Source organism: Balaenoptera acutorostrata, chromosome 8 (genome assembly GCF_949987535.1).
Source record: "Balaenoptera acutorostrata chromosome 8, mBalAcu1.1, whole genome shotgun sequence".
NCBI classification, from domain to species: domain Eukaryota; kingdom Metazoa; phylum Chordata; class Mammalia; order Artiodactyla; family Balaenopteridae; genus Balaenoptera; species Balaenoptera acutorostrata.
In genome coordinates this window covers 35,025,604-35,147,756 of record NC_080071.1, presented here as the reverse complement: position 1 = coordinate 35,147,756, position 122,153 = coordinate 35,025,604, and the positions used below count along the sequence as shown (strand labels likewise).

Sequence of the window (122,153 nt, the reverse complement as noted above, 5' to 3'; positions counted from 1 at the left end):
TTTTGCCCCATCATACCTCATATCATGTAAAATATTAAATTACTTTAGATCACTAAACTAGGTAGTGAAGTGATGAGTTATGGTTGGAAACAGTTCAGATCAGAAATTTTACCACCATTTTTCAGGAAAAGATGGGACGATAAATTTCTACAGTTGTTATGATAAAAGCCTAAAATCAATTAAAAAGAGAAAACACTCACCCTGTTGAACCTATTTTGGGGCAAATAGGAACTAGATTTCCAAAATGCTAGGCTGCAGAATTATTTCTAGGGCAAATTTTTTTATTGAAAATTAATATGTAAATGGATGTTTTCATCAAAGATCAAACTAGCTTTCTCTAAAATACTCAGTTTATTAGATTATTCCCTTGGTTTATTATGTAATGGTAAATAATAAACCACATCATCTAAGGATTGACTAAAAAAAACTTAAATTTCAGCTACTATTTTTTTTTCCATAGTTTTAACATCTTTATTAAATCTAATAACTTTCATAAAGAGCCTGGCACACCTTAGGGAATCATGAGCTTATTAAATATTAGCTAACCTCATTTTATGACCAAACCTCTCTTTTCCTGTTACTCTAATATTTATTTTATCAACTGTTATTATTTTTTTAACATCTCTATTGGAGTATAATTGCTTTACAATGGTGTGTTAGTTTCTGCTGTTTAACAAAGTAAATCAGCTGTACATATACATATATCCCCATATCTCCTCCCTCTTGCATCTCCCTCCCACCCTCCCTATCCCACCCTTCTAAGTGGACACAAAGCACCAAGCTGAACTCCCTGTGCTATGCAGCTGCTTCCCACTAGCTATCTATTTTACATTTGGTAATGTATATATGTCCATGCCACTCTCTCACTTCATCCCAGCTTACCCTTCCCCCTCCCCGTGTCCTCAAGTCCATTCTCTATGTCTGTGTATTTATTCCTCTCCTGCCCCTAGGTTCTTCAGAACTTTTTTTTTTTTTTTAGATTCCATATATATGTGTTAGCATACGGTGTTTGTTTTTCTCTTTCTTAGTTATTTCACTCTGTATGACAGTCTCTAGGTCCATCCACCTCACTACAAATAACTCAATTTTGTTTCTTTTTATGGCTGAGTAATATTCCATTGTATATATGTGCCACACCTTCCTTATCCATTCATCTGTCAGTGGACACTAAGGTTGCTACCATGTCCTGGCTATTGTAAATAGAGCTGCAATGAACATTGTGGTACATGACTGTTTTTGAATTATGGTTTTTTCAGGGTATATGCCCAGTAGTGGGATTGCTGGATCACATGGTAGTTCTATTTTTAGTTTTTTAAGGAAACTCCATACTGTTCTCCATAGTGGCTGTATCAATTTACATTCCCACCAACAGTACAAGAGTGTTCCCTTTTCTCCACACCCTCTCCAGCATTTATTGTTTGTAGATTTTTTGATGATGGCTATTCTGACTGGTGTGAGGTGATAACTCATTGTAGTTTTGACTTGCATTTCTCTAATGATTAGTGATATTGAGCGTCCTTTCATGTGTTGGTTGGCAATCTGTATATCTTCTTTGGAGAAATGTCTATTTCGGTCTTCTCCCCTTTTTTGGATTGGGTTGTTTGTTTTTTTAATATTGAGCTGCATGAGCTGCTTGTAAATTTTGGAGATTAATCCACTGTCAGTTGCTTCATTTGCAAATATTTTCTCCCATTCCGAGGGTTGTCTTTTCGTCTTGTTTATGGTTTCCTTTGCTGTGCAAAAGCTTTTAAGTTTCATTAGGTCCCATTTGTTTATTTTTGTTTTTATTTCCATTTCTCTAGGAGGTGGGTCAAAAAGGATCTTGCTGTGATTTATGTCATAGAATGTCCTGCCTATGTTTTCCTCAAAGAGTTTTGTATTGTCTGGCCTTACATTTAGGTCTTGAATCCGTTTTGAGTTTATTTTTGTGTATGGTGTTAGGAAGTGTTCTAATTTCATTCTTTTACATGTAGCTGTCCAGTTTTCCCAGCACCACTTATTGAAGAGGCTGTCTTTCCTTCATTGTATATTCTTGCCTCCTTTACCAAAGATAAGGTGACCATATGTGCATGGGTTTATCTCTGGACTTTCTATCCTGTTCCATTGATCTATATTTCTGTTTTTGTGACAGTACCATACTGTCTTGATTACTGTAGCTTTGTAGTATAGTCTGAAGTCTGGGAGCCTGATTCCTCCAGCTCCATTTTTCTTTCTCAAGATTGCTTTGGCTATTCGGGGTCTTTTGTGTTTCCATACAAATTGTGAGATTTTTTGTTCTAGTTCTGTGAAAGATGCCATTGGTAGTTTGATAGGGATTGCATTGAATCTGTAGATTACTTTGGGTAGTATAGTCATTTTCACAATGTTGATTCTAACAATCCAAGAACATGGTATATCTCTCCATCTGTTTGTATCATCTTTAATTTCTTTCATCAGCATCTTATAGTTTTCTGCATACAGGTCTTTTGTCTCCCTAGGTAGGTTTATTCCTAGGTATTTTATTCTTTTTGTTGCAATGGTAAATGGGAGTGTTTCCTTAATTTCTCTTTCAGATTTTTCATCATTAGTATATAGGAATGCAAGAGATTTCTGTGCATTAATTTTGTATCCTGCTACTTTACCAAATTCATTGATTAGCTCTAGAAGTTTTCTGGTAGCATCTTTAGGATTGTCTATGTATAGTATCATGTCATCTGCAAACAGTGACAGTTTTACTTCTTTTCCGATTTGGATTCCTTTTATTTCTTTTTATTCTCTGATTGCTGTGGCTAAAACTTCGAAAACTATGTTGAATAATAGTGGTGAGAGTGGGCAACCTTGTCTTGTTCCTGATCTTAGAGGAAATGGTTTCAGTTTTTCACCATTGAGAATGATGTTGGCTGTGGGTTTGTCATATACGGCCTTTATTATGTTGAGGTAAGTTCCCTCTATGCCTACCTTCTGGAGGTTTTTTTATCATAAATGGGTGTTGAATTTTGTCAAAAGCTTTTTCTGCATCTGTTGAGATTATCATATGGTTTTTCTCCTTCAATTTGTTAATATGGTGTATCACATTGATTGCTTTGTGTATATTGAAGAATCCTTGCATTCCTGGGATAAACCCCACTTGATCATGGTGTTGGATCATGTGCTGTTGGATTCCGTTTGCTAGTTGTTGAGGATTTTTGCATCTATGTTCATCAGTGATATTGGCCTGTAGTTTTCTTTTTTTGTGACCTCTTTGTCTGGTGTTGGTATCAGGGTGATGGTGGCCGCGTAGAATGAGTTTGGGAGTGTTCCTCCCTCTGCTATATTTTGGAAGAGTCTGAGAAGGATAGGTGTTAGCTCTTCTCTAAATGTTTGATAGAATTCGCCTGTGAAGCCATCTGGTCCTGGGCTTTCGTTTGTTGGAAGACGTTTAATCGCAGTTTCAATACTGCTTGTGATTGGTCTGTTTATATTTTCTGTATCTTCCTGGTTCAGTCTTGGAAGGTTGTGCTTTTCTAAGAATTTGTCCATTTCTTCCAGGTTGTCCATTTTATTGTCATATAGTTGCTTGTAGTAATCTCTCATGATCCTTTGTATTTCTTCACTGTCAGTTGTTACTTCTTTTTCATTTCTCATTCGATTCAATCTTCTCCCATTCTTTCTTGATGAGTCTAGCTAATGGTTTATCAATTTTGTTTATCTTCTGAAAGAACCAGCTTTTAGTTTTATTGATCTTTGCTATCGTTTCCTTCATTTTTTATTTCTGATCTAATCTTTATGATTTTTTTCCTTCTGCTAACTTTGGGGTTTTTTTGTTCTTCTTTCTCTAATTGCTCTAGGTGTAAGGTTAGGTTGTTTACTTGAGGTGTTTCTTGTTTCTTGAGGTAGGACTGTATTGCTATAAACTTCCCTCTTAGAACTGCTTTTGCTGCACCCCACAGGTTTTGGGTTGTCATGTTCTCATTGTCATTTGTTTCTAGGTATTTTTTGATTTCCTCTTTGATTTCTTCAGTGATCTCTTGGTTATTTTGTACTGTATTGTTTAGCCTGCATGTGTTTGTATTTTTTACAGATTTTTTCCCTGTAATTGACATCTAGTCTCATAGCACTGTCGTTGGAAAAGATACTTGATACGATTTCAATTTTCTTAAATTTACCAAGGCTTGATTTGTGACCCAAGATATGATCTGTCCTGGAGAATGTTCCATGAGCACTTGAGAAGAAAGTGTATTCTGTTGTTTTTGGATGGAATGTCCTATAAATATCAGTTAAGTCCATCTTGTTTAATGTATCATTTAAAACTTGTGTTTCCTTATTTATTTTCATTTTGGATGATCTGTCCATTGGTGAAAGTGGGTTGTTAAAGTCCCCTACTATGATTGTGTTACTGTCGATTTCCCCTTTTATGGCTGTTAGCATTTGCCTTAGGTACTGAGATGCTCCTATGTTAGGTGCATAAATATTTACAATTGTTATATCTTCTTCTTGGATTCATCCTTTGATCATTATGTAGTGTCCTTCTTTGTCTCTTGTAATAGTCTTTATTTTAAAGTCTACTTTGTCTGATACGAGAATTGCTACTCCAGTTTTCTTTTGATTTCCATTTGCATGGAATATCTTTTTCCATCCCCTCACTTTCAGTCTGTATGTGTCCCTAGGTCTGAAGTGGGTCTCTTGTAGACCGCATATATACGGGTCTTGTTTTTGTATCCATTCAGCCAGTCTATGCTTTTGGTTGAAGCATTTAATCCATTTACATTTAAGGTAATTATTGATATGTATGTTCCTATTACCATTTTCTTAATTGTTTTCATTTTGTTATTGTAGGTCTTTTCCTTCTCTTGTGTTTCCTGCCTAGAGAAGTTCCTTTAGCATTTGTTGTAAAGCTGGTTGGTGGTGCTGAATTCTCTTAGCTTTTGCTTGTCGGTAAAGGTTTTAATTTCTCCGTCAAATCTGAATGACATTCTTGCTGGGCAGAGTAATCTTGGTTGTAGGTTTTCCCCTTTCATCACTTTCAGTATGTCCTGCCACTCTCTTCTGGCTTGCAGAGTTTCTGCTGAAAGATCAGCTGTTAACCTTATGGGGATTCCCTTGTATGTTATTTGTTGCTTTTCCCTTGCTGCTTTTAATATTTTTTCTTTGTATTTAATTTTTGAGAGTTTGATTAATGTGTCTTGGCATGTTTCTCCTTGGATTTATCCTGTATGGGACTCTCTGCACTTCCTGGACTTGACTGACTATTTCCTTTGCCATATTAGGGAAGTTTTCAACTATAATCTCCTCAAATATTTTCTCAGTCCCTTTCTTTTTCTCTTCTTCTTCTGGGACCCCTATAATTTGAATGTTGGTGCATTTAATGTTGTCCCAGAGGTATCTGAGACTATCCTCAATTCTTTTCATTCTTTATTCTGCTCTGTGGTAGTTATTTCCACTATTTTATCTTCTAGGTCACTTATCCGTTTTTCTGCCTCAGTTATTCTGCTACTGATTCCTTCTAGAGAATTTTTAATTTCATTTATTGTGTTGTTCATCATTGTTTGTTTGCTCTTAATTCTTCTAGGTCCTTGTTAAACGTTTCTTATATTTTCTCCATTCTATTTCCAAGATTTTGGATCATCTTTACTATCATTACTCTGAATTCTTTTTCAGGTAGACTGCCTATTTCCTCTTCATTTGTTTGGTCTGGTGGGTTTTTACCTTGCTCCTTCATCTGCTGTGTATTTCTGTCTTCTCATTTTGCTTAACTTACTGTGTTTGGGGTCTCCTTTTCGCAGCCTGCAGGTTCATAGTTCCTGTTGTTTTTGGTGTCTGCCCCCAGTGGGTAAGGTTGGTTCAGTGGGTTGTGTAGGCTCTCTGGTGGAGGGGACTGGTGCCTGTGTTCTGGTGGATGAGGCTGGACTTGTCTTTCTGGTGGGCAGGACCACGTCCGGTGGTGTGTTTGGGGGTATCTGTGACCTTATTATGATTTTAGGCAGCCTCTCTGCTAATGGGTGGGGTTGTGTTCCTGTCTTGCTAGTTGTTTGGCTGGTCGTTGAGTGGAACTGGGTCTTAGTGTTGAGATGGAGATCTCCGGTAGAGCTTTTGCCGTTTGATATTACTTGGAGCCGGGAGGTCTCTCTCCCAACTCAGAGGCTCAGGCCTGACACCTGGCTGGAGCACCAAAACCCTGTCAGCCACACGGCTCAGAAGAAATGGGAGAAAAAAGAAAGAAAGAGAGAGAGAGAGGGCTTCCCTGGTGGTGCAGCGGTTGAGAATCTGCCTGCCGATGCAGGGGACAAGGGTTCGAGCCCTGGTCTGGGAAGATCCCACATGCCAGGAGTGACTGGGCCCGTGAGCCACAACTGCTGAGCCTGCGTGGCTGGAGCTTGTGCTCCGCAACAAAGAGAGGCCGCGACGGTGAGGGGCCCGCGCACCACGATGAGGAGTGGCCCCCGCTCGCCGCGACTAGAGAAAGCCCTTGTACAGAAACGAAAGCCCAACACAGCCAAAAAAAATAAATATAAATAAAAATAAAAATTAAGAGCTTTGAGATATAATTTTTAAAAAAAAAGAGACAGAGAAACAAAGAAGGAAAAAAGTAAAATAAAAACCAAGTTATTAAAATAAAAAATAAAAAAATTATTAAAAATTTAAAAATTAGAAAGTAATAAAAAAAAAGAAAGAGAGCAACCAAACCTAAAAACAAATCCACCAATGATAACAAGTGCTAAAAGGTATACCAAAAAAAAAAAAAAGAACAGAACTCTAGCACAAATGGTAAAAGCAAAGGTATACAGACAAAATCACACAAAGAGGCATACACATACACACTCACAAAAAGAGAAAAAGGAAAAATATATATATTTTTAAAAAAGGAAGAGTAACCAAATCAATAAACAAATCTACCAATGATAATAAGGTCTAAATACTAAACTAAGATAAACATAAAACTAGAAATAAATTAGATGCAGAAAGCAAACCCCAAGTCTTCAGTTGCTCCCAAAGCCCACCTCCTCAATTTTGGGATGATTCATTGTCTATTCAGGTATTCCACAGATGCAGCGTACATCAAGTTGATTGTGGAGATTTAATCTGCTGCTCCTGAAGCTGCTGGGAGAGATTTCCCTTTCTCTTCTTTGTTCACACAGCTCCTGGGGTTCAGCCTTGGATTTGGCCCCGCCTTTGCATGTAGGTCGCCTGAGGGTGTCTGTTCCCAGACAGGACGGGGTTAAAGTAGCAGCTGATTAGGGGGCTCTGGCTCACTCAGGCCAGGGGGAGGGAGGGGTATGGAATGTGGGGCGAGCCTGCAGCAGCAGAGGCCGGCGTGACGTTGCAACAGCCTGAGGTGCACTGTTCTCCCAGGGAAGTTGTCCCTGGATCACGGGACCCCGGCAGTGGCGGGCTGCACAGGCTCCCAGGAGGGGAGGTGTGGATAGTGACCTGTGCTTGCACACAGGCTTCTTGGTAGCTGCAGCAGCAGCCTTAGCGTTTCATGTCTGTCTCTGATGTCCACGCTGATGGCCACGGCTCACGCCCTTCTCTGGAGCTCGTTTAGGTGGTGCTCTGACTCCCCTTTCCTCGCGCACCCTGAAACAATGGTCTCTTGCCCCTTAGGCAGCTCCAGACTTTTTCCCGTACTCCCTCCCGGCTAGCTGTGGCGCACTAGCCCCCTTCAGGCTGTGTTCACGCAGCCAACCCCAGTCCTCTCCCTGGGATCCGACCTCCAAAGCTGGAGCCTCAGTTTCCAGCCCCCACCCGCCCTGGCAGGTGAGCAGACAAACCTCTTAGGCTCATGAGTGCTGGTCGGCACCAATCCTTGTGCGGGAATCTCTCCGTTTTGCCCTCTGCACCCCTGTTGCTGCACTCTCCTCCGTGGCTCTGAAGCTTCCCCCCACACACCCCCCACCTACCCCCACCCCATCTCCGCCAGTGAAGGGGCTTCCTAGTGTATGGAAACTTTTCCTCCTTCACAACTCTCTCCCAGAGGTGCAGGTCCCGTCCCCATTCTTTTGTCTCTGTTTTTTCTTTTTTCTTTTGCCCTACCCAGGTACATGGGTAGTTTCTTGCCTTTTGGGAAGTCTGAGGTCTTCTGCCAGCATTCAGTAGGTGTTCTGTAGGAGTTGTTCCACATGTAGATGTATTTCTGCTGTATTTGTGGGGAGGAAGGTGATCTCCACATCTTACTCCTCCACCATCTTGAAGGTCCCCCCAGCTAATATATTTTTTACTCTTAAGAAACACATGGAATTTAAGAAAACCTTAAATTTTCTAAAATATACCACAAGATATTAATTACTCACTGAAGTACCAAAGCCCAATACCATATTGGATTTATAGAGTGAAAGTCTCCCAAAATATTTTATAAATTAATTGGCTGTTTTATAAATATAATAATCCTTATCTTTATCTGGGGAGTTATTATTCCTACTTTGAATATGGAATAAGGGAACAGGTTGACCTCAGCCTTATAAAAGGCTATCAAGTTGTACAGATAGATTGTCTAGCTAATTTTCTCAACTTTACAAGCAGAGAAGAGGACTGTGTAAATTCTCTCCATCAGTCCTTGAATGTTAATTTAAATGTTTATTGAGCATCTAGCTTGTGCCAGACATAATGCTGAACATTAAGCACACAACAGTGGGAAAAAATATGGTTCTTATCCTCATAAAGCTTCTTCTGCTGTGAGAGACAGATGTTAAACATTTAATTACACTTGTGATCAGGATCACATGTGGCTCTCAGAGTATGTATCAAGAGGCTTGATCTTGCGTGGGGAAAACTTCCCTGAGGAAGTCATGTTTCAGCAAAACTCTAAAGGATGGAAAGAACTACTTATATAAAAAGCACATGAAATGAATGGTGCAAGCAGAGGGTACAGTCATGATGAAGGAACTGGGCACATTCAAGGAATTGAAAGAGCAGAATAGAAACTTTAAAAATAACAAAGCATAAGATATAGATGGGGCAGATTGGCAGGATCTTGTTGATAGTTGTTAAGGATTGGGACTTATCTCATTGACTCTTTACAGTTTTAGACACAATAGGAAAATTAACAACTTGATTTTTTAAAATGAGCAAAAGATCTGAACAGATTCCTCACCAAAGAAGATAATATAGATGGCAAATAAGCATATGAAGAGGTGCTTTGCATCATATGTCATTAGGGAAATGCAAATTAAAACAATGAGATACTACTACATACCTATTAGAATGGCCCAAATCCAGAACACTGACAACAACAAATGTTGGCGAGGATGTGGAACAATAGGAACTCTCATTGACTGCTGGTAGGAAAGCAAAATGGTACAGTAGTCACTTTAGAAGACAGTTTGGCAGTTTCTTATAAAACTAAACATACTCTTACCACACCATCGAACACTCATGTTCCTGGGTATTTACCCAAATGAGTTGAAACCATGTCTACACAAAAACCTACACATGGATATTTATAGCAGCTTTATTCATAATTGCCAAAACACAGAAGCAACCAGACATCCTTCAGTAGTGGATATCAGCAACCAGGGTATCCAGACAGTGGAATATTATTCATCACTAGAAATAAATGAGTTATCAAGCCATGAAAAGACATAGAGGAAACTTAAATGCATATTACTAAGTAAAAGAGCCAATCTGAAAAGGAGGCTACATACTGTATGATTCTACCTACACAATATTCTGGAAAAGCCAAAACTGTGGAAACAGTAAAAAGATGATTGCCAGGGGTTAGGGGAAGGGAGGGATGAATAGGTGGAGCACAAAGGATATTTAGAGCAGTAAAACTGTTCTGTATGATACTATAATTGTAGATACACATCATTATACATTTATCCAAACCCATAGAATGTACAATGAGTGAAACCTAATGTAAACTCTGGATTTTGGGTGATAATGATGTGTCAGTGTAGGTTCATCAGTTATAACAAATGTACCATTCTGGTGTGGGATGTTGATGGTGGAGGGGAGGATAGAGGAACAGGGGTATGTGGGAACTCTGTACTTTCTGCTCAGTTTTGCTTTAAGCCTAAAACTGCTCTAAAAATAAAGTCTATTTTTTTAAAAAAGTTTTAGGAGGGAAATTCATGAACATATTTAAAATTTTAATAGACCACTCTGGCTGCAGTGACCCATGTGGATGAAGATAAAGAGCAAAAATGGGTGCAGAAGAACTTAACTGCAGTGGTCCAGGTGAGAGCTTGGTGCTAGTTTGGTCTAGCATGGTGTCAAAGGAGAAAGTGAAAACACACGGGCCCTAGAGAGAGGCACGTTTCTGTGCCTAAATAAATCAATGAACTGCTTACCCTTAGTTTCCTCACATATTAAAAAAGAGAGGGGGGGCATTTGGGGGTTGCCCAAGGGGCTTCATGATTTAGGAAGAACCTATCACTGAATTATATGTAAGGCAAACCAGAATTAACTGAGCATTTGATACAGTTTTCTTTTGTAATGGCAGCCCTGCATTAGACAAGAGCCATAAGGCAGATTATGATTTTTATGAGAGAATTTAAAAAATAATTTCTGAGGACTCTTTAAATATAATGATCCACTATTTTAGTAATAATCCTAATTGCAGTGATAGTGACCAATAAATATGATAATGCAATCAAACACCTAAAATGGAAATTTCTAGAAACCAATAAAAACATAGTGCTATTTTGAGTTAGATTTTTCTTTTGTTTATATTTCCAACTTTGAGTCTTACTTGGTAATCCCTGTGTAACTTTAACAAAGTTTTATAATCTTTGGAAAGGTATTATTATTCATATATAATGTTCATAATACATTATTCATTATAACGTTCTTAATGTTCATAATATGCTAATATTTCTGTTTCATCACCACTATCTCACTCCTGTTCCTATTTTCACTGAATGAACAGAAGTAAAAGATGAGAGAGATTTGAGACACCAAAATAATATCTCCTAAGGTCTTGGCTTATTCCATTTCCTAATCTCCCAGGAAAGCTCTTCTAAAAATATTAACATAAAAGTCTGTTAAGGGGTATGGGCGAAAAAATGCTAGATAATTAGCGCTAAAAGCTCACTGGTCAGCTAAGTCTTGACAAAGAGCATGTTTGAGTTTAATAAAACATTTGCATAATTAAAAGACTGGAATAAGACAATGTGTAAATCTAGAAAATTTTGCTAGAGCTGGCTAATACTTGCCTAAAGCACAAAAAACTTATTAGTTGAGACAATATTTTCCATTACTAAAGAAAAATCTGCTTTCTTGTTGTAACTGAGAAAATTATTTGAGGACAATACATAATTATAATAAATGTATACATTATTTTAATGTTTCATGCTTTATGCAGAATTGGATATTTAATTACTGTGATTTTTAAAAAGGTATTGTGGCTAAAAAAAAAATACAAGTCAGTACCTAAAGTGATACCTGGCTATCCATGATATATGTGTCCAATTCCAATGTTATTTTCTTTCTCAATATTTCATCAAGGCTACATGTAGTTTTAATAGCCAAGCTATCACTTGAATGCTATTAAAGAATAATCAGATCTGCTCAAATTTAATTTATATTATTTACCAAGGTAACAGATTCTAATTTTGAGGAAGATGCTGACTATTTATGCGATCACTAAGAACTAATATTTGGCTTATAAATTCTAATTTCATCTTTTGTACACTGAGGAAACAGATTAACAATTTTATCCACATCAAGATGCTTGTTTTGAAGGATTGATTCCATCTCTTTGAATAGTTCCTTCTCCAGTTTGCTCATGTTGTCCAACATTGTTTTGGCTTTTTCCTGAACAATTAAAAAATAAAAATAAATAAATACACAGACACATATGTGTGCATGAGCGCACATGCACACACACGAGTCTAACAAAATTCCAAACCACCTCTATAGACAAGGTTTGTTCATTCTGGTTTCTACTTCTGGTTCGGTTCCCCTTCTCCTATTCTTTAGATAAAGAAAGAATGAAATTCTTTGGGAAAAATCATTGTTCTAGATTCAGTTAATCTATTAACCACAAACTATTAATTATTTTTAGTAGAAAATACAATAACAATTATGTAGTATTAGTCTATAAGCAAGAAACTTAAAAGACAAATAACAGGTCAATTGAAAATTTGATATTAATTGTGTATGGGGAAGGTTGCTGAAAACTGAGGCTGAAATATTTTTATGAATTTGGATCTTCTACATTTAAAACCAGTATTATCAGATTAAACAAAGGAAATAGAACAGTGACGTTCAAGGGAAAGAGCAACTAAAAGAAAAGTCATTTTCTCTATGATTCCTCCTTGTATCAACACGGGGGAAAAAAGATCATGATTCTTACAGAAAGGAGAAATTTTTAAGTTATTAATGAATTACCACCATCAGTTAGAGGGTAGGTACTGACAGAAAAATTGTACAAGAAGAGAGTTACTAGAAAGTGAGCGTAATTTTTAAAATTTGAACCATAATGGGGCAGAACTGCACAAAACAAGGATTCTAAACTTTGACCTATACTTCAGTATGAAATTGTATGCAATTTTTTCTGAAGAAACACTGCATTTCATATCAGTGCAAAAAATGTATTTTATCTATAAATGGTATTAGAATAATTGGTCACCTCTTTGGAAAACGAAGTTAGAACCCTACTTCATAACACCCATAAAAATAAATTCCAGATAAAGAATTAAATTTTTTTTTCAAATACGCATATACGTACTAGAAGAAAATACAGAAGTTATATTTATTTTGAGGTGAGGCAGCCCTTTTGAAGCATGAAATCAATATGCCTTAAAGGAAAAGACTAACAAATGCAATTGATTAAATTTTAAACTTTTGTCTGACAAAAAAGTTAAATAAACAAACAGATTAAAAATTTGCTATACCACAAAGTTATTCACATATTTTTGCCTCTTTGAGGCAAAAGACAAAAACAACCAAGAATCAATTGAAGAACAGACTAAGGAAAATAATAGGCAAGTCATTTAAGAGGAAATACAAAGGTCAATAAACATATGAAATTTTCAACCTCATTAGTAATCAAGAAATGTTAACTAAACTACCAGTAGGACTGACTCTTCCTAAAACACAGTAGTTATTTACAGAGCCAGGACTAGAACCCAGCTCTTTGACACTTCTTCCCTCAAATCCCATTGTCTTTCCACTACTTCATGTTGTCAATCAACATTTAATACCTATTAAACAGAGCCTAAAATAGTAACTGCTTTTAAATTTTATTTCATTATTACTTAGAAAAATGTCAATCAGCAATTTAATTTAGTTTAACAGGCATTTAGTAATAAGTCTACAAAACCCACCTCCCAGAAGCAGTATTTAAGGGGAAAAGGGAGCTAACAACTCTTGAGAACTATCATGAGCAATTAGAGCAGTGCAGAGGCTGCTCAGGAAGGAGGGAAAATCCCTCCAGAGCAGACGTTCATGAAACATATCACTGAAGAACTTGAGCAAAGGCAAGAAGAACCAGGGGCTCATCATTTTTCACAGCACTGTGCTGCGTCTGGAGGATGGGCCAAGCCCATGGAGGGAATGACACTTCTGGCCCCGTGCACTGGGCCCTAGTCAGTGCACTTAATAGGCTCCTAGAACAAAACACTTGCCTCTCACTCCATGCCACTAGGCTACAAAAAGGTGTTTACACTGTAGGTCAGAAGTAAAACAAACTGGTCTCAGAAAAAAGCAGTAGTGTCGAGAATCTATAGCAAATAGAGGATCTGTACAGAGCTCTCTGCTTTAAGCATAAGCACGGGGGTGGGCCGGGGGGGGTGGCAGAGAGAAAAGCATGGCAACTATGTAAACATACTACAGAAAAAGGAAAGAAATAAATAATTGCCGGGGAGGAAAATTCATCTAATTCATTTAATGTAGAAAGAATGTAAATGTATATACCTTCACAAAGTAAAAGTAATTATAGGCAATAAAAATCAGAAGCGAAGCTGGTAGAAGCAGGTGAGAAAAGGTATAAGATGGCCAATCTTTTCCTTCATTGCAAGGAACCAGTTGATAGTTCTGAGAAAAGCCTTTAGGTAGCCCTTCCATTTCCTCCTAATCTATTTTTTTAATCTCTGGGGCAGAGACGGAAGAGGGCAGGAAGGCTGAAGAGGTATGAACATTATAAAATTATTTGTCTACCCATCAAACTATCTGTCCCCCCAAAATATATATCTACTTATTTCTGGAGATGAGATTGTGGGTGATGTGTTTAATCTTTTATTATGCTTACATTTAAAAATAATAAGCATTTATCTTTTTTTAAAACTTCAACTCATTATAATAATTATTATTTTAACTCTATGGGGTGTCAAGTCACTTTCAATTAAAATTAATCTGAGGGTATATGATTAAGAACATTATTTTAGAGACCAGGTTAACTCCCCTCCAGAGGTTTTGTAATTTTTGGTGTGAGATACACTAAGAAAGCTACTTAAACTCTCCAAGTCTCAGATTTCTTATCAGTAAAATGGAAACAATAATAGTACCTACCTGATAAAGTGGTTGTGAAGATTAAATGAAATATCCCATGTAACAGTACCATGGTGCTTGGTGTATAATAAGTGTTCAATAAATGTTAGCTATTGTTATTATGTTTAATATACTAAATTTCTCTAAATTCATAATATATTCTTAACCTTTTTTTTTAACCAAAGTTCAAAAATAATATAGCTCTATTATAGTCTAAGCATCTAAACTATTTTTAAACCTATTTTTATATAAAGGAAAGAAAGCTGAAATTTCAAAGTTCAAAATATGGATTGAATCATATTTTAAGTTATTCTTAATGATAAAACAGAGAATATAATCTAATCATACCTCTTTATTATCTAGTATTTCCAAGGCCTGTTGATGTTTTTGGTAGAGTGGGTGTCTTCTGTCAGGCTTAATGTTAAACTGTGGCTTCTTTTTAACTGAATCTTCAAATGTGGGTGAACTGGTGTCCAATAGTTGTGAAATATTTGGTACAAATATGAAAGGCTTAAAAACAGATCTAGAAGAAAAAGTATTAAGTTTGGTATGTGGGGATATAAAAATATTCAGCATTATTCTAAATCTTCTAAGATTCCCTCTAATTTCTACTAATTTATAACATACTAATTGTTCCTGTCATACTACTTATACCCATGCCTGTCTTCCCTGGCACACTGGGATCTCCAAAATACTTTATTTAGCCTTGTATTCCCATGAACCTAACAAAGGGCCTGGCATATAAACAGTGTCAAGTAAAATTATAGTTCATCATTTTCTACTGCAAACTCCACAGTTGGAGGGTAAGAACAATCCTCAATGTAACAGATTGAGCATTAGGATTTGGGATGAAAATAAGCAGCAGTATTAATAAGGGATTCACAAGTTTTATTCCGTTTTCTGGAAGATATCTTTAATAATATGAAAGATTATAATACTAAGAGATAGTGAATATAATATCACTTCTAAATGTAATGTGCATTAAGTTTTATGAGATACCAATGATTTAAATCAAGGTAGTCTATATATATCCTACTTAAGATATAACTTGAACTATTTATATTTTGTTTTACATGTATGTATTTTCTAGATCATTTAACCTTTTTACTCTTACTCATCATCTAATATTTAATACTGAAATCTGCATTAGAAAACCAACCTACTTTCTTTTCTTGACAATTTTAAATATAGTTAGGGAAAGAGGGAGTAGGGATAACTGCATACCAGAAACTATAAACATTTTCATCCCATATGAATGAGAATAGTTACGGCAATGATACACACAGGAAAATGGCAGACTAAAACCTGAATAGAAAATGCATTCAAGAGACTTCCCTGGTGGCGCAGTGGTTAAGAATCCGCCTGCCAATGCAGGGGACAGGGGTTCGAGCCCTGGTCCGGAAAGATCTCACATGCCACGGAGCAACTAATCCCGTGTGCCACAACTACTGAGCCTGCGCTCTAGAGCCCGCGAGCTGTAACTACTCAGCCCATGTGCTGCAACTACTGAAGTCCATATGCCTGGAGTCTGTGCTCCACAACAAGAGAAGCCACCACAATGAGAAGCCCGCGCACCGCAACGAAGAGTAGCCCCCGCTCGCTGCAACTAGAGAAAGCTCACGTGCAGCAACGAAGACCCAACGCAGCCAAAAATCAATTAATTAATTAATTATTTAAAAAAAAGAAAATGCACTCAAAAATTATTGTGGTATTTGTGCAACAAAAATTTAGCCCGACAAAATCATCACCAAACTAATGACTCTACCCTACCCCTGACCCCCTGCTTAGTTTATAGCATTTTGTGACTTTACCTCTCAGGATCAGGAGTCCCTGTAAAGAAGTGGATGCAAGGAACGTTGGAGTCTTGAGGTAAAATAGAAACCATGCTTGCAGTGGTCAGGAATTCTCCCTCCATATTAATGCCACTTGGTTTATCTCGGAGAATTTCCATCATTGTTTCAAAAGTTATATTTCCTAGGGAAATGAATTTTAAGACCATCAAATACATATGCATTTGCAGGTTGGTATCCTGCAATTATGAACTGCTTTCTCTATTGATAATACATAATATGAGACACTGGTCTAGGTATAAATTAAGTAAGATTGACTATAAGCAAATCTTGTATCATAACTGTTAGACTCACTACACTGTCACAAGGAAGATTTTTTTTAATATAAAATATACAAAATCTCAAAACATTATAACAGGTTAAATCTGTTATTTCCTAAGAAGAAGAAATCAATAATGCAAAATACACTCAATCTCACTGTCGTTCCAAAATTTTTTAAGAGGTATGTAGTTAACAATTAACTAATGACATCAATAACTATTATCTGAGTCTATCCATTCTGGGAACCAAATATTAAGAGAATATTGTGCTTAGTTTCCAATATTATACAAGATGTTCTTTACAAAATAACAAATTATTTTTCCTGTAATATAATTTCTATGCTGACATTAATACTCTTGTATGAAAGTGTGAATTGTAACCTGAGTGGGAATGAAGGAGGCAAAAGACATTATTGGCTAATGGAATTTGTATGTACATAGTTCCACTGGACTACTTTAAAAATTTAAATGTCCATCATGCGTGATGAAAATAAATGGCATTATATTCTGTTTTCTGCTTTCATAGGTAAAGTTTGATATTTTAAGGAGATTTTTTTGAGAAAAATAGAAGAAAATCTATCTCTTTAGCAAATACAACATGTCCATGGTTACAGAGAACCTCAGAATCCCATATTTGGAAGGAATTTCCACCAAAAAATTTTAAAAGCCAATCATGCCCTCAGACAGCTCTGTTTCTTTCTATATATATCCATAGTCAAAGATGTGATTTAGGATCTATCTCATGACAAGATGAATAATCTTACCCTTCCACAATGCAGTCCTCTAAAAGTAGCCAAAATATCTTCTTCTCACATGATAATAATTCTCTTCTCCAAAATTTATGACTCAATTCTCCCTGAATCACATTAGAACTCCTTCAAATTAAAACTTACTACTAAGCTTAACTGAAATAAACTTTTCCTCTCCATCTGTCTTTTGTCTGTATTGGTCCTATCTTTTGTTTATCTTGGTCCTATCTCTGCCATCAGATTATAAATTCCTGATCTTTTGTCTGTATTGGTCATATCTCTGCCATTAGATTACAAATTCTCTCAAGACAAGAATGGGATTTTCTCTGTTTAGTTCTCATTCATTCAACAAATATTTATTGAACACCTAGTAAATGCCAGGCACTGTCCTAGGCAATGGATAGATAGACACAGACAGACAGAAAGACAGATATTGATAGATTTAGACATGGATATACAGCTCTGTGAATATAAAGAAATGAAAGTCCCCTGATCTAATTTCAATTGAGGTAACCACAGCTAACAATTCAAAAAGGATTTCTCCTGGGACTTCCCTGGTAAGACTCCACACTCCCAATGCAGGGGGCCCAGGTTTGATCCCTGGTTGGGGAACTAGATCCCACATGCATGCCACAACTAAGAGTCCACATGCCACAACTAGGAGTCTGCATGCCGCAACTAAAAACAAAAGATCCCGCATGCCGCAACTAGGATCCACTGCAGCCTAAATAAATAAATAATAAATAAGTAATTTTTTTAAAAAAAAGGATTTCTCCTGAAGAGTTTCAGAACAGGTCTGAAACCTTTTCTTTGAATAAATGCAAGAAATTCTCATTATTGGAAGAAAATTGGTACCAGAGAATAGCCACTTAAAGCAACATATTTAAAATAAGAATCAAAACTTCATGGTAAGTAGTGGAGGAAAAGGATTGACTGGGTCTTTAAAATGAAATTAAAATACAAAAATAAATTTATATAAGCTTATAGTTAACAAAATTTAGGTTAAAATTTTAATATGCTAATTCTTAGAACAAAGAATGAAACAAGTGTAATTTTTACAACAAAACGGTAAGAGAATTCGACTTTATTTGACTATTGCAGAATGATCATACAGATAATGATTGCAAAAATATATGAGGACTTCATCAAGTTTCTCAAGTCCCTCTCTTAATTCTTTTTTTTTTAACTGTATAATAATTTTATTTTTTTTCCTTTTTTAAAATTTTTTGGAGTATAGTTGATTTACAATGTTGTGTTAGTTTCAGGTGTACAGCAAAGTGAATCAGTTATACATATACCCACTTTTTTTTTTTTTTAGGTTATTTTCCCATGTAAGCCATTACAGAGTATTGAGTCAAGATCCCTGTGCTATACAGCAGGTTATTATTAGTTATCTACTCTTAATTCTTTAATATTCAAATCATTTTCTTTTGAAGCACTTTGTTGTGTTACTGCTCTCAGTTTTTCTTCAGTTGTCAATAGGTCTAACTCTCTGTCCATTTTTTATTTGCCAATGGCTTTGTATGTGACCTAATCAGTTATCTAATGTTAATTTCATGGGCTTCTGGAAATCTTGCATCTTTTGTAAGACTTTCAGTTTGTATTTTATTTGTATTGTGTTAATAATCATTAAGAGACATCAACAAAAATATTGACGCAAAGAAGAGGAAGGATAGTGTTAAGTTGGGAAAGATGTTTGAATGAGGACTAATTTTATAAATAGATGGTTAATCAGTGATTACCTTTATGTTTGAGACTACCTTTGCTTCCTTATGCAACCCTTGTAACTTTGGGGCATCAGACTGAAAATTCAGATAAAATGGACATCCCTCCTACCATCCATCACAACTTGCTGCAATCTTTGCTTCATTAACCAGCTGATATATGACTGAAATGAGGTCATTTTTTAAAGTACCTACATCTCCCCAATTTTCTTATATGACCTCCTAATTTTTTATGCTTGTACAAAGTTTATATTCCCCAAAGTATAATTCTACAAGAAAATTAAAATAGAATCACTAACATATAATTACTTACCTGAAAAACCAAAGAGAATAGATTTTAAAACTACGAAAACAAAAGACTGTCAATGAGGTGTCCCATTAAATAAGTAAAAACACTCAACAGCTTTCTTATAGATCAAAACCAACCAATTAACAAACATAATAGAAAAATATTCCATTCACATTACCAGTAAAAAAATATTAAATATCCAGAGAAAAACTTAAAAGTCAAGTGGAAATCAGTAATCTAAGCTTCCACCTTAACAAACTAGAAAAAGAAGAGCAAAATAAGCTCAAGGCAAGCAGAAGGAAGAAATAATAAAGATAAAAGCAGAAATCAATGAAATTGAAAGCAGAAAACAGAAAAGTCAATGAAACAAAAAGTGGTTCTTTGAAAAGATCAATAAAATTGACAAAACTCGGGGCTTCCCTGGTGGCACAGTGGTTGAGAATCTGCCCGCCAATGCAGGGGACACGGGTTCGAGCCCTGGTCTGGGAAGATCCCACATGCTGCGGAGCAACTGGGCCCATGAGCCACAACTACTGAGCCTGCGCGTCTGGAGCCTGTGCTCCGCAACAAGAGAGGCCTCGACAGTGAGAGGCCCGCGCACCACGATGAAGAGTGGCCCCCGCTTGCCGCAACTAGAGAAAGCCCTCGCGTAGAAACGAAGACCCAACACAGCCAAAAATAAATAAATTAATTTTTAAAAAAATTGACAAAACTCTAGCTAGACTGACAGAAAAAGAGACACAAATTACAAAATTACCAATATCAGAAATGAAACAGGGGTATCATGACAGACCCTGCAGACATTAAAAGCATGATAAGGGAATACTATGAACAACTCTATACCCATAAATTAACAACTTAGAAGAAATGGACCAATTATTTGAAAAGCACATATTACCAAAACTCACTCAATATGAAATAGATAATTTGACTAGCCCTATATATCTTAAAGAAATTGACTTTAAAACTTCCAGAAATCTCCAGGCCCAGATGTTTCACTGGAGAATTCTGTCAAACATTTGAGGAAGAATTAACTCCAAATCTACACAATCTCTTCCAGAAAATAAAAAAGGAGGGAACATGTCCTGACTCATTTAATGAGGCAAATATTACCCTTATACCAAAACCAAACAAAGACAGTACAAACAAACCAACATAGACCAATATCTCTCATGAATACAGATGCAAAAACCCTCAACAAAATATTAGCAAATAGAACCCAACAATATATAAAAAGAATTATATACCATGACCAAGCTGGGTTTTTTTCCCCAGGATACAAGGCTTGTTCAATATTAGAAAATCAATGTAATCTATCATATCAACAGGCTAAAGAAAAAAGAGAATCATATCAACTGATACAGAAAACGCATTTGACAAACCTCAGTATCTATTCATGATAAAAACTCTCAGCGAACAAGGAATAGTGGAAAACTACCTTAACTTGATAAAGTTGACAAAGTACATCTACAAAAAGCTACAGCTAATACTATACTTAATGGTAAATGACTAAATGCTTTCCCCCTAAGACTGGGAACAAGGCAAGGATGTCTGCTCTCACCATTCTTATTCAGTATAACACTTGAAGTCCTAGCCAGCACAATAAGGCAAGAAAAGGAAATAAAAAGCATACAGATTGGAAAGGAAGAACTAAACTGTCCCTATTTGCAGATGGCATGATAGTCTATACATAAAAATCCCAAGGAGTCTAACCAAAAAAAACCCAAAAACAAAAAAACAAACAAAAAAACAAACCTCCTAGAACCAGCAAATTCATTTAGCAAAGTCACAGAATACAAGATCAACATACAAAAAAGTAATGAAAACAATCTGAAATTTTGAAAAGTTCTTATTAAGAAACAATTTGTTTAGGCTCTATAGAAGAGAACTAGAGACTGTTTTCTCGTTTAGGTTGAGACTGCAAATTTTGTAGGTCCAACTTCACTTATAGAATCTATTCTAAAGAAGTAATTTTGAAATGCAGACAAACTTAATAAATAAGATGTTCACATGATTTACAGTGGTAAAAGGGAAACAACCAAATAGTGAACAATACCATTTGTGTCCTCCCCTCCACCAGTTACTATGTTCCAGAAGGTCATAGACTGTATCATGTCTGCCACTATGTGGCCCCATGCCTAGCACAGAGCAAGTGTTTATAAAAGATTTCTTTAACAACAACAAAAAATGCCAATATGGAAAACCTAGACAAATAAAATTATAAAAGTCTATTTAGAACAGAAAAGAAAAATTCAATAAACGGACAACCATATCTTGTTCTTGACTAGGAAGGCAATATTATTAGATGTGAATTCTCCCCTAAAATAATCTATAGTTTTAATTCAAATCCAATCAAACCTCAAAAAGATTCTTTGGGGAGAAGCTGGAAAAATGATCGTAAAATTAACCTTGAAAAATGAACAGTCAAGGATTGTCAGGAAAATTCTGAAAAAGCAGAATAATGAGGAGGTATTTGTCCTACCACATTAAAAAAAAAACCTGTAAATTCATTCATATTGTCCTTTGGCTCATAAAGCAAGTATTGAGCACTTATTATGTATACTTACACTGTTCTAAATGAAACTGGACAAATACAGTAATCTAATTTACACTTGGGTTTACTTAGGAATTTAATATTTGATAAAGTTGGTTGGCATTTCAAATCAACAGAAAAGATAATTCATTTAAAATATGGTGTTGAGATCACTGGGTAATCATTTGAGAAGTGAGAAAAAAAAGCTGTAATCCTAATTCATATTTTATTTTAGAATAATTCCAGAAGAATTATAAATTTTAAAAATAAAACTATAAATATAAGATGTAGATAACCATTTCTGGTACAGTGAAATGGCCATTCTAAAAGCATGACATCGGGGCTTCCCTGGTGGCGCAGTGGTTAAGAATCCGCCTGCCAATGCAGGGGACACGGGTTCGAGCCCTGGTCCGGGAAGACCCCACATGCCACGGAGCAACTAAGCCCATGTGCCACAACTACTGAGCCTGCGCTCTAGAGCCCACGAGCCACAACTACTGAAGCCTGCATGCCTAGAGCCCGTGCTCTGCAACAAGAGAAGCCACCGCAATGAGAAGCCTGCGCATTGCAACGAAGAGTAGCCCCCGCTTGCCGCAACTAGAGAAAGTCCATGCACAGAAATGAAGACTCAACACAGCCAACAATAAATAAATAAAATAAATTTAAAAAAATAAAAATAAAAAAAAAATAATAAAAGCATGACATCAATGCTAGAAACCATGTAAGAGCAATTCCACATGGGACAGAATCAACCATTTTATTATTACTTTTCTATTTATGCCAGCTATTCTTTTTCCCTTTTTATCCTTTCTTGCCCTCTTTTGAATTTTCCAAGTATTTATTATTCTATTTCTCCCGTTAATTACTTATATATTCTTTTATTATTTTATTAGGTTTCTCTTGACTTACTACAGTCTGCCTTAAATTAGTTCTTCACCACTTAGTTAATGCAAGGACCTTGTAACACTTTAACTCCAATTACTGCCTCCTGTTTTTAGTGCTATTCTCATATATTTAATTCTACTGTGTTCATCTGGGTCTTCTGAGAAGCAGATGCCACAACATGAGACTAAATGTACAAGGATTTTATGAGGGAAAATGCCTATGCGAGAAAATGGGGAGGAAGCTGGACTGCGACAGAAGTCCGAACCTGGCTTTACTAGAGAGGGAAGAAAGGTTGGGTGAAAGTGACCTAGACTGCCATGCCACCTAAGGAAAGCTTTGCAAGGCCATCAAGGAGTCTTTGACCCAGAGTCAGCCATCAGAGGAGTCCAATGACCCCAGGAATGGGCCTGCCTTAGTCTCCCTGCTGCTTTCAGTCATTGGCCAGGAGCAGCCTGTGGGAAGCGCAACCTTGGTACTACATGAATTCAATGCACAACAGAATTTGAGCACTGCAGCTATGGCCATTGGTCATAAAATTATTATTATTTTAAAAAGACTATTCATTTAGTTTCACGCACGTATTTACTGTTTCTGTTGCTCTTCATTCACTCCTGCTTACCTCGCCTCTATCAAAGATCATTTTTCCTGCTTGAAGAATGACCCTTAGTATTCCTTTTAATGCCAATTGGCTAGTGACAAATTTTCTCAATTTTATTTTTGGAGGATATTTTCAGTGGGTACAGAATTCTAAATTGGTAGTCATTATTTTTCTCCATCACTTTACAGATGTCATCTTATAGTCTTCCAGATTCTTTCCCTTCTTTTGAAAAGTTATCTGTCAGTCTTATAGTTGTTCCTTTGAAGATAATATATATTTTCCCTCTGACTGCATTTAAGATTTTCTGTTTATTTTCCCCCTTCAGCAATCTCACTACGATGTGCCCAGGTGTGGTTTCCTTTTATTTATTCTTGGGATTTGCAGAGCTTCTTGAAACTGTGGCTTGATGACTTTTATTAGTTTGGAAAAATTCTTGGCCAGTATCTCTTCAAATCTTGCTTTTGCCCCTCCATATTCTCTCTCTCCTTTCCTATTGGGACTCCAACTACATATATATGAGACCTTTTCAATGAGTCCTATATGGCTCTCACACTCTTGTCTATATTTTCCAAACTCTTATCTCTGTTTCAATCAGGGAACTTTCTACTGATCTTCCAGTTCACTAATTTTTTTCTTCTGCTATGTCTAATCTGTTGTTAAACTAATCTATTGAATTCTTAATTCCAGTTATTATAAATTTACAGTTCTATTAATTCCATTTGGTTCTCTTTTATAGATTTCAGTTCTCTGATGAAATTCTCCATCTTTTTGTCTAATTTTCTTGAACATATAAAACATACTAATTTTAAAGTCCATATCTGATAAAACTAATTTGGGGATAACCAGTGGGTCAGTTTCTACTATCTGCTTTCTCTTGATTTTCAATCATTTGATCCTATTTCTTGGCATGTCTGATAATTTTTTATTGAATGTTGGACACTATTAGATTAAAATCTGTAGAGGTACTGCATGATATTTTCCTCCACAGAGTATTTAATTTTCTTCTGGCAAACAGATGGAATACAGGAAGATTACCTACTGATCCAGCTGAGACTGGTCTATTCTGTTTGTTCTTATTCCTAAAGTGTAGCCTTTCTGGGGTTTCAACTGAAAGCCTGGGGTATTTCCCAGGCCCCTTCTTCTTGGTTGTTCGTCAAATCCAATTTTTGTCCCTAAGGTCTTGTGGGACTGCCAAAATCTCTACTTAACTTTTTAAGCTCTTGGTAACTACTCATCCTACAGAGTCTCATCCTACATATGCACTGCTTAGAAGTCAGCAACTGCTTTAAGGAGAAATTGTGACATAGAAGGTCAGACTCTTCTCAGAGTGCACATAGTCTTTTCCCAATCTCCTGGATCTAGGCCCCTCATGTCCTAACTGTTTTGGGTGTTCACCATGCCTTCAAACAGTGGGCTTTATTTTCCCAGCTTTTAGTTATTCTTGGGGAGAGGTTAGTCTAGTACTAGTTACTCCTTGTTAACCAAAAGCAAATATCCAGCTTTGTGCTTTTAACCACTCCAATTTTATGCCTCCAATTTATTAAATACATCAGTCTCTTTTTACCCTCAAGTAGTATCAATTTCTGAATAACAGTAATGAATGTGGTAGACACATACTGTAACAAGTACAGTTTTAAAAATAACACAAAACATATAGTTCCTGTCAGCGGATAAGATATCTTCAGATACTTTGTATGGAAATGTTTAATTACTTCATTAAAATTAGTTCTAAAGAAACAAGTAACTTTCATTTAACATAGTTGGTTGACCACAGGTATGTTTTTCCTCTCTCCCCAAACCCTACTACAATGACAGCAAAGGAATAAAAAATGAAATTACTCACAAAGACAAAGAAAGCATGAAGAGCAAGAATTTCCCCCCATCCCCATGACATATGGGAATAATTAAATGAAAAAAAGGTTACATCAAGTCTGCACCCAAATTGTGATTTTTGTGACATTTCAAATTAAAATAAAATTGATTTCCATATAAGACAGTCTAATGTTCCACCCTCAGTTAATCACGCAAACTTCCAACTGTTTTATGTTAATAGCAAATTTTCACTTTCTCCATAATATAGCTATGACTTCAAATTCAAGAAAAATAATGTATAGATAACTTGTTACAGGAGCAATATCTTTGTTAGTTTTGGAAAAATGCAGGAAGAAAAAAAAAGGATATACCTGAAAACAACCCTTAATATTAAAACTAAACAATAAAGCAAAAGCCATCCACACCTATCTATCACACACATAGCTTCTGCACCTAGTGAGATTTTAGAATGATTCACATACAAATTCCTGTAAATGGCAAGTTTTACGAAAACAGTGTCAGAACCATAACACTGCAGTAACACAGGTATTATGAAAATGTTTTCTGTAGTCAAAACCTACAATTCTCAAAATGAAAGAAGGATTTACATGATCACTTGAGTAGGATAGCTATAAGTAATCCACTAGCAAGCATTGAGTAAGTACTGACACTGCAGTGGCAGGGTTCACTACAATGAATGCAAAACACAGGGTACAATTTCACTGCAATTTAAACTAGTTATTTAAAATACAAGAGTGAATATAGATACAATTTGCATATACATGCAGCACAGTTAATAGCTATCAGGTAGGAATACTTGTAAAGAAGAGAGGTAGGCTCTTCCATCTAGAAAACTCATAGGAAGAATTAGCCATAATGTACTAGTAGACAATTTTCTATAAAAGTACTGGAAAGACATTTATTCTTTTGGCAAAGCACAGAAAGTTGGATGAACTATACTTCATACTTAGGGGAAAAATAAGTTTCATGTCAGATTCATCTATTACTATAATATTTTATGCATTTCAAATCTATAATTCAGTTATTTTATAGTTAAATATAACAGAATTAATTATTATGATACAGTGGCTAATTAATTTATAATTATTTCTATTTTTTTCTTCCTTTCGTCCAATCACCCTAAACCTTATGATTCTTGACATTTTCCTCTCCACCTTAATTATGTGTTGTTATTCTTCATTTTTTAAGAATACTTGCTAATTTTATGTCCTAAGCCTTTAGGTTTATTGCCAGAAGAAAAGCAATCATACAACATCAAACATACATCAATCATACATCATCATACAACAGTGATCTTTGTTAAACTATCTGCAAATTACAATTTAATTCAATTCAACTAATAATCCTTTGTTAATTTAACAAAAAAAAGAAACTTATTAAGCACACACACACTAGTGCAAGACACTGAACTAAGTGCTGAGAGAAATATAAGGACAAATGAGAGTCCATTTTTTTCAGTTTCATACAGGAGATAAATGAAGAGCACAAATACAACTTCCTCATTTGTAAAATGAAGATAATACCTACTTCACATGGTTGCTTAAAGAAAATAATGTAATCACTTAGCACAGTGTCTAGCCTTTGATACACTTTTTTAATAAATAGGAGTAGGTGTTGCTGCAACCAGTACTGTCTCTACTTTTACAATAACCGTAAGCCTAAAATCAAAATCCTTAGAATAACATATTATAGCATTTTCTACATATGTATCTATATGAAAAAAGATAGTTTAAATAACCTACTTACAAAATGGCAAACTAATATTAAGAAACTGTATAGGAAACTTTTCAAATGATGACATTCTTCTGGAAATTAAAATATAAGATATTAAATACTTTGAAAACAATGATGTTAAGGCATTCTAAAAACATTGTCACAAACTTTTTTCTGCTATACATATAATTAATTTGTTTAATGAATACCTGAGAAGCAAGTATCAATCACTGACTTATCTATCTCTGAGTAGTTGCTTTCTGATTGATTTATAGAACCATTTTATCCTTCAAGTGAAGGAAGATAAATCAGTCACAGAGTTTTATTAGTGGAAAGACCCTTTTAGCATTTATCTGCCACCCAATAATCTTCTAAATAAAAGTTATTTTTCTGGAATTATTTGGAGGCGAATAGACAAAGGTACATTACTAGTAATTTTTTAAGAGTTAGTAGTAACCAAATATAAAAATGGGGAAAAGATATATTAAGAACAGGAAAGTTATTTAAAAATTATAAATTTTCAATAAACATAAGAATATGGTTAACCTCACTAATAGAAATATATTTTAAAGTAATAATATGCCAATTTTGCCTAAAAATTTAACAAGATGGAACAAAAACAATATTCTATATTGGTAAATATATTAGAAAATGGGCACTCAAATATTGCTGGTGGAAATTTAAATTGACGCAACTTTCCTAGTGGTCATTTTGGCAATGAGTTTCAAAAGCCTTAAAACGTGCACACGCTTTGACCCCACATTCTACTTGTAGGAAATTATTCTAGGAAAATAATCATGGATGTGAAAATAAAGAAGCTATAAGCATACTGTATAATTTTCAGTGGTGGAAAACTAAAAACAACCTAAGTAACAGAGAATTTGTTAACTAAATCAATCAATCATACAATCAATCTTTACTATATAATGATAAAATACAACCACATGGAAATAAATAATATACCAAAATAATAGAATACTATGCATCTGTTAAAAATGAGAAAGCTCTATATATATTAAAATAGAATGATCTACATTATATATTGGTAACTAGAGAAAACCTATGTGCAGAAGAGTGTGTATGGCATGCTACCATTTCTGTAAAAAGGAGAACAAGAATACCTATACATATTTGTTTCATTAAGCATACATCATCTCTGAAGGCATATACAAGGAAATGCCTGTAGGAAAAAGGACTGAACAGGGGCATGTTAGAAGGGAGAGGCTTCACTGTATACTCTTGTATACCTCTGAATTTTGAATCATGTGAATATATTTATTTTTATAAGTAAAAGAATGTTATAGAATATTAAATAACATGGGAAGGAGTTCTACTTTCATTTAGGCTGAGTAAGCTTCTATCATACTAACCCTCCCTCAGATAACTATAAACTTGGGACAAAATACACTAAGGCTCTTTACTGTGAGCAAAAGCAGGAAAATTCTGGAGGAGAGGTGACACTTGGAAGATGGGATGAAGCACAGAGTAAATTTCCCATTTTTGTTACAGCTTTAGCCTGAGGGAAGGCCATGGTCAATGCCGTGCAATGTGGCACAGGTAGTTATAGAAAACCTTGGTCTTTCTGGCCTGAAGAACCAGAGGCCAACTACCGGTACTAGAAGGTGAAGGGAGAATCGCAGAAAGGAGAGAGTTACAGAGAGGAACACCCAAATTCTTTGTAAAAAAAAAAACAAAACTCTGCCCAAATCTCCATCTGTTTCATGAATCAGCATATGTGGGGGAGAATGATAGCAGCTCAGCTAAACATAAAAGAACAAAACTGGAATTTGAGCTGCTGACCAGGAGACAGACTTTGCAGACAGAACACAACCAATTCAACTGCTAAATCAAAAGTTATTGATATTTCTTCCTAGGTGAGTTTTGGTGATTGGTGGCTTTCAAGGAATTGGTTCATTTCCTCTAAGTTACTGAACACACTTAGAGCTGTTTATAGTGTTTCCCTATTATCCTCCTAATGTCTATGGGGTCTATAATAATATCTGTATTCCTGACATGTAACTTGTGTTTTCTTCCTTTTTTTTTTTTTCCTTTGTGGAGCTGAGTGTTTTAATTTATTAATCTTTTCAACGAACCAGCTTTTAATTTGATCCATTTTCTCCACTGTTTTGTTGTTTTCAATTTTACTGATTTCTGCACTTTATTATTTCTTTCTTTTCTTTGCTTGGGATTTTTTTTTTCTTTTTTTTTCTTTCTTTTCTTTTTTTTTTTTTTGGTTTATTAAGGTGAAAGTTTACATTGTTGATTTGAGACCTTTCTTATTCTCTAATTTAAGCACTTAATGCTTTAAATTTTCCTGTAAACACTACTTTTGCTGCATGCTATAAATTTTGGTATATTCATTTTCATTTCATTCCACTCAAAATATTTTCTAATTTCCCTTGAGACTTCTTTTTTGACCCATACATTTAAAGTGTCTTGTGTGGACTTCCCTGGTGGCACAGTGGTTAAGAATCTGGGGCTTCCCTGGTGGCGCAGTGGTTGAGGATCTGCCTGCCAATGCAGGGGACATGGGTTCGAGCCCTGGTCTGGGAGGATCCCACATGCCGCGGAGCGACTGGGCCCGTGAGCCACAACTGCTGAGCCTGCGCGTCTGGAGCCTGTGCTCCGCAACGGGAGAGGCCGCGATGGTGAGAGGCCCGCGCACCGCGATGAAGAGTGGCCCCCGCTTGCCGCAACTAGAGGAAGCCCTCGCACAGAAACGAAGACCCAACACAGCCATGAATTAAATAAATAAATAAAAATAAAAAAAATAAATAAACAGGAGCTGTTGTTTAAAAAAAAAAAAAAAGAATCTGCCTGCCAATGCAGGGGACATGGGTTCGAGTCCTGGTCTGGGAAGATCCCACATGCCGCGGAGCAACTAAGCCTGTGCGCCACAACTGTTGAGCCTGTGCTCTAGAGCCTGTGAGCCACAACTACTGAAGCCCGCGCGCCTAGAGCCCGTGCTCCACAACGAGAAGCCACCGCAATGAGAAGCCCACGCACTGCAACCAAGAGTAGCCCCCGCTTGCCACAACTAGAGGAAGCCCGTGCGCAGCAACAAAGACCCAACGCATCCAAAAATAAATAATAAATTTTTAAAAAATAAAGAAAAAAAATAAAGTGTGTTGTGTGATTTCCAAGTATTGGGGATTTTCCAGATATCCTTATGTAACTGATTTCAAATATAATTTTATTATTGTCAAAGACTTAACTTAATGTCTCTTTTTAAGATTTGTTTTATGATCCAGGATATGGTCAACTTAGTGTATGTTCCATGTGCACTTGAAAAGAATGTGCATTCCACTGTTGTTGGGTGGAGAATTCTATAATCATCAGTTAGATCCAGTGGTTGATATACTGTTCAGTTCTTTCATATCCTTGCTGATTTTCTGTCCACTGGTTCTTCCCATTACTAAGAGAGAAGCATTGCAGTCTCCACCTATAATTGTGGAACTGTCTACTTCTCCTTTCAGTTCTGTTAGTTCTTACTTCATATATTTTGAAGATTTGTTGTTAGGTTCATGTACATTTACCATGGAGAAAATAATAACCCTGAAATGACCCTTTTTTGATTATGTGATATGTCTCTCCCTGGTAATGTACCTTGCTCAAAAGTCTACTTCATCTAATATTTATATAGCCAACCCAGCTGTCTTTTGATCAGTGTTTACATGCTATAACTTCTCCCATTCTTTTACCTTCGCCTACTTAAAGTGAGTCACTCATACACAGCATATAGCTGAGTCGTGGTTTGTTTTTTTTTTTTTACTTCAGTCTGACACACTTCATCTTTTAATTGGTATGTTTAGACCATTTAACAATTAATGTAATTATAGATATGTTGAACTTTAGATCTACATTGTATTGTTTTATGTTTGATGCTTCTATTTTTATTCTTCCATTTCCCCTTTCCTGCCTTCTTTTTGAATATTTTCTTAGTATTCCATTTTAATTCATGTGTTGGGTTTTTTTTTTACTGTATCTTATTACATAGCTTTTTAAATATTGCTCTAAGGTTACAATATACGTAATTAAATTATCTGTTTACTAGAATCAATATTTTACAGCTCTAAGTACAATGTAGAAACCTTAACACCATATGTACTCCCCTCTTTATACTGTGATTATCATGTGTATTATAGGAAATGTAATTTTGGCTTATAACTGTTAGACATATTTTTAAGGTCTTAAGAGGAGAAACATGGTATTATATTTACCCCAATATTTACCATTTCTGTGGCTCTTCCTTCATCCCTGAAGTTCCATGTTTCGCTGTGCTATCACTTCCCTTCTATCTAAAAAAATTCCTTTAGCATTTCTTTTATAGCAGGAATACTGGCAACAAAGTCTCTTAGTTTTCCCACGTCAGGAAGTTTTTATTTCACCTTCATTCCTGAAGAATATTTTGTCTAGATACAGAATTCTTTTCTTTCAGAGCTTTAAAAATGTTGTTTCACTGCCTTTAGGCATCTATGGTTTATAATGAAAAACACACAGAAATCATTTTTTACCTATATATAATGTGTTATTTTTCTTTAGCTGCTTTTAAGGCTTTTTGTCTTTGGTTTTCAGCAGTTTGTGCATTTAGGCATGGATTTCTTTTCATTTATCTTGTTTGAGGTTTGCTAACTTTCCTGAATCTGTAAATTTAAGTCTTTTGCCATTTTGAGAAGTTTTCAACCATTATTTATTTACAAACTTTTCTGCATCACACTCTTCTCTCCTTCTAAGACTCTATGACTCTAGATGTTTAGGTATTATCCCACAGTCCCTAAGGCTCTGTTCTGTTTCTTTGTTTCAATCTTTTTTCCCTGTGTTCATATTAGATAATTTCTACTGATCTATCTTCAAATTCACTGATACTTTCCTCTGTCATATCCATTCTGCTATTGAGCCCATCAGAGGAATTTTTTACTTTGGTTACTGTGTTTTTCAATTATAAAATTTCCATTCAGTTCTTTTTTATAGCTTCTATTTCTCTGCTGAGATGTTCTACTTTCCCATTCATATTGGGAGTGTTCACACTTAAAATAGCTGCTTTAATGTCTTCATTTGAATGACACAAATGAACCTATCTACGAAACAGAAACAGACTCATGGACATAGAGAACAGACTTGTGGTTGTCAAGGGGGAGAAGGTTGGGGGAGAGATGGAATAGGAGGTTGGGGTTAGCAGATGTAAGCTATTATACATAGAATGGATAAACAACTAGGTCCTACTATATAGCACAGAGAACTATATTCAATATCCTATGATAACCCATAATGGAAAAGAATACAAAAAAGAATATATATATATATTGATATATATATACGTTTAACTGAATCACTTTGCTGTACAGCAGAAATTAACACAACATTGTAAATCAACTATACTTCAATCAAAAAAAATAACTGAATAAAGTCTTCATCTGATAATCCCAACATCTAGACCATCTTGTGGTTGGTAGCTATTGTCCTTTCCCTTCCAAGTTGTTGAGATTTTCCTGGTTTTCATATATTGGGTAATTTTGGATTGTATCATTTAGATTATAACATTATGTTATGAGATTTTGGGCCCACTTTCTGTCCACACCCAGTGCATAGTTCCAGGAATCATACTGTTTGAAACCAGGCCAAGTGATATGGAAGGAAAAAAACCATGAAACTCACTGCTGGATGAATTCATACTTTGGGTTCTGGTTTCTTTCTCCTATTTCCTGTTCCTTTTTACATTTAAAGGTCCTCAGATAACTGTTCCATACAATATTTCCAGGCTTTTGGTTATATTCAGAAAAAGAGATAGAGTTTACTTACAGCATCTTATCTGGAACCAGAACCAGCCTACATTAAATGTTAATGAACTATAGTTTCTAAGTAAAAGGCAAAACTTATCAGAATGATTAAAAAAAAAGATTAAACCATATTTTTTTTACAAGAAATGTGCTTTAAATATAAAGATACAGATAGTTTGAAAGCAAATGGATAGGTGAGTATATGTCATATAAACAGTAAACAGAAAGCTGGGCTAAAGTTGACTTCAAGACAAACAGTATTAACAGTGAGAAATAATATTTCATGAAGAAAAGGGCCAATTCACCAGAAAGACAAAACAATTATAAATGTGTATGCACCTAATAACAGAGCTTTAATATATATTAAGCAAAAGCTGACAGAATTAAAGGGAGAAACAGACAATTCCATAAACATAATTGGAGATTTTCACACGCCTCTCTTAGTAATATATACAACAAGAAAAAAAAATCATTGAAGATGTAGATGATCCCAGTAACCATCTTGACCTAACTGATATTTATAAAACTCTATACCTAACAAGTGCAAGGTGCATATCTTGTACACCAAAATAGATCATATGTCAGGCCATAAAATAAGTCTCAGTAAATTTTAAAGGACTGAAGTCATATAGAGTATGTTCTCTGAGTTCAGTGGAATTAAATTAGAAATCAATAACAATAAGATATCTAGGAAACCCCCAAATATTTGGAAATTCATAACACACTTCTAAATAATCCACAAGTCAGAAAAGAAATCACGAGGGAAATTTTAAAACATTTCAAATGAATGATAACTAAAGATGTTGAATGATATTCCAAATATACCATCAACTAAAAAGTGGATTAAAGTAGAATATATTCAGCATTGACCTATTTTTATTTTAAAAAATAAGCTGTATATGTATAAAGGGAACTATGGCTACAAAGAATATCTGCTAGCAATGATACATTTTACTTTTGCAATTAAAAATATTTAAATGTTAAGTGAGTACTGAGTACTTATTATGAGTAATTTTTGTTCCTCTTTGTTTACCTGCATTTTCCAAATGCTTAACTTTGAACATTTGTTACAACGTTCAATTTTGGTTTTGTTTCAGTGACTGTAATTTTCATTTCTAGAATTTCTGCACATTTTAGAATTTTCAAATTTATCTGTTTATTTTTCATAATCTCCTACTCTTGCTTTATGGATTCCATTCCTTCCTTTATATCTTTGAACATTTTAATTTTATTTTTTTAACTTTTTATTATAGAAAATTTTAAATATATAAAAGTTCAGAAAAATTATACAATGAATCCTCAAATATTCATTACTGCTTCAACAGTTATCAAATCCCTCCCATCAAATTATTTTGAAGAAAATCCCAGTCACATCATCTCATCCATAATACTTCAGTACGTATCTATACAAAAGGAATTTTTTTATAAATATAGCTAAAATACAATTACCACATCTGAATTTTTAAATAATAATTCCTTAACATTATCAAATACCTTTGAAAGTTTTAATCATTAGCTAAATTTAAATCAGCTTATTTGTTCTTGGGTGTGAATTTCCTGTATTTGTTGGGTCTATGAATTGTTTCTCTTTTAGTACTGTATTTGCTCATGTGTTTATAATTTTTTTCTGTGAAATCATCTTCAAAGGGAATTTCTGGTAGAGTCCTGGCAGACCATGGATAATGAAGGCTTCCGTATGGGTGGTTAATAAAATAGATACAGCCTCCTTACCTGAATCTAAACTGTTATAAACACTGAATAGCAAGAACCTACAACCCATTATTTTAAATGGAAAAAATAATAATGTATTCCTAGCCCATATTTAAAAATTCAATCAATTTCCCCAAATATTACTAAATACTTGTAAAACCTGTGTAACAATCAACCAAGAACTTCTGCATAATGCAAAGTGTGTAAACACTAATCATCTATTTATTTAACTCTCAATGAATGTCCAGTAATTGTGCTTGTGTGCAGTTCAAAATAATAACATATCTTACTGGATATGAATTGCATTTCTCTTCTATACTGCAGGAAACACTCAGTATAATGTAAATAGAACTTCTGCTTCCAACCATGACGGAACAGTAGGGTCTAGAATTACCCTCCTACTGTAGACAAACAGAAAACTGGACAAAATATATAAAACTGTTTTTGGATATTGGACAACAGGTAATGTAGGACTGTGATCCCTGAGAGAAAGGAAACAAATAAAGTAAGCCCTACCATTGTGTTGACTCCAGGAGCTCAGTGTTGTTGGAGGCAATTTTCAGACAACAGTGCAGGGAGGGAGACCCAGACATAGCCCAAAGATCACTCTAAGTTGAGGAAACAGAGGTGGAAGTTCAGGGAGGTCAGGATGGTAGAATTTGCAAAGCAGAGCACCAAAGAGGAATGAGCTATCTCTCAAAAAATTTCTAGCAACCTGTACAGAGGGTCCATTAAGCCTCTGGCTGAATACCAATTTGCACACACACATAGGGTGAAACTCCACAAGACCAAACAAAGAACAAATTATAAGGAAAGAGCAATTATTGGAAACTATGAGGTTTTAAAAAATCCATAAAGCTAACACAGGGCTGGGAATATTTTGAGTTCCCACTAGCTGGAGTAAGAAGATCTCATTTAATACATAAGGCATTCAGCAGAGATCCCAGAAAGATCACATGCCTTTAGTGGGACTAAACTAGCCCTGGTATAATAGCTACTCTAGAGCTACCGTAGAAAAGCAAATAGGCCTAAAAGAGATGAAACTGTTCCCTAAATAATGAAATTAACTGATAAAACAAAGTCCAATACTCATTAAAGGAATAAAACAAAATCCAGAACTCAACGATTAAAATCTGCAATGTCCATCATCTAATCAAAAATTATTAAACATATGAATAAGCAGGAATATGTGACCCAAAACCAGAAGAAAATCAAATCAACAGAAACAGATGCAGGAATTACAGAGATAATGGAGTTAGAAGACAAGGATGTTAAAACAACTATTATAAAACAGCTGTCTGCTAAATATGCTCAAGGATTTAAAGAAAAACATGAAGGTAATGAATAGAGAAATGAGAGATATACAAAAAGAACCAAATAGAACATGTAGAGATGAAAAATATAATAACTGAAATGAAAATATTACTAGGTGAGATTAACAGCATATTAGATAATGCAGAAGAAAAGATCAATGAACTTGAGGATATAATAATAGAAACTATCCATAATAAATGTAGAAACTACATCCTTTCATCTGAATGTCCATGTTTTTAATGGCAGTTACATGAAGATTCGTTATAGCAGATTTCTCATCTGGATGGGAAATTTGAGTAAAATCTGAATATTTGTCATATATTCATAGAGACACAGGTATGCTGGAATTCTGCATACCTGTGGTTTGCAGGTTCCAAACCAGTTTGTTTCTCAACACAGCACAGGTAGCCTCAGCTGAGTCTACAAAATACATGTAGCTCAGAGTTCAGTCACTCACAAGAGAATGTACTGACCCATAGCCTGGGAGAGCAGACAGCTCAATTCCAGGCTGGGACTCTGGGCATGGAGCAGAGTACTAATCTTAGTAACTAGTCCAGTTCCTGCTCCCCAAATAGGTCTTTCAGCTAGGCACCTACATTCTCATGGATGTTAAAACTAGCCTCTAAGGATGATACGTGGTCCACAATTCCCTCTTTGACACAGAGAGGAGGACTGTATGGAGAAGAGACACCTCAAATCTTGCTGACTCTATGGGTTCTCTCTTCATTTTTGGTACCTAGTGATTTCCTCTTCTTGTGTTTAAACCTATCTATATATGTCCTTAATGTTTAAATATTTTATTCAACATTTCTAGAGTTTAAGAGTGGAAAGGGAGAATTCTTATATCTGCTCAGTTTGTCTTCTTGGCAAGTTATAGATATAACTTTTGAAATTAGAAAATAACCAATAAGGGTACTATCAAAAGATAAATGAAAGAAGCAGCAGCAATAGTCAAAGAAAACCATCTCCATGTTCCAATGAACTCTGAGAAGAAAAGTAATCCAAATTTGGCTTCAAGAATATTACTAAGAACTGAAAAAAGGGTTTGAGGATTGCAAATCTGAACTTGTCTTTCAGAAAAAATTATTACCGTCTCACAATTATATAGCACTTCACTCATCTCAAAAAACAGCTTACAGTATCACAATGTTTTCAATTCTTTTTTCCTTTGGCTGTGCCACACGGCCTGCGGGATCCTAGTTTCCCAACCAAGAATCGAACCCGTGCCCCCTGCAGTGGAAGCACGGAGTCCCAACCACTGGACCACCAGGGAATTCCCTGTTTTCAGTTTTAATAAAACTATATCTTACTTAGAATAATTTTTCAAAAAACAGACTTTATTATACCTACATTATATTTACACAAAATACCATTTTCATTCTAATATTATTTAAAATTACCTTTATGTTTATTCAGAAGCTTGTAGCCTTCACAGTATCTGCCTGGAGAAATCATCATCTTGGCTGTGTCAAGATAAGAGTATGTTGCAGCAAAATCAAACTCCTTTTTACCATCCCACCAACCTTTCTGCTTAGCATAGCTTCTCATGTCTGGGTGTTCCCGATCAATCTTGGTTGTTATAGAAAGCTGATTAGAAATATTACGAACTCCCTCTATTTTCAAAGAAGAGAGGAAGGGAGAAGAAAAGTAATATTTAATCTAATATATCTATCTCTGTACATTATGATTCTTAATCATTATTTCAATGTAAATATAGGCTTCTAAATGTACCATGTGCATCTATTTATTACATACTCAAATAGATAAATTATTTTTTTAAATTAAACTTTTTATTTTGAGGTAATTATGGATTCACATGCAGTTGTAAGAATTAAAGAGAGAGCTATGCACCTTTACACCATCTCCCCAAATGGTAACATCTTGTATAATATCACAACCAAAATACTGGTATTTATACAGTCAAGGTACAGAATATCACAAGGATCACTCGTGTTGCCCTTTTATAGCCACACCCACTTGTCTCCCACGCCCACCGCTTCATTAACCCCAGGCAACCATCTATTATCCATTTTTATAATTGTCATTTCAAGAAAATCATATAAATGGAATCATACAATATACAATCTGTAGGCTTTTTTTACTCAGTTTAATTCCCTAAAGATTATTCCAGGTTATTGTATGTATCAACAATTCATTCCTTTTTATTGCTGACTAGTATTCCATGTTATAGACATTCTATGGTTTGTTTAAACATTCACAAGTTAAAGGACAGCTAGGTTGTTTCCAGTTTTTGGTATCATGGGAAAAGCTGCTCTAAAAATTCATGTACAGGTTTTTGTGTGCATTTAAGTTTTATTTCTCTGGGATAAATGCATAAGCTTGCAATTGCTGCACTGTATAATAGTTGCATATTAAGGTTTTTTTTTAACTGCCAAACTGTTTTCCAGAGTGACTGTACATTCTTATTAGCAGTGTACCATCCTTCACATTCTCACTAGCATTTGGGAGTGTCATTTAAAAATTTTTAGCCATTCTGATAGAGGTAGAGTGGTATCTCATTGTGGTTTTAGTTTGCATTTCCCTAATGGCTAATGACGTTGAACATCATTTCATGTGCTTTTGTGACATGTGTATATCCTTATAGGTGAAATGTCTCTTCGTGTCATTTGTCTTTTTACTGTTGAGTTTTGACAGTTCTTTATATATTCTAGATATTAGTCTTTTATATGAATTACTGTTTAAAAAATAGTCATAAGTAAGTTTAGAACAGAAATATAAGGCTTCTAAAAATATCATGGCACTAAGTTATAACAAAATTTTCAACTAAAATACAAAACAGAAGAAACAATAAAAGTCTGTTCTAAACAGATCAGAATAAATGAAATAGATCATGATAAATGAAAATTAATAACATTTTACAACAGATTTAGAATGATAGTCTGCCAAGTAGAAATCAATTTAATTACTCTAATGAAATCATACTTGGGATATTCTTACTACAAAAATAGACTTAAGTCATGATAGAATCAAAGACAGAGAAGAGGAATTTTCCATCGAGTAGATAATTCCCTACAGTTAAACTACTTAGTTCTTGGGCTAATTTAGTAATAGGAAGAGAAACAAGTTGGCAAAGTTAATCTACAATTGGTTAATCAGACTCAGTGAAGGTGTTTGTTTTGGATGGCTCGGTGGGGCTATCTTTTTCAACAGAATTCGTTTTTCTCTTGGATGTAGCACACTTGACAAAATAAAAAGTAATTAATGGTATAATCAGGCCAATTATCACAATAATAAAAAGAGTCTAAATTCAGTTTTGTGTATTAATAAACATATATGCAAAATATAAAATAAAATGTCCACCAAAACAACTGTCAATGACCTGTTTTGAAAAATAACATACAAATCCTCCAAAGGTAGCTCAAGGCTACCTTCGTGAAGACTTCCCAAATTTCTCCAGCTCACGATGACTTTTCCTTTCTCTAAATGTTCATAGCATATATGTGTGTGTGTCATTCACTTGCCATTTAATATTTTCACATGTGTATCTTATCCCCCCTGTAAAACTATGAGATCCAGGAGGTAATTACACAAGAAGTACATGATCATGCTTAAGCACAAGGTTGTACTCTAGTGAAAGAATACTGAACTGAGAGTCAGGATGGAAAGATTTACATACTAAGTCTCTCATTCACTGCCTTGAGTAAATCATTTCATATCTCTGGATTTCCTCACTTGAAAAATGAGAGGAATATATGGTTACAAAGAAATCAAGAAAAAAAAAAAGCAAAGCATTCTAAAACAATCAACTGTGTTATTTACTCAATGACATCAAATTTTTATACTTTACTATTGTATCAATATATTCTTTCTAACGACTAAACCCACAGTCACCAATCCCCAATAACACTACCCTGTCCTCACCTCCATAACCACACATGATAAAATTTTTGAGTTCAGCCCAAAGTTAAAACAGGAAAAAATGGTAAAGAAATGGTTTCACTTCATAAAAAAGTGAAAAAGGGGAGGGGTTTAAAAAAAGTGAAAAAGTACTATAAAACAGCCAAGAGCTACTGCACAGAAAATGTATACAGGTTATATGAAATTAATATCATATATATTGAAAAGAGATAACACCACCTTTTCCTCTTTTTCAAGAAAGCCCTTTATAGTGCTCTTTCAATGTATGTTCTTTCAAATTTTTTCATTTCCCCTTCAGTTTTTGCCTTCATTGCACTGGAATATAAATCTTGAAAAACAATTAAATGCAATGTCTGCAACTAAGAGGTTTTTTATTAATTGTAAAACAAATTAAATCATGAAAAGTTGTCCATACCTTGTACTTTTTCTGCTGCCCAGTACTTCCCTGCAGTCTCCAGAACCCAGGCTTCATTCCTATCAGCTATCAGGAAACTGTTGTGATAGCTAAATACCATCCTGCCCTCTGAACAATTTCCACCCTGGCCATATTTTTCTAATAAATCAACAATGACATTGAGGGCTTTTTCAGCTGTATCAGCTCTTTCAAGACCAAGTCTAAAATAAAAATATTAAAGTTCTCAGATTAAAATAAATTTCCATTATGTTTCTTAAATAATTTCATGCACATGAGATTTTGTGTTTATATTCCAAGTAAAAATCCTTTCAAGTTAACAGATACACTGAAATCCAACTTCTAAACTATTCCTTGTGAAGTAGTGAAGTCGGTTTGGAAGCATGAAAACAAAGATTTGGAGTCTAAACTATTCCTTGTGAAGTAGCGAAGTCAGTTTGGACTCATGAAAACAAAGATTTGGAGTCAAAAAGATCATCGTTCAAATTACAACTTGGTAGTTTATTGGCAAATCACTTTATCTCTGAACCTTAGGTATCTCATCTGTAAAATTAGGATAATAATAATATCCCATAAGGTGACTGTGAGAATTAGTTACAGTTGATAAAGTAAGTTAGGTACTTCCAATGAATCATAATTTTCAACTCCTTCCCTTCTCCTAATTAATGATATTTGAGAGTCTTGAAATTGCATGCCTGCATTCTGAAGCATTTTTAACACAAACTATAAAGTATCAAAGTCCATAAAATGAAAAAAAAGGGAAGATAAAACATGTTAAGAGTTACAAATCTTAAATTTAGACAAGTTCTACAGTGCAAAAATATAACAAAAAAATAACCTGACAAGGTCCATGCCCAGTAGTGCCTCTTCATCACAAACTTCTTCTCTTCCCCATACAGCTTCATTCCCAATGCAAACTCCATGCTCATTGGCTCCCATTTCTGCCCCCCATAACCAAGCTGGGCGACTAAGGACAATAGCATATGTTTCAGGAACTTGATCAATTTCTATGTAAGTACACTGTAAAGAAAGTCATAGAAACAACAATAAAACCAAAAAAGAAAAGTTATCGAAGTCTAGAATCTTAAAATCCATCAGAAGACGTGACGATTATGAAGGAGATTATAACTAAATTGAAAATTTCAATAATAGAGGCATTACACTTAAAACATATTCAGAATTGTCCCTAGAGCATTTATTCATGCAGATATTTGCTAAGCATCTCCTACGATAAAGCACTCTGCTAAGAGACATATTGGTTTCAAAGATGAATCAGATGCGGATCTTGCTGTCAAGAAACTAAGACTTCTACATTACCTAAGATACAATGAAATATAAAGTATAAAGACTATGAAGAAAAGTGAAGATGGGGTGCTAATGGAAGCTCAGGAAAGGGATAGTTTCTAGTTGTGGAATCTTGAAACATTTTGTAGAGAAAGATGTATCTGAGTTGAAGTGTAAGGAAACAGATCTCAAACTCAATGTCCTGTGTTTCTTGATTAGTGATGTAAGTTCCATATGGTAGCCCTTAAATACATAGATGCCCATGTCACATGTGGGAATCACCGAATATGTCCACAGCAGTGAAAAGAATGAGAACCACTGGCTTAGAGGATAGGTGAGACTTAAATATGAAGAGATAAAATACAAATGGATCCAAGGGACTTCCCTGGTGGCGCAGTGTATAAGACTCCATGCTCCCAGTACAGGGGGCCTGGGTTCGATCCCTGGTCAGGGAACTAGATCCCACATGCATGCCGCAACTAAGAGTTCGCACGCCGCAACTAAGAGTTTGCACGCCAAAACTAAGGTGCCCACGTGCCTCAACTAAGGAGCTGATGAGCTGCAACTAAGGAGCCTGCCTACCGCAACTAAGACCCGGTGCAACCAAATAAATAAAAAATAATTTAAAAAAGAAATGGACCCAAGATGAATAAATAATCTCAGCAAAAGAAAAAAATTGGCCTAGTAAAGTCAGTCCTCCACACACACAGGTTCCACGTCCACAGATTCAACCAAACACAGATTGAAACTATTCAGGAAAAAAAAACATTCCAGAAAGTTCCAAAAAGCAAAACTTGAATTTGACACTTGCTGGCAACTATTTAGACAGCATTTACATTGTATTTACAACTATTTACATACCATTCACATTGTACTATAAATAATCTAGAGAAAATTTAAAGTTTACGGGAGGATATGCATAGGTTATACGCATTTATATGCTATTTTATATAAGGGACTTAAGCATCAAAGGATTTTGATATCCTAGGGGCTCCTGGAACCAATCCCCCACGGATGTGGAGGAACAACTGTATACATAAAATGTCTAATATTTAATATATTTTGGTATTAGAATATCAATAAAAAGGAATCTAAAAAATATATAACTTAGGAATAAAAGCATAGTATGAAATTTTTACTTTAAGTTCCATGCTAAATGGATTTTTTAAATAAAAAATTTAAAGGATCCTTTAATTGACCTGTATACTATCAAATGACTGCATAAATTGCATAGTGTTGACAGTGTTACCACTGGATCAAAAAACCTTTTTTGATGATAAAATTGTTACTTCCAGAATCTGGAATGACTTTTCCTATTCTACACCAATCAGAATCCTTTTTGCCCATCAAACTCCAGCTGAAACCCCAACTCTTGGTGAAGCCTTCCTTAATTCCTAGTCTGAATTACTTGCTTCTCCACTGATGTCACAACTTGCTGCCCTTACTTAAATTTAGCATTTAAACCATCCTTTTTTACAATGCAGTTAGTTACATACACATCCTATTCCTCTACTAGACTCTAAGCTCCTGGAAGACAGAACTAGTCTTGACAGCAGGCTTTAAATCCCTTTGCCCTATTCGACATGCTTGCATATGGTAAGCATTCAAATATCTGATCAAAGAATTAACAATTCTTATTATTGTTATTTCAGCTTCCTCCAAATCATTGAAATTAAAGACCAGAAGTCTAGTTCTGATTCAAATTATTTTTCAAATTTAAATTCTTAAATTTTTAACTTCTATAGCCTCTGCCAAATGGCTAGCTAATGATTTTTAAAAACCTGTTTATGATATTTTTAAAGAAAAATATTGCTAACAAAACATGCATTTCACCTACCTTAAGATGTTCCTTCAGGTTGTCATGAACTGCAGCAGGAAAATAAACTACCTCCTGTACTTCATCACAGGGTCTATCTGAATTTTTTCCAAAAATAATCCTGTTAATAACTGTTGCTGGAGGTAGTGCCACAAAAGTGTCACAGGAACAAGGTTCCATTTTTTAAAAAACTAAAAATCATATGGAAGATACAAAATAAAAAGAAAAGCATTTTTAGTATATACAAAACAAAGAGTTTTACTTGATGACCAGGGGATATTACTGCCATATCTAACATAGGATACTCATTAAAGTTTCAAATTTCATATCAGTAAGAAAATGACTTGGGAATCAATCTAGTACAAGATTTAGTAAGAAAATAGGAATGACAAGTACCTTCTTCTAGTTTATAGGTCAAATTTACTCTCTAAGCTCTTTCTCTCCTGAAGTCTTCCTTGAATCTCCTTTCACTATTTCCATATTTGGGAACACCTGTACCTAGCTCTACTGTTATGAAGACCATATTTGTGTATATATGTCTTCTTAGTGGACAGTGAGATCCTTGAGAGCTGAGAGTATGTCTTATTAATCTTTGTATTCTCATCACTGGAACTTATGGAAAAGTCACAGTATTATATACCCAGTGTTTCCTCAAAGGCGGGAAGAAGGGGTCTCTTTTGAACTGGTTACAATACTAATAAGACTGAAATTTTGAAACAGACTCACTGAATCGGACAAATACAAAAACATGTCAATAAAATTCCAAATTGTTGTTATTTCCAGGAAGACGTTCACATTCAACTTGTGAATCCTGATTGTATAATTTAATATCAAGATCATGTCTTCATTTGTAATTTGGAAAATCTTAAATCCTCAATTTAGTAGAATTTGTTTGCTTCCAGAATGGCACATTGTTTTAGAGTTTCAGATTTAAATGTAATAAATGATTCATTCAAAAGAAAACAAAATGACTCAAGCAAGAAAGAAACAACTTCAGCCTGAAACACCTAAGGGTTTTTCTTTTTTCCTCAATGATAGAAACAGAGCGGTCACCATTGCTTCTGTTCTTTTCCGTGTGAATTTCAACTTTTATATCCTAGATCGCCTTCTATTTGTGTTCCAAAGCTAATTCCACCACTACCTAACTTTGGCAGGCTATTTAATCTCTAAGTCTCCTGCCTCATCGGTAAATATCTCGGGGGCTGTCATGAGAATTTAATAAGACAGTGTGTAAAGCGTTTTTCAGTTCTTAGAACATATCAGACACTTAAAGCTGTTACTGTTATTATTCCTCAGAAGAGTCAATTTCTTACAAAAGGCTTATTCTTGACGTCACGCTCACCCCCTCCCGCGAGAGGATTTGGTTGGTGGATCCCCTCAGCAGTAGCAGCCACGTCCACTTAAAACCGTGAAGTTTCAAGAGCCATCAAGCTTCAATGGGTGATCTGAGCTAACTGCGGTAATAAGGAAAGCTAAGGAAACACGCCACCTAGTTAAGAAGACACCTAGACCATTTAGGAGGGGAAGCCTTGAGAGCCTTTACTAACTCCTAAAATGTATTCGTCATTTAACAAATGTTCATGAATATCTTTCTGCACCAGGCACCGTACTGGTAACAAAATAGAGTCCTCGTTCCTTTGGAGTTGACATTCTACTTTATATGCTTTAGTTCACCAAGTGGTTTCAGACACATCACATCGTTCGATCCTCACAAACGTGCTAGTTAGGGCAAGAATTACTACTTTAGCAACACAGATGGAAAAAGTTGGTTTAGAAAAGTTTATGTAACTCGAAATGGAGTTCACAGAGTAAAGGGCTCGGACTTCAAACACCTCCTTGCAGATAAGCCGCCACCAAGCCCGCACTCCGCACCCAAACTGGCTGCACCCAAACTGGCTGCACTCGAACTGCAGCCCGCGCCGCGACCCGGACCCCTCCCAGGAGCCCCTCCCAGCAGCCCCCCCCCCAGGAGCCCCTCCCAGCAGCTCCTCCCAGGAGCCCCTCGGCCCCGCCGCGCCGCAGTTCCCGACTTCCCGCTTCCAACAACTACTATGCTCGCCCCACCCCCGTGCACGCCCCTCACCTGGCCTCCGAGGGGCCCAAAGTGAAAGGAGGAATGGGCGAAGAGGGAGCGGCAGAGGCGCTAATTGCCGGAAGCTGTCCCTTTTGACCCCGGAAGTTCCCTCTGCCACGGCAGGCGTAGTTCCGGTTAGGCGGCAGAGTTTGTTTACGTTGCTCTCAGATCTAGCGGCTGCCTTCCCCAGCTCAAGCTCCAAAATGGGAAAATCCTTCGCCAATTTCATGTGCAAGAAAGACTTTCATCCTGCCTCCAAATCCAACATCAAAAAAGTGAGTACGGGGAGCCGGCCCTTGGCGCCTGGGTTCCCAGGGGTTCCTGGAGGTGAGAGTGGTGGTGTCTCTGGGATCCCTGGGACAGTCGCCTCTTCTCCATGCCTAAAGCCCTGGCGTTCTCGTCCCTTCCCGGCTGGCCCTCGACGTTTATTCTATTGTACATCAGCCAGGAGACGGGCGGCTCTGTGTGCTCTTTCGGTTTTGTCAGCTAGAATGTAAATCTTTAAGATATGAAGACCGATAACCGGCTTCCTCATAACTTCCCGCAGCAGATTCTGATGTTGTCTTTTCGAATCCCAGAGATCACGGCTTCTGAGCTCTGCTGTCCTGTACAAAGAAGACTCCCTGTCTATTTAAGATAGATCTTAAAAGGGGAATAAAGTCACACCTTGCTTACTCTTTTTATCCCACTTGATGATGTACCGTCTGTCTGGTGTCATTGAACTTTGGCTTTTTAAATAACCACTTACAGGTCTACTACGTCCAGTACAGAAAAACTGTGTTGAATATTATAGTAGTGGAAAGCAGAGTGGTGAGGTAGGAGGAGTATGAGCATTGAAACCAGACCTAGATTCTGTTTTTCCAGCACAGTCACTTTTAGCCCTGAGACCTTACACAAAATATTTAATGTCCCTGATCCTCAGTGTCCTAATCTATAAGTTAAAAATGATTAGTATCAGTTGCCTTGACTTGTGAAATTGTTATGAGGACTAAATAAGATGGTGTAGATAAAGACTTTGAAACAAGTACCACCACCTCGCACTCTGCCCAACACATAAAGGGAATGCTCAATAAAATGTTAATTGCCCTACACACACCCTTATCCTTAGCCTGCTCCTAACATACAGGTGGTAACAAGAGTTTCATCCCTGGCCCATGTCTTGCTTACTCTGTATGCTTTCCCAAACAATCACAGCCAATTTTATAGTTTTAACCACCCCTTATTTACTCCTAACTCTCAAATCTACAGTGCGAGATCTTTCCTCTTAGCTGGAGGCACCTGAAGACAACTATATACTAGACAGTTTCATCTTGATAATCGTACAGGCATCTCAAACTCAACATATTTGAAATGGAATTTACCTTTTATCCTAAATCTGCTCTTCTTTTTATACTTCCTGTTCTCATATCAGTAGGAAATACAGGTAGTAACACAACCCTTCATCCAGTCACCCAGGCCAGAGACTCAGGATTCGTCCTTTCCCATCACTCCTTTATCTTGTCAGCTAATAATTTCTATTGGTCTTACGTCTCAGATATCTGTTGAATCCATCTCTCCTCCTTGTCACTACTGCCTGTATCTTAGCTTAGACCCTCATCATCTTTCACCTAGACAGTTATATTTCCTAACTGGTTTTTCTGCTGCCAGTCTTGACCCCTCTCAAATCCATTCTCTACCCATCTAGCCATCAGAATAATTATTTTTTATTTAGCAGTTTTATTGAGGTATAATTCACATACTGTACAATCACCCATTTAAAGTGTTCAATTCAGTAGTTTTTAGTATATTTATGAATTTTATCATCACCACAAAAGTTCTAAAAGGTTTTCATCACCCCCCCTACCCTGCTTAAACCCATATCTATTAACAGTCACTCCCCATTTGTCCTTAATCCTTCCCCCTCCCCAGCCCTAGTCAACCACTAATCTGCTTTTTGTTTCTGTGGATTTGCCTATTCTGGACATTTCATATAAATGGAATCATGCAATATGTGATTTTTTTGTGACTGCCTTCTTTCACTTAGTATAATGTTTCAGAGTTCATGTTGTAGAATGTATTAGTATTACATTCCTTTTTATTGCTGAATAATTCCATTATATGGATATAGCACATTTTATTTATCCATCATTTGATGAATATTTGGGTGTTTCCATAGAGTAGTCATTTTAAAGCGCAACTCTGATTTCTTCTAGCTCCTTATTAAAATACTACAGGATTAAGTCCAGGTAACCAGGCTCCAGTTTATTTTTCCTTCTTCATGCCTTACTGCTATTCTCCCACCATAGATTTTATACTCCGGTAAAATCAAGCTACTTAATTCCTGTTTTACACTTTTGGATCTTTGAGTTGTTCCCTCTGCTGGTAATATCTTACCTTGTTTTTCCCTTGGCAAAATTTTGATACACTTCAAAATCCTGTTTAACATGTATGGAGCTACTTGTGTAACAGGGTTATTTATTGCAGCTGAGTTTGTAATAGTAAAAGATTGGAAATTTCTTAATGCCCATCAGTACAGCAGGAGATTGGTTAAGTGAATGGTGGTGTAGCCCCACAAAAGAATGATATTCTTCAGCACCCCATCCTCCAGAAAACAAGAAAGTGTTTTGTTTACTGATCTGGGAATGATCTTCATGGTATAGAATTTTATTTTATACATATTCTCTGTGTACAGCATATTGTATATATATGCTGTATATGTTACCATTTATGAAAAGAGTGACCAAAAAATGCATGTGTGTATATTATATTATGTATATTATGTGTATGTCCATGTGAGCATCTTTGGAAGGATATACAAAACAGGAATAATATTGGCTACCTGTGAATATAGTTACTTCATTTAAAAAATAAAGAACTTCTAAAAACCAAAACTTGGCTATAAAGCATTGCATTATACCAGCCTTCTTCCTTGCCCCCTAGAACACTGTCTTGTTCTATTTCTTCATGTTGAACATATTCTGTTCCAAATATCAATTTTTATTGTTACTATTTTTTTTCTCAGCTGTGGATTTATTGGCGTAAATGCAACCATATAAAAACATTAGTTATGAAAAACACAGTCACCATGTGCCCCCCTCCCCCGCCCTCAGCCCAGGCCCAAATATTGTTACTGTTTATTTATACAATTCCTGTCTTTTTTATTGTGAAATATCTTAAACATACGGAAAAGTTAGTATGATTTTCTATTAGCAGATTCTGAGCATTTTGTAGGCAAGAATATGTTTTACTACTTTTTATTCTAGTTCATCATAAATATTCATGTATTTAAGCTCTTGAGCAATTGAGACTAGTAAAATAACTTTGTAAAATCTAAAGCTTTAAATAAATGGTAGTTATTGTTAGAAGTAATATGTTAATCATTAGAATGTTATTATTAATATATTATTTGACCAGGCAATGACACCTTGCATATTTCTATTGCAACTGTTTGCATTTTGAGCTACAGTGAAAATTCCAAACATGTGCCTTTTACTGCCCATCCCGTGTAGACTGTTCTTCTACTATAACGTTATATTGGTTATGGCATGTATATTATGTTATGAAGGCAGTGGAAGAAACTTTCAGAAACTTATACCAAAAGAAATTTCTGGTATATCTGTCCCTGAAGGGTTCTCTTTTCATTTCTATTTTTGCTTTTATCTCCATATTAATCTCAGATTATGGTGCCCATAGAAGCTTCCTATCTGAGCACTATTAAATACTGATAACTACTGTTTTGCATCTAAAATTGAATAATGGCAGTCTTGTCCCCCATCCTTCTCCCCACACTTATCTGCCCCCACCTACATTTAATAATTATAATTTCATCAGTATAAGTATTTTTCCTTGAATTTACCTTCTTAAAACTTAGCTTGTTGGGAGAGAAAGTTTTGCCTTGCTGTTTATGTTGAATGGTTATCAAACATTTTGTCCTTTACTTTATAGGAGGTGGGAAGTCACTGATACCTTTTAAACCTGGAAGTAACATGATTAAATATCCTTGCCTAAGTTGTGTGGGCTTTTTACCTTCACCACTTTTACGATTCTGAGAATTTCACATAGGGACGCATTCAGCCTATGGTGGTGGTGCCCTTGAGCAACTGCAGGACGTCAGATGCATCTCTTTGATTCCTCTCTTGTCTCTTCCCTTTTTTCTACAACTACCTTTCATCTCCTTTCCTTTTTTTCTCCTATTTGTCTTCCATTTCTCCTCTCTTGGGGTGTCATTGACACCCACTGGCATCCATGGGCACCGTTTAACCTTACTGGTTGTGCCCTGTATGTTTTTTGGACTAGACATATTCCATGTAGAGAGATGGTCGTTCTCATCTCTGAAACAACAGAGGGACTTAGTGCAAGAAGCAGTTGTACCCCAAGTGCTCAGCGTGGTGCTCAAGTTTGACATTTTTGCCTGAAAGTTTAGGTGTTTTGAATGATTATATTTAAGGACTTGTATAAAAGCACAAATCAGATTTTCAACTGTTGTTGTGTGATAATGACATTATGACCAAAATAGATGATGTTGTAAACTATATACAATAGCATTTTATATTTTATTATAAAGAGAGCAAACTTCCTACTTAAGTTTTGTACTTCACAAATTAATTTAGGTATGGATGGCAGAACAGAAAATATCATATGATAAGAAGAAACAAGAAGAATTAATGCAACAATATCTTAAAGAACAAGAATCATATGATAATAGGTAAGAAATTCCACTATGCTGGTGTTTTTAGAATAGTCAGTGGCATGAGAATATCCTTTACTGAATCATATATTAAATTAGCTTTATTGAATTGAATGCCCCAATGATAGGATTGTATTCCCTGTGAACTGTCTTTACGCTTATATTGATAGATGGGCACTTTTTCCAACCTTACCCATAATTCACATAAAATATTGATTGATGTGACTCCACATACAGTTTATAGGGAAGTCCCAACTTAAACAAAACTTAGAAGAAAAATAAATGTCTATACTTGAACTACTGAGGCCTCTTACAAAGATATTTCTTCAACATACACTGAAATGAAAAGGTGCACAGGACAGCTTCAAGAAGTAAATTGAAGTGTCTCTACTTGACCTGCGTGTCATTGTTCTGTTAATGGCAGGATCAGAGCTAGAGTTCTTCATTGGTTTACTACGGTACAGTACCTGCCCTTTAGCTGTTGTCATTTATGTTTGTATTTGCAGGTCTAACTCTGAAGCTGATTTCTCTTGGTTAATCAAGCAAATGAATAGTGGTGCTTTAGTTAGATAAGTCATATTTTCTCTTCCACTCAGTCGTATATTTCATCAAAACATGGAACTTAAGCGAAGTAATACTAAACTATTACTAAATACTCTCTTTAAAATATAGTATATGAGAGCAAAATTAAAGAAATAAAATGTTTAGTTTAATTAAGTACTTTTCTCACTCATTTATTTAATCTGATTAACTTTTATTGAGTGCCTACTTCATGTAAGACAACAAATGGTGTTGTAGTGGCCTATAAAATTGTGATGCATAGTTTCTCTCTACCCCCAAGAAAATCTAATAAGGGATAGGTACGTACATATAGTTCAAGGCTGAAAGTAATAACTGATTGAAAACACACTTTATAAAAACTGTGGCATGCTAGCATAAGAAAATAATTCCATTTGGGATAACAAGGTAAGACTTCATAAAAGAGGTGACATTTAAGCTGAACTGTGAAGAATGGTAAGGATTTAGATCTTTGGTTCTCAACTGAGGGCCATTATTGCCCCCAGGAGACATGCAGCAATGTTTGGACACATTTTTTTTTTTTTAATTTATTTTTGGCTGTGTTGGGTTTTTGTTGCTGCACGCAGGCTTTCTCTAGTTGCGGTGAGCGGGGGCTACCCTTTGTTGCAGTGCACGGGCTTCTCATTGCAGTGGCTTCTGTTGTTGTGGAGCACGGGCTCTAGGCAGGCGGGCTTCAGTAGTTGTGGTGCACGGGCTTCAGTAGTTGTGGCTCATGGGCTTTAGAGCGCAGGCTCAGTAGTTGTGGCGCACGGGCTTAGTTGCTCCGCGGCATGTGGGATCTTCCCGGACCAGGGCTCGAACCTGTGTCCCCTGCATTGGCAGGCAGATTCTTAACCACTACGCTACCAGGGAAGTCTACATTTTTTTTTTAATTAAAAAATATATTTATTTATTTATTTTGGCCACGTCTGGTCTTAGTTGCGGCATGTGGGATCTTCATTGTAGCATGTGGGATCTTTCGTTCTGGCGTGTGGGCTCTAGAGCATGCAGGCTTGGTAGTTGCAGCGTGTGCTGGCTCTCTAGTTGTGGCGCGTGGGTTTTAGAGCGCACAGGCTTAGTTGCCCTGTGGCATGTGGGATCTTAGTTCCCCGACCAGGGATAGAACCTGTGTCCCCTGCTTTGGAAGGCAGATTCTTAATTACTGGACCTCCAGGGAAGTCCCTGGACACATTTTTTGATTGTCACAACTCAGGGGTTGGGTGATAAGAGCACCTAGTGGGTAGATTCTAGGGATGCTGTAAAACAGCCTACAGTGCACTCAAAGAATGATCAAGTCCAAAATGTCAATAGCACTACCGTTGAGAGACCGTGATTTACATATAGTAAAAGCTTATTAAAGATGATCACGGTGGGACGATGGAGAGGATGTTCAGGAAACAGCCAATATAGTTGAGTTACACCAATGAAGAGATAGTGGAGGTGGAAATATTTGAAGCTATGCACATATCCTGAACTTTGCCCACTGATGTCAGTATTCATTGATAGATCTTGCCTGCATCAGTTATTACTGTGGTATTCTAATAGTGATTTTCTGTTTCAGTCCCTCTACATTGTTTAATTTGAATTTTTCTGGAAAGAGGATTTTTCCCTTTCCCTCATTTATTTAATCATTTATTCCTATCAGCATGGACTCAGATATTTATTTAATCAGTTATAATCTAATACTCTTATTTATATTTTTGCTCAAATTGTTCCAGTTTTGGCCTTTGCCTGCTCTGTCAGCTTGACTCCTATGTCCATTTAACATGCCCCATCCTTTTTAAAAAAAAAAAAAAAATTCTTCCTGGCACTACAAGATCGTCAAAAATTTGTCTTTTATTTTTCCCTGCTCCAGCATTGGAATCAACCTGGTTCCTTTTATTGGAGAAAGATATTTACAAACCAGGATCTGGACACTAGGTGTGTTCATTGCTTTTAGGTTTGTTTGTTTGAATTTATGAATATATAAAAGCAAATTTATGAGTATTTGGAGTGATTTGCTACAGTTTTCTTTTTTCCTCGTTCAGAAGTATTGTCCTTGATAGCCAATTCTGTTCCTTAGTACTCTATTTTTTTCCCTTTTAAGTTTTTAACTGTCCTAGATGTTTCTTAATGTTTGTGGATATTGATCCCTACATACTTTTTTTTAAAGATGACAATCACATTTATTATTCTGACTGGATAAATAAAAGGATGTCCAAAAATCTGTACATTTCACTCTGCTTAGAGTCAACAGCAAAAAAAAAAAAAAAAAAGAATCTGTACAGGTTTTTAGTTGAAGTTAAAACAGAAATGCCAATATCATAGCTTTTCCTTTTATTTTGTATACCTGTTGAGTTTTGCACAAAATGAAATTAATATTCCAGTTTTGATTTTGTTATTTTCATTTCAATATAAATGAAATGCTTTTTTGGGGGTGGGAATATATAAAACAAAATTTGCCATTTTTAAGTGTGCAGTTCAGTGGCGTTAATTACATTCACAGTATTGGTACCATTACCACTGTCTATTTCCAAAATTTTTTTCATTACCCCAAATAGAAACTCTATACCCGTTAAACAATAACTCCATTCCCCCTCCCTCCAGCCCCTGGTAAACACTATTCTTCTTTCTGTCTCTATGAATTTGCCTATTCTAGGTATACCATATAAGTGGCATTACACAACATTTGTCCTTTTGTGTCTGGTGTACTTCACTTAGTATAACATGTTCAAGTTTCACCCATATTGTAGCATGTATCACAGCTTATTCCTTTTTATGGCCAAATAACATTCCATTGTATATGTATACCACAGTTGGTCTACCCATTCATCCATCAGTGGACACTTGAATTGCTTCTACCATTTGGCTGTTTTGAATAATGCTGCTATAAACATTGGCATACACATATTGTTCAGCTCCCTATTTTCAGTTCCTTTGGGTATTATCTAGGAGTAGAATTGCTGGATCATCTGGTAATTCTGTGTTTGGCTGTTGAAGAACCACCCAACAGTTTTCCATAGGGGCTGTACCATTTTACATTCCCACCAGGAATGCAGTTTTTCCACATCCTTGCCAACATTTGTTATTTTCCTTTTTTTTTTTTTTTTTTGATAATAGGCATCCTAATGAGTACAACATGGTATCTCATGGTTTTAATTTACATTTCCCTAATAACTAGTGATGTTGAGCTTTTCATGTGATCCATTTTAATTTTTTTTTTTTTTTTTTAATTTTTTTTTTTTTTTAAATTAATTTATTTATTTTTGGCTGTGTTGGGTCTTCGTTTCTCTGCGAGGGCTTTCTCTAGTTGCAGCGAGCAGGGGCCACTCTTCATCGCGGTGCGCGGGCCTCTCACTGTCGCGGCCTCTCTTGTTGCGGAGCACAGGCTCCAGACGCGCAGGCTCAGTAGTTGTGGCTCACGGGCCCTGCTGCTCCGCGGCATGTGGGACCCTCCCAGACCAGGGCTCGAACCCGTGTCCCCTGCATCGGCAGGCAGACCCTCAACCACTGCGCCACCAGGGAAGCCCCATTTTAATTTTTTAAATGGTGTTAATTTAATATGATATAATTTATACACTTTAAAGTATATGTTGGTTGTAAGTGTATTTATAGAGTTTGGAGCCATCACCATAACTCATTTCAGAACATTTTCATCATCCGAAAAAGAAATCTTGTACCCATTAGCAGTCACTCCCCATTCCCACACCCTGTGCCCCCTAATACCTCTCAGCTCTAAGCAACCACTAATTTATTTGTCTCTATAGATTCACCTATTCTGGAAATGTCATATAAATGGGATCATATAATATGTGGTCTTTTGTGATTGGCTTCTTTCATTTAATATAATTATTTAAAATTTAAAAATTAAAAACTTTAAAATGTATTTTAAAAAACATTTTTTTCAGTGTTTTTGAAGTTCATCCATGTTGTAGCATGTGTCAGTAGTTCATTCCCTTTTATTGCTGAATAATATCGCACTGTATAGAGGTAGATCCTGTCATCCTTTTGCCCTCTTCTTCTTTTACAATTCTTTGTAAACACCAGTGGAAATAAAAAGTGAGGAACTATAATCATGTAGGCTAACCTTTGTGATAGCCTTTTCCAAATAAGAGGAAATTCTGTTCACTCTTTAGCCTTTTTCTTTATAATCAGTACTTTACTTGGATCTTATGAATTAAAACTTTAACTTGACCATTCATTCAATTTGTAGCAGAGCTTTTTTTCTAAAAAGCACAGCATATCTCTCTAAACAGAACCCAAACAGGGAACTTTTCGTGTTAAAACAGAAATGATAAAAAACAAAATGAGAGGCTTCCCTGGTGGTGCAGTGGTTAAGAATCCGCCTGCCAACGCAGAGGACACGGTTTCGAGCCCTGGTCTGGGAAGGTCCCACATGCCGCAGAGCAACTAAGCCCGTGTGCCACAACTACTGAGCCTGCACTCTAGAGCCAGCGAGCCACAACTGCTGAAGCCTGCACGCCTAGAGCCCATGCTCCACAACAAAAGAAGCCACAGCAACGAGAAGCCCGCACACCACAACGAAGAGTAGCCCCCGCTCACTGCAACTGGAGAAAGCCCGCACGCAGCAGCGAAGACCCAATGCAGCCAAAATAAATAAATAAACAAAATAAATAAATTTATAAAAAAAAAAGAAAGAAAATGATTTTTAAGATGCAGCAGTCCATCATAGTAATTAACCTGTTGTAGATTATCTTTAAATTATTCTCTCTTCATTGGCCTCGCTAAAGAATTTGATTCTCTTATTGCCTTTGACTCTTTTAAGAGTTAATTGGATTTACCTTCCTAAAGAAATTCCAGAGAGACTCATTTTTCTAGAACTGTTTGATTCCTCACAATTAAGAAAAAATGTTGGCACTATTTAACTTAATTCCAAATTTGCGTTGGCGTATAGGATTTCAAAGTTGTCCCTATTTCCACAGCATTTCAAAGTTTAAGAAAAGCATGTGAGGGGAAGCATGGCATTTTTTCCCTCATTTCAGTTGGGAGGGCCGGGATCTCTCAGGTAATGAGAAAGTCTCAGAATTTACAACTAGTTACTAAAGAGGCAGTACTGTTGGAATTTCCAATCAGATATTTCAGATGTCACCTAATCAGTGGAGTAAACTTATGGAACGTCATCTCTAATAAATATATTTTATCCTAATTCCCTTAGGATTTAGGGGTATGGAGGGACAGTTTTTCTGTAATTTTTTCCTCCTACAAAAAATTGCTAACTTTATATCTTGTTTTATTTAGATTGCTTATGGGAGATGAACGTGTAAAGAATGGCCTTAATTTCATGTATGAGGCTCCACCAGGGGCTAAAAAAGGTACTCGGTCATTTCCTTTTTTTAAGTCTTTGATGTGTTTGCAACTAAAGATTGAAAACTGTTATGACAGACATTTTTTAGAAGTTGCTCTTCATCTTTTAAAATTGCTATTATTTCTGTAAAATAATTTTTTAAAATACTACAATCAATACAGTAGAATAAATACTAAAAATATTTGTCTAATCTAGTAATAATTTCATGACGTGTCCTTTGGGGAGGAAAATAATCTCAACATCACCAGAAGTACATTTATTCTTTTATAATTTGTGTATTTAGTCCTTCTTACTGAGTATACTTGTAAATACAAAGCATAATATTCACTGTCAATGGAAAATATAAAAATTTAAAGACTAGAAATAAATGTGCTTATTAAATACTATCTCTTATTCACTGTTTTTTATCCTTCAGTGATTTGAATTTTATCTTAAGAAAAAAAGTCAAACTAATACATTCTTACAAGTTACAATTAAATACCATGATATCGTAGTGTCGTATATGATAGAAGAGTTTTATGTTGAAGTTTTTAACTTGACCTACCTTTTTTCCTCCCATGTTTTTGATATGCAATCAAGAAAACAAAGAGGTAAAGTACTATTTTCTATGTTTGGATTTATTTGCAATAGATTGTAATTTTATGGAAAAATTGAAAGACTTTAATGAATGTTTTTAGAAAGAAGAAACAGAAGGAGAGACCGAATACAAATTTGAATGGCAAAAAGGGGCCCCACGAGAAAAGTAAGAGCTGGTTTTCTTTTAAGATAAAATGTGTATCATTAAATTTATCTAATATCCCATCTTATGTTGCCTTTTTATTCATTAGAGAAAGCAACTAATGTGAAAAGTTATTTTTAATGATTTGTCTTATGCAACTCATTTGCTTGATTATAGTCTTTAGTTCTATTTTTATCTTTTTCCTTTTTTTAAATCACAGATCATCAGACTGGATACTTAATAATGAAGTGGTGTTTGGAAATACTAAATAGATTTTATGGTTCTATTTATTTATTGAAGTTGTACATTTCATAATTTACTCAGAACTATAAAACTATTTTTAGTTTACTTATTAAATTATTCTTAATACTGCATTTGTACATTTTCTCTCCTTAATAGATATGCCAAAGATGACATGAACATCAGAGATCAGCCCTTTGGTATTCAGGCAAGTGACACATATTTATACTGTAAGAATAAGTTTTTTTTATAAACACTTCTTTATACTGTTGTCCAAAAGGTATTTAAGCTGAAAAGGGGCTCTGTGGTTTCTATTTGTATCAGATAATAGAAGGACTAGGAGAGAAAATATTAAATGTACTAAACTGATAAAAGATAGGATTCAAAGTTTTGTTGTGAGGGTTATAATGATAATGGTCTCTGTGGTTTTCAAGGAATTTGGAGAATTAGCTCAAGGTCAAAAAAATATATAAGACTGTCTGGAACCAGAACAAACTATCATCAGAGGGCCAGGTCCTTGTTATAAATAACATTTTTTTGAACACTGCCTTACTTATTCATTTACATATTACTGCTATATTGGCAGAGTTGGGTAGTTGCAACAGAGACCTTTGGCCCCATAAACCCTATAATATTTGCTATCTGGCCCTTTACAGAAAAAATATGCCAGCCCCTGGTTTAGAAAATTGAAACCTCAAAGGTTAATTTTTTAAAATGAGAGGATTTAACATGAGGCCATGACATCATTCTTTTTTTGTATTTTGCCATTTCTTTTTGGATGACATTGTTTTATTGCCACAAAGTAACACACAAAAAGAAATAGGAGGGACTTCTCTGGTGGTCCAGTGGTTAAGAATCCGCCTTACATGCAAGGATTCTTCAATATATGCAAATCAATCAGCGTGATACACCATATTAACAAATTGAAGGATAAAAACTATATGATAATCTCAGTAGATGCAGAAAAAGCTTTCGACAAAATTCAACGCCAATTTATGATAAAAACTCTCTAGAAAGTAGGCATAGAGGGAACCTACCTCAACATAATAAAGGCCATATATGACAAACCCATAGCCAACATCGTTCTCAATGGTGAAAAACTGAAACCATTTCCACTAAGATCAGGAACAAGACAAGGTTGCCCACTCTCACCACTAATATTCAACATAGTTTTGGAAGCTTTAGCCACAGCAATCAGAGAAGAAAAAGAAATAAAAGGAATCCAGATCAGAAAAGAAGAAGGAAAACTGTCACTGTTTGCAGATGACATGATACTATACATAGAGAATCCTAAAGATGCTACCAGAAAACTACTAGAGCTAATCAATGAATTTGGTAAAGTAGCAGGATACAGAATTAATGCACAGAAATCTCTTGCATTCCTATACACTAATGATGAAAAATCTGAAAGAGAAATTAAGGAAACACTCCCATTTACCATTGCAACAAAAAGAATAAAATACCTAGGAATAAACCTACCTAAGGAGACAAAAGACCTGTATGCAGAAAACTGTAAGACACTGATGAAAGAAATTGAAGATGATACAAACAGATGGAGAGATACTATGTTCTTGGATTGGAAGAATCAACATTGTGAAAATGACTATTATACCCAAAGCAATCTACAGATTCAGTGCAATCCCAATCAAACCACCAATGGCGTTTTTCACAGAACTAGAACAAAAAATTTCACAATTTGTATGGAAACACAAAGACCCCAAATAGCCAAAGCAATCTTGAGAAAGAAAAATGGAGCTGGAGGAAACAGGCTTCCTGACTTCAGACTATATGACAAAGCTACAGTAATCAATACAGTATGATACTGGCACAAAAAGAGACATACAGATCAATGGAACAGGATAGGAAGCCCAGAGGTAAACCCACGCACATATGGTCACCTTATTTTTGATAAAGGAGGCAAGAACATACAGTGGAGAAAAGACAGCCTCTTCAATAAGTGGTGCTGGGAAAACTGGACTGCTCCATGTAAAAGAATGAAATTAGAACACTTCCTAACACCATACACAAAAATAAGCTTGAAATGGATTAAAGACCTAAATGTAAGGCCAGACACTGTAAAACTCTTAGAGGAAAACATAGGCAGAACACTCTATGACATAAATCACAGCAAGATCCTTTTTGACCCACCTCCTAGAGAAATGGAAATAAAAACAAAAATAAATGGGACCTAATGAAACTTAAAAGCTTTTGCACAGCAAAGGAAACCATAAACAAGACGAGAAGACAACCCTCAGAATGGGAGAAAGTATTTGCAAATGAAGCAGCTGACAAAGGATTAATCTCCAAAATTTACAAGCAGCTCATGCAGCTCAATATCAAAAAAACAAACAACCCAATCCAAAAATGGGCAGAAAACCTAAATAGACATTTCTCCAAAGAAGATATACAGATTGCCAACAAACACATGAAAGAATGCTCAACATCACTAATCATTAGAGAAATGCAAATCAAAACTACAATGAATTATCACCTCACACCGGTCAGAATGGCCATCATCAAAAAATCTACAAATAATAAATGCTGGAGAGGGTGTGGAGAAAAGGGAACCCTCTTGCACTGTTGGTGGGAATGTAAATTGATACAGCCACTATGGAGAACAGTATGGAGGTTCCTTAAAAAACTAAAAATACAACTACCATATGACCCAGCAATCCCACTACTGGGCATATACCCTGAGAAAACCATAATTCAAAAAGAGTCATGTACCACAATGTTCACTGCAGCTCTATTTACAATAGCCAGAACATGGAAGCAACCTAAGTGTCCATCAACAGATGAATGGATAAAGAAGATGTGGCACATGTATACAATGGAATATTATTCAGCCATAAAAAAGAAACGAACTTGAGTTATTTGTAGTGAGGTGGATGGACCTAGAGTCTGTCATACAGAGTGAAGTAAGTCAGAAAAAGAAAAACAAATACCGTATGCTAACACATATATATGGAATCTTAAAAAAATAAGTAAATAATGGTCATGAAGAACCTAGGGGTAAGATGGGAATAAAGATGCAGACCTACTAGAGAATGGACTTGAGGATACGGGGAAGGGGAAGGGTAAGCTGGGACAAAATGAGAGAGTGGCGTGGACATATATACACTACCAAAAGTAAAATAGATAGCTAGTGGGAAACAGCCACATAGCACAGGGAGATCAGCTCGGTGCTTTGTGACCACCTAAAGGGGTGGGATAGGGAGGGTGGGAGGGAGGGAGATGCAAAATGGAAGAGATATGGGGACGTATGTATATGTATAACTGATTCACTTTGTTATAAAGCAGAAACTAACACACCATTGTAAAGCAATTATACTCCAATAAAGATGTTTAAAAAAGAAAAACACAAAAAAAACCCACTTCCTAACACCATACACAAAAATAAGCTCAAATTGGATTAAAGACCTAAATGTAAGGTCAGACACTATAAAACTCTTAGAGGAAAACATAGGCGGAACACTCTATGGCATAAATCACAGCAGGATCCTTTTTGACCCACCTCCTAGAGAAATAGAAATAAAAACAAAAATAAACAAATGGGACCTAATGAAACAAGCTTTTGCACAGCAAAGGAAACCATAAGACGAAAAGACAACCCTCAGAATGGGAGAAAATATTTGCAAACGAAGCAACTGACAAAGGATTAATCTCCAAAATATACAAGCAGCTCATGCAGCTCAATATCAAAAAAACAAACAACCCAATCCAAAAATGGGCAGAAGACCTAAATAGACATTTCTCCAAAGAAGATATACAGATTGCCAACAAACACATGAAAGAATGCTCAACATCACTAATTATTAGAGAAATGCAAATCAAAACTACAATGAGGTATCACCTCACACCAGTTATAATAGGCATCATCAGAAAATCTACAAACAACAAATGCCGGAGAGGGTGTGGAGAAAAGGGAACCCTCTTGCATTGTTGGTGGGAATGTAAATTGATACAGCCACTGTGAAGAACAGTGTGGAGGTTCCTTAAAAAACTAAAAATAGAACTACAGTATGACCCAGCAATCCCACTACTGGGCATATACCCTGAGAAAACCATAATTCAAAAAGAGCCATGTACCACAGTGTTCATGGCAGCACTATTTACAATAGCCAGGACATGGTAGCAACCTAAGTGTTCATTGACAGATGAATGGATAAAGAAGATGTGGCACATGTATACAATGGAATATTATTCAGCCATAAAAAAGAAATGAACTTGAGTTATTTGTAGTGAGGTGGATGGACCTAGAGTCTGTCATACAGCGTGAAGTAAGTCAGAAAGAGAAAAACAAATACCGTATACTAACACATATATATGGAATCTAAAAAAAACTATGGATCTGATGAATCTGGGTCAGGACAGGAGTAAAGACGCAGACGTAGAGAACTGACTTGAGGACATGGGGAGGAGGAAGGATAAACTGGGATGAAGGGAGAGAGTGGCATTGACATATATACTACCAAATGTAAACTAGATAGCTAGTGGGAAGCAGCTGCATAGCACAGGGATGTCAGCTCGGTGCTTTGTGACCACCTAGAGGGGTGGGATAGGGAGGGTGGGAGGGAGACGCAAGAGGGAGGGGATATGGGGATATATGTATACATATAGCTGATTCACTTTGTTAAACAGCAGAAACTAACACAACATTGTAAAGCAATTATACTCCAATAAAATGTTAAAAAAAAAAAAAGAATCCACCTTCCAATGCAGGGGACACGGGTTCGATCCCTGGTTGGGGAACTAAGATCCCACATGCTGTGGGGCAAGTAATCCCGCGCACTCTAGAGCCCGCATGCCACAACTAGAGAGCCGACACGCTGCAACAACTGAGCCCGCACGCCACAACTGAAGAGAAGCCCACGTGCTGCAAAGAAGGGCCTGCACACTGCAATGAAAGATCCTGCATGCCGCAAGGGAGATCCCATGTGCTGCAACTAAGACATGATGCAGCCAAATAAATAAATATTTTTAGAAAAAAGAAACAGGATTCAGCTTAGCTTTTAGGCATAATTTATGATAAAAGATTTTAGTGTTTGAATTACATTACCAAATATAGTTGTGGAGTCTCTTTCCCTGGAGATCTTTTAAAAACAAGACTAATTTAACTTAAACTCTGCTAAGGAGTGGGGAGTTGAACATTGGTTAGATTATTAGTATTTTAGTAACCAAAATAATTAATGTTTACTATTTCTCAGGTTCGAAATGTGAGGTGCATTAAATGTCACAAATGGGGTCATGTCAATACAGATCGAGAATGTCCTTTGTTTGGTCTTTCTGGAATTAATGCAAGTTCAGTTCCCACTGATGGCTCAGGTAGGCACCAGACATAATTTATTTGTTTGTTTTAGAATTTATAAGAAGGCAAACAAGGGAAGCTAAAATAACTTTTTTTTTTTTTTTTTTGTCTCTCTGGATGTTAGTTTGATTTGGTTTGGTTGGTTTTTTGGGGTTAGGTTACATTCCCGAAATATGATGGTCAACAGGAAACTCTGATCACATGTTTTGAGTTTGAAATGCTGTATATTAGAATTTAATTTTTCTAGCCAAGGGCCCTGTGTAATTGATTTTAAAAGTAACAGATGTATTAAACATAGTTTATCAGGTTGGTAACCTAAAAATAGAAGGAAGAAATGGCTATTTCTCATATTCATGTCCTAACGAGTTGTAGAACTGGGCTGGACAAAAGCTTCAACAATTGCATTTTTTGTTTCCGAGATAAAATAAAAATTGAGTTTTAAAAGATGTTAGATATATTAAAATTAATTTTTACTTGAAAGTTATTTACCTTCCTGCATGTTATTGTCTACTTAAGAAAAATTGGTCTAATTTGGTTTGGATCATTTGGGTTCTTTTTATAAATAGATACTAAAACTGAGAAGTTTTAACTTAAATTTATCAGTGCCTTGTTAGTATGTTGTTGAGACAGCCACACTAATCCAACAGTAACTCATAGTGAATCATAATACCAATAACTGCTTAACCCTGTAACCTTAAGTCATTTCACCTTTATGAGTTTCAGTTCTTCATTTTAAAATAAAGATGATAATATAACTCAAGATTTTCAGAATTTTTTAAACAGCTATAGAACCTTTTTAAAATTTTTTAAAATAAATCCTACATGTAATCCCAGTGTATAGAACATATAAAGGCAGAGCTGCTGTATTGAAGCAAACGTTCTGGGCGTGAAGCCCCAACCTCTCCGCTAATCTAGGCCTGTGATGCACCTCTTTAGACTCCCTGAGGCTTCCACTGCCACTTCTGAGCCCAGGGTTCACCCTCAATCAGCATATGACCTTCAGCCCTCTTCTATAGCTAGACATTGGGCTTTCTTCCAGCAAGCCAGATGCAGGCTGTAGGATTCAAGATGCCAGTTCTCATATTAGGAGTTTAGGAATTTGATCCATTATCAGGTTTGACACTGTCTCATTAATGGTGTTACGAATGTCGGGATGGCTAGAGGAAGTACAGACACAGAATATTGCAACTGATTTTTTAAAAATCCTTATTGCTCTTTAAAAAAGTTTTAAAAACCACATCTTAAGTAGAGGGAAAACTGCTCAGTAGTGAGAAAATAGCTGTACAGACCTTGGTCTGGCAATCTCTGACAAAAGAACATCCTGCTGATGCCAAAGTGCAGGTACTCTTAAAACCCACATACTATGCTCCCTCTCCCCTGCCCTCACTCAACTGATGAAAGAGGGGAGAGAAGCTCCCAAAGAAATAAAGCCCCAAAGAAATGAGGGCAAAGTAGGATGAAGAACCCATTGGTGCAAATATCTCTGACCACTAATTTTGGTAGTCACAGGGATCTGTTGTTATGTTTGAAAGGTATATTCTGTTTGCTGGAAGGGGTTGCATCTTTCTTCATTCTTTCTCCATCCTTGTGGTGCTCTTCCAGCTGCATGACCCCTGTGTTGGCTAGGGGCAGGCAGTGGCAGTTGCTGTCTTTGTTCCTCAGCCTTGTCTTACTTTGATTCTGCTTGGAGAGAATGAGTAGGATAGACTCCAGGATACTAGGAGACTAGGACGTAGACTATAGACTAGGATAGCCTTTTATTTAGTAACTAATAGACCTGCTTTCTCTTGAATCTGTATTAGAAAGTCTACTAACAACAACAAAAAGAACGAGCGCTAAAGGTTTAAAAGAAAAACACATCCAGTGTTGGAGCAAGTATGATAAAATGAACATTTTAATCCACTAATGATAAATTGGAGCAGCCTTTCTGAAGAGTTATTTGATGATATGTATCAAAAGCCTTAAGAACATGCATATCGTTTTACTGGAAATTCAACGTCCAGGAATTTATAGTAAGAAAGTGATAAGGTAGATGCTCAAAGGTTAATAGTAGTAAAGATGAGAAATAACCCTAAATGTCTGTCAGTAAGGGGTTGGTAAAATAAACTCACTCATTTATTCAACAATCACGTATGGAGTGCTTACTCTGTGCCAGCCATTTTTCTAGGCTCTCGGAACACAGTAGCAAGACAGAAAAGGTTCTTACTTTCATTCTATTGGGAATGACACAAAATAAACTAATAAATAAGAAAGTACTAGGTATTTATAAATTCTGTGATTAAAATTACATTGGATACTGTGATAAGAACTAAATGGGGAATATGAGGTGGTCAGGAAGGGCCCCTCTGAGGAAGTGATGTTAGGCTGAGACCTAGATGACAGAAAAATGCAACCATGCAGGATCTGGAAGAAGAGCATTTGGTATCTCAGGCAGAAGGAACAACCTTCCACACAGAAGGAACCATAAGTTCAGACTGTGGAGGTGTGGAGGTACGTAGATGCCTGATGTGGAACCCCTGCTCTCTATTTAGTAGCCATGTGACTTTAAGCAAGCTGCTTAACTGCTCTGTGCCTCAGTTTGCAGTGTCTGTAAAATAGGTATTATACTAGTACCTACCTCATAAGGTTGTTAAGAGAACTAAATGAGTTAATACACGTGTAGTGCTTAGAATAGCGCTGGGCACATACACTTTATTGATGTATTTTTTTACATATATAAGTTTATTTTATTTATTTATTTTTGGCTGCATTGGGTCTTCGTTGCTGCGCACGGGCTTTCTCTAGTTGCAGCAAGTGCGGGCTACTCTTTGTTGCAGTGTGTGGGCTTCTCATTGCAGTGGCTTCTCTTGTTGCAGAGCACGGGCTCTAGGTGCACGGGCTTCAGTAGTTGTGGCTCACGGGCTCTAGAGCACAGGCTCAGTAGTTGTGGCGCATGGGCTTAGTTGCTCTACGGCATGTGGGATCTTCCCGGACCAGGGACTGAACCTGTGTCCCCTGCATTGGCAGGCGGATTCTTAACCACTGCGCCACCAGGGAAGCCCTATTGGTGTATTTTTAAAAAATTAATTATGGGGACTTCCTTGGCTGTCCAGTGGTTAAGACTCCGCGCTTCCACTGCAGGGGGCACAGGTTTAATCCCTGGTTGGGGAACTAAGATCCTGCATGATGCACAGCGTGGCCAAAAAAATTTTTTTCATTTTTAAAATAAATTAATTACGGAATTAATTGGAATGCCAATATAGCCAAAATGGAATACCATATAGCCGTTAGCTATAGATATATGAATCAAGCTATTGATCTATGTTGACACATGAGGGTATACCAGGATATATCAAGTAAAAAAAAAAAAATTAAGAAGCAGTATTTTAAATTTCTTAAATCCTGTGTCTTACTTTTCTAAGAATACCTCAAAGCACTGAACTCTATGATAAGATTATGGTAAAAATAGATCAGTAACTTTCACCATCTGTGATACCACATAAGATGATGAAAGTTACTGATCTATTTCTGATGCACTGTCGGCGTTGAGAACCATCAGCTTCAGCTGTATGTAAGAACAACTGAAGATGTGGGAAACAGGACCTTGTTTGTTTGTTTAAATTATGTTTTACTAATATTACACAGTCATAACTTTATCCTACAGAAATAATCATGGATATGTCCCAAGATTTTTGTCGTAAAGCATTGTGTATTATAGTAAGGTAGAGAACCTAAATATTTAATAAAAGGATGTTAAGTGAATAATTATGGGATATTGCCACAGGGGAATACTATACTATGCAACCATTAAAAATGACAGGAAGATTTCTTAATGGATGTTGTTTACAACATTTGGTCAAATAAAAAAACATTGTAAAACAAGGTAATTACATGGATTCCATTCATGTTTCTCTTTACATCTTTAGGTAGACATACAGAGAGATATTTTTAGAAAAATAAAAATGCCTCGAAGGAAATACACTAAAATATTAACAGTGGTTATACATTTATAATTTTTAAAGGAATATTAGAGGAGTTAAAACTTATGCATAGAAATAAATTATTTAAAATGGTTTTGCTCACTTAATACCTTTTAAAGTTTGACCTGAATTTAGCAATACTACTTAACTAACATTATTAGAAACTCCTAAAGGTTTCTCAAAACCAAATCAAAAATACTCTACTGTATCAAATAGGAAAGCAAATAATGATGTTATGTTCAAAATTTGAATGCAATGAAAAATAAACTGGCCAATTTCCTAATCCACTTGCTGATTCAAGCTAAAAACTCTTTTCATTTAAAAAAATCACCTATTGAATAATGTCTCACCAGTGAATAGAGATTATTTTTGCAATAAGGCAATTTCAGTGGATACGGTTATCATGGGATAATCACACCCCTGGGGTACAGCCTTGTGTGTAATCTCCCAGGAGTGTAATTATTTCATGATAACTGCACCTCCTGGTGTTACATTATTTCTATTATGAAATTCTTAGTTTAGTATATAAAGTAACTTACTTTGATCACTGGAAACTGCAAGGTGCTGTTAGAATGTTCCAGCTGTGAGGTTTACAGAGACCAGCTATAAGATTTACTTCTCCTTTACAAAGTTAAATTAGGCAATCAAAATGCTTCTTTTGGCTAAGCTGGTTTAGAATATCTTTTCTACTGATAAGATCATCTTAACTTTATAAGTTTTTGTCTACTCTAGATACATCAAAATTATATATAAAACTTATAAGCTTCAGTGGTGACTGAATTTTTATAAAATATTTTTATATTACAACATAACTAAATGCCTGGCCCACCAGCCTTTTGTTTATACTCTATAGCCCTTACTCTTTTTTGTTGTTGTTGTTGTTTTTGATGTTCTCTATTGTATTTTATTCTCTATTTCATAAATTTTCACCCCAATATCTATTGTTCCTTTCTTTATGCTTTGGTTTTAGTTTGCTTCTTAAGGTTAAGGTTAGGTTATTGTTTTTTGTGTTTTTTTTTTTAATAAATTTATTTATTTTATTCATTTATCCTTGGCTGCGCTGGGTCCTCACCGCTGCGCACGGGCCTTCTCCAATTGCGGCGAGCAGGGGCTACTCTTTGTTGTGGTGCGCGGGCTTCTCATTGTGGTGGCCTCTCACGCTGCGGAGCACAGGCTCTAGGCGCGTGGGCTTCAGTAGTTGCAGCACATGGGCTCTAGTGGTGGCTCCCAGGCTCCAGAGCACAGGCGCAGCAGTTGTGGCTCACGGGCCTAGTTGCTCCGCGGCATGTGGGATCCTCCCAGACCAGGGCTCGAACCCGTGTCCCCTGCAGTGGCAGGCAGATTCTCAACCACTGCACCACCAGGGAAGCCCAGCCCTTACTCTTATCATTGCCTCTTACCTTCTGTTACTTACTCATGTTTTTAATGTATATTGAAATTAAACATCATTTTTTAAATCCACAGTGGGGGTTTTCAACAAAGCAAGTGGGTTTTTTTGTTTTGTTTTGTTTGGTTTGGTTTTAGTAGATTTAATGGTCACATATATCTATATGTCTACTACTTAATCTTTTTGTTTGTTTTGTTTCAGTCTTATTTGTGTTTTTTCTTAATAGACTTTTTTTTAAGAGCAGTTTTAGGTTCATAGCAAAATTGAGAGAAAAGCACAGAGTTCCCATATACCACCTGCCTCCACAAATACATAGCCTCCCCCATTATCAGCATCCCCCATCAGAGTGGTACATTTGTTATAGTTGGTGAACCTACATTGACACATCATTATCACCCAAAGTCCATAGTTTACCTTAGGGCTCACCCTTCATGTTGTACATTCCATGGGTTTGGACAAATGTATAATGGCATGTATCCACCATTATAGTATCATACAGAGTAGTTTCACTGCCCTAAAAAATCATCTGTGCTCGGAGTATCCACCCCTCCCTCCCCTCTAACCCTTAACAACCACTGATCTTTTTACTGTCTTCATAGTTTCGCCTTTTCCTGAAGGTCGTACAGTTGGAATCTGTAGTATGTGGCCTTTTCAGATTGGCTTCTTTCACTTAGTAATATGCATTTAAGGTTCCTCCATGTCTCTTCATGGCTTGATAGCGTATTTGTTTTTAGTGCTGAATAATAGCCCATTGTCTGGATGTACCACAGTTTATTGATCCATTCACCTGCTGAAGGACATCTTGGTTGCTTCCATGTTTTGGCAGTTACGAATAAAGCTGCTATAAACATCTATGTGCAGGTTTTTGGAATGTGATTGCTGGATCATGTGGTAAGAGTATATTTAGTTTTATAAGAAACTGCCAAACTGATCCAAGGTAGTTGCACCATTTTGCATTCCCACCAACAATGAATGAGAGTTCCTGTCGCTCCACAACCTCACCAACATTTGGCATTGTCCGTGTTAGGAATTTTGGTCTTTCTAGTAGGTATGTAGTGGTATCTCATTGTTCTATTTTGCATTTCCCTGATGACATGTTATGCAGCACATCTATTCATATGCTTATTTGCCATCTGTATATCTTCTTAGAGAGGTATCTGTTAAGGCCTTTGGCCCATTTTTTTAAACTGGGTTATTTGCTTTCTTATTGTTGAGTTTTAAGAATTCTTTATATATTTGGGGTATCAGTCCTTTATCAGATATGTCTTCTGCAAATATTTTCTCCAAGTCTGTGGCTTGTCTTTTCATTTCCTTGAGCAAGTGTTTTTAATAGCTTTATTGAGTTATAATTTACATACAATACAGTTCACCCATTTGAAGTATACAATTCAATGGCTTTGAATTTGTATATTCACAGAGTTGTACATCCATTACCACAGTCAATTTTAGAACATTTTCATTTCCTCAAAATGAAACCCCATGCCCCTTAGTTCTTATCCCCAGTCCCCAGTCTCCCCAAGTCCTAGGCAACCACTAACCTACTTTCTGCTTTTTTTTTGATTGCCTATTCTGGACATTTCATATAAATGGAATCATACAATATGTAGAAAAGAAAAATTTCACGTTTCAACACAAAATTGCCTTGCCTCTCCCTACCCCAAACACGTAGCTTCAGTGTCCTCTCTCCACAGGTCTGGACATGTCATCTTCCTTACCCATTGATGTACACCAATATGCACAGAGTATTGTTAATGAGGGAAACTCATCCAGGCTGTCCAGAGTTTTTATTAGGGTTTAATTACATGGGCATGATTCATTGAATCATTGGCCATGTGGTTGAACTCAGTCTCTTGTCCCTCTCCCTTCCCCCAGAGGTCAGGCTGATATGTAGCTCAAAGCTCCAACTCTTTAATCACATGGTTAGCCTTTCTGGTGTGGCCAGCTCCATCCTGAGTCATCTCCTTGGCAAAACCTATCTAGGGGTTCACCATGAATAACAAAGACACTCCTATCACTCAAGAAAACTCTGAGATTTAGAGGCTCCCTTCCACGAATTGGGGACAGAGTTCTTTATTATACAGCAGTTGTATTTTCATTTAGTTCAAAATATTAAGTTTCTCTTGAGACTTCTTCTTCTATCCGAGTGTTATTTAGAAGTGTGTTTATTTAATCTCCAAATATTTGGGGATTTTCTGGCTATCATTCTGTTACTCGTTTCTAGTTTAATTCCATTTGGGTCTGAGAGCATTCTTTGTATGATTTCTGTTCTTTTAGTATTAAGGTATATGTTAAGGTTATGGCTCAGCATGTGGTCTTGGTAACTGTTCCATATGACAGGGGTCCCCAACCCCTGGGCTGTGGACCAGTACCGGTCCGCGGCCTGTTAGGAACTGGGCCACACAGCAGGAGGTGAGCAGTGGGTGAGCAAGCGAAGCTTCATCTGCTGCTCCCCATCACTCGCATTACCGCCTGAACCATACCATCCCACCCCCCACCCCCTGTCCGTGTTAAAATTATCTTCCATGAAACCGGTCCCTGGTGCCAGAAAGGTTGGGGACTGCTGCCATATGAGCTTGAGAAGAATGTATTCTGCTGTTGTTAGATGAAGTACTCAATAAATAACAACTAGATCTGGTTGATAGATGGTGCTGTTCAACTGTATCCTGCTGATTTTCTGCCTGCTGGATCTGTCCATTTCTGATAGAGAAGCACTGAAGTCTCCAACTGTAACTGGGGATTTGTCTATTTCTAAAAACATTTCTGTTAGTTTTGGCCTCACATATTTTAATGCTCTGTTGTTAGGTGCATATACATTTGGGATTGTTATGTCTTGGAGAATGAGCACCTTTTTCATTATGTAATTGTCTTTCTTTATCCTTGATAAATTTCCTTGGTCTGAAATCTGCTTTATCTGAAAATAATGTAATACTCCAGCTTTATTTTATTAGTGTTAGCATGGTATATCTTTCTCCATATCATTACTTTTAATCTCTCTGTGTCTTTATATTTAACTTGGGTTTCTGTAGACAACACAGAGTCGGATCTTTTTTTATCTATTATTGACATAATTGGATTAAAATCTGCCATATTTATAATTGTCTTCTATTTGTTGCCCTTGTTCTTTGTTTTTGTCTTCCACTCTCTGCTTTCTCTGGTTTTAATTGAGTATTTTATGTGATTCCATTTTCTCTCCTCTCTTAGCATATCAATTATGCTTAATTTTTTAAAAATTTTAGTTGTTGCCCTAGAATTTGCAATATACATTTACAGTTAATCTAAGTCCACTTACAAATAACACTGTACCACTTCATGAGTAGTGCCAGTACCTTATAACAGAGTAAACCAATTTCTGTTATATAACACAATTCCTTTCTCCTGTCTCTTATAACATTACTGTCATACATTTCATTTATCCATAAGTTATAATGTATCCAGTTTATTCTTGCTGTTATTATTTTGAATAATATGTTATCTGTTAGATCAGTTAAGAATAAAAAACATAAAATATTGTTTCTTTTATTTCTTCTCAAATGCTCTTCCTTTCTTTATGTAGATCTGAGTTTCTGATCTATGTCATTTCCTTCTTTCTGAATAACTTCTTTTTAATATTTCTTGAAAGGCAGGTCTACTAGTAACATGTTCCTCAATTTTTGTTTGCCTGAGAAAGTATTTCTTCTTCACTTTTGAAGGATAATTTTACTGGATACTGGATGATTTCTATGTTGGTAGGTTTTTCCTTTCAACCTTTAAATATTTTACTCCACTTTCCTCTTGCTTGCATGGTTTCTTAAGAGAAGTCTCATGATTCTTATCCTTGTTCCTCTCTCGGTAAGGTTTTTTTCCCCCTCTGATATCTTTCAAGATTTTCTCTTCATCTTTGATTTTCTGCAGTTTGAAAATCATATACCTAGGTACAGATTTTTGGTATTTATCCTGCTCCATGTTCTCTGAGCTTCCTGGATTTGTGGTTTGGTGTCTATCATTAGTCTTGAGAAAACTCAGCCATTATTATTTCAAATATTTTTTTCTATTCTTTTCTGTCTTTTCTCTTTCCCTTCTGGTATTCCTGTTGTACATATGTTACACCTTTTGTAATTGTCCTACAGTTTTTGGATATTCTGGGTTCCCTTTTTTTTTTTTTTAATTTTCTGTTCAGTTTGAGAAGTTTCTATTGACCTATCTTAAAGCTTACTGATTCTTTCCTCAGTTATGCCTAGTCTACTGATGACCTCATCAAAAGCATTCTTCATTTCTATTAGTGTTTTTTATTTCTATCATTTCCATTAGATTCTTTCTCAGAGTTTCCATCTCTCTGCTTACAGTACCTATCTGTTTTGCATGTTGTCCACTTTTTCCATTAGAGCCCTTAGCATATGAATCTTAGTTATTTTAGATTCCCAACCTGATAATTCCAGAATCTTCATTATAGCTGAGCTTGATTCTGATGCTTGCTTTGTCTTTCCAGACTGTGGTTTTTGCCTCTTAGCATACTTGTAATTTTTTGTTGAAAGCCAGACATGGTGTATCAGGTAGATAGAACCGAGATAAATAGGCCTTTAGTGTGAGGTTTTATGTTTATCTGGCAAGGAGTTAGGTTGTATTTACTCTTTGCTATAGCTGTAGATTTTAGAGGATAAATATCCTCTGGTGTCATTGTTTTGGTCTCTGTTATCTTTGGGTTTCCCTACAGACTCTGTTAATAGAGGCTGAGCCTGGCTTCAGTTGTAATCTTCTGTTATTTTACAGGAGCCCTACTAATGTAGTGGTAAGATATGAGGGGAGGGGAAGCATTCTATAATCCTATGACTAGGTTTCAGTTTTTTAGTGAGCTTCTGCCCCTGGGCTGTAACCTTCACAAGTGTTTCTCAGCTTTTTTTCCCCCACTTCTCAGCTTTTTTTCTTCACCCACATACGTTAGGCTCTGATGAAATAGCTTCCTTTGAGGGTAAGCATTTGTTCAGGACAACAAAATGCTCTGGGCGTATTTCAAGATGATTACTTTTCCCTTCCCACTGTTGGAAGGGAAGTACAAGGGGATTGTTATTTGATGTTCACAGTGAGAACCTGGTGGGGCTTCTGGAAGTAAAACTCACAGAAATGTTGGGGCCCCTTTAAGGTTGAGCCCCCAGGAGTTTTCATCTCTCAAGCTAGTCCTTGCTCAGTCTCCAAGAATAGTCAGTTATCCTTCAAGTATTTCTACCAGTTGCTGGCTCTGTTGGTTTCTGGTCTTGGTAAACTGATTCTCTGTTATCACCTGTCTCTCCCATTTGGGGGCAGTGATTTTGCTCTGTGAGCTCAATTCTCCAATAGATCTATAAGATTTATTGATTTTCAGTTTTTTCAGCTTTTTTCTTGTGAGAATGGGAGGAATTTCAAGCTCTTCATATATTGGACTGAAGCCTAAAAGTTGTAAAAGCAACATAAAAGTGAAGAAACATTGATTCGAAATTTGTTAACAGAAGATTCATATTGTACTAATTATTTGACTTTTGTTTTTTTAGATTTAAGTTGCTATATATTTAAAGTTACTTTGCCATTTTTTTTAATGATTTTTTTAAATTTATTTATTTATTATTTATTTTTGGCTGCGTTGGGTCTACGTTGCTGTGCCTGGACTTTCTCTAGTTGTGGCGAGCAGGGGCTACTCTTTGTGGCGGTGTGCGAGCTTCTCATTGTGGTGGCTTCTCGTTGCAGAGCACGGGCTCTAGGCGCACAGGCTTCAGTAGTTGTGGCACATGGGCTCAGTAGTTGTGGCTCACGGGCTCTAGAGCACGGGCTCAGTAGTAGTGGTGCACGGGCTTAGTTGCTCTGCGGCATGTGGGATCTTCCCAGACCAGGGCACGAACCTGTGTCCCCTGCATTGCCAGGAGGATTCTTAACCACTGTGCCACCAGGGAAGTCCCTGCCATTTTTTTAAACTTAATTTTAAGAATATTTGGAACTGACTCTATATGATAATACGGTAAATTTCACGTTTTTAATAAAAGTAAATTTTAAATGCAAAGTGGTATCACTGGGTATTCTTGACATATACAAAATTTCTTTTTCTTTATAACGCCTAAGTATGAGATCCAGCCATACCACTAACAGCTAAAATGATGATTGGTACTTAATGTTTCAGGTTTCTCTAACCAGTCTTGTGTACGCCAAAGGTTTTAGTATGTTTAAACAATATGAAAATTAATAATAGCTTAAATTGAGGAAAGTATTATTTTATACTTGCTGCAAACATTTGTTTACATATCAGTGCTCTTTTCCTTGCCTTATTTCCCCTAAGTCTTGATTTAATTTTTGTTGAAGAATATTACACTAAGCTGTAGTACTAATAGCAGTTTCCTGCAAGAGTACTCCCACATGCTGCTCCTCCATCTTTCCATCAACCTATCATGTTGGAGGAATTTTTGTTGCTTGAGAACATGTTTGGGAAATTTAACAAAATAATTGTCTGATCATAAGCTTGTACTAGAAGGACACCTAGGAGCATGCTGGAGGCGCTTGGTTTAGAAAGAAAGATGATCAACTCAGTTGCCCTTCTGGCACATCCTGCCCATATCTGTTACGGAGTTCTTTTATGTAACTCCTTGAAGAAGTTGAATCCTCCCAGGATAGCTACTGAGATAGCCCTACATCTGATGGCAGAATTTTTAAAAATCCTTCAACATAATTCTACTGCAGAAAAAGTATTTGTGTTACCAGAATCCCTTTAAAGCTAAACTCTTCAAATAGGCAGATATTAAAACTAATAAAGGATTGACCTCAAAATAAAGAAGGAAAGTTAGGCAGGCACCATTTCTTCTCTCCTTTAATATGTAGTTGTGTGGTTTTTTGTTATTGAGTTGTATGAGCTCTTTGTATATTTTGAAAATTAAGCCCTTGTCAGTAGTTACTCAGCCATAAAAAAGGATGAAATAATGCCATTTGCAGCAACATAGGTGGACCTAGAGATTGTCATACTGAGTGAAGTAAGTCAGAGAAAGAGAAATGTATGATATCACTTATACGCAGAAACTAAAAAGAAATGATACAAATGAACTTATTTACAAAACAGAAACAGACTTACAGACTTAGAGAACGAACTTATGGTTACCAGGGAGGAAGGGTGGAGGGAAGGGATAGGGAGTTTGGGATTGACATGTACACACTGCTGTATTTAAAACGGATAACCAACCAGGACCTACTGTTATAGCACAGGGAACTCTGCTTAATGTTATGTGGCAGCCTGGATGGGAGGGGAGTTTGGGGGAGAATGGATACATGTATGGGTATGGCTGAGTCGCTCTGCTGTGTACCTGAAACTATCACAGCATTGTTAATCGGCTATACCCCAATATAAAATAAAAAGTTTTAGGGACTTCCCCGGTGGCGCAGTGGATAAGAATCCGCTTGCCAATGCAGGGTTCGAGCGAGCCCTGGTCCAGGAAGATCCCACATGCCGCAGAGCAACTAAGCCCATGCTCCACAACTACTGAGCCTGCGCTCTAGAGCCCGCGTGCCGCAACTACTGAAGTCCACGTGCCTAGAGCCCGTGCTCTGCAACAAGAGAAGCCACCGCAGTGAGAAGCCCACGCACTGTAACGAAGAGTAGCCCCCGCTCGCCGCAACTAGAGAAAGCCCACGCGCAGCAACAAAGACCCAATGCAGCCAAAAATAAAAATTAAATTAAAAAAATAAATAAGAAGTTTAAAAAAAAATATGCAGTTGATAAGTCGGGAACATACATGTTTCTAAATGTATGAGGAAACTAATTATCTAAAAAGAAATATTGACCTACTAAAGAAATTATTCAGTAAAACTTGTCAATTCATAGTGTTTCAAAGGTCAAATTGATGCTCTTGATTAGTACTTTAAATTTTGGCTATTTTAAGTGATTACAAATGGTTACTCGTTTTGAACTATTTATAAGCACTATTATAATTCAGTGATTAAATTTGTTGTTAGAGTGGCTATGCTTTGAAATTCCATTGACATTAACAAATTAATTGCAATCCTGTTCTGTCAGTAAATGGCTCTGCTCTGTGTTAAAGGAATATGTGGGGCTAGTGGAGGCTATACCTCCCATAATCTCAAAGGGGTATTATGATTCTCAGATCCCAATCATAACTCTCTTTTACATGACTCTTCCTGTTAATATCATTCCATCTACTCAAGGTCTGCCAACTTCAAGTAAAGGAAATTAACTAGTGATTACCTGGGAAAAGGAGAATGAATGAAATGTAGTCTACCTAGTAAATATTAATAATTCTACCCAAACCAAACTTAACATGGACCTTCGTCATGTTCCACTCATTTATAATGCCATATTTTTTACCTTTTTCTAAATCCTATGAGTTTGAAAGTCAAACTCAGTTTCTAGTTCTTTCCTAGAAAGTATTGCTTTTCTGAAATACGTAATGTATCTTATTTATCTTTGTATTCCCAATGCTTTCCACAATGCACATGCTTACTAAATAATAGTTCAGTGAGTGGCTGAAGAGTTAGGCTTTGCTAACTATACTAAACATCACTGTTTACCATCTTATTCTCTGAATATATCTTATAACACAAATTTACAATTTATATTTTTCCTATTCTTTTATATTAACTAATTTTCCCAAAAAAGATTATAAGCTTGAAGGCAAAAACCAAGTTCTCCATTCTTTATTTCTCAAGTACCTACTGAGATAAAATAATAAGCCCTCAGTAATACATATTGATTTGTAAAATCACTTTCTATGTTATATACTAGGGAAGAATAAGTTGAAATTCCCTATGCAGGGCTCTCTCCATAGTTTGAGAGAGATCTAGTATAGAAATGTAGTGAGAGTCTATAGTAACTCAGTGATTCAGTAATTACTGTTGACTGATTTAATATATTTTTAAGTAAAATGCAGTGGTCTTAAGTGTAGATTGAGTTTGACAAATGTATGCACCCATGTAACCAATGTTTCCGACAAGATACAGAGCATAGAGCATTGCTGTCACCCTGGTAAATACCCTTCTATCCCCTTCCAGTTGGACTCCTCCACCTACAACTACTACTCTCATTTCTAATCCCATATATTGCTTTTACCTGTTCATGAACTTCATATAAATGGAATCATATAGTATGTGTTCTTCTGTGTCTGACTTCTTTGACTCAACATACTGTTTTTGAGGCTCATGGATGCACAACTTTTCAAGAGCGTTCCTATTCTCATAACTTCTTTAAAACATAGTGCTGACTTCTAATACTTCATGTTCATCACAACACAAATGATTTTTCTTAGTCCTCTAGGACTATGAATTCACTTTATTATCTTCATTCACTTTATTATTTAGTGATAGTTGTATCATCAGTAAAATACCTGCATGTAAGTTAGGTTGAAAATATAAGTGTAAAGACATAATCAAATATAACTCAAATATCTTTAACATTATTGATTCTATAAGGCAAGGTTGTTTTTTATGAAGTGTTTTTCACTAGCATACAATAAGGGCAGTTTCATCTTTCCCTGCCTTTGCTGTATTTTCCAGACACACAGACAAAAATGAAATGTTTAATTTTTCCTTTACATTGTATGTCTTAATAGAGATCAAATTAGCTTTCTTCAGTATGAACTCAGGATAAGGGCAATAAGAAACCTTATTGTTTCCAGCCTCCACTAAGATGAACTGGCAACGTGTCAGGAAAATTCTCAGTATGGAGCAGTTTTATTACAATTCAGTACAATTGGTTCTTGCATAACCTTTAGAAAATCATACATAAAACATTCTCATCTATATAAATAAAAATCACCCACACACTTTATTAATAGCTTTGTTCATTTTTTCCCTGGGACTTGTGCTGCATGCTGTGCCCCCCTTTTCAGTCTTTTTTTAAGGTAACTTTCTATAAGCTTTCTTTAAAGCAAAAAGGTTAGGTAATATTAGGAATCAAATACAAATGTAAGATAATTGTGATAATTCTCCCTCTTGATCATGTACTGTAACTAGTGTTTCTAAGTGTCCGTTTTACATTTAGTGACAGGGAGTGGCTTTTTCACAATATATAGTCAGTTTAACCGCAAGAAAGAAGGAAGAAATAAATGTCATACTTTTCATGGAAATAAGAATCATAATTTATTTGTGATGTGTTTGGGGGTTTATTTTCAAACCCACGCATTTTTACGTTTGTATCACTGTTACTATGACTACAATAAATACATGATGAAAGCAAGAACATGCCAGGTTGAAGTCTCAGCCTTTTTTCCTTAGTCTAGTTCATTAGCAAAAATGTGGTTTTTTTCAGGTGTCATTTTCCTGAATCCAAACTTTAGAAAACTTTCCATTATTCCCCCAAAGTATGTGTTATAAAATACCAATAATAAGCCTCTAGATCTAACTGCTCATTTACAGTAAATACAAGGGCCAGAAGAACATATTAAATGACATCACTACCCAGAATGGGGGAAATTGTACAGTACAAATGACCCAGTTTCTTCAACAAATGAATAGCAATAAGGGGGGAGTGGAGGAAAAGTGGCTACATTTTTTTAGATTAAAAGAGATTTAAGATGTGTGTCATTTGTACCTCAAAAGTAGAGAGGGAGAGAGAGACTTAAGAGATACATAAACCAAATGCAATGTGTGGAACTTGTTTGGATTCTAACGTGAACAAGCCAACTGTAAAAAAAAAAATATTTTTGAGATAATTGGGGAAATCTGAATGTTGACTGGATTTTAAAACTGTCAGTATTAATAAGTGTAACAAAGGTGTTAGGGCTTTATTTTTAAGAAATAGCCCATATTAGTGATTTATATACCAAAGTGATGTCTGAAATTTTATTTAAAATACTCTATCAAAAAAGAAACAAAAAACCCTGGAGGTAATAAATAAAACAAGGATGGCAAAACATTGATAATTGTTGAAGCTGTGTGATGAATATATAGAACTCTTTATTCTCCCTAGGTTTGAGATTTTTTCATTGTATCAAGTTAAAATACACACACAGAATGCGAAGGAAAATAATTAATCACCACTGTCATCACAAACAAAATGATATTCACTCTAGGAATAGAATTTTAGTCTCAGGAAGCAGTAGCATCCTATAAATTAAATTAGTGTATTAAATTTGGGGGAAGGAGGGGAAAGTATTTCTAATACAGCCATACTTAACCTGTAACTCGGTGTCCTCTTTCCCACTAAATACCATAAAACTGTAGCAGGTAATGCTTCATTTGAAAGGAACAGTGAACTTTGGAAGGAAGATAGCTCTGTCCTTGGGAAGAGCAGATGGGCCCAGGCTGACAGTGAGACACAGGAATATCTCTGCCTTCAGCATTAGTCTCCCTCCTGTGCCATTTGTGGGATTCACCTGGGACTGCTGTCCTCTAATTGGGAAGTCGGCGACAGGGCCTTTCTCACGGCCAGCTCTTTTGACTCCTATATTATTCTCTGATAAAATACCTATTTTACTACAGAACATTTTTTACCTTCTATTGCTTAGTTCTATAAAAATGAATGCTCTTAATGAATAGATTAAACCCTTTACAAACATAATTTTGTAGGACATAATTTGCCTTCTGAGAATTTATTTTTTCTGTGACATTGACTTCATGTTGTTTTTCTAGTAGAAAATAATCTGGGTCTAATCAGGGCATAGAACTGAATACCATAGTCACAATTAGTATTTTGGTGCTTACCCACATCACAGCAAAGAAAGTTTGCAAAATTAATGAATGTTGAAAACAGTTTCTTCAGTGGACCAACTTTTCTAAGTTGGAACACTGGTTTTCAAGCTATGGAGGCTTAACCCAGCCTGACTGAAGTGATCTAGAAAGGAGCCTTCACAAATCTACATTTTAAAACAAATGCCCTTTTTCTGAGTTCTCTAGAATCATTCTGCCATAGCAAATTTAAGAGCAAACCAAACCTTCCTGAACCCCAGCTCCATCTGTAATTTAAATTATAAAGGCATCCAAAAAAAGTAGTCATTTTGCATTTGAACATATTGTAAAATCTGTCTTCAACATACCTATATAATTTATTGATATTATATCAATTAAATTTTGAGTTCTCAGAGAGCTGGAGTCATTTCTGTCAGGTTAACTCTGCATAGCCACTATCACAGTAACATGAAAGTATAAAGATACCTTGCTGAATATATCTTAATTAAACCTGACTTGTCATATCTTTCTAGAAGTTTTGATGATAGAAGGAGAAAGTTTAAGTACAAGAAGAAGTGAATAAGACTGGATTTTGAAAAATGTTACTATTAAGAGGATTTTTTTGTGAAAAATATATAATAATCACAAAAGTTTTATAGCTACTGACAAAAATAATAGTTACTATTTGTTAGGTACTTCACTAAACATTGTTTAGAGTCTTACAGTGTGGAAGTATATGCTAAGCATATGTACTACAAAATTTCAGTTGAGATTTTGGAGAAATATAAATGATGGAAGAGTAATGTTTGTTTTATAGTCTGAATAATCTCTGTCAGCCTGGGGAAGGAGAGATCATTTTCTTGAAGTAGTTAGAAGTACTGTAATGAAAATTTTTAAAGCATGTTTTCTAAAGCATTTTATTAAAATTACCCATCTTTTGATGAAAACTGATGAAATCAGTACCCTCTCATCATAATGGCCAAGCTCTTTAGCCCTTTACTGGAGTGGTTTTTATCCTAATTCTTAGCATGTTTGCTTTCTGAATTCATTGAACATCTAAAAAAGTTGTTGACAAGGAAATGTAGTTTTGACACTTCAGGAAAGACATTTTCTACTTTATAAAATTAGGTTCCTACATGTGAAATTTGAGAAGCCACCAAAGTGAAACACTCTATAATTAATTTAAAGCTATTAATTATATTAGCACTTCAATGCCATTTAGAGGCACTCCGTACTAATATTTAAGGTTCAATTTTTGGGACTTCCCTGGTGGTGCAGTGGTTAAGAATTCGCCTGCCAGTGCAGGGGACACAGGTTTGATCCCTGGTCCAGGAAGATCCCACATGCCGTGGAGTGACTAAGCCCGTGTGCCACAACTACTGAGCCTGCGAGCCACAACTACTGAGTCTGCGTGCCACAACTACTGAAGCCCGTGCACCTAGAGCCCACTCTCTGCAACAAAAGAAGCCACCGCAATGAGAAGCCCACACACCACAATGAAGAGTAGCCCCCGCTCACCACAACTAGAGAAAGCCCGCATGCAGCAACAAAGACCCAATGCAGCCAAAAATAAATAAAATAAATGAATTTATAAAATTCAGTTTTTTACTTAATGTCGTATTATCAGTATTATCAACCAAATTGAATAATTTTTCTAGACGTCATTAAAGTAATCCACAGGAAATTAAATTAATTGTATAAAAGAAAAAACAAATCAAAAATCCAGTGTTGTTTTAAAATGAAATATTAATATCAATGAAATAAAGATGGTGCTTTATGATGTTTTTGTTTTGTTTTCAGTTAAATAAGGTTTTTTCCCCCCAGTAAATTAAAGCATCACATTATTAATACTTCCCATACACCAGTAATAGGCAGTTTTTTCTAATAATCTCCCTAATACCTATAGCCAACTTCCAATTGTTTTTGGTAATATGAGTAGAATGGTAAAGCCCAGAGTCCAATAAAAGTTATTAACCTACACCTGAACTTGTCTGACCAAACTTTTTACCAAAGATGCTATTGGCAAGAGAACAGATTTGAATTATATTGCCTATTGCCTTTTGTTTTTTTATGGTAACATGTAGGTGAGCATGCAAAATAAGTAGTAAAAGACCAATAAATCAGGGAAAAGGTAAAGAAATTAGATGACGTATTTAATCAACAAACTAGAGTATCAGTTTCTGAATGTTTCTCTATCCCCCACCCTCCCTTATGAATTGCTTGTTGGCAGGAACTGTCTTATTCTTCCCTGTATTCCAGATACATTGCCCAGTATAGTTCTTTTAAGCCAGTGTAATGATTTAGGCCAGAAACTAAAAAGCTTCCATGAAATGTTGTCATTATTTGCTACTTGCAGGGAAAACAAAATGAAACTGGAATATACAAAAGAAAGAGGAAAGAATCTTTCCTATCTTATGTAAACATAAATGTTTGAGGGAAGGGTGCAGATGTTTAAAACTTTTTATTTTTAATTACATCTATGTTTAGTCCATATTGTTTGTCTTTAGAGCATATTATGTGACCAAAAACAAGCTCACTTTTCAAAAAGTTTGGGGATTTTGTAAAAGTGGAAACAACAGCTTGTAGAAAATATAACACATACACACCTATAGCTAGCCTAAAATTGCTTGTCACCAACTCCAAACTAATGACTAGAAGTTTCAAACTCTGGGAATGTATATATGCAAGATTAACTAAAGTACTTGATCGTTACCGATAGCATATGTGTAAGTATCTCTTTCAAATTGAATTCTTACTGAGAGAATAACTATTAAAAGTTTAATTACAGTCTTTTATCATTTTGCTTTGATTTTATACTAAAAACTACCAAGCAGATAACACTTAGGTGTATCTTTTTCAATATGACAAAGTTACATAAGAGAATCCCCTAGCACGTAAGAAAAATACAATTATTTTCTATTCTGAATCTCCAGACTGCTGTTTTAGAAAATCATATCTGATTATTTGCTCAGCAGAAGATTATTGAGTTGATTTAGCTGTGATTTTACTTAACAAAGCTTCAGCTGCATTCCTACTGTGGAGTCCGAAAAAGGTAGAGAGATATAAATGATACATTCAAACTGTGATTTTTGTGAACAGGACCATCGATGCACCCCTCGGAGCTAATAGCGGAGATGAGAAACAGTGGGTTTGCACTGAAGCGAAACGTACTGGGGAGAAACTTGACCGCAAATGATCCATCACAGGTAATGATCTTTTTATCAGTAAACTGAAAATGTCTATAAATCTAAATGTGATTGCTTGTGAATTGCTACTTAATGTTTTCCAATATGTATATATCCATAGGAAGGCAAGCTAGAGCAAAGAAAATGCCTAAAACGTATTTTGATTTTGCTTCTTTATTATTTTAACCTAAATGAGAAATTGTTTTTAAACCTATATTTTAATAAACGAAACTGCTCCTCTGGGTTTATGTGGATATCTAACTGATCTGGTGATAAGGTTGTTACTTTTTCCTTCCTGCTAACTTACCCATAAAATGACATTAAACAGAACCAATGGGAAGAAGTGTATAAAAGCAAACCCCTAAAAAATATGGAAAATATTTTAAACAGTTACCTGATTAAAGTGTACATAGATCCATAAAATGGTTGAGTTTAAAGGGTTAAATGCAGATGTTCTAATACAAACCATGTATTTCATTTAATGAGGAAACTGGAGCCCACAGAAGTTAAGTGATTTCCCTGAGATCATGTGGCTTTTCAGAGACAGAGCTGAGACTAAAACCCAGACTCCCACTGGCATAAACTTGTGCTGCTCTGAAAGAGTCACATTCCTTCTCAAACACTGCTAGGGATTGTACGTATAACGTATATATCATGTATTTGTACTGTTTAATATATTTGATAATGTACTGTTGAATTTGTAAAGGCAAAAATTGTGGATGTTTTGACCTTCCCCTAAAGTTCATGATCTTCCTGGTTTTTATGTTCCATTAAGTTAAAAAGAAAATTGAGAGAGTAGAAGCCATGCTATAAACATTTTGTCTATGCTTCTCTGTCGTCCTCTCCTGATAAAGTTTGTTAATGGTGGCAAAGCAGTCGTCTTAACCTCTTAGGGCATTATGATCCTCCTTGGCAGGTAGACTACAAAAATTTTTTAATTCCACTTTCCAATCCAAAATGTCATACTCATCTACAGTATGTCCCTAATATAAAATTTCTTATTTGTAAACGTTTCCTTTCCTGTCTGATAACTAACTTGTCTTGTAATCTAGCAATTTAATGATGTCTTTGTTGACTTAGGAATATGTTGCAAGTGAGGGTGAAGAAGATCCAGAAGTGGAATTTTTAAAGTCACTAACAACCAAACAAAAACAGAAACTTCTCAGGTGATTAAAAAGTGTCTGTTTAATGAATTCAACTACATTTTTTCTTATGTTTCATCTTAGTGTCATATTCAACTCTGATCCTAAGTTTAAGGTACTTAAAACCATGTATCACATTCATTTATTGATTTATTCTTCACCTGTAGTAGTACAATTTTGTCTTTCTTTCAGTAATATGAAAATGAATGTAAGATTATATACTCAGTTTATACCGCAAAGTTACTGCACTTTTCAGAACATTTAATTTGGAAATAGATTTATTTGTAGGTTTTAGTTTTCATAGTAGATTTGTATATATCTTTGCATACGGTTTGTTCTTAGAAAATTGTGGGCCATGTATTACTCTTCTTACATTTTGTACAATTTTATGAGGAATGCTGAAAAATGCTTAAATTTAAAGTCAGTATGAATCGTGTTAAACAGACTACCTCTGGATTAAAGAATCCAAGAAATGTCTGCTGAGTCCAATAGAGGGAGCTCATGATGTTTCAGTATGTGGAGTCTTGAGAATGGCTGGACAGGATCCAGTGAAGACATTTTTATTTCAGAGTAACTCAGACATATCATATAAACAAGTTACTCTTCTGAGAATGTGAAATACTCTTTAGAAATTCAGAATGCCATAATAGAATTGTCCTAATTATTTATTTATAAGTCTAAACAATTGTTGAAAACTAATATGTGATTATTTTATTTTATGTAACTAAAATAGAATACTAAAAAAATGTAAAATGTATTATACTTATTCAGACTTTCTGGAGAAAATGCCCTTGAAATTTGATAGTGTAATGTTGATGAGTATTTCCATATTTAAAATAGTACATACATAAAATTAATGTTTCATCTGATTAGAGCTTTATATTTCAGTTTGCAGTTGGTCCAGCTAATGTTACAAATTTTCTTTATGCCAGGATGACCATTTATTTAGGGTACTATATAATTTCAAATTCTGATTCAGTAAGAATTTTTTTTAATAGTCTCATTACTATTGAGCAAAGTATACTGAGACAGTTAATGCATTTTTAAGTTTAAACTTATAGTATATGTGACTTGAATAAAGGGAAGAAAATGATTTGTCATTTAATAAAAGTAAAGAATGTATTTGTATTTGAATACCACTTTTAATAGCGTCTAAGAAACTATATTGTCTATTCAAAATTTTATATTTGTCGGTGAAAGGACTGTTTTTACATAGCCTGTCACTTTTTCCCAATAACAGGAAATTGGATCGACTTGAGAAGAAAAAAAAGAAAAGGAGAAAAGATAGAAAAAAGAAAAAGCTTCAGAAGAGCAGAAGTAAACACAAAAAACATAAAAACAAATCCTCCTCCTCTTCGTCTTCCTCCTCTGGTGACACTTCAGAAAGCAGCAGTGAGAGTGACAACAAAGAAAAAAAAATACAGAAGAAGAAAAGAAAGAAAAACAAGCGTTCAGGGAATTACAACAGTGGTTCTGAAGAGACGGACAAGTCTAAGAAGAGAAAACTTGATGAAGAACGTTCTAGCAGTCACAGTAACAAGGAAAAGCCTAGGTTTTTAAAACAAGAGAGTTCTGGGGAGAAGAGCAAATGGAGCCATTCTGATTCTGACAGAAAGCCCAGAAACCATAACCAGAGTCCAGAGGAGAGCGGATCTGGAAGAAACGAGAGGAGCAGCAGGAGCCAGAGCAGGGACGAGAGGAGTAGGAGAAGCCGAAGCAGAAGTCATGGTGGTTACAAGCCAAGAGAAGTGAGAAAACGGCCACGGCGAAGTCCCAGTGAAGAGCGGGACAGGAGAAATGACACCAGAAGCCACGGCACAGATAGATACAGAGGAGGGAAAATGCACGGAGCATTATCAGGAGATAGGCATACTAGAGTGATGCAAAGAGAATGGAGAAGTAGAGAATAAAGAGAGACTTGTATGTGACTCGTACCTGGAAATAAAAATATCTCCACTTTCTTCTTGAATACCTTTAGCAAGGGCTAAATTATGTACTATTGTCTTTCTAATAAAAAAGCTCTATTTTAATTTTTCATCTCTGTAAACTGTTATATCAAGTACAAAACTACATGAATCCCATAAGAATGTACTTGACAAATATTTGTAAGTGATCTGTTTTGGGGCTGTAAAAATATTTTCTGTTCTTTAATGTTTCCTGTGCCCTATACTAAAACAAAAACCCCATGTAACCATGTGACATTTTCTTTGTTCTGAAACATCATTAAAAGAATGACAGACAGTACAATGAATGGGTATAGTTTAATTTTTTTTTCAATTCAAATTTATTACTTTTAAGATTTGAATTGAAGCCAAGGGTAATCACTGTAGAAATTCACTGCTATGAATTAAGTAATGGATTGGTCAGTATTTCTTTAAGACTTTAAATTCCCTTCAGGTGTTTTGCTCTAGGGTCAGAAGCTATTTACATTTGGATGATGTATTAATTTTCTATACTGCCATAACAAATAACCTCAGTCTTAATGCGAATACAGTTCTGGAGATCAGAAATCTGAAGTGGGTCTCACTGGGCTAAAATCAGGGTGTCAGCAGGTTTGGTTCTGGAGGCTCTAGGGAAAATCTGTTTGCCTGTTGCAGCTTCTAGAGGCCGCCTGCATTCCTTGGCTCCTGACCCCTTCTTCCATCTTCAAAGCTAACAAAGTCGAGTTCTCACATCTAATCACTCTGACACTTTCACATTCTGCATTGTTTTCCACTCTTTGGGACCCTTGTGATTACATTGGGCCCACCAGGAGAATCTCCCTATTTCAAAATCAACTGATTAGCAACCTTAATTCCCCTGTGCCATGTAACCTAACATCTTCACAGGTTCCAGGGGATTGGGATTGCTATGTCATTAAGGGACCATTATTCACCTAGGACAGATGGCCCTTCTACTACTGACATTCAGCTATTACAGATTTTACTTCTAAAGGTGAAGCATTTACATAACGTCACAAATGAACCAGTGTAAACTATTTAGATACATTTCATAAGTATAGGTATATAAGGTATGTTTAAATTTAGCTGCAAGTTTCCCCTTGTGTTTCAAAGCATATGGTGGAAACTATAGAAAAAAATCATTTAGTTCAAATTACAAGTAACATGCAATTCCAAAAAATATATACTAACCATCAATGGACACAAGTATTGTTATCAGCGTTCCACATTTTAAAAACACCTCTTATTTAATACAATACAAATGTTGCTTAGTTTGGATGGTTTTGAGAATGGCAGTCCTAATTTCATAAATTTTATAGGGAAGTTTGAAAGAAGAATTAAGTAAAACCTCTCTGCGTAGTCTGGTATATATATCTTTGTCTTGTATATGCACACACAGAGATGTCCTCCGATTTACAAGCAGCTAACTAAAGGCATAAGCAACCCTTTGATTATTTACATTTTTAAGAGAGTTGGGAGGGGAGAACTTGAATTCCTTCTACAGTACTCTTCAATAACTTAACAGTGCACCTCAAAGATCCCTTTCCCTCTTCATTTAAAAAAAGAAAGCATGCATTTGAGATTGATAAAGACTGCTAATTTACACCTTGAGTTCATCAGTGTTGCGCTGATTATTTTCTATCTTATGCCTTTTTAGACTTTATAATTTTTATAATGTCAAAACCTATGCAATACTTACTGCCTTGAAGGATTTCTGAACCAACAGTGTTCATGAAGAGAAATGTTGAAATGCATCCTGTAATTAAAATGAATTAAATACATTATCATTTCTTAACACTTTGACTTCCACAAAAGTGTGGTCCCCTTTTAACTTTATAAGTGGCTGCAAGAATTTTTCAAATCTCTGGTTTACTTTCCCTTCACCGTTAAGATTGAGAAGCAATACCATTAGCCCCAACATTCTTATCTATCCAATGGTGAGAAAAATTCCTACGTAATTATAGGAAATGTTGGTTTGCTGTTTGGCTTTCAGACTTGGTCACCAAAGGATGCTAGACAGCCCCAAGGGGCTAGCATTCCAACTTGGCAAACTTAAAAACTGAAGGGAGGCATTTTCACATACAATCATAACATGGTAACAAATAGCTTTAAAGAGCCTCACCTGACTTGTTCTGCGCACTCTAATGATAAGGGTAAAAGGAATTGAAAGTGATTTTTAAAATAAAATGTTAAGCATCTAATTATACTTTTGCTTTTGAAATACAAGGTAAAAACCAAAGAGATAAACCTCATAATAAAAAGGATATCTAGTTGTATGTGTAGAGATTCCCCTAAGTACTAACGCCAAAAAAGAATCCTCCAAGTTTAATGAATATGATTCAAGAACAAGAGTCCCCAACCGTGACATTTTTTTAGAAAACCACAGGAAAAGTCTGGTGATATGTCATTCTTCTTACCCTTAATAGAGAAATTCTTTTAAAGAAATCTGGGTGTGCCTAGTGACATTTGTCCAGCGGCCTGGCACTGCACCGGCCAACTTGGGAGACATTATTGGGGTCCCCTCCTCCCCTTTTCCCTGGCCTAACATTTAACATAATTTAACACTAGCAAATTAATTCCTGTAGGAGGTGCTGTCGATTTACAAATGGTCAGGCACGATCAGGTTACTAGGTTAGGACTTATTTATCTGAATGTCTATGTGGTAAGTTAGTCATAATTTCATCTAATAAATGTGCCAAAATAGGCAGAGGTTGCTGCAGCATAGCGGCAGGTCTGCTTACCTTGCGGTAGGAAATGGAGATCTTACTTTGTATCATACGGTTTTAATCTGAAGAAAGCTTTTTATCTGAAAGGCTTGGAGAGGCCTTCCTTGTTCTTCCATGAGATGGCTTGCTGATAGTGAATCACATCAGTCCACGCTGTTGGGAGCTCGGCGTTTCCCAGTTTCAATCACCAAATATTTACTATGTTTTAGCATTGAATCTCAAAGATTTCAAATCCACCTGAGCCATTTCACTCTCCTTACCTAACAACCACTCGGCCAAGACGCAGGTGGAGGCCGCTCAACAAGGCCGCGTCCTCCACACCCTGTGTTTAAGATCAGGAAGAAAGCTGCATTTTAGCTTCAGTAGCTGAGGGGTATTAAGAAATCTTATTTCGGTTTTCTGAAAAGAAAACCTTGATAGTTAACACTTCTCGAAAAGAGCTAAAGGCATGCAATAGCTGCAGACCTTGGGAGCGAGTTTTTCGGATCAAAAAGGAGAAATGCTTTTTTAAAGTTGTGAGGAACAAATAGGACCGAGGGAACTCTTAAGTTTTGGGAAATGCCATGACAACTGAGAGCTGATGAAGCTCCTCAAACCCCGTTCCTGCTGACAGAAAAGGAAGCAGATCCTCATGCCCTTCCCCCTTTCTCCTCCCTTCACGCCACACTTAACATCACCCTCAGAATGTAACAGTAATAATGAAGCGAGGCGTGGGGTGAAACGCAGGAACGGCTTGTCATGGAAAACGCACACTGTGGCCCAAGTTGCCCGTGAGTCGCCTTTCCGCGACTCGTAGGCACGGAAGAAAACCCGGTCCCTTCGGTTCGAAGGTCCTCCCGAGGGGGTGGTCAGAAGTGGAGGTCCAGCGGCTTGGGTGCTGGCCGGACCGAGGCTTCCAAGGACCTCGCCTTAGACCGGAGGCCGGAAGGGGGCTGGAGTGAGTCCCGGGCTGGCGTGCCCCTTCCCATCCCCACAGGCGACTCCACCCCTGCGTACGGTGGTGCTTTCCTTCTAGACGCGCGCCTGGCAACCTTCTGAACATACCTCAAACCCAGATGAAAGCCTGAGAATTAGGGGGCGCGTCTCCCTCCTAGAATATGCGCCTCCCGCGCGAGGAGACCGCTGGACTCCCCACCGACAAAGTGTAACGGGAAAGGATGCGGGCTAGCTCGCCGCAAGGGTCGCCCTCCCCGCCCCGACCCTGCCAGTGGCCCACTCAGAAGAAATTCCAGGCTGCGGACCACGGGAGCTGCGCCCTGGGGACCAGCACTCCCGGGCCGCCGCGCGCTCTCGCCTGCCAGTTCCAGCCTAAGCTCGCCCGGCCTCCAGCGCGTTTCGCCTACGCAGGTCAGAGGGCGGACTTGCCTTCACTAGTTAGGAAAGCGAGCGAATTTCTCTCGTCTCTCGGGCTCCACAGGTGAAGAGGGCGCTTTAGGACGCCGCTGCTAATCTCTCGCTCCTGGGGCAAAAGTGAAAATGTTGACTCTCGCCAACAATCTGCAAGCAGAAAACAAATCGGGGTTGCCGAGGAGGGGGGCGGGGGGACAACACATCACTTTGCATTTCTTTTATAAATGAATCACCCTGAAACGGTTAGATGTTTGCAAAACAATGCAAAATCCCTGGTATGAATTCCAAAGGAAGAGAGTGCAAGGGTCTTGGAAAATCTTAAACCTTGTTTTTCTTTCCCGGGTCCCTGAGAACAGGCCCTGACAGAACATGTTTCCACGGACCTACTGAAACCTTCCCCTTAACTGGAGTTGCAAACACACTGTATATATTTATATCAATAACATATAGGGTAGGCATGTCTGTATGTATTTACCTCATACATATTTCTATAAACTCCAGCGTCTGGAAAAGGTGGGGGTAAATAACCCCGAACGGTTAAAATTATGGAGAAGGGATAATAACTGATTACTAATTTGAAAGTAAATAAACAGGTGACTTTTTCAGATCAAATCCCTCCTTGGATCGTTACAATAAATATCTCTGAAGGAAGCTCTCTATTTATGTTGTCATTGATTAATTCTTCACTACCTCATTTGATTTCGATTTAGAACGATTTGATTCTAATTTAATTAGCATGTAATTTGGATGTACATAATTACTGTAATTATGACATTCAGGTAAGGCAGCTTTAGGCTGAAAGGCAATTTCAAATTTTCTAGCAACCTACTTTGTACTGGGAAATGGACAAGGACTTTGCGCCCTGCTATCCAAGTAGTAATTAGCACATCTTTGAAACAGGCAGTGCGGCGGGGTTTGTATTAAAACAGCAAATACAAACCCAGCCGAGTTACTGGCTGCAAAGGTGGCTGCGAGTTCCCGGAAACGCACGGCGTTTCCCTGGCGCGAGATCGGGGAGCCCGGCGCCCCAGCGCCTGGGCCGGCTCTAGCTGCTGCGGGCTCCGGCGCCTCTGCGGCCTCTGGCGCGGGATTTGGAGGTGTAGCTTTCAAGATTAAAATACAATAAACGTGCGGGAAGGGTGGGGGACAAGAAAGGAGGGGAAGAAGCCACTGCACGACGTCTGAAGACGAGGGGTTGGGTAGTGAACTAGGAAGAGGAGGGAAGGGGGCGGCGGGAGGAGGGCGAGGCACAGAGTGGAGAGAAAATTGGTCAACGCCCCCAAGTGTTATCCGATTTTAGATTTGGGTTTCAAAGGGAAAAGGTGGGGGCCAAAGGGGTCAGTTTGCGCCGGCAGGGAGTGCGGACCCTTCGCAAGGGTCTGGGGTCAGGGATTTCGGGACTTTTGGCAGCCCTAGGGGGCCCTGCGCGCCCCGCCGGGCCCCGGCCTGCCCAGCAGCCCCCAGCACCCGACTCGGGGGGGATGGCGCCTGGAAGACAGAGGCAAGGCAGGAGGCTGCTTCGGCCATCCCCGGGTCCGGGTTGGAGAAAACTGCGGGTCCCTCGCTTTCCTCCCCTTCACAGGGGGGCCTGGGGACCTGGGACGGTCTGCTTGCCTGGTTTAATCAGCTTGGTTCGGTCGGTCCCAGATAACCCACGTGGGTCCCGCCGACCGGGAGCCTTCGGATTCTGGTAGTTGGGGGAAGAGTGTGGGGGCGCTGCAACCACGGCCGGGTCCCCATGCCGGGGTCCACGTCGCCGCCGACAGCGCCCAGCGTGCTCAACTCCAAGTTGGAAGACCCTGAAGTTGCCTTGAAGGAAATGTTAAATGCGCCAATTCTAAGACTAGGGCCAAACAGGGCGTTATACTGTTTTGTTTGTATTTTCAGTTAGCAAGTTCTAGAAAAGACTTCCTTTGCCTGGGAGCAGTAATACCGGCCATTACTAAGCAGTGCCGCCCAGTAGCGGGGCTTGTCCCCCACGAAGCACAAAAACTCGCTTTTCTTTGCTCGATTCGCTGGGTTGCTGCAGCTCGCGGCAAACGCCGACTCCCCGCGCTCGAAGCGGCGAGCAAGGGCAGACAGCGCGGCCTTCCCGGCCCGGAGCTCTAGATGGCGCCAGCGAGCCGCACTCGCCAAGCTCCTCTTAAGGGAATCAAGAGCGACTGTCAAACATAAAAGCAAATCAGAGTTTTCAGTTTTTTTAATGTGTTAAGAATGTTATTCCTTAAGAAAATTTGTAGCTAAATTATTCTCACTTAAAATAAACACTTAGTATACCAATTACACAAATGGGCGGGATTTATGTAAGATTTACTTCATCTGCATTTTTGTAGTGGGAAAGAGCCTTGGTGAATACAGATAATAGATGCAAATAAGATTAGAGTTAAAATAAATAAAGTTTCCATCTGAATAAAAAGAAATTCAATTTTACACGACTTATAACGATTTGACGGAATGTCCAGACAAGCCGCTCAGGTGCACCATCTAATCGCGTCAAAATAATGTTGTTTTCCCTCCTTGAGGAGAGAAAAATCTTTCTTTCTTTTTTCTTTCTTTTTTTCCCCCTTCATCAGGTAGGATCCAATTCACTCCGAGGGGGAAAATGTAAAGCCAGAAAAGGAAATCGCCGGGGGAGGGTGTGGATCGGCGCTGGCTAGGCGAAGAGCCGAGGAAAACTTGGTCTTCGTTCCTCTACTATGCAGGAAGCTACAGCACAAGAAACGCTGGGAGAAACCGGCTGAAACGAAATCGCATTTCCCCTCACCCGGGCCTGAGCGGGCTCAGGACCCCTGTCTGCGCCCCTCGCCCCACACCGGCCTCCGAGCAGCAGCCCCCGTCTGCGCCCCGACCCCTGGCCCCGGCCTCCCATTTCTCCCGGGCCCAGGAGCCAGAGCGGCCCGGGCCCCGTAGCCCCCAGGTGGCCCAGGGGAGACGTGGCTCCACCTCGGGTGGAGACTGAACTCTTCCCGGGTTCGTGGGCTCTCCTCCCACGCACGCCCTCTCCAATTTGCTCGGCCGCAGCGGGTGGCTGCCCGCTCAAGTCAAGGTATCCCCGCGCCCCCAGAGCCCCCTGGGGCTGGGGGTTGGGTAGGAGGGCGGGGGTCTGCTTTGCCTGGTGGTTTCGGCTGGGGGCAGGGGCCCGCTCCCTCCGCGTGCAGGTTCCGCGAGCTCTGCCCCCCCCCACCACCACTCACCCCGGCTGGACGCTCGGGCCCGGCCGCCGCCCGCCGTTCCCGGGAGCCGCGGTGATGGACGTCGGCTGACCCGCGGGGCAGAAGCAGCGCGCAGAGGCCTTGATCACTGGGCTGCGGAGGGAGCCGCGCGGCGAGCGGGACCTGCACGGCCAGGCCCTTTGATGTGCTTTTATTATCCACAAGAAACAAAGCTGCCTGGGACAGACGCCCGGGCGCCCTCATTCCTCGGGAGACCCCACCACACCCTCACCTCCGCGCCGCCCGCCCTCAGCCCCCAAACATGCCGGGCACCCTCCGGCCTCCAGCACCTCGGCCCCGAGCCCCCAGAGTGAACGTCCCCCTGGCCAGCTGCTCCAGGCCAGACCTGGACCAGAGGCGCGAGGAGTGTGGGCTGGGGCGCCCGGTGATAAACTGTTTGAGCGGGGAGCGAAAATGGCCAAAGCAAAGAAACACTCGAGGAAGAGAGGGGCAGCCGAGGCTGCGGGGACAGCAAAAAGGAGGAGCGGGAAGAAGCCACCCAGCGCCACGCTGCAAACGCCCCTCTGGGGACCTTCGCTGTACGTTTTATCGCTACTTTGCTAATTGGCTTTTCACTGCAGTTTGCGAGAAAAATTTTGTTGACTATTAATAACAATTTATTTTTTCCCCCTAAAATAAAAACATTCAGTCAAGTTCCCAAGACAGTAATAATAATAATAAAAAATCCCCCCCCCACTGGGGCTGACTTTACTTGCATTTCCTATTGTGTGGGGAGCTTTTTAGAAATATTTTTATTCTGTAAATATGTACTTTATTTTCTAAACTAACATTTTTTCGAATTGGGAAATTATCTCATTTACCAATTTTCTTTTCGTTTCTCCCTCTCTTTTAAACTGGGGCTGTTAAGTTGGTGGTCAGAAGACAAAGAGAGTGAAAATAATTTTCATTTCAATAATTGCCTTCTGGTCAATTTAACTGTGCCTTATTTTGAAAGAGACTGTCTAAATGAGATTCCTGTCCCAAATGTGTTCCCAGGCCTGATCCCAGCCTTTAATTATTCCTGAGTTTTTTTTCTTCAGAATAAGACGCCGCACTGAGTAATCACAAAGAAGTCAGAGAGCATCCTTGAACCTTTTCAGAAGCAGCGCCACTGATATTCAAATAACCTGCGAGGGCCATTTGACGGCGCGGGGACCTAGGCATTTCCAATTCACTATTTGCATAGATCAGCCGTCTTTGAAAAGGAAAGGAGCAGTTGTCTTCCATAACATTAAAAAGCCTAGTTATCAAATCAAGTGCTTAGTTTGGGGGCTTTTAAAACGTTTACATTTTATCTCAGGTTGCCCTTTACCGTTTGACATGCAAATTTGGTGCAGTTAATTTAGACAATTAAAAAGATCTTCAAGGGAGCTTTGTCACGGAGAATATTTGGAGTTTTCCCCGTGGACCAGCTGAGATAAAGTTGGCCAGAACAAATGATGTCTAGGAGATTAATTAGATATTTGATAAGACATGAATCCCTAATAAGGGAATACAAGGCACAGGGGGCTGCTGTGTGCTCTAAGTCAAAATTAATAACATTTAACAAGATTTTCATTTAGGCATGAAATGTCTTTTCCGGGGTATTGACTCTAGCGATTTATTCCCCTGAGTCACCTCCCAACGTAGAGGGTCTTGGGAGCTACGACTTCTTTTAAAAAGCTTTCTCCTTTCACAGATTGTTTTAAAATCGCTTTTTAAAAACAAACAAACCCACTGGAGTTTCGTCTGATCCCTCCGGGAGGGGTAGGCACCTCCCCAGTTAAAGCTGCCAAGGACCTTTGCTTTTTTGAAGGGGCTCCAGAGTTTTAAAATGTCACCTTTTGAGAGCTCTCTCGTTTAGTAATACAACTACACCTTCTTATAACCTAATTTAATTTACGCTGTTAATATACAAATAAATAATTCTCACTTCTCAAAAACGTATCGCTTTTATAACTCACATAAACCTTACATCACCTAAAACTAACATTAAGGGAATTTTTCCCAACAAAAAAAAGTCGGCTCACTTAAAGGTTATTGAGGGGGTAACAGGATCAAAAAAAAAAAAAAAAGAAAGTGTATTGTTCAGAGTCCTTTAATAATACCAAAGTGAAAATATGATGTCAAGATTTTCTTCATACAGATAAACGCATTTAATTTCTTTAGATGACCTTAACTTACGTGTTTGTGAGTGAAATGATAACTCAACATTTTAAATATCTTTTACATATATACTGACTTTCACAAAGTGCATCAGAAAATTAAAAACAAAAAACTCCCTGAATTTCAGGAATTCACCAAAAAAACTCTATTCGAATGAACATTTACAAGAAAATAAAAGAGAACACAATCTTTTGAACCCTATTTATACAGATGTTATGAAATACAGAGAAACTGTCACTAGACTTCCAGTTTAATTTCTCACCTTCGGCCTTTTTTGATGCTTCCTTTTACAGGAAAAAAAAGTCTTATTGTAAGTAGATATCAAGCAGGACTTGGAGCATTTTATATATAATATAATCCACGCAAAGGGTCTGTTTTTATAGGTCCCGTTTGTTCTCAAATGTTCTGACAGTCCTTTGCAGGATGGTGGCTTGTTTTTGGAAAAAAGGAAAGAGAAGGGTGGTGGAAGGGGGTGGGCGGTGGGGGAGGAGGGAGCGTTTCTGTGTATTGCTCTTCGCTCGAGAAGTTTGTGCGAGTGGTTAAGTGTGTGTGCGCGCGCTCGAGTGTGCGTGCCTGTGGTTGTAGGTCTCCGGTGTGTGTGTGTCTGTGCGTGCAGCTTTTTGAAGTGTTGTTTGTGTCGAAAGATGCTTCGCTTTTGTTCCTGGACCACGCGTTTGATTCTCGTCTGGGCTCGGGCAGCAGAGGGGAGCTCCTGGCGTGGTCGGCAAGCGGCGGCCCGCGAGCCGGATGCCGCTCTACCTCGCGCCGGCCCGGGGGCGGCCGTGGAGCTCCCGCCCGTCCATACCCCGCTCGCTCGCCCTCCGAACCTCTCGCTCGCTCTCGCTGTCTCTACTCGCTCGCTCGCGCCTCTCGCCCAGCCTCTAAGAGTCGTTGGGGCCAGACGCGGCTTCCTTGCCTCCTGCCGAGGCCGCCGCCGCCGCCGCTGCAGCAGCCGCCGCCGCCGCCCGGGCGGCACTGACGCCGGAGTCGTGCAGGATAAGGTCGGGGGACTCGGAGCGGGGCGTCTCCAGGTTGCTGGCGTCCGTGTCACTGTCGCTGCCCTTTTTGCCCCCGCCGCCCCCGTTGTGCGTCTTAATGTGTTTGCTCAGGTGGTCGCTGCGCATGAAGCGCTTATTGCACACCGGACAGGCGAAGCGCTTCTCGCCCGTGTGAGTCCGCAGGTGCCGCTGCAGCTCGTCCGAGCGCGTGAAGCGCTTGCCGCAGAAGAGCCAGTTGCACACGAAGGGCCGCTCGCCCGTGTGCCAGCGCAGGTGTGCCTTCAGGTGCGACGTCTTGCCGTACACCTTGCCGCAGCCCGGGATGTGGCAGCTGTGCAGGCCCTTGCGCCGCAGACTCGCCCCGGCCGGGCCCAGCCGCTCCGCCTCCTGGCAATTGGGGCAGTCGCAGGTGGCGCGGCCGGAGTAGCGGCGGGCCGAGCGCGCCGAGCTCCCCCCGGCGGCGGCGGCCGCGGCGCCCGAGATCATGGCGCTGGCTGCGGCGGCCGCCACGGCGGCGCTGGAGTCCGAGTAGGAGGGCAGCACCGGCTTGAAGCCGTCCTGGGCCAGCAGGTGCTGGCTGGTGGAGAGCAAGTGCGAGGCGGCGGCGGCCGAGGAGCCGAGGCCCGTGGAGCTGAAGGCCGAGTGCGTGAGCGAGCTGAAGTCGGGGTTGTAGGTGCCGAGCTGCGAGTGCAGCGAGGCCTGGGGGGCGCCCGAGTGCAGCGAGCTCTGGAGCCCCCCAGCGGGGTTCTGCACCTCCAGCCACGAGCCTGGGCTGCTGTGCACGTCCCACCACGACGACGCCGCGCCGTTGGTCACCTCGCCCGCCGCCAGCGTTGAGTGGAAACCTGACTTGTACCACGACTCGTACGGGTGCGCCATGCCCACGCGCGGGTACAGGCCGTCGGCCGCCGTCGTGTGCACCTTGGAGATGAAGGCCGACTGGCCGCCCGCCTCTTGCGGGGACACCCCGGCCGCCGCGGCCGCGGCCGCTGCCGAGTTGGAGAAGAGGCCGCCGTAGTCGCTGCTGAAAGCGGACGACGTGGGGGACGTGGAGGCCAAGCAGAAGGCGCTGTTGGCTGCTCCAGAGCCGCCCGCCAGGCCGCCTGAGCCGCGGCCGCCAGTGGCCACGGCGAAGCCCGAGAGGCTGGAGCCGAGGTTGCAGCTGGACGAGGAGCGCTTCCAGGGATGGAAGCCGCCCTTGGCGAAAGCGCTCGACTCCGGCAGCGTCGTCAGCGGGCTCGTGTTGCCGATCTTGTTGCAGGTCGCCGCCAGCATGGCCAACGGGGTCGTTCCGAAGCGCGGCTCTTCCTAGAGTGGGTGGGGTGGGGGAGGGAGCAAGAAGGAGGAGGGCAGGAACAAGTGGGAGGAAGACACAGAGTGCACCCGTGAGCAGCCTCGTCCTCCCGCGGCTGGTCCCGGGGGGTCGTGGCTCCCCGGCTCGCGCCTCCTCCCCGCACGCTCGCCGAGGATGCGCCGCGCCCCGCGCGGGGAAGAGGCAATCACAAGGGCGAGGGTCCCGGCGCTGGAAAGTTGTTCTTCAGTGGGACTACAAATCAAAGATGTCTCGGTTCTCCTCGCCTCAGTCGCTGCAAACCCTGCCCCAAACCGGACTCGAGTCGCCCGCCTTCCGTTCGCCATAAGCCCGCTCCTCTCACAGAAGCCCCCAAATCGCCCTTCGGGGTGAAGCACGGAGGTAAACACATCGACAACAAACGCCAGGTGAGGGCAGAGGCGGCCGAAATAGCGAGCCGGGGGTGGGGGAAACTTGGGGCACTCTTCCCAAGGGTGGCTAGGACTTGACTCTTTTTAACAGAAAACATTTTAAATGTTTACATACACACACACAAACAAGAATCCGAGTAGAAGCGACCCCCGCGATGGATTTCAGAGTCACAGACGAACTGGGGAGCCGCAGAAGTGTAAATGTTTGTTAACGTGACTACATGGACTGCAAAACAATTAAGGCTGTTTTCTGGAAACACCGCTGTCGCGTAATTGCAACAATCCCCGAAGCAAGGGGGGATGGGGTATAAATCACGAGGGGCAGAAAAGAAACCTCTAAAACCGAATATTAAAAGGACTTGCTTAACAGTTAAAATCCTTTTCTTACAAAGGCACCTCCTGGGTTCCAATAACTTGGGAAGAATCAGTCCTGGAAATGTGGAAAGTGCTAAAAGAAGCTGAGGCTGCAGTCGGGCAGCAACAGTTTCTCCAGAGCCGCGGACCCGGAGAAGCCATAACGAAAAATTACTCCAGTTAAAACAAGCAAATGCCGCACTTCCGACTTACCCCAAGTATAGACGTGGCCATAGCAGGTCCCTGGGCGGCGCGGCGGGGCCGGGAGCGGGGCTGAACCTGGCGGCTGCTCGGTAGAACTGTTCGGGTACCGCACGGCTCCCGTGTCCCCGCGCTCGCGCCGAGCGGACTCCGGGCTCCCGCCGGCTAAACTCAGCCTAAGTGCTAGGAGCACCCGCTTTGAAGTGCCGCTGGCGGCGCCTCTCACCCAATGAGGGCGCAGGCAGAGCAGACGGGAGCTGCCCCGCAGCCAATCAGACGCGCCGAGGGGCCCGAGCCCGGGCTCCTGGCGCGTGCCAGTCACCGCGGCTGGCGGGGGGGTGGAAGGGGGGTCGCGGGCTAGAGATTGAAGAAATTACAGCGCAATTAAAAATTTACACACACGCACCAAGCCAGGTTTAGCTATCGTTGAGACCGAGCCACAAGCCCCCCGAACCTCCCCGAGATGATGCAAGTTAGGACTGACAGTCCTCGACTCTCCACTTGTGGGAAAGGAGGCAGGAGGGGTGGGGGCCCGAGGCTGAGGCCGCACCAGCAAGACCCAAGTGGAGACGGAAATGTCAACGCTCACTTTGTGTGTCCAGGCTCTCGCCTGCGGAGCACAACTTCAGCTGGAATCCATCATTCTCGCTCGCGATTTTATCATTGTCATTTGTCTACCTAGTTCCTTATTCCCACTGGATTCAGTTTTACTCTCAGAGTCACATTGAGGAGAAGGGGGCGAAGGGACAGCTCCTCCGAGAGGAGAGAAATAGGCCTCTCCGTCCAGGTCTACACCCACAGACTTGCTGGGAGGGCCTGGAGCCTCCCGCATCCCGCCATTTCCCCTAGCGGCCTAAGTGACTTCCTAATTGTCGCTCTGGCCTCTGACCCGGGGGGTAATACAAGTGCCACTCACACCAGAAGCTTCTAGTGGTAATTGAGGGCACCCTTTGTACCGTTTCGCCAGCGCCTAGATACCAGGCTAACCCAGTTGTCAAATATGACTAAACAGTGGGACGTGCTGATTATCTGCCGGGTTTCGCTGGGGGCTGGCGTGGGGGTGGGAGGCATCAGCCCATACAACACGCTGCACGAAGCTGCTTATTTTCACAATGTAACGACTTTGGAAACAGAGACCCGCGGGAGCCGCATCCGCCCCCATCGCCACCCCTGCTGAAGCTGCAGCTTGCTAGGCTGTTTGTTTAACCCGGTGAAAATTTGCATGTCACGTTTCAGCCTGGAAGCGAGTTTTCTTGCCCCAGCTCCAGCCCACTCCCACTCCAGACCGCCTAGGCCTAGAGGCTCCTCTGCAGGGCAAGGGCGCCGGGTTGAGAAGTGGGCTCGCCCCTAGCCCTGCTTTCGTGGACGTGCTCAGGGAGCCTCTCTCCCGGACCTCTGTCCACGAGTGCCTGGGACGAGGCCACACGTGGGCGCCTCCACATTTTGCAGGCTGGAAGCATCCTGAAGTCCTCTCCGGATCCTGTCGGTGTGAGGAGACACGTCCTCAGACGGACAACTGAGCGTCCTGGAGCCCCTCGGCACCCGCTGAGCTGTTTGTTTTTCTTTTTTCTGGGTCTCCCTTTCTCTTTCTTCTTCAGGGCAGCCAGGAGCAGCTTTTGAACCAGAAATACCAGTGCCCTCGACAGACCTGGGTACTGGTTTTAATGTACCACATTCTCCTGAAAGCCCACATCCTGCTTTCAAAGACATTTTAAACCACGAACCTCAGATGCTTGGGTGCAAAAGGCGAGTTGTTGAGGAGGGGGAGCATGTGAGGAGGACGTGGAACTATGCCCCCAGCGTTTTCTTCCTTCTTTTGCAATATCTCTTGGCTCAAGAGTGCGACCACCGTGGCTCTTCCCTCGGCCCTGAGATGGAGCCTGCGTGTATCCCGGAGCACTCCGTAGGTGGAGAAGGCTATCTGGGTTGCTTTCTTTGCTAGTCGGTAAAATATCTTTGCTCAAAATGCCTCCCCCCGCACTTTGATCTAAGGTGGCGAAAGCACCGAGGCAAGTATGACAGAGAAAGGGGAGAGAATGAGAAGACCCGCGCGGCTATAATGAAGCTCTGTGCCCTGGGGGGTTGTGGTAGCAATCGGCGGGGGAAGGGGGGGGGAAAGGTGTGAAAAGCCCCCGGGACACTCGGGGTGGAGGGGTGAGGGGGAGCCAAACAGCCCGGAAGAGCCAGAAAGCCCGGCAGGGGGACCCGGGAGCCCTTCCCAACAGGTGACTTCTGCCCTGGAAGGTCAGACTGGTGCTCGGCTTCGCGTAGAGTCTTCGCGTCGATTTACTAATAGAGGGATTGTTAAGTGGCAGCCAGGCGTTGCCGACTCACCCAGTGCAGCCCCGGGAGGAGAAGCGCGGAGGTTTCCCCCATCCACATCCTCCCTCAACCCCAACACACGCTCTCCTTAAGGAAACCTGACAAAGTAATAAATAAGACAATCCGAAAAGCCACTTAGCACTCGTGACATTTTCAAGTCAACCATTTAAAACAATTCACGCTGGCACCTCGGGCTCCCGGCGCCTTGGTTGCCTGTCTCTTCTCCTCTTCTTCCTCCTTTCCCCTCCCCCTCCCTCCGTTTTCAGTGTAGTTCCAGCTGTCAGACTCTCTACGTGGGCACTCAGATATTCCTTTAGATACACATCACCGGATCACAATAAAAGTTAGGAAATCTTCTAAACGATCGCAGGCAGACGCTCCGGGCACTTCAACTCTAAAGTGGGGCCCCCAAGGAAATCTTTCAGAAGAAGTCCAGTTTGTGTGTGTGTGTGACAGTTTTTTTCATTCTCTAAAAAATCTAGTTTTTAAACAAAGATCAATGTGTTATGCTGAAGTGTTGAGCTGACTGTTAAAACATTTGGGGAAATAATGACAATGTAACAAAGGCCTGGTTTGGAGTGAATCATCACCCTTTTAAAAGTTAAAGCAATTTTCAGGAGAATAGCTTTCAGCAAACGCTTTACATTATTCAAAACGGCCAAATAATGCTCTATTATAGCGCCTGAATGCTGCCAGTCAGCCTCTAAGTGCAATTTGTGCAAAGGCCCCGGTGCCTTATCTCCACTTCTTTATAAAGAGGTGAATATAAAACAATTTCTTCCAAACCCAGACAGAGAGCACGAAAATTGCTTCCCTTTCTGCAATCAGGGCAATTTAACTGGAGTGCAATTAGCACTATTAAATGTCGATTCTGCATAAACAAATCTGACTGAGCAGCGAAAGTGGGGTGAGAACCTCATATACACTGAAACTGATTTTTTAAAATTATGTATCTGGGTCCTTTACAATTGATCCGTGACGTTTTCATCTTGGAATATATTTACATCGTAAATACACTATGGTTAAATCAACATATTTTTTTTGCAAAAAATTTCAATAGGAATCCTAATAAAGAAGAATGGGGTAATTAAAGGAAAGAGTTCACTTCCTTTGAACAAATATTGTTTCCCCCATCCTGCCTCTCCCGAGAGCTTTAATCTGAGCAACTGCTCAAGTTGCTGCATTTAGTAGGCAAAACGGGGGAAACAATTCCGTCATTAGCGCGGATCCGAAGGATTGGAGCTCCTACGCCACAGGGAAAAAAAAAAAAAAAAAAAAAAAAAGCTTCTCCCTGATGCACAGGGAGACGGGGGAGGAACAGTTATCTTCTGAATAACTAGAAATATTAGGTGGCTGCCCAGTCTCCCAGGGGCTTTGGCCAGTCGCAGAGTTGAGCAGCAGATATACTGCACAGGGGTGGGGTGAGGTAGAGTTGGGGAGACTCGAGGATGTGGGCGGGAGGGAAGGGGTTGGGGAGGAGGAACCGAAGGTTCTCGCCTGGACTCTGCTGGCTGCTGCCAAAGCCTCGGCCACCAGGACCTGGGTGCCCGGGAGCAGGGAAAGGAGAAGGCAGGGAGAGGAGCCCGTAAAAAGCATCTATCTGACCTGTCCTCCTCCGGCATGCCTTTATTTATTTGCTTAGCCACAGCTCTCCCTTTCTGGATAATTTGCGCAATTAATTATGCTTTTCATTTGCATGATCTACACTACAGCAGTGATTATCAGGTCAGCACAGTGTGGGATTTGGGGAGATACATTAATAACGAGTTAAAAAACAAAACAAAAAAACCACACACACGAAAAGCTGCCCTTGTGTACCACAGTCACCTGCCATGAACAGGGGCTGAGGAAGCCAATACAGACTATAGTGCCTGTTGAGTCCAATGAGTCTTTTCCTCAGTTGGAGTTTGTCAGTTGTGGGTGAAAATGAAATGCAGCTTTTGATTAGAAGGGAATCTTTTATAGTTAACATATCTATATTTTTAAAAGCACCAGCCTTGAGATCAACTGGGTGGAGAAAATAAATTGAAAACTGAGGAACTCTCCCACAATTTCCATTGAGCTTTCATTTAATATTTGTTCTATAACACCCTCCTTCCATCCCAACCCTTGCAAATAAAAGAGCCAGGAAGGATCACCAGGCCATTGGAACTTTCATCTTTTCTCCATCTCAGAAGTGTTACTGCTATTTAGAGATGGCAGGAGATGTAAATCCGTTTTGTCTATAAGGTCTACTGGAGAAACTGAAAACCCTTAGTCTATTAAGTACACTCCAAACATTTGCTACACAACTAATTTTCTGCTGCTAGATGTATCTGGGCCATATATTTTAAGCCTGCCTTGATCTGTTTATCTGAGCCAAAAATGCATGAACAATTAAAGGAAAGACTCTGGTGTGTCAAAGGCAGGAAGGTGACTGTAGACTGTGTGATGATTTTAATGACTGCAATTATTGGAAGATTATTCGACAAGCATCATAGATTTGTTTACTGCCTTACTTGGAAACTATGGGGGGCCTATTCGGCTTGGGGTTTTACCTTCCTCCCTCCCTCACCAACTACCACAGAGGGGTATTAGACCTAAGCAAATGTGCCATTCACTGTTGGCTTCCTTCTTCTCTTTTAGGGCATTTCTACCAAAATGGAGCACATTTGTGTCTCAGCCAACTCTAATCGAACCATCTCTGGAGATATTAAAACAATCTTTTCACTCAGACCTTAAGCTAATATTTTTAAAAAGCCAAAGGCCAGGGAATTCCGGTCATTCATCAGCTTCTCCCAGCCAGGGTACCAGTTTCCTCAGTTTTACACTTTCATAGGCAGGCTTTGAAGAGACTTCCAACTCTCCCTCCTCCTTTCAGGGTTTGAAGGAGGCACAACTGCAAGTTGTGAAACAGGACTTTAGGCATATCTCCAGGACTCCATACTGGAGAAAGTTTGGTTTTTTCTTCCTTCCTTTAACAGTGTCCCCCTCCCCCATATTATTTCCTATCACAATTCCTAATCTTACCCTGTGAGAAATAAGTAAATAAAAAGAAAAGGTATGACTAAGAACGGTTTGTGGCTAAGGAATTTTTTTTACTGTATTATATACACACACAAGGAATGCAAATAAGGAAGATTTCTTGTCTGATAAAAGCAAAATCATCCTGTCTACACTAATCAATAAATCACAGCCTGGGCTTTGCTTATTAGTGAAATTTGAAAGAAAGAAAGAAAAAAAGGTACAGCAAATATCCCTAGTAAGCCCCCTTTCCTCCCTCCCCTGAGGCTCTGACTGCAGATGACTTGGTCATCGTGGTGCTCTTCCTTGGTCTGGAATCGAGAACCTTCCCCGTTCAAACCGGAGCCTTCAGAACTCTGCAAGTGGCAATTAGGAGCCTATTACAAGCCATTAGATTGATCAACGTACCTTAAACAATGCAAATGATTTATATGGCTGATTTATATGGAGAGGAAAAAGAAAAGGGGCTGGGGGGGAGGACGACTTCATATCCTTCACATTATCGCAATGTTCTGGAGAAAACACGGGCCCAGCCTCTCTTCGTCACTGCTTAGAACCACCAGAGCGATTTATTCTGAAAACTTTTCAAGCAAAGACACAGGCTCCCCTGGCTCGTTCGATGGATGTCGAGGTGCCCATTCTTTGCCCCTTTTCTCTTCTTTTTAAGGAAGAGCTTAGAAGGACCGAGGCCGGGGTTCACAGCGACGCCACTCCCCCAGCGGAGGACACTGCCGCGAGCGGTCCCAGCTGCCTCCTTTCCCCGGGTCTGTCCCCGGAGAGGGGGAGGATGACTTACAGATTTGTTTTAACGGAGTGTTCGAGTGCTGTGTGGCCTCCTAATTACGGCAGGAACACACAACCATTAGCCCTTGAAGTTTCAGGCGCGACTCGGGGAGGAGCCGCGACCCAGCTCCCCGCGTGCACACCACGCGGGGGAGGGGGCGGTGGGGAGGGCGAGAACTCCTCGGAACCGACCTCCTCGCTCGGGCTGACTATTTCAGCTAATCTAACTGGCGAAGACAAAATTACAACAGAGCCAAAGCGATCAAAGCAGGCCCCTGCCAGCCCCCTCCTCCCGCCCTCCTTCCCGCCCCAAAGTCTGTTTGTAGTTGTCTCCTGTGCTGCAGACTCGTCGGTCTTCTCACGACAAGGAAATTCCAGCCAGTTTTTCCAGAGCCTGAAAGGAGAGGACAGACGCACTTCACACTTCCCAGGGGAGAATTCCCTTTGTCTTATCTCTCCCTCCCCCAGTCCGCCCTCAGCTCTGAAATGGGGGACAGGCAGCGGGCCTAAAGACCCTGGGCGCGGAGGGGGCGATAGTAACGGAACCCCACGTCCAGCTCTGTGCCTGTAGATCCCCTCCCCCTTTTCTCCTCTCTCTTCTTCTCTTTCCCAACCTTCTCTCTTCCTTTCTCCCTCCCTTTTTCCAATTCTCTAGATCCTCTTACCACTCAAGTCTTCTCGCGGGCTCCAGCGCCTAGAGCCTGGGCAGGCGCAGTTTATTTCCCGGCCTTAGTGGTTTGGCGGGAAAGGGCTTCGTCCTGGCTTGTCCACGGGTGTCTGGGACAAATCATTTTGTTTGTGTCTATATGTGGAATGGGAAGCATTCCGGGTTGATAATGGGGCACAGAGGGAAGAGGGGAAAAACAGAGAAGCTACATGCACTGGGAGAGTTGCCACCTGTGTCTTTTGCAGCCAACCTGCGATGGGAGCCCAGGATACGGAAACTCTTCTAGGCGGACGGTGACCTCACACACACACCCCTCTCCCCTCAACCGCTCTCATCTATCCTTTATTACCCCATATCTTACTCTCCTGAGTTCTTCCCTGAGTTGTTTTCTTTCATTCCCCACCCCGCCCCCCTTCCCAGGACTTCTCAGGGCTCTACAGCTTAGTGAGAGATTGAGAAAGATGGTCGGTTAAGAGTCCCACCAAGCACCCAGGTAGTCCTGTGACATCTCCGAGAACAGGCCTGTCCTGGGCCGACACTTTCATGCTTTCTGAATTTCAGCTACTCTGGAGTCCTCTCTTGTCACACCCACCCCCATCGAGAGGCCAGATTGACACCTCCACCCTGACTCGCCTCTTGAAGTATCTAGAGCCGGGTACCCGGAGGGGCAGAGGGAGGCTCCGCACACATTAGACACGTGCGCCTCCTCCTGCCCCTCCCACTTCCCCCGCTGCCGCAGGCAGAATGCACATTGATGACACTGACACACTCACTCGGGCACGCGTCAGCGGCGTCGATCCTCCTTCCCTGCCAGGCGGCAGCAGGCGAGACGGCCTTGAGGCAGGTGACATCGCCGCGGGGAGGCAGACTCCGCGCTCCAGATGCCACCCTGGGAGTGGGGATGTTCGGGTCCCCCAAAGCCAGCTGCGGGGCTCCCCTGCCGCGTGGCCGGAGGCCTCGCTGCTGCTGGTCCTCCCCTCCGCCTCTTGCCGCGCTCCCCGCGCCGCCCCCTGCTCTGCGTCCGGCTCCGCACCTTCACCGCCGCGGCCCCCGAGCGCCCGTCTCCAAGAAGCCTGCCGCCCGCCCGCCCTCCTCCAAAGCTCGGTTACATCTGGGATGCATTGCCCCTTAATTGTCAACCCCATTATTGTGATCAAGTGAACGTTGCTAATCTCTACATTTGTTGTTTAGGTAAATAGAGGCTGCGTTTAATCAATACGCGGGGCCCCAGCCCTCGCAGCGCCAAGTAACTTAAGTCAACGGTGAAGATTTCACTGTGTGTGTGATTACAGAGCACACGGAATATTCACTCCAGCCTAATCCCACATCTCTTCTCCCACCCCGGGGAGCGAGCGGAGGGAACGCGAGGAATCTCCACCCTCCGAGGAATCAAGGGCCGGCTCCCTTCGGGGAGGAGAAGGACTTCGTGGCTGTGACCCCGCGCGCCGGGCGCGGGGGCCTGAGGCTGGACTGGGGACCGCCCTGACATCCGAGCGGCTAAATCCCGCGTTCCGCGCCTTCTCCCCGAGGGCTTCTGGCCCCCTCCCCTCCAAATCTGCAGCAGTGAAGAGGGTGGTTCCCCACCCGGCATGTCCCCGCCAGACGGGAAGGCTGAGGGCAGGGCCCCGGGAGACGGGTCGGGCTCTTCCTGACGCCCAGGCCTCCGCAAGCGGGCTCCTTCTCTTCATCTCCCTCTGCTCTGAGTTGCCGGGTTCCTCGCCCCGCGGGAACTCTCGAGAATGCCAGGCTTGGGCGCGCAGAGCTCGGGGTATTTGCGCTTCTTCCTAAACAGCTATTGTTTCCTAATTAAGAGGACCTTAGCCCAGCGCTAGGCGGAGAGACCCGGATTCGCAGCAGGGAATAGGCAGGCCTGGGGAGGTGGGCGGTCCGCTCTGGCGAGGGGTGGTGTCGACTCCTTCCTGCAGCTTGGCTGCGGGAGTGGCCTTAAGAGTGAGGGCCTCTGGGCTCTGCAGGGAAAGGGTTAATTAGCTAGGCCACTTCCCGGCGGCGTTTGGAAGAACCCAACCCCTCCCGACGCCCTGGAGCGGGGCCCAAGAGGCTGAGCCTCTAGTTTGAGGCACTATCTCCTTGGGCACTTGGTCGCTGGAGTTTGTTTCTCCTGGTGTCTCTTTCTCCGCTCCATTCCTGGGAATGTTCGATATAAACAACCAATAACTCTGGTTGTAATCAGATACTCTCCTAGCACGGAACTGACCCGCTTTCAATAAGCTGGATTCTAAAGTCAACTGATGATTTGCAAGTTTAGGGTGTCGGCGCAACCACGGAACTAAATGACAGCTGGGGCTTGAATTGGGGCCCACGGTTTTGGATGGTAGTTGCCTGGTTTTAATTTTTGGAATTGAACAGCTCTCGTATAAGGTATCTCTCTCTGCTTTCTCCTTCCCATAAAAGTTGAATAGCATTTAGAACAAGAGGAAAATTAAACACAAATGTCTGGGCAATCCTGAAGTCCTTTTTCTTTCTAATACTTCTTCCTGAGAATCCCCTCTGCCAGCCTCAAGCTCCCACCCAAGCCTGTGACTCTCCTTATCAGATGTGCAGATCTTTTACCACCCTGCGGCAAACCAGCCTGCCAAGAAGTCCACAGGACAGATAAATATGGTATCGGACCCCTTTGACTGGGGACAACTTAACTTTTTCTGGATTGTGGTTGTTTTAAAGCTAGGACAAGGAAAGAAAGGCAAGGAGGCTGATGGCCAGGGCTCCTGGATCAGCACAAGCCCTTTGGGGCTGTCAGGAGCTGGGTGTGAGTTAAGGTCCACCACTTCATGCTGTGACCTTGGGTGGGCCAGGAAGCTTCTCAGTTTCTTCCTCTCTAAAATGAAGCTAATAATTTCGACTTCGAAGGATTTTTAGAAAGGTTAAATAAAACTGTGTAGGGAAATTCCTAGCAACTGCTCAATACTTATTAATAGCTGCCTTCCATTTTCCATTGAAATTCCCAGCTAAAACTTACCGTGGAACTAAAAGCAAAATCAACAGCTACTATAATACAGAATTTTAGTGTGTGTGGAAAGTACGGGGCCTAGTTCAAAATCAGGTTGGAGGAGGACGAATGCAACAACAGCTAGCAGCTGCCTGTTTGGGAAGGAGTGAGGTTAGCTGCTCCAGTCAGCAACACATTTTATGGTCTGGCTTTCACAGGTCTGCACATGGGAAGCAGGAAATGTTGTCCCTAACAATAATAGATGACATTTATTGAGCACTTATTATATGCCAAGCATTCTGCCAAGTGCTTTACAAACAGCATCTGATTTAATGCACACAATAATCTTATCAGGTAAGTATTATGAGTATTATTGATATCTCTCTTTTTAAACTTTTATTATGGAAAATCTCAACTATATATTTAAAAGTAGAGAGTATATTATAATGAACCCCTCTATGTTGATCACCCAGCATCAATAATTGTCATCTCATAGCCAAACTTCTTTAATCCCTACCCCATCCATTTCCTCCTCCCTCCCTTATTTTAAAGCAAATCTCAGACATCATATCATTTTACTTGTAAATATTCCATTACTATCAAAATATCAAAAGACAACTAAAAAAAAAACCCCAAATCACAGTACCATGTTATAATCATACATAAACACATTTGAAATAATTCCTTAATATTATCAGACATCTAATCAGTGTTCAAGTCCCCCCAATTATCTCATAAATGATTTTTTACAATTGCTTTTTTTTTTTTTTTCAAACTCAGATCTAAGCAATATCCACACATTTAGTCTCTCATGTCTCTTTTAATCATAGGTCCCTCTCCCTCTTTTTCTTTCCTTGCAATTTGTTTACTGAAGTAACCTAGTCATTTATCCTTTTTATAAATGAAGAAACAGGCTCATAGAGGTTAAAGGAATTTAGTAAGAGATAGAAAAGGAATTCAGACCCAGCCATGTCTGACTCCAGAGTCCAAGTGCTTAATGGCTTTATTATATTCCCTTTAAATCAAATGATGAAAAGCAAGACACAGGAAAAACACAATCACCCATAAAAGATTTCGGAACATGTCTAACTCCCCTAAGTGACTAGTTCCTTTACCAAGCGTCCACAGAAAGCTGTTCATTTCAAACCCAGGCATGGTTTGAATGTGGGAAGAGAAATTGAAAACAGGATAACCCAGTATCCTCCTTCTGTTTTGAATCTGACTAAATAATTCCTGCATTCATATGTATCTGTAACATGGTGAAGGGATTTTTATTTCCAACAAATATTTAGCAAAGCAAAAACATTTCTTAAACGAATCTAGCAGTTTCCTTTTTCTTTCTTTCCTCCTTACTTTCCTCCTATATTCCCCTTTTCTCTGTTCTCCATAGCTAGATAAGGAAAAAAAATCTCTTTTAAGTAGTTATTTTAAAATACCAGTCAAATTAACAATTTGGTAGTTTGATATGTGATATCTGGCTTTTGTTACGGTAGTTTTGAAACCACAGTTACCCTAGCAACTGAATACATTTTTTTCTTTAAAAAATTTTTTAGCTGTCTGGAGGAGAAAAAAAAGAAAAAGAAAACTTATTGCCAGAATTTTCCTGTAATAGCCTCCATTAACTGCAGTGACTTCTACTGGAGAGGCCAGCACTGCTGTCTCCTGCTGTCACCAGTCATTCACTGATCTAGCAGATGTTTTGTTTGATAAGGCCAATTTGAGCTTTATAAAACATTTATTTTTTTACCTCCAAGGAGCAAATACCAGTAAGGATGGGATTCAGCATCTATCACTGGATACCATACAAGGGCCTCAACCTGCCAGTGGAGCTTCTAGGTGAGAGGAAACACTAAAACAAACCTAAAGGCTTCATTTATTTAAAAAAAAAAAAAGAGGGAGGATGGTTAGAGGGCATTAGATCAGTCCCTTGAGACTTAGCAAGAGGGAAAAAAAAAAGTGAGTAGAAGAGCCAATAGTCTACTATAGAATCTTTCTGGAAACACCTTGGTAGGTGAGCAGTTGCCAAAGTGGGCAATGATATTAGTTAGTGAGATGACGGAATAAGAGAGGGGGTGATGCACATAGCGTTGAATTTTATAGATTTGATAAAACGTGTTAGTATTTCAAGGAGGTGAAGTAGAGAAGAATCAGCAAGGAAAAAAGCTGTACATTAGGGCTTTTTGGAGCAACTAGACTATGAGCATTTGTAAGAATATTCATGCATTTGCTTCTGAATAAAATTCCCCTCACAATCATGCTTCTGATGCACACAACTCTAGATTCCTTTTTCTTTACAAAACAAACTGACTTTATAAATTACAAATATCCAAATCCTTTCTCTTGACTAGAAGGAAGATTGGTTTCAAGACCTGGGGCTATGGTGTGAGTAAGCCAAAAGGTAGCAAAAGAAGTGCTGGGCAGTTCTACTCCTGTTGGTAAGATGCCTCTTATGAGTCTCCTCTTATGAGTCTCCATGGCCAGGAAGTCCTCCTTTGTAACGTAATGGCTCGACAAAATGAAGGTTCCAGTCCTTCCTTTTTATTTTAGATGGTCCTACCTATGTAAAATATTTTGACTTGAGGAATTACATTTTGAGCCAGGGTAAGAACTAAAAAAAGAGAGGAAAGAGAGAATGTTGCTTCCATTTGCGGAAAATGTAATTTCTGTACAGTAAACTTACCCTGAACAACAACAAAATTTTTTGCAAACATGTGCACATTCCTCTCTAGGTCAAAATAGGAAAAAAAAAAAAAAAAGCAGAAACAGCAATATCAGCTAGGGCTTTTTCTTAACTACTTGAATCATTAAAGGAATCTACTACTTCTTCCCCTCCGCACCCCCCCAGCTTTTTTGAGATATAACTGACACATAACGTTGGGTAAATGTAAGGTATACATGTTGATATGATACAAATGTATATTTTGAAATGATTACCACAATAGGGTTAGTTAACACATTCATCACCTCACATAACTACCTTTTTTTTTTTTGGTAGTGGTGATGGTAAGAACATTTGAGATCTACTTTTTTAAAAAATAAATTTATTTATTATTTATTTTTGGCTGCATTGGGTCTTTGTTGCTGCACGTGGGCTTTCTCTAGATGCGGTGAGCGGGGGCTACTCTTCGTTGCGGTGCGTGGGCTTCTCATTGCGGTGGCTTCTCTTGTTGTGGAGCATGGTCTCTAGGCGCGCGGGCTTCAGTAGTTGTGGCACACAGGCTCAGTAGTTGTGGCTTGTGGGCTCTAGAGCGCAGCTCAGTTGTGGCGCACGGGCTTAGTTGCTCCTTGGCATGTGGGATCTTCCCAGACCAGGGCTCGAACCCGTGTCCCCTGTATTGGCAGGCAGGTTCTTAACCACTGCACCAACAGGGAAGCCCTGAGGTCTACTTTTTTAGCAACTTTCAAGTACACAATACAATACTGTTAACTATAGTCACCATGCTGTACATCATTAGATCCCCAGAAATTATTCATCCTATGACTTGGAAGTTTGTACCTTTTGACCAACATCTCCTTGTTTCTCCTCCCTGCAGCCAGTCTGGAATTCAGATTGAGTACAGTGGGTATAGATGGCTTGTCTCTGCTCCACCATATTTGAAGCCTCAGCTGGGAAAACTCAAAGAGCAGGGACTAGAATCATCTGGATGAGTCTTCTTCATTCACACATCTGGCAATGGATGCTGGTCGGGACATCTATACATGGTCTCTCCACGTGGTCTCTCTGCATGGGCTAGTTTGGACTTCCTCACAGCATGCATGTGAATTCCTAGAGCCAGTGTCCCAAGAGAGCAAGATGAAATAGCATGGTATTTTTGTGATCTCTTGATTGGGACAGTCACAAGTATTTGCCCAGGTTTGATGGGAAAGGACATAAATTCCACCTCTCCATGGGAGGAGTGTTAAGATCACATTGTAAAAAGAGCACTCAGAGTATAAGATACTGTTTCAGTCCCTTTTGGAAAATACTGTCTGCAATAATATATGTATATACATGTAAAGGGAGCTTCCTAACAGAGTGCAGAGAGTTAACATCTGAGAGCTATTTTTCACTGTCTGTGGCAGTTGAAAATTAAAGTCTTTCTGGGACTTCCCTGGTGGTCCAGTGGGTAAGACTCCATGCTCCCAATGCAGGGGGCCCTGGTTTGATCCCTGGTCAGGGAACTAGATCCCGCATGCCGCAACTGAGAGTCTGCATGCTGCAACTAAGACCCCGCATGCTGCAACTAAGACCCGGCACAGCCTAAATAAATAAATATTAAAAAATATATATATATAGGGCTTCCCTGGTGGCGCAGTGGTTAAGAATCCGCCTGCCAATGCAGGGGACATGGGTTTGAGCCCCGGTCTGGGAAGATCCCACATGCCATGGAGCAACTAAGCCTGTGTGCCACAACTACTGAACCTGCACTCTAGAGCCAGCAAGCCACAACTACTGAGCCCATGTGCCACAACTACTGAAGTCCACGCACCTGGAGCCCGTGCTCAGCAACAAGAGAAGCCACCTTAATGAGAGGCTTGTGCACTGCAACGAAGAGTAGCCCCCGCTCCCCTCAACTAAAAAGAAAGCCCGCACGCAGCAACGAAGACCCAACGCAGCCAAAAATAAATAAATAAATAATAAATTTTATTTTTAAAAATGAAGTGTTGAAAATAAATAAATAAAATAAAGCCTTTCCTCCGCAGCTGCTCACCAAGCATGAACACCCATTTTGGAATTCATAGAAGTGAGAAATAAATATTTTGTGTGATCCATTAAAAAATAATAAAGTCAGTCTGAGATGTAAAGCAGGATTTTACATCTTCCCTATGCTTTCTTTATTAAGAATTATTTTCCACTAATTTCTTGCAAGTGTAAAGTTTGCAGTGTTTTGATTAACATTTTGCTCTCACACGCATAATTGGCAAGTGCATTACAATTCTTTAAACTTCTCATCAGCAGATGAACAACAGCAAGTACAGAATTTCAGTAACTACCAGAATTTCCGTTTTGGCTCAAAATACTGTAATAAAAGTATTGATCTAATAACTCGATCACTCGCATCTCTTTAAAGTAAAATGTGATAGACTGCTTTAATAGAGAATTACTGATAATAGAAAAATATAATGCCCAATCTCTCAGTTGTGCATTCCTTTTTATTAGCTTCTATTCGATTACATAATGTAAAGTTTTGGAATATTCGAAATTAGCGGGCACCTTTGAAAGAAACTTTAATACTTTTCTTTGTTACTGCAAGTCTTTTTTTTTTTAATATGAAAAAAGACTGAGGAAATGTCTTAATGTTTGGTTAACAAATTAAAAACCCATGTTTAAATGCTTTAATATCCTGGTCCTATTTCACTGTGTCATCAGGGGTTGATTTATCAGCTGTAAAATTCCGTAAGAAATCTTTTAAATGTAGAACTGTTAACAATAGTTCAACTTCTGTACATATACTGTGATCTTCTGATAATGACAATATCAATTGTGACAGCTCACTGCAGCTCACCCAGACCAGCTCTGAAATCAGTGATGCATTTTCAGAGATCTGAGACAGGTCACAAGGCTGGACTTGATTTCACTATCCAATGCTTGCTATGCATACAATAGTTCAGGCCCTTTCCACTCTTCTCCAAATCCTTCTACAAATCTTATGAACAAAACACCTTTTTCAAGAACCAAACAATTGGTGCGTTTGGGTGATCTTTCAATTAAGAAGACAGAAAAGATGTTGATCATATTACAAGGACAGACTCAAAGGAAAGGAGTTTTGGAAGTTGACAGTTTGTCATTTTAAAACATCAAGTTGAATGGAATACATCTCAGTGAATAGTTAAATTAGATCTGGAGGCATTAGCTCAGAGCTAACCCCTTTTTCTGTGTGCTAGTTCCATCATAATTGAGGGATGGGGAAGATGTACACAGAAGTGTATAGAAGTTAGGATTCATCTGGCTACATGTGTCAAAACAACCAGAAACCAAGATAAATAACATTGGCTTGAAGTTTACAAAATAGAAACTTACTTCTAAACTGATATGGCAGCTCCATGATCATCAGGGATCTTCCGCCTCTCTTGATGTCTCACCTATTTTACTTAGGACACAGCCTTATAGGTCAAGATGTTAAGTTCCAGCTACTGATTCTACATTCTAGTCAGCAAAAAGGAGGAAAGGAAAAGAGAACATACTCTTTCGCCTTAAGAATGTTACCCAAGGAACTTCCCTGGCGGTCCAGTGGTAAAGAATCCACCTTACAATGCAGGGGACGCAGGTTCGATCCCTGGTCAGGGAACTAAGATCCCACATGCCGCGGGGCAACTAAGCCTGTATGCCCCAACTACTGAGCTCGCACGCCTCAACTAGAGCCCATGCACCACAACTACAGAGCCCACACGCCCTGGAGCCCGTGTGCCACAACTAGAGAGAGAAAACCTGCACGCCACAACTAGAGAAAAGCCTGCGCACCACAACGAAGATCCCGCGTGCAGCAGCTAAGACCCGACACAGCCAAAAAAATAAAATAAAATAATAATAAATAAATCTTGAAAAAAAAAAAAAGAATATTACCCAGGAGCTAATTTAACACTTCACTTAACATCTGTAGTAGTAGAATTTACTCACATGGCCACATCCAGCTGCAAGAAATGCTGGGAAATACAGTCTTTATTCCTCATGACCGTATTTCTAGATAACAAATCTATAAGGAAAAGGGAGAGATGAGACACTGGAGGCCAAATAGTATCCTCTACCACAAGATATGTGCTTTAGGGGAGGAGGGATGATCTAGAATCTAACAAACTGTTGTGGTGAGGCAAATTTATACAACTTTGGGCTAGTCAGTATGTGACTGAATAGCAAAATGATTTTTAAATTTCATTCTATTCCAAGTAAACATCAAAAATTGTATCTAAATGAGACAAGGTAACTATTATCGATATTGTTAAGTGTGAAAATGGCATTGTGGTTATGTTAACATAATGCCTTATTTTTTAAAGATTTATGTTGAGTATGAAGGGATGAAATAACATGATCTCTGGGATTTGCTTAAAATATTTCTGCAAAGGAAAAAGGGGGGAAAGATGAAGAAAATATGGTCAAAATATTGATAATTTAAAATTTGGGGTTTTAGGTATATGGGATTTATCATCCTACTATTTTTAGTAAGTTTGAAACATTTCATTATAAAATATTTTTTTGTAAATAATCAGGATTGAAATTTCTAGATCCTAAGTGATAATATGAGTTCCTTGTAGCCTTGGCCAAGTTACTTAAAGGTACTGAGTCTCAGTTTCTTCATATGTAAAATGCAGATGATAATAACTTGTCCTAACCATTTAACAGTGCCACAGTGAGGGTCAAACATAAAAATGCCTGTGAAAGTGTTTCGGAACCTATAATGTAGTATGGTATCAGTTGTTGTTAATGATATGCTTGCTGTCATTTTTGTTATCATTATTAATGTGAGGGCAAAGGCCATGTCTCATTATTCACTGCTGTGTCTCCAGTGACTAGTAAAATGCCTGGCACATAATAGATATGAAATAAATGTCCAATAACTGAGAACAAAAATTGGTAAGCAAAAAATTTGTATCTGCAACTGACATGGGCTAGAAGAGACACAAGAACTTATCCATAGCACATATTAAATGACTGGCTTAAAGGGACACAGGGTGGCAGAGTGTCAGTACAGTGGAAAGGCAAAGGCATAGTCATCCTCAAAATCACAAGGGAAACACCAGAGACCCAGAAAAGAATGTTGTTTTCTTTTTAACTACCTTGGGAAAAACATGCCATAATATAATCACGTCACTTCTTGTTAGAGTCCCAAGGAACAGTGCATTTTCTAGCAGTAATCAGTTTTGTTTTGTTAACTACTATTTCTAAACAGGAGGCCAACCAGAGGGGACTCAAAAGTCCTTTTGTCATGCAAACATTTTGGTTCTAATGGTCACTATTGTAAGAATTGGTTTTGTAAATGGAATGACTACTTACCTCTTTTCTTTAAGAGTTCTCATAATACTGTTACACGATCTCTGTAGCCAAGAGCTGTGACTTCTGTCCAAGTCTTTCATGGGAAATTCTCTACTTGAGTATGCATCTGGATAAATCACTTCAGCAATGTCCTGACACAACAGGGTTGAGTTAGGACCACATTTTCAGATTATCACTCTAGTCCTATGTGTGAGATACGTATGCTAGACACGCCCCTAGCAAATAACAGCAGAGAGCAATCATTCAGTAGCCAAGATTACAGTGATAGAAATTATCGGACATTAATTTATTTTGACATACAATCAATATGTATTTTTGCTCATGAATCTATACATTGGTTAGGTAGTTCTGCTGATCTGAGCTGGTCTTGGTTGATCTCAGTGGGCAGGTCAGCTGGGAGCTGATTGAAGCAGGATGTTCATGGACGAGATGACTCATCTCTGCACTCTTGTTCTCCAGCAGGCTATCCCATGCTTGTCGTGGTGAAGGCAGGGTTCAAAAGAGCAAGCAGAAGTGTGTAAGTCTTCTTGCAGGCCTTAGCTCAGAACTGGCACATTCACTTCTGCTGCATTCTACTGGTTAAGCAAGTAACAAGGCCAGTAGAGAAAGGCAGGGAAAACAGATTCCACTTCTACATGGGATGAAAAGTCACATCATAAGAGACATGCATACCTAGAGGAGAAGAATTGGGGCCATTTTTTTGCAATCAGTCTACCATAATAAAGATGAGATTTTGCTAGGGATACCTTAGTGAGGTTTCCTATTGGAGTGTCCCCAACTAACCAAAATATTTTACCTCTTGAGTAAGAAGAAGAGAATTTCTTTGGAATAGTGGAGAGAAGCTTTAAGTTGGGTAGGCTGGTGACAGATATTGGACTTTATTTTGAAGGTTACAAAAACAGGCATAGATCTAATTATTCTGTGCTTTCCAAAGTTTGCCCATGCCCAATAACAACGTGGATTTCTATGTTCTGGGTATTAAGCTCTTTACATATTGCAGCTCATTTAATTCTTACAACTACCATATAAAATATCATTATCCCTATTTTATGGATGAGGTACCTGAGGCTTAGGAAGGTTAAAGGTTAGGAAGGTTTAACAGCCTGATCAAGGTCTCTCAGCTGTAAGTGAGAGAGTGTGGATTCAAACCCAGGACACTCTGACTTCAAGGCCAGTGGGAGATATTAAACACTATGATATTCAGTCTCCCAAAATGAAGAAGTTCCCTCTATCCCTGCAAATGGTATTGTACATCCATTTGGAGGTACAGAAAACCCTAACCATCTCAAGCTAAAAAAGTAATAGAATTTTCATTTGCGGTTTATATGCTAAAGCAGGTTGGTGTCATATCGTAAAAGAGGAGTCAACAAACTTTTTCTATTGAAGGCCAGATAGTAAATATTTTAGGCTTGTGGGTCATATGGTCTCTGTTACAACTGTCAACTCTATATGTAAATGAATGAATGTGGCTGTGTGCCAACAAAACTTTATTTACAAAATGGGTGGCCAGCCAGATTTGTCATAGAGAATTTGATACCAAGCCAAGGCTTAGCAAAGAGGCACTTTTTTTCCAAAGTCCAGTTTGAAGTGTTCTCCAAATCCTCTCAAACATGACAAATAGAGTAATAATGCACATTATAATAATTCATATATGCTATTAATAAAATATACTTAAATATAAGGCAAAATCATGATTGTCATGTAAATACAAAGACACACAGGTCAAAGATCTTATTTAACTTATTAATAATTAATGAGAGAAACAGTGAGAGGTTAAAACTTTTTCAAAAGAGAATTCAAAGAACAAACACATATAGTAGCAACCAGGAATGCTGAAATGAAATTGCCAATAGGTGATAAAACAATATTTACAGGGAATAAAATGTAATGTTTGGAATCATCTCTTTTACATGGTGACAGTCAATTGCATCTTCACCAGAGACAATTTATTGTCACGTCTACAGACAAGACTCATTTGCGTCAGTTTTATACAACTTAGAGTTGGATGTAAAATTGCCTGAAGATCATGAAAACCACAGACACCTATATAGTCAGAAAACCCCAAAGGATCACCTAGACAACATCCATTGAGAAGATACCTAGTAATCGTCACCCATTCTGAATTTTCCCTGATGATCTATTATAATTTTTCTTAACACTGTGCTTTTTAAAAATTGAAGTAGAGTTGATTGACAATATTGTCTTAGTTTCAGGTATACAGAAAAGTGATTCAGTTATACATATATACACACATATATTTATAATTTTTTTATTCTTTCTCATTATAGGTTATCACAAGATACTGAATATAGTTCCCTGTGCTATACAGTAAATCCTTGTTGCCTGTCTATTTTATATGTAGTGGTGTGTATCTGTTAATCCCAAACTCCCAATTTATCCCTCCCCCCACACAGTTTGTTTTCTATGTCTGCGAGTCTGTTTCTGTTTTATAAATTAGTTGATTTGTATTATTTTTTAGATTCCACATGTAAGTGATGTAATATAATATTTGTCTTTCTCTGTCTGACTTACTTTACTCAATATGATAATCTCTAGGTCCATCCATGTTGCTGCAAATGGCAATATTTCATTCTTTTTTATGGCTGAGTAATATTCCTTTGTATATATATATATATATATATATATATATATATATATATATATATACCACATTTTCTTCATCCATTCATCTGTTGATGGACACTTAGGTTGCTTCCATGTCTTGGCTATTGTAAGTAGTACTGCTATGAACATTGTGGTGCATGTATCTTTTCGAATTAGAGTTTTCATCTTTTCTGGATATAGGCCCAGGAGTGGGATTGCTGGATCATATGGTAACTCTATTTTTAGCTTTTTAAGGAACCTCCATACTGTTCTCCATAGTGGCTACACCAATTTACATTCCCACCAACAGTGTAGGAGGGTTCCATTTTTTCCACACCCTCTCCAGCATTTATTATTTGCAGACTTTTTGATCATGGCCATTCTGACCAGTGTGAGGCGATACCTCATTGTAGTTGTGATTTGCATTTCTTTAATAATTAGCGATGTTGAGCATCTTTTCATGTGCCTGTTGGCCATCTGTATGTTTTCTTTGGAGAAAGGTCTATGTAGGTTTTCTGCCCACTTTTTGATTGGGTTGTTTGGTTTTTTTTGATATTGAGTTGTATGAGCTGTTTGTATATTTTGGAAATTAATCCCTTGTTGGTTGCATCATTTGCAAATATTTTGTCCCAGTTTGTAGGTTGTCTTTTCGTTTTTTTTATGGTTTTCTTTGCTGTTTAACACTATGCTTTAATCCAAAGTTTTCTAAAGGGTGGAAGATATAACACTAGTGATACTAAAGATGATTTTAAGTGGCATGGATAAATGTTTTGTATCTTAATGATCATATATTTATTTTATAATGGGTTGTAAAATTAAAATTAGTCAACTCATGATTTCACAGATACTATTAAAAAAAAATATCTAAACAGATCACTTTGAAATTACAGAACGCTGTAGGTCAAGAGATGATTCTAAAATCCTGTAGAAAAAAAAATATTTACAAAGGAACAAAAATGAAACAAACATCAGACTTCCCATACACAACATTGGATGCTTAAAACAAGGGGAAAATGTCTTCAGTTTGTAGTGAAAATTATATTGAGTAGAATTTTATTTCAATCCAAACTTTTCAATCAAGAGTGAGATCAGGGACTTCCCTGGTCGCACAGAGGTTAAGACTCCAAACTCCCAATGCAGGGGGCCCGGGTTCGATCCCTGGCCAGGGAACTAGAGCCCATGTGCATGCCACAACTAAGAGTTCGCATGCCACAACAAAGGATCTGGTGAGCTGCAGCTAAGGAGTCCACCTGTCACAACTAAGACCCGGCACAACCAAATAAATAAATAAATAAAATATTAAAAAAAAGAGTAAGAGCAATGTACAGTTATTGTCAGAAATTCAATAATTCAGAAAGTTTAACACCCATGTCAATTCCAAGTAACTTAAAAATGTACTCATTTCCAGTCAAGATGGAGTAACAGAGACCAGATTGACCCTCCTGCCTGAAACAACTAAAAAAAAAAAAAAAAATCAGATGACATATATGAAACAATGGTTTTCAAGACATTGGCCATGAGATAATGAAGGACAATGATCCCTGAGAGATGGGAAACACAGCAAGTGACCCCAGTGATTATCACAGCTTAGTGCCTGGGGACAGTTTCCAGGCTGCAGTGCAGGAGGGGGAACCCAAGCAGAATGCAATGATCTCTGAGTGGAGCAGGTGGAGCTGGGAGTTGAAGAGATGAAGCTGAGAGAGGCCAAAGCTGCTGGAGTTCGAAGAACAATGAACCAGAGAGGAGAAAGCTTCTCAGAGAGAAAGAACCCCCCAAATGTCCAGAAGTCCTCCCTGAAGTATTCACCTGAGAGCTTACCAGCGCATGTGTGTGAGGACACTATAGTAGATCATGTAAAGAACCACCCATGAGGAGCTCACACAGGGCCACGAATAGTGCCAATGCCCACCAGCCATATTGGGAAACCTTATAATTCATGGGGTATTGGGTAGAGCATGCAGAAGGGTCTTGCTTCTGTAGCAGGGCAAAATTAGCCCTAGATTAAATGCTGTTCTGGTCTTACCTAATGAAGCTTAAAAGCAAGACCTGAAAGGATCAAATTTTTTTCCTGGGAACTTAGTTGCATCCCAGAACAAAGCTCAAGAATATTTATAGGGATATAAGAATATCCATAACCAACAAAGTAAACTTCACAATGTCCGGCATATAATAAAAAAGCTATCAGGCATGTGAAGAAGCAGGAAAATTATAAGGAGAAAAATTAACAATAGAAATTGGAGAAAACTGATACAGATGATAGAATTAATAGATAATGACATTAAAATAGTTATCATAACTGTATCACATATGTTCCAAAATCTAAAGCAGTAGTTTTCAAGAGAGGACTGATTTTTTTTCCCCAGCCAACATTTGGCAATGTCTGGAGACAGTTTGATTATCACAACTTGAAGGTAGTGGTGCTACTGGCATGTGGTGGGTAGAAGCCAGGTATGCTGCTAAACATCCTACAATACATAGGACAGCCTCTGCAACAGAGAGTTATTCAAACCAAATATCAGTAGAGCTGAAGTTGCGAGATCCTGATCTAGAGGAAAGATAGAACATGTTAAGTAGAAACACAGTAAATGTGAAAAAGACACAAATTGAGCTTCTAGAGATGAAAACAATGACAGAGATGAAAAAATACACTGGATAGGATTAATTAAAAACAGATTAGTTACTGCAGAAAAATCAGGAGTGAATTTGAAGACATGGCGATGTAAACTGTACACAATGAACACAGACAAAAATAAGTCTGGGGGAAGAAAAGGAACAGAGCATCAGTGAGCTGTGGGCCAGCGTCGAGTGGCCTAATATATATGTAACTGGAGCCCCGATGGAAAGGTGACAGGGGGAGGGGTTTACAGAAAAAAAGTATTTGAAGAAATAAAAGCCCAAAATTTTCCAAATGCAATAAAAACTAGATCCAAGGAGTTCAACCAGCCCCAAGAACAAGAAGCACTACACCAAGGTAACATCATAATCAAATTCATTAAAACAAGTTACAAAGGGAAAATATTAAAAGCAACCAGAGGGGGTGGAAAAACATGACATGTACGAAGAACAAAGGTAATGACAGAACATTTCTTGTCAGAAACAATGTATGCAAAAAACAAAACAAAACAAAACAAACAAACATACAAACAAAAACCCCAGTGGAGCAACATCTTTAAAGTACTAAAAAATGAAAATAGTCATATATATACTATACTAGAATATATTTTAAAAATGAAGGCAAAATAAAGAACTTTTCAGTCATTAAAAAGCTGAAAGAATTCATATCCACATTACAAAAAACGTTAAAGGAAATCTTCTAGGCAGAAGGAAAACATAAACAGAAGGAAAAAATGAAGGCAAAATAAAGAACTTTTCAGTCATTAAAAAGCTGAAAGAATTCATATCCACATTACAAAAAACGTTAAAGGAAATCTTCTAGGCAGAAGGAAAACAAATCTTCTAGGCAGAAGGAAGGTAAATATGGACCTACCAAAAGGAATAAAGGGCAATTGAAAGGGTAAAAATGTAGGTAAATGTGTAAGATTTTTTTCTTATTATTTCAATCTTTTAAAAAGATAATTGACTGTTTAAACAAAAACAAAATAATGTAGTGTGGGGTTTACAACATATGTGGAAGTAAAATGCATGACAACAATAGGACAAAGTGCCGATTTGCTTGGAGGGGAGGCAAAGGGGGGTGGTCCAGGAGCTCTGTCTGTGACTGACTGATTTGTTAAACTTAGTAGAAGTATTAGAAAACCTGTCTGGCCTAGAGGCTGAGTCAACCTCTCCATTGGTAAGTACAAAGCCAATACTTTCTTTCCTAAAGAAAAGGAAAAGGAAAAGGAAAGAAGGTGTAGACTGATTTGTACAGGCATTTGGTATGGATTTCCTCAGCAATGAGGTAGGTCAGTGTTTGAGTGTCCCTTGGAGTGAAGGTCCCCTTCACTCGGTCCCCAGGCCACCAGGACAGCAGGCCCTGCAGGTAGGCCTGGCTGAGCGTAGGCTGAGATTGGGGAACAGGCATTCAGGAAGGTTCCTTTTTAGGGTACACGG

General features: G+C 38.8%; 3 protein-coding genes across 4 annotated transcripts; 1 reads left to right on the top strand and 2 right to left on the bottom strand.

Moving 5' to 3' along the window:
* Window positions 1–9,387: 9,387 nt before the first annotated feature.
* SCRN3 (secernin 3) lies at window positions 9,388–45,195 on the bottom strand. 2 transcript variants are annotated; one of them, XM_007183297.2, is made up of 8 exons: window positions 45,095–45,195; window positions 43,033–43,202; window positions 40,750–40,931; window positions 39,915–40,114; window positions 37,021–37,233; window positions 16,197–16,359; window positions 14,734–14,908; window positions 9,388–11,709 (listed from the first exon to the last, which is right to left on the bottom strand). In XM_007183297.2, exons 2-8 carry the CDS (start codon window positions 43,189–43,191, stop codon window positions 11,539–11,541), a joined length of 1,263 nt encoding a protein of 420 aa, XP_007183359.2. In that variant the 5' UTR covers window positions 43,192–43,202; window positions 45,095–45,195; the 3' UTR covers window positions 9,388–11,538. The 2 variants fall into 2 exon arrangements, with proteins under 2 accessions (XP_007183359.2, XP_007183360.2); XM_007183298.2 differs by lacking the exon at window positions 37,021–37,233.
* Window positions 45,196–45,197: 2 nt separating this feature from the next.
* On the top strand, window positions 45,198–85,408 carry CIR1 (corepressor interacting with RBPJ, CIR1). The gene is made up of 10 exons (XM_007183296.2): window positions 45,198–45,360; window positions 49,675–49,769; window positions 55,548–55,621; window positions 56,194–56,204; window positions 56,292–56,356; window positions 56,732–56,780; window positions 61,780–61,897; window positions 81,930–82,036; window positions 83,096–83,181; window positions 84,398–85,408. The coding sequence occupies exons 1-10, from the start codon at window positions 45,289–45,291 to the stop codon at window positions 85,065–85,067; spliced, it is 1,347 nt and encodes a 448-aa protein (XP_007183358.1). The 5' UTR covers window positions 45,198–45,288; the 3' UTR covers window positions 85,068–85,408.
* Window positions 85,409–94,529: 9,121 nt separating this feature from the next.
* Window positions 94,530–97,961, bottom strand: SP9 (Sp9 transcription factor). Its single transcript, XM_057551502.1, has 2 exons — window positions 97,818–97,961; window positions 94,530–96,836 (listed from the first exon to the last, which is right to left on the bottom strand). The coding sequence occupies exons 1-2, from the start codon at window positions 97,836–97,838 to the stop codon at window positions 95,412–95,414; spliced, it is 1,446 nt and encodes a 481-aa protein (XP_057407485.1). The 5' UTR covers window positions 97,839–97,961; the 3' UTR covers window positions 94,530–95,411.
* Window positions 97,962–122,153: the final 24,192 nt, after the last annotated feature.

Coding starts and splice junctions, on each gene's coding strand:
- SCRN3 (XM_007183297.2), bottom strand. CDS start 43,191: ATGGAACCTTGTTCCTGTGACACTTTTGTGGCACTACCTCCAGCAACA. Junction 40,115..40,749: donor CTGGGCATGGACCTTGTCAG/GTTATTTTTTTG, acceptor TTTTTATTTTAG/ACTTGGTCTTGAAAGAGCTG. Junction 37,234..39,914: donor GGCAGCAGAAAAAGTACAAG/GTATGGACAACT, acceptor CTTTGAAAATAG/AGGGAGTTCGTAATATTTCT.
- SP9 (XM_057551502.1), bottom strand. CDS start 97,838: ATGGCCACGTCTATACTTGGG. Junction 96,837..97,817: donor TGGCCACGTCTATACTTGGG/GTAAGTCGGAAG, acceptor CACCCACTCTAG/GAAGAGCCGCGCTTCGGAAC.
- CIR1 (XM_007183296.2), top strand. CDS start 45,289: ATGGGAAAATCCTTCGCCAATTTCATGTGCAAGAAAGACTTTCATCCT. Junction 45,361..49,674: donor CCAAATCCAACATCAAAAAA/GTGAGTACGGGG, acceptor AAATTAATTTAG/GTATGGATGGCAGAACAGAA. Junction 82,037..83,095: donor CCGCAAATGATCCATCACAG/GTAATGATCTTT, acceptor TTGTTGACTTAG/GAATATGTTGCAAGTGAGGG.